Below are 144,179 nucleotides of genomic sequence, written 5' to 3' on the forward strand. Positions count from 1 at the left end.
ACACCAGGGATACACTTTTCTCTCTCTCTTTTTTTTTAACAATAATAATCCCTGCGATTACCGAACACTTCCTATAAATCATGGTTTGGGAATAGAATAAAGCCGTATGCTGAAAGCAAATAGACACCAACCACAGAAGAGTGGAGTGGTGTAGACGGGTCCTCAAGGAAGTGACATCTGCGAAGACACGGCAAAGCTCAGTTGATGGAGAGGACACATATCAAAGAATGAGGCTGAACAGGTAAACAACGGCCATGATGGAGAAGGTCATGATCAAAGACAGGGAAAGGATCATCATACTATATTAACCTAAGAGCAGAGTCAATTTTCATCATGTCATTCCACTACTGACATGAGGTGAGACTACTCAGAGTAATATCAACAGTGGGACCCTTGGATTTTTTTTTTTTTTGATGAGTTTACTTTAATTCACCTACATTGCCCAATCCTCATTTTAAACAAAGCACCCAAAGACTAGGCAAGTGGAATTCAGAATACTTGTGGAACAATCTATTCTGAAATAATCCTTAAACATCATATTACCAGGGACTTTTGTCAAAAGGACTAATCTCCCTTCCACAATAAGAACATGTCATTATGTTTATAAACGTTTTAGTGGCATATTACTTGTTTCAATAAAGCCATAATAACAGCATTTATTGTAGAGAACAAAACTAAAGAGGAACTGGGAACTCATTTTCTTATTGACTACAGTATTAACAACCTTTGATCCCCTAACTCTTACTAATCACAAAATATAAATTCCAGATGGATTGTGCATCTTAATGTGAAAGCTAAAACATGAAATTTAAACTATATAGGAGAATGTCTTTATAATTTGGAAAAAGGCAATCGCTTCCAAAACCAGATACAAAACAGCAAAAGATTGACAAAGTAAAGTATACTAAAATTGAGAAATTCTAAGTAATCAAAATACATGAGTGAAAAACAAGCCCTAGAGAGTGTAGAGAAAGATTTTTAGTACATATATAATCTACATAAGGCTCCTGTCCAAAATATAAAAACAACTTTTAAATCCAGAATCCCGCCCCCCAGAAAAAAGGTTACCAATAGAAAAAAGACTAGGTTAGGTACCACATATAGAGACACACCCCCCCACAAAGCCAAATGACCAATAAACATGAAAACATGCTTACCCTCATTAGTGATCAGAGAAATACAGATAAATTCCAAAATGAGAAATCCCAAAGCACTTACCAAATGATTAAAATTAGGGCATTGACAGTATCAAGTGTTTTTAAGACTGAGGATTAATGGGAACTCTAAGCAGCACTGGCTTCACAGGTGTGTCACCTGTGCTACTGCACAGAGCCCTGCACTCATGAGGACCTTGTATTTGGTTTAATGCTCGGCTGTTGCATTTTGAAATTCTTAATAATTTTGCTTTTGAAATTGTGTTTATAAGTGAAGGTAAAAAGGACAGTAGAGTGTGAGTATGAATACAACAGGTACATACAATATGGATGTCCTCTGTCCTATGACAACCATTTCCATTTCAGCATTTAGTATACCGCATGAACACAGAATTTTCTTGGACCTTCAACACATGGTAGTTAAGCTAGCCTCAAGACATGTCACAGCTATGACTGAGTAAAAGGAGAGAGAGGGAGGGCACTGACAGTTGTAGAAAACAAGCTCTCCTTACCAACCAGAACTTACTTGAACACAGAAAGAAAGCAATGATGTTCTAAGAAACATAAATGACAAAGAATCTGACAATGTCCTCTTTTACTTGTGTTCCTTTCTGGTATTATTATAAGCCAAGTACTTATAATAAACAGGAAGACATAGAAGGAAAGGGAAAGACAGGCAACTGTATTTCCTTGTCTTTTCAGACTATCCCAATCGGAAGCTGAAGGTGGAGATGTTACTACAGTGTGCACATATAGAGAAGTGAAATTAAAATAGGTACTTTTGTGCAGCTTCTCCACAGTTCATGCAAGAAAGAAATATATATAATGTATAAGCTCTGAGATAAAACTTGTGCAATTTTGGTGATTCCATAGGCAAGTTAAATGCTCCTTTATATTTTCATTTAAAACTGGCCTTGCACAATATAAAGATCAATGGTAAAACTTGTACTAGTAATTTTAAATGATATTTTTTCTTTATTACTCTACGGAATTAAATAGCAAGTAAAAACATCACAGCAAGTCAAGATATTGCAAAAGAAAATTAAAAACATTATAATTTAGTACTTTTAATGGATCTTTTTCTTACTTTTGAAGAAGAATTCCCACATTTTTATTTTGCCCTGAGCCCCATAAATAATCTAACTTGCCCTGCTAGTGGGAGTGTAAAGTGGAGCAAGCCCTTTGGAAAATTGTTCCACAATATCTACTAAAAATTAAACATCTAGTACAAGTTCTGTAACTCAGCATTTGTATTCTTGATAGAAATTCATGTATAGGCTTACAATAATACACATAGCACAATTATTTGCAATATACAGAAACTATAAAGAATCAAGATGTCCATTATCAGACAAACGAATAAATAAGTTGTAGTATATTCATACAATTGTTTAAATAATGAAAATGAACAAATTATCATACAGGAAAACCTCATAAACATAATGCTGAGCAAAATGAACCAGATTTTTTAAAAAAACATATATTATGTGATTTAATGTAAAGTTGAAGAGGAAACAAATTAATCCAGGGTTTTAGATGTCAGGAAGTTGTTTATCTTTGGGGAGGAGGAAGGGATAATAATTGACAGAAGTACTTGGAATGACTTCTGGGATTCTGGTAATGTTCTGTTTCCTGGCTGATTACATGTGTTCACTTTGTGACAACATAGCAAGCTGCTTATACTTTGGTTTTCTGGTATAAAATAAAAATTAGAAAACCTAAACTATGCCGTTGCTGAAGACACCAAAGCACTCAGCTCATCTCTTTGATAGTAGATGCTCAATAAAGGTAACTTTTCTCCCTCACTGAACCTTGCAGGATAGATAGGATTTGACAGCTATGGAGGAACAGAGAGACTATCAGAAAGAGGGAGGCAAAGAAGGAGAAGCCCCAGTAGTAAGAATGAACACAACCATCACGAATGGACTGTAAAAAACCTTGAATGGTGGGACTCCATTATGTAATGGAGAGTCACTAATGACTTTTTTGGAAAAAATAGTGTGAGGAAAACTGTTTGGAGATAAAATGAATGGGAAGAAAACTGAGCTGGAGAGGTGCCATAGTGTTGTGATTAGGTAGACCTCAAAATTTTGTCTGTGAAATGCACACAGCATTAATACCTACTTCAAGGAATTGGAATCTTCATGGGGGAATCAATATACATTCATTTGGCCTTTGTCCCTGGTTTCTGGCACAGAGGTTCAAAAACGCTTGAAATTTCTGGAACGATAGGAGGGGTCTTTTGTTATTCACAATGAGACCTGTTCCATGATATTTGAATCTAACTCAAGGAAGGGGTTGCCTATGCCAGCACAACAAGAATGTGGACACCCTGCTGGACACCGGGATCAATCACATGGTGGAACCAATTCCTCACAGAAACTGAGGGATGATTGATCTGGCATTTTCCTGAGTCCTATTAATCATTCCAATGAATTATCAAATTTGGATTCATGGGGATCCCAAAACTACTACTTGGTGTCTTTGTTGACTGGCTTTGTGTTGCTCTAGCAAAATACCTGACGTGGGGTGCTTTATAAAGAAGAGAGGTTTATTTAGCACACAGTTCCAGGGGCTGAAAGTCCAAGATCAGGCATTCATATCTGGTCAGTCTCTGGTAGAGCCTCTGGCTGTTCATAATATGATGGATGGTATCCCAGCATGGGAGCACATGTCAAAGCAGCAAGCAGCTTATGTGGAAGAGATAACTTGGCAAGAGGGGAAGTAAGAGAACAAGCTGCAAAACTCCCATTACAACAGGCTCTCTCAGTAACCGATTCAGTTCCACAAGAAGGAAAACTTAATTACTTACATTAATCACTTCTAAGGATGGTGTCCCAATGACCTAATCACCTTCCACTAAGCCCCACCTCTTTTTTAATTATTGTTATCATATTATTGTTGTACTGGGGGTACAGTGTGACATTTACAAAAATTCTTACAAAATATCATAGTTAAATTTCATTCTTTTATTCCCCTTACCCCCATCCCTGGAACAGTTTCAACAGGTCTCATTTTTCCATTTTCATACATCAGTACATAACATTTTCACCATATTCACCCTCCTGCACCCCTCCTTATATCCTCCCCCTCCCACTGGTGCCGCCAACCCCCGGACAGGTCCCGTCTTACCTTCCTGATCTCCATTTTTGAAAAAAGACATTCTTGTTTGTTTAAGATACCTATACTGGGTATTTGTGACATTTTCATGTATATTGTACTATAGCCCAATTTGGTTCATCTCCTCTGTTTTTCTTTCTGCCTTAGTCCTCTTCTTATTCTGATTTCAACAGGTTTAAAAATTCTATATGCATTCTTATATAGAAGGTACATCAACAATAGTCGCCTTCTTAACTTCCTTCTTTTACCCTCCCTCTTCTGTTGTAAGTCCTCTTGAAGGTCCCTCTTCCTAGCACCATGCTGGGGACCAAGACTCAACATGAGTTTTGTTGGGACAAACCAGATTCAAGCCATAGCAGTTGGCCAGGCAGAGGTTCAGATAACGTGGGATACCTGAGAATTGCAGCTAGCATCTAAAGTGGGAACAGGCTCATGAAACTCAACCATTTACTTATCAGACTTGCACTCCATCTGAGTATTTGTTAGAAATAATGGACTTTTCCCTTAATTTGTAGGGTCTGTGCCAACTCAGTGGTTAGTGTTAGGATTGGGCTGGACTATAGAACACACAATTGGTGTTGGAGAATTATTGTTCGAGTTCTAATACAGAAAGTGACTGATAAGTGGTAGCTGCAATTACTGGCTAGAGACAAAGTCTTTTCCTTTATTGGACATTTATTGAGCAGTTACTCTGTGATAAGCAGTGTGTAAAATACACAAAGATGACTATGACTCCCCTACACTACACCAACCCTCAACAAGCCCAGAGGAATAGAAATAAGTACTGAATGTTAACTTTGAGGAGATTAAAAATTATTTCACAAAATTTTTATTTCCTAGGGCATCATAAAAAAAATACCACAATGTGGGTGACTTTAAACCAAAGAAATTTCTTTTCTCACAGGTTTGGAAGCCAGACGTCTAACCTGAGGTGTTAGTGTGGTGTTGCTTCCTTGTTTAGGTGTTGAGGGAGAATATGTTCCATGTCTTTCTTTACCTTCTGGTGTTTGCTTAGCTGTGGCTGCATCATTCCAGTCTCTGCCTCCATTGTCATGTGGCCTTCTTACTTTAGTATATCTATGTTCAGATTTCCCTCTTCTTATAAGGGCATGATTCATTGGATTAGAATTATCCTGCTGCAATATGACATCATCTTAATTTGACTGCATTTGCAAAGACCCTATTTCCAATTAAGGTCACGTTCAAAGGTATTAATTCTTAGGACTTAACTATATGTTTGGGGGATATATGAACCAGCCCACCACAGAAGTGGTGACTTTTCAACTAGTCTTAAAGGATAAATAGGAATCCACCAAGCCAGAGATAATGAAAAAACAAACAAACATAAATTAGTTAGGTAGACAAACTGGAAAGGACCCAGACACAGTCACAGAAGAACAAGACTTGGTGACTTGTTAGACATAGGCACCTAGTACAACATCTGACACAGCAGATTCTCAGTAAACCCTGACCACATCATTTGATTAGTCAAAATTACTTAAGAGTGCCCTTGGCCCATGTGACCAGAAACAAGGAAGTTGATTTTTTAGAATATGGTCAGTTTGGAGTACACTTATTTGAGAAAAAATGAAGAAATCTAAAAAGAATTGTTCAGTAAATACTGGAGACAGGTATTGAGAAGGAAATTTGCAGAGCACACAGATATAACAGTGGCCTGGCTTAGAGACAACAGATAAGAATGAGACCCTGAGACCTAGAATAAAAAGATCAAAGAATTAAAATTTGGCCTGTGGGTGCCTGACACAGGTGAGAAGAAACAGAAGAAACCATCAGGAAGGTAGGAAGAAATTATTGAGTATCATTTTGGAGAACAGAGAGGCAGAAATTCAAGGAAGATGATACAGTGAGGGGCTAATGTTATGGAATTGTCAGAATAAGCAGATGAAAGGCCCTTTGATCTGAAAAATTGCTTAGATGTTTAAACCTAAATATGCTGAATCTGCTCACAAACACAGTTGTTTTTGTCTTCATTATCAAAGAACCAGATTGCATTCAAGCTTTTACTTTACTTTCAAACTTTCAGAATAATGGAATAAATTTGGTACAAGAAGAACATGATGAACTATAGCCACTATGAAAGGCAAGAAGATGTAGATAACCAATGACCTTGTGTCCTTAGAATGCTGTTCTGAAACCTGATGATGTAAAGCATTTCTGAACTTTGGTTCAGTGGCTTTGTTACAGACTCAGTGTTTATGCTCCCCTGCATCCCTCGCCCCACCCAGATTCATATGTTGAAGCCCTAGCCCTCAGTGTGGCTGTTCTTGGAAATAGAGCCTCTAAGTAATTCAAGTTAAATGGGGTCATAGGGTAGGACCCAGGTGTGATAGGTTTAGTGACTTTATAAGGAGACACCAGAGAGCTTGGTCACTCTCTCCATATGCACACACCACCTAAAGGCCATGTGAAGCCATAGCCAGAAGGGGGAGAGTTCTCACCAGAAACGAACTCTGCCAACACATTGGCCTTGGACTTGAATACACTTTTGTTATTTAAGCCATGTAATTTGTAATAGTTTGTTATGTCAGTAATAATAGTAAATGAATACAGGGTTCATTTGGCAGGAATATATTCAATAGCCAACAATAGCAACAACAAGGGTTGAACCCTTAAGAGAGGGAAAATACACAAGATTTTTAGGCTCACAATATGCCAAAGAAATTTTGGAAATTTTGAATGAAATCTTTATTTTTCAGGCTTGTTTTTCTGGTTATTGATTTTATTAGTGAGGGACAGATAAGCAAAAAGATCATTACAATATAGTACAAACAGTATTATAACAGGGAAAGTAGAAGGCATTTACTCAGGTTCAGATGGCTTCTGTAAAAGTGGACACATGAGCAAACACCTATGGTGAGCTGAGTTAGCCATGTAGAGGAAACATACATCATTCCTGAGGGGAAGGGACAGCTTTTTCAGGGTTTTCTATTTTTTTGCATTTTCCAACAAATATTACACCTAGATATTTTTTTTTTTTGGCAGTATAGAGCTTGAACTCAGGTCTTCATTGCTTGCTAAGCAAACAGTCAATCACTTGAGTCACACCCTCAGACATTTTAGCTTTAGTTATTTTAGTCTTGTGCTTTTTACCTGGGGCTATCTTTTGACTAAGATCCTTCTATCTATTCTATCCTCTTAGCTGGGATTATATAGGCATATCACCTCACCCAGCTGACTTAATGAGATAGCTACTCACTAACTCTTTTTTTTTAATATTATTATTTTGTCCAGACAGACCTCATACTACAATCCTCCTGATCTCTGCCTCCCAAGTAGCTTGGATTAGAGGCATGCCACCATGCTGACCACACCCAAAATTCTTATAATCAGTAGCAATTTTGCCATCTGTAAAAATTAGGAGTTGGACTAGAATCTCTATGTCATTTTTTCCAGGTTCAACTTAAAGACAGTCTGAGTAAATTAATATAAGAGAATAAATTTTACCATATGTCAGAATTTTCTACATGTCTTGGGTTCTTCTAGGAATAAATAAACATTTGCTTCAAAAACAGAACTTAAGCTACTAGTGAGATTATCATGGAAAACCCTTGGTTGAAAGCAATTCAATTATGAAAATCAGACTTTTATAAGTCAGTGATGACTAGGCAAAGGTTACTACAGCAACACACACTGAGCTAAAATATGCCGTGAATTACTAAGAAAGAGAGCAATCAAATGGACTCAATCACAGCAGAACTTATTTTCAACACTTGAGTATTTTCTACATATATGAAGTTTTGAAGTGTGGGGATTTAGCCCAGTGGCAGTGGTAGAGCACTTGCCTACCATGTGGAAGCCCCTGGGTTCAATCTTCAGTACTGGGAAAAAGCTATAAATACATTTTAGCTGGGAACAAGGGAATACATCTGTAATACTAGAATATGGAAGGCAAGAGCAGGAGGATCTAAGAGTTTGAGGCCAGTTTGGTCTACATAGCTAGCTCCAGGCCAGCCTGGGCTACAAAAGGAGACCCTGTATCCAAAAAAAAAAAAAAAAAAAGAGGTTGATACAAAAAGCACAAGTAAGAAAATGAAATCACAAAAAATCCTTTTCATCAACTGACAAGAGACAATTATTAAAATTTTGTTATATATCCTGTTGTGAAATAATTGGTTTTTAGCAAAAGTTTTCTGACATATTAAAAGGCTGAGTTGTAAGACACACACACAAAGAACTGGAGGGAAAATTAGTGTATTATTTTCATGAGGTCACTTTGAGGAAAACCTAAGAAACTATTTAATCTTCATGTTTTAAAGTAAGCTTGGCATGGTGGCACTCAGAAGGCTGAGACAGGAGTATCTCAAGTCTGAGTCTAGGCTGGGATACGTAGAGAAACACTGTTACAAAAAATAAAATAATAAAATAATCAAGTAATATGCACTACAAATGAACCACCCCATTCCTGATCTTTACCTGTCCAAGAACTCCACTGCCATGTATATCCCACATATAAATACCATGGCCAGCTTCAATTTGAAAATTCTTTCCAAACCCAGAAAAAGATCACAGGTCCCACAAGGTCAGGTGTCCTTTGAATATTCATCTCTAGGAATGGTGTATAAATAGTGACTGCCAAGGTAGTTAGGTCACATAGATTAAGAGCTGTTGTCTGCCTCACCTGTTTCCTGCTAGATTTTCTAGTGTCTGAGGCTTCAGTACTCATGCATGGCTGGGGCTTATTCATTGATATCACTGTGAATCTTTGCATTGTCACCACACCTTCAGTGTTTTTTTAGCATGCCCCATTGTTAATCTCCACAGTTCACTTTCTTCTTTTAGTCTCCAGTTTTGAGAGGTTTGGAGAGGGTCCCATGGCAAAGAGATAGGTCACACAGTGAAACCATTTTGTGGTTGAACCATAGCCCCTCTTTGCCAGAAAACATGTATGCTGGGAGCGGCTGAGTGAGTGGGGATCAGGGCCTGGAGCTACATGGATTCTAGTCCAGTCTCATGCACATCTAGAACCTCAGACTGCTTTTGTTGATGCTACCACAATCACACTCTAGCAGCATTAATTTCTCTCTGTGGCCCGGTTGCCTCTCTCTGCAACCCATCTCACGTTACACTAGATAGAGTTGTACACAGTTGATCTACAGTTTTGGACTGGGTTTAGTTTTCATCCCATGGGTTTTATAAGTGTCCAAAAAATCAGGGGCATTTCCAAGTGCCTATCAGTATGTCATCTAGGCTGAGTTAGGCTGCAAGTAACAAGATGATTTAAAAACTGGTTTAACATATAATTATAACCCCACAAGCAAAATAGGCTTCATTCACAGAACTAGTGAGCTTCTCAGTGACTACTTATTCCTCTCACAAGACCATTCCCAATACTTGCTTCCTTTTAATATTGACCTCCATGTGGTTCACTATTTCTCAGAGATGATCAGAGCTGCCATATGTTCCTAGTCAGATCAGAAAGAGAGACATGTGAATAAGATATGGTTCCCTCAAGCTATATAGTATTGGACCAATTCAATCACATTTCAATCCAAATTTGAGAGCACGGATCACTGTAATTTTAAATTTGAAGTCACAGTAGACCTTAGCCATATGGGAAGAACATACTAGGCAAGGGAACAATAAGTACAAAAGCTCTAATGTGGGGACTCTCCCTGGAGTGTTTAGGGACCAGAAAAGAGATAGTATGACTCAAGAAGAGTAGATAAGGAAACACGTTCATAGAATAAAGGAATGGGATGGAAGGTAAGGGACAATGTAGGTCATATAACTTTTATTGACTGAAATTGAGTCAGTTCAAACTTCTAAACTGAGAAGTGACATTATGAGACATAATTTTAAAGGATCAACCTATTACGGTATTGAGGAAGGGCTGTAGGAAACAAATATTGCCAGGCGTAGGTGGCTTACTTCTGTAATCCCATCTACTTGGGAAGCAGATGTCAGGAAAATCTCCACCTGAGTCTAGCCTGGGCAAAAAGTCATCTCAACGATGAAAAAAAATTGGGTGTGGTGAGGCATGCCTGTGATCCCAGCTCTTCAGGAGGTGTGAATAGGAGCATCACGGTCCAGGCAGGCATGGCAAAAACACATGACCCTATCTAAAAACTTACTAAAGAAAAAAGGGCTGGTGATGTGGCTCAAATAGTAGAACACCTGCTTAGCAAGTGTGAGGCTCTGACTTCAGACCCCAATAAAGCCTCCCTTCCCATCCCTCCAAAAATGGATGCTGCTCTAAGGAGGCTACCAGAGTAACACAGACAAAGTATGAAGGTGGCCCAAACCAGCATGGCAGCAGTGAAGGTGTGAGAACATGGTCAGATTCTAGATACATTTGAACAGAGTAAACAGTATTTGCTGGTGGACTGAACATGGTCTAGAAGAAACAGATGATGACTCTATAAGTTTGGGAACTGGATGGCTAGAGTTGCTGCTAACTTAGATGGGAAGAATGTGGGAAGAGCAGGTTCAGGAGGCAAGGTCAAGAGTTCAATTTTGGACTTGACTCGAGCTCAAGAGAGAAGACTGGGATCCACATATAAATTTGGCAGTCTTTGGTATATATAGGGTATTTAAGGCCTTGAAATTGAGATCACCACGGGAGTGTAGATAGAAGAACCATGGATTGAGCTTTTGGACATTTTGACATTAAGAATTCAGGGAGAAGGTTTGGTGCTATGGCCAAATAGTAGAGCACCTGCCTAGCAAGCACAAAGCCCTGAGTTCAAATCCTAGTACTGTCAAAAAAAAAAGAGTTCAGGAGGAAGAAGAACAGCAGAGGAATCTGAAGAATAAAGTTAATGAAAAATGTAAGAGAATGTGATATCCTAGAAATCAAATGAAGAAAGTGTCCAAGAAGAAGGGGTAATTAAGTATGTTAAAAAACAAACAAACAACTATCAATAGGTCAAGTAAACTGGGGCCTGAAAATTTACCAAAGTATTTTAGTTGCAACGCTGTAGACATGGGTGACTCTGAAGATAGCACTTTCAGTGGAGCAAGGTGGAACGGGTGACTCTAATGAGAGTGGCTTTAAGTCACAATATGAGGAGAAGCCAGTTAGGGCTTGAGAGGCTGGAAGCAGCTGGGACCTAGGGGAGGGCTAGACCTGGCTGATGCAGTGGAGCTGGAGCAAAATACTAAAGAAGTAAACAGATCATGACATGTTTAACAAAAGGACAACAGGCAGATACAAAAGCTATCTGGTGTCATTGGGCAGCCATTGAGAGTGTAAGGTATCAGATGCAAATTGTCAACATTGGCTATATTACAAAGTATATGTCCTGAGTCCAAGATATGCATCCAAAAGAGACAACTCATCAGCTGAGCTCTGTTGTGAAGGATGATTTTATTATTGAATTCTAACAGGGGGCTGCAAAGATTCAAATGCTAGTATTGAACAAGAAGGATATCAGTTGCCAGGAGATGAGATTGACTGGGAAAAAGAAAAATCACAACCTGTATTGTTTTTAAATGACATTTGCTTGAAGAGGTGTTGATATGTGATCTGTGTGTTTGTGCTTTTCATTTCACCTGTTTGTCTGATGAGCTCAGGCTTAGAGATTGCAGTAGCCATTGGCAGTGCCAAATTTTCAGGAGCACTAAGAATAGAAGCAAATAGGAGATGGATACATACCTGAGATTCATTGTCTCCTCCATGAAGGAGAGGGCTATAGATCCTAATAGAAAGGGGAAGGACAATAAGCATCCAATATACAGGAGGCTAGTACCTTCAGCTGTCGATGCTCCCACCATAGGAGAGAAAGTAAGTGAGGAGAAAACACCAAAGTTATGAAGAATTCGAAACCAATCTGTTGCTCCACAACACAGTGATTTTTTATGGCACAGACAGTGAGCAAGCTATTATCGTGAGTATGCTGTGTAAAGACAGGTGTCGTGAGCTGAATGAATTCTTTGCAAGAATTATTTCTCTTTGGCAAATGTTCATCTAGACAACTACCTCTGCTATCCTTATATACCTAATCACGAACTAGTTTGGGCTAAAACGAATGGTTTGGGGTTTTGGCCAGCCAAAGTCATGCACAGAGAACAATCTATGCATGTTCCCTTCTTTGGCCACCACCACCAGAGGGCCTGGATTCCTTCTGAAGATATTTGGGATATCACAGTTAACATTTCTTGGCTCATATGGTTGAAAAAAAGGCCTGTGATGAGCAATCCTCATCAAAATCCCAATGTCATTCTTCACAGAAATAGAAAATCAATCCTAAAATCCAAATGGAAACATAAAAGCCCCTGAGTAACCAAAGCAATCCTGAACAAAAGAGAAAAGCTGGAAGTATCACAATACCTGACTTCAAATTATACTACTGAGCCATAGTAATGAAAACAGCATGGTACTGGCACAAAAAACCAGACATGTATACCAATGGAACAGAAATAAAAGAACACAGAATAAATCCACTCAACTTCAGGCATCTGATTTTTGGCAAGGAGCCAAAGACATACATTGGCGAAATGACAACCTCTTCAACAAATGGTGTTTGGAAAACTAGATATCCATATGTAGAAGATCAAAACTAGATACCTCTCTTCCATCCTGTACAAAAACCAATTAAAAATAGATCAAAGACCTTAATGTCAGAACTAAAACTTTGAAACTATTAAGTGAAAACACTTTAATATATAGGCATAGACAATAGGATTCCAGATGACAAATGGGATTTCATCAAATTAAGAACGTCTGAACATCAAAGGAAATAATCACCAGAATGAAGAGGCAACCTAGAGAATGGGAGAGAATATTTGCAAGCTTTTCATTAGACAGAGGATTAATATCCAGAATATATAAAGACCTCAAAAAAAACCCCAAAAGAACAAATAATCCAATAAATATATGGGCAAAATTATTAGGACATTCTCAAAAGAAGTACAAATGGCTAAATAAACACATGAAGAGTTCAACATCCTTAATGATAACATAAATACAAATCAAAACTGCATCAAGATTCCATATCACCCCAAACAGAATGGCTATCTTAAGAAAACAAACAACAAATGCTGGTGAAGATAAGGAAGGAAAAGAACCCTATATACTGCAGGTAGAAAGGTAAATTAGTTCAGCCACTTGAATATCAGTATGGAAGTTCCCCAGAATACTAAAAGCAGGACTAAATATCCTGTTATACCAGTCTTGGGCACATATGCAAAGGAATATAAGTCAGTATACAATAGAGATACCTGTACACCCATGATTATTGCAGCACTATTTATAATAGTCAAGCTAGAGAATTAGCCTAGGTGCCCACAAACTGATTAAATGGATTTTAAAAATGTACTTTATATAGTCATTGAAGTATTATTCAGGAATAAAGAATGAAATTATGTCATTTGTGGAAAAATGGATAGAACTGGAGTTTAACATGTTTAACTAGATAATCCAAGCTCAGAAAGACTAATATCACTTTTTCACTCATGTGTGGAATCTAGATCTAAAAATTAATATGACATGATTATAAAAGGGGGACTACTTAGTGGGGAAAGCAGTACAAAAGAGGAGAGGGAAAAGACGGTGATGTGGGGTGAATATGACCAAAGCACTTTATATGTATGTATGAAAAATAGTACAATTAAACTCACTAAAAAAAAAAGAGGAGGGGGAGGATAGAGGGTAAGTTAAAAAGGAGAACTGGGGGGAATGTAAATTTGACCAAGGTACATTGTATGTTTGTATGTAAATATCACAATGAAACCCCTTATACAATTAGTTTATGCCAAAAAGACAAAAGGAGGAGGAAAAAATTGAGACAGTGAGAATACTCACATGGGGTGGTAGTTGAAAGGGAAGAACCATCAAAGAATTTTTGTTTTTGAGGTGGATAACATCATGTGTGTAATCTGATGGGATTAAGCCAGTAAAGAGTGAAAAGTAGATCATGTAGCAGAGATCAGGGAACATCTGCTCTTGGTGCCTTTGATCAAGGGACAGAAGATAGGATTTAGTGTACAAGTGAGGAGATAAAACCTCAATAAGAGCCTGGATAATTCAGCTATGGAAAATAAGGAGAAGGTGTTATACTTTGGGTATGAAGTAGATCCCCCCCAACAAAAAAAGGGCCCAGATATTGAAGGTTTGACCACCAGCTGGTAGCACTATTGAGAGGTGATTGGATCACCAGAGCACCAACTTCATCAATTAATTAATCCCTTGATTAATAGCTTAAATCTGAATGGGCTATTAGGAGGTGGGGGCTAGTTGGAGGAAGTTAAGTCACTGGAAGTTTGCTTTTTAAGGCTATATTCTGTCCCTTCCTCTTACTCTCTCATCTTCCCAGCCTCCATGAGAAGAGCAAATTTCCTCCAACTTTCTCTTCTGCCACGATGTGTGTACCTTACCACAGGACCAGAAAGAGCAGAGCCAAAATAAGCCTTTCCTCCCTTAAGTTCTTTTTCTCAGGTGTTTTTTTACAGTAACAAAAAATGACTAACACAATGTGTGTTGGTACAGATGTTAGCAGGTAGGTGGATGTAGTAATGAGGTTCTATGGAAGTATTTTTCTGATGCATCAGTATTTTCACTCAATATTGTCAAGGTCATAAACTGAGCATGAGGGACAAATTGATGGAGATTAACAAGAGAAAGCATAACATAGTTCTCAAGGAGACTAGACGAATAAATGGACTAAAGGTGCATAGCATTATTGCTTGGCAAGAAGAAAGTCATGGCTTTGAGTTTAAAATGAGTGAAATTCACAAAATGTGAATTTTTTTCCTTATGCTATTGAATTTAATCAAGACGGTAGATTTGCCAAGAGAGGCCCACAAAAAAAAAAAAGAGAGGGGAACAAGGGAATAGAGAGCATTATGAGGGAGGGGTTATAATAACTGACTGTAGACTTTATGGGTAAGGAGAAAAGTAAGGCCATCAAAGAGGTTGGGTCCAGAGAGGAGGTAGCAAGACTCTGGATTAGACATTCTGGTGAGGCAGAACCGTTGTCTGGTTCAGAGTTCTGGAGAGAATGTGCTAGAAGGACAGAAGTTGTGGTCAGAGAGTGGATTAAGGGAATAGAATTAAGATAGGATTAGTATGGGGGACAGAGATGGTGAGTCAGGAGCTGCAGACTCTAAGAGTGAGGAGGAGGAATTGGGGTGGGAGAGAACAGTGGGTGACAGCAACAGTGAAGAGTTGGGAGTGAGGTAACCTGATGATATAAAACTGAAAACTCAAAGGCAGTTTTAGGAATAGGGAGAGGATACGATCTGATAATAATTGCCAACCTGAAAATACAGATTTCACGTAAAATCCTTGCTTCATTATAAGTGAGAAGATCTGGCAAAGCAGATGTTCTGTTTCTCTTGCTGTTATGGTTTGGATCTTAAATGTCCACTAAAGGCCAGCTACTGGGAAGAGGCAGAACCTTTAGGAATAAGAGCTAGTAGAAGTAAGGGAGTGTGCTCTTGAAGGGAATTTTGGGACTTTGGTCCCTTCCTCTCTCTTTTTACTCTCCAGCCTCTCTGAGGTGAGCGTCCTCCTCCACCACACATTCCCTATGATGTACTGCCTTGACGCAGGTCAAAAGCATTGGGGACGGGCAGCCATGGGCTGAAAGCTCTGAAGCCATGAGCCAGCATAAGTCCCCCTTTTAAGTTGTTTATGTCAGGTAGTCTGTAATATGGACAGATGCTGACTAACACACTTAGCCATAGCAGTGTCCTGGTTCATCTGCATATTTGAGTTTGCCTCCCTGTTCTAGAAATTCAAAATCTACCAAATGTAGTACTGAGGCAGGCCAGGACATAGAAAAAAACTGGAACTCTTACAATATATAAACTTAACGTTGTATTTCAGATTGAACATTTTCTCTCTCTCTCTCTGAGCCTTCTTCTCAACTGCAAATATGTACAGATTATTCACACCTTAGCCCTGGAACAGCCTGAACCACCACCCTAGCCCACAGACCACCCAAACCCCTTACCACTCACCACTCACTGATTATTGGTGACCAAAAACCTCTTGGATTTTTTTCCCCTCCCACAGGTTAGCCCAAGTTTTAAAAGCACCTGATAAAATAGGAATAGTTTTCTTTTTGCTTCCTGATTCCATCCCACCGGGGCCACCTGGCCAGGTGGAGCCACCATTGCTTTTTAGAGTGAATTTCTGGACCTCTAATACACTTTATTACCTACCTTACTACATCCCCACCTTTTGCCTGAATGCTTCCATGAGGGATACAAAGAATTTGGGAATTTTCTGATCAGGGACTACTCGAGACTATGCATATTCAGGTGGTCTCTGTAAGAGCTATAGAGCTATGACCTGGTACATATGGCTCACACCTTCTGTCTCAGTTTATCTCAGGTCAGAGGACAGCCCTGGCAAAAAGTCAGCTCAGATGTGGTGGTGCAGCCCTGATCTCAGCTATGCAAGTAAGTAGGACAATCACAGCAAAAAAAAAAAAAAAGTGAGAAAAATAGCTGAAAGAAAAAAATGTATATGTAAATGTGCAGTTTGATAATAAAACCTTAGTCATTTTAATGAAGGATTTTTGAAACTCTTGCCCAGACAGTATTGGTTTACCAATTTTCAGTTTTTATTGAGTATGATTCAGGTAGGGTTGCTAAATGCTAATGTATTATCACTGTTGATCTTTAGGGGGAGCTATTTCCCAAGACTAAGACCCGAAATGTTTCACACAGGTGCTGGTAGTTTTTCAGCTGATAGCCACTGTCCACTTTCCAGTCTTCAGGTTGAGATTTTTCTCACCACTTTCAAAGCATCTCTTCTTTTGTCGGTAGCATTTCTACCCTGTCCATGGTGGGGTATTACAGTGTCAGCAGAAGAAGAGTTCAAAACAGCAGTCAAGTTTACTTAAACTTCATGTGGAAAGCAATAGGAAGATTCTGTGAAACATTTTGAGGAAGGAAAAAGTGGTCAAAGTGTCATCCGGGACGCCCAAGAAAAACAGAATGTAGTAAAACCAATTAGCAGTATAGAGGAGAGGCTGCCTTCTGAGGAAAGAAAATACAACTTTATTGTGATTTAGTCTCCTTTGTTATTCTTTTGTTGACCTCTAAATCCATCTTTTCCAGCAGTGACTCCATGTCTAAACGTTATGTTTAAATTCTGTAAGAGTCGAGAGGAAAATGTACCAAGTGGTGTCTTCAATTGACTAGGGTCATGATCGATTATCTTCTTCTTCCACTTTTTCTGGATTTTCTGTGCTCCTCAGTGAACCCGGGTCTCTTTCCTGAAAGAGTAAAATAAACTTTTAAAAGACGTCATGCAGACCTTCTACTGAACCAGGGCAGGCACAGGCCATGGCTGGCCCTCCATGAGTTCTGCTGTCCTGGTCTTTCTCCATCTCTCCGTGTTTAGCTAGCCTTCAGTCACCTCTCAAGCACAGAGGAATGAAAGAACAGTTCGAAACAGGAAGCCAAGGAGGAAGGGAGAGCCGGGGATAGGGGGCCCCGAGCCAGGCCAGAGGTCCCGCGGGCCATGGCTGGGGCGCGGCGCCGAGCGTCACGAGGGGCCCGCCCCCTCCAGGGCCGGGGCGCGGCGTGTTCTGAGGTCTGGGCCGCGGTGGTGGAAGCAGGATTTCCGCGGTTGTGTAACGGCATTTCGGGCGGGTGGAGAGGCCTGGGCCCCGCATCCCTCCCGCGCCTCTCCGGCCCGCGCGCCGGGAAGTCCAGAGCGCAGCATGGCCGGGAGCTGCGGGCCCCGGGGCGCGCTGTCGGCGCACACGCTCCTGTTCGACCTGCCGCCCGCGCTGCTGGGCGAGCTGTGCTGCGTCCTGGACAGCTGCGACGGCGCAATGGGCTGGCGCGGCCTAGGTGAGTGCGGCGTCCCCCACCCCCCGGGAACCTGCCCCACCCGCTCCCCTTCCCTGTTGGAGAAACTTGGGGTGCTCGGGCAAGTCAGACACGCGCTCAAAAGCATCCTGTGTTGACAGACGACTCCTGCTGTCAACATTCAAATAAGAACGCATAAAAGATGTCTACTTGTTATTGCAAAATCGTCCCGAAATATAATTTTCATATTAAAACGTACTTAGAACTTTAAGATGTTTATCCTGTGGCGTTTTTACACCCTCCCCCAGCCCCCAACTTAATTACTTACAAGGGAACTGCTAAAGTAAATTATTGTTGGTAATGAACGTGGCTCTTGGTGTTCTTAATTAAATACATTCTGCTTATTTTCCAAACTAGTGGAATGCGTTTATTCTAAAGAATGGCTTTTCATTTTGATTGAGAAAATTGCCTTCAAAACCCATTTTATGCAGACTTTGGCAAGCTGAGTAACTGCCTGTTGGAAGTGTTGAGTGTAATCATCAGAATTAATTTGGACAAAGGTCTTTGCTCTACTAAGTATAGGTGTTTTGGGTTAGATTTGAAACTCCAAGCTGTCACATTTAATTCAGTTGGAAATAACCAAGAGTATGTCAAAATGGCTTTGATGGTCTGAAGTAGTGGTTTTTCTTACCCAAATAGCAAACTTATGAGGGGAAATTTTTCTTTGTTGTTGATAAACAATGTGCCCACACTTTCTGGAACCACAGCATTGATTTATAGAAACATGGCTTATATATCTTAAGTACTATAAAATTATGGTCCTTCAGTAAAAATTTCAGAAAAAGGTACTTGACTCTGATTTCTGGGAAACAGAGATTTCCAGTATGCAGTTGAGAGATGATGGCGATGTTTGCACAGGCAGATTTTCTAGAGTTACTGAATTTGTAAAAGAAAAATGTTTTTAGTCCAATGGACAGGTACTGAATGGGGCCAGATAGGATCAGAAATGAATCAAGCAGGTTGACGGAGACCATGAAAATGGAAGAACTTTTGTGCCATCTAAAAGGAACAGACAGCACTTAGTCTTGATCATTGTTGCTTTTCTGGAAGTCAAGTCCAGTTTGCTGGATTCCTTTTCTGTCCTTCCTCTCTCTCCATAGTATTGAAATCTAAATATTCGCGTTTTATGTGTCTTATGTAACCTCACCTGCCACCCTATGAGTCAGGTTTGCAATCATCACCAGTGTTGAGCAGGTAAGGACACTGAGATACAAACTGGTTAAGTAACTTGCCCATGTTCCCACAGCTGGAAGTGGTAGAGCCAGGGTTTGAACCATGGCAGTCTAGATCCAAGGCTTGTGCCCTGAAGCACAAGCCACTCTTCAACTTCCCCTTACCACTGTGCTCTTCTGCTGCATCTCACAGGCTTCTTAAAGTAATGTTCTGGCTTGGAAAACAATTCAGTAAGCCATTTAAGCATGCAACTCATTTTCCTCATTGTGGAAATGAATGTATAAGAACAAGCAAAGGCTAACTATTCAGAGAAAAAGAGTCAGCCACCATTACCTACATTTGACAGACTCAAAAGGCAGTAGGAGGCTTTAGAGTGGAAAAAAGAGAAGGCTTTGGGTTATGTCTGCTGGTCGTTGGCATGAGGAAACTGCAGGCAGGTTATCTAGAAGTGAGACATCCCATGTGGTTGGATGTTTAGGGGTATTTTTTTTTGGCTTTCTTTGGTTGGTCCTAAGTTGAAAGTAGGAGCAAAAATTAAGAAAGATATCAGTTACTAATCTAGCTCTGGTGGTTTGGGCCAGTTGTTATAGGATTATTGTTTGGCATTCTGGACCCATGCTATAGATTAGTTTGGGACTGGTGACTGGAATAGCATGTTGATATCTTGGCTTGAATTGATGCATGTGTGGGCCAGAATTCTATTTGTATATGTGGTATGGCTATTGTCCCTTTGTGTATTGATTCTCTCATGGGGGAAGGATCTAAAAATGTATATTTCTTGATGCTTCTGCTGTAATTCACTGTGCAGGGAGTTGTGCCTCCTGACTACCTAGACCATATAACCAGAACTGACCAGCTGCCTCACAAATTGTTGGCTTACCACTAGGGAAGGCTGGCCCAGTTCGGGTATTTAGGACCACTGTCTGTTAAACATGACAAGTTACCCTGTTGGCACAAGGAGGGGTGGAAAAGGGAAAGGAATGCAGAAAGGGAAAACTTGACCTTTGAAGGGAGAGGGACAAGTGATGGAGGACGGGACCAAGAAGCTGTGCTAGGGGCTGGTGGCGTAGTTGAGTGCACGCTTAGTGTACTCAGGATAGGTGAGAACCTGAAGGTACATAGCGCCCAAAATTTCAAAAATTTGAGAACAATTGCAAAAGTAACAGGTAAAACTGCCTCAAGTTGTTCATGAATCCTGCTGATGGTGAGTATCAGGCAGTGCTGCAAAAGGGAACTTAAGTAGGCAGATCTTATAGCAGTCTGTATGTAGGATAAGTGTGTATGGGGTAAGGTGGGCTTTTGAATTTACAAGTGCCCAGGTCCCACTCCTGGAGCAGTTAATTCAGCAAGTGTGGGTCAAGGGTTTGTCATCTTTTGTTTCCTGCCAAGCCTTGTGAGTGTGAATCTGATGTACACTCTGATTTGAGAATCATCACTTAGGCCAAATTCTCTTGTTCAATAGCATCTTAATGTAATGATTATCTTACTACATTCTCTCATTACTTTGCTTGACTCTTTTTATCTTTAGAGAATTCAAAAGACTGAATGAAGTTATCTTGCTTGTTATTATACCATCACGTATGTGTGATTGTTTGTAGTCTCCCCTGCTGAACATTCTGTTCACTTCCTGAGGTTGTGAATCATAGCTACCTTTTTCCTGCGTGAACCCATTTTCAGTACCTGGGACATAATGGGTGCTTTATAAATATGAGCAAATGACTCATTTATGACAGAAAGGACTCTGAGATATGTTTTTGTACTCAAGGAGCTGAAGTTTTTCCTTAGGGTTCATTGGTCTTCATTGGAGAGACTAGTTGTTCCAGTCTTCATTCTTTCTTTCATATCCTACATATTACTCTTTAAATCAGTTTTGTCAATTTTTGTTATGAAAAATAGCACAATTCTAACATAGTATCTGGTTGATGTTGATGACTATTTACTTTGCAGACATGAGAATGGATATATAGAACCACTGGTGACCACTCATTTTATCATATTACCATCGAAGGTACTTAAATTCAACTGTTTGGAGTAGCAGTTCACACTATAAAACCTCCCAGCACTTGTAATACACTTAGAGAGTCTATTTTTACAGGTTCTGTGCAGCAGGTGTTATTCAATTTTCATTCTTTTAAAGATGGAAGTTACATAAATTATTATTATTTTAAAATAAATTAAGTGTAAAATCATATTAAATGTACATTTGAATGTTTAAGAAAGATTTAAAATAATTGTAATGATGATGACAGTAGCTGCCAACTGTGGAATACTTCCTGTTTGCCAGACCTATGCTAAGCGTTTTATGTGGATTATCTCATTTACTTATCGTGAAATTTCTATAAGGTAGGTACTCATCTTATAGGTAGGGAAACTGATTTTCAGAGAATTTAAGTAACTTGCCTTATGTTACACTCTTCTAAGTGACAGACTAGGATTTTAACCAGATTGCTGGACTTTAGAGACTGAATTCCTTTTTTTCTTTTAAGTTCTTACAGAAAAGTTTAGAAGATGATACAAAGAGTCCTTGGGTATATTCTCTTTTCCATATATTCTGTACCCTATTACTAACATCATACAATAGTATAGTATATTTGTTATAATATTGACATGTTATTAACTAAAATCCATAGTTTTTTCATACTTCCTTTATTTCTCCTTAACATCCTTTCTGTGTTCTAAGAGTCCATCCAGTTTTCCACAGTGTTTAGTTGTCATGCACCCTTTACCTCCTCTTGACTGTTATGGTTTCTCAGATTTTTCTTCGTGTGTGGCATTGGCAGCTTAGAAGAGTTCCTCAACTGGGATTTCTCTGTTTTTCTCATTTATAATACTGAGATTATGGATTTTGGGGAAGAAGACCATTGAGGTAAAGTACCATTTTCATCACAGAATATTCAAGAGGATATACTGTTCATGTGAGTTATCACTCTTGATGTTAACCATGACTGATGTAGTATCTGTCAAGTATCTACATTGTACAATTACTCTTTATTCTCCTTTTCCAGATTGTATTCTTTGGAAGGAAATCACTATGGGTAACCCCCACTTAAGGAGTAGAAAGATATGCTTCTATTTGGAGGTGGAGTAGAGTTTTTTTTTTTTTTAACCACTGTGTTATTTCTATCATCTTACAATGCTGTCACTTCTACTCTAAGCTACCATCCCATTTCTCTGTTCTCCTTTATGGTAAAATTCCTAAAAAGGGCTATTTATAGTCCAGTTCCTTTATTCCTTCTTGAACCTTCTCCAACCAGGGTTTCATCCTCTGCTCCCTTTGAAATTCTTCCTTAGCCTGGCTAAATGCAATGGTCAATTCACAGACTTCATGTTATTTGACACAAGTGACCACATTGTCTTCTTTGAAGCACTTCCTCTATTTCTAGAATGTTATTTTTTGTCCTTATTTTTTCCTCTTCTTACACATTCCTTTTTGTCTCAAAGAGTGCCCATAGGCATAGTCCATGAAGTTTTTCTCTTATGTTTGTCTGCTATACCAATTATCTTGTAAATTCCATTTATGTTCAATAACTCCTAAATATCTAGCTTGGATCTCTGTCTTGACTGTCACCACCATCCATCTATTTGTCTACTTGATGGACATCTCTAATTTAACATTCCAGGAATGAGTTTTCTAATCTCAGTTAATGGTAACCCCATCTTTCATTTATTTAGACCAAAATATCAGCATTTTCTAACTTCTCAGTTTCTTTCACAAACCACATCCTGTCTCTCAGCAATTGTTGCTGTTGATGCTGCCTTTAGCATCTATCTAATATCTAACCACTTCTTACCACGGCCACCACAGCCATCCTCATCAAACCACCATCAGATCTCACCTGGATTAATTTAACAGTCTGCTAACTGGGATCCCTGCTACTGCCCTTCTTTACTCAAATCTCTTTTCAATGTAGCAGTCACTGAGTTACCTGTTAAACATGTAAAGTGTATTATGTTATTACTCTATTCAGAATCCTCTGGTAGTCTCCCATCTCACGAAAGTAAACACCACAGTCCTACAGAGCTTTTTTTCACTTCCCTCTCTCTCTTATTTGCTTGACTCCAACCACATTAGCCAACTTGTGCCTTGAACATACAAGGACAGATTTTCCTGCGGATAGCCTTGAGGGTTGTTATCTTCATGTTTTTGCTGAACTGTTGCCTACCCTGACTGTTCTTTTAAAATGGACAACTCTTCCTTTGGGCTCCTTTCTTCTGCTTAATTTTTGTTGTATTTCCATCACCTCTCACATCCTTCATGTTTGATGTTTATTGTCCATTCAGAAAAAGCTTCAAGTGATGGTTAATCTTGTCAACCTGACTAGATTAAGAAGTGCCTAAGAAATTAGTGAGACACCCCTCTGGTTGTGTCTGTGAGTACTTCTCCAGGGAGACCTGCCCTGAATGTGGATGGTACCATCCCATAGGCTGGGGCTGAATGGAATATAAGGGGAAAAAGGAGAAAAGACTTTAGCACAGGCATTCTTTCTCTGCTTCCTGGCTGCCATGAAGTGAGTTGTTCTGGTCCACCATACCATCCCTGCCATGATAGGCTGAAACCTTTGAAACCATGAGCCAAAATAAATCTTTCTTCCCTCGAATTGTTTGGTTCAGGTATTTTGACATGTCAAGGCAATCTAACATACTTTATGAGGGCAAGTTTTTGTTTTTGTTTTTGTTTTTATTTCATCTTATTTCATAAGATGAAAGCATCTGAACTTACACCTAGCACAGAGCAAGCATTCAGTAAATATCATGCTTTGAATGAAGTAATGAATAAACAGATACCTGTTAAACAGAATCTTCAAAGCAGTATACTAGTTATGACATCATAGTCCCTGCTTGTGAGGATTTTCCAAATTAGAGTAGAGAACAGATCTATAAAAATAATATAAAGAAATCCATCAAAGGAAGACTGTATGGAAAAATACTATTGGTTATCACTTGGGTATGAAATTACATAGCTTCTGAGCTGTAGATAAGTATTGATGCTGAGAGTGACCTATTCTTACGTTCTCTTCCTCAGATAGTTACATTAGATCCTTACCTAGTTCTAGGATTGAGAAAACAGGACGGATGGAGGGACATCTGAGAAATCATACATAGTTACCTATTGCCACCCCATTATGGAATATGAATCCTACTCAGGAATGGGGTAAGAGGCACTAAGAGCTTAAATATGGCTATGTATTATTTCTTATAAAATTTATTCACTAGTGGATATTAATGCTTATAGTGTTCTGAGGTATAGAGCTACCTTACACTTTTGAGTTTTGTTTTACTTTTTAGAATTAAAAACATCTTTAATCTTAAAGGTTTTTTTCAAAATTGACTAATTTCTTTGTGTGCTTTATAGAAAGAAGAGAGACATCTTTTCTTTCCCCATTATGTTATCTAAAAACAAACTTTGCAAGAACACTACCTTAATTTCCTAGGGGTTTTGGCATGTGGTTACATGCAAATACAAAGATTCCAAATAGGGGTGTGTTGCGTTATTCTAAAAAACCCCTTCAGAGAAAGATTTGCATATGGGGACATGATTTCTGTAACTGAATTCCCCAGTGGTTAGCACTACCTAGACAGGCCTGCACTCTCAAAACAGTCTCCGAGAACCTTTGAGCATCTAGCAATACTGATTAAACAATCATTACCTTCAGATAAACTGATTTCTCAACTTCCCAGGTCACTTTGTTCATATTATGCCAGGTTGCTTATCAACAAAAGATTTGCCTTTCAAAAAATGGTTTTAAACAATGTTTAACTGCAGCTTATTTTTCTTAATTTACCTTTTCAGTTTAGAATACTCTTAACTTTAACAACACAATTAGTCATTGGGAAATTTCCTCTTTATTTTTATTCATTTGTACTGTGCATAAGCAAAGCCCTGTATTCTGGAAGAGAACAAGTTAGGAGGAATTGTAGAAAACTATGAATATTGAATGTAATTACCATATTGAGAATTTGCATTACTGTTGCATCAAATTAGAATTGTTTTACAGAATTTGATCTAAATGAATTATATATTTTATGAATGCTAATAATACTCTTTAATGGTGTTTCTATTCAGAATGCATCATCCTTAGGGAAAAGCTATTAAGGTTGCACCATAAATCACCAGTTAGAGAAAGAGAAAATGTATTTCTGGAAGCAATCCATGTGTGTAGGCAGTATCCATTTTAACTGAGTCCTGACCAGTATCTCATCGTGAACGTCTACTGTTAGAAAAATGCCTCTTTTCCTAATCTAGCTTTCCTTAGGTTCTAATGCAGACCCACTCCTTTGGCCCAGTCAGTGTTAGGGAACTGACAACTCCCAGTTCATTTGGCATGTGTGCATGCATGGTTCACCAGTGTGAAAGGTGCCTAGGGGAGAGTGTCTTATATTAGCAGTTTCCCAGCCATGTCACAAGATGGGAGAACACAGGGTCAGGGCCTATGCACTTTTAAAAGGGAAATTGAGAAATTAAAAAAGAAAAAGAAAAATGGCAAATGGAGTCATGTGAGAAAGCTGACATCACCTGGGATTTGCAGAGTTAACCCTGGATGTCCGTAATAGCTATAAATTGATACTGTCCTACTGTGAGACTTGTCTGAGCAATAAGGTATTTAAACCTTTTTATGTATAAATACTATATATGAAACTCCTGCAACTATTACCACCAGATGGATCCTCCACAAAAGAGAAGCTGTCAACTTTATATCACTTTCCAGAAATCTGAGATTGGTCCCATTGTTTTCAGAATGAAGTGTCAGTTCTTGTACTGACACGCAGGGCCTCTGTCATTCAGCAAGCATGTATTGAACATCTGTGTGCTAAGCGTTTTTCTGGAGATACAAAGGTAACACAGAGACATTAAGGGTCTTGTTCTCTTGAACACTAACCTCTGCTCTAGGCATACTGCTCTCCTCTTTACTCCTTTATGCTTCCTGTACTGTTTCTGAAACAGTTCTCCATCCAACAGACCTTTCTTTTAGCCAAGTTAAGCCTTACCTAATCCACCCTGTTGTGAGGCCAGTTGAAGTTTGGTCACCCTCCTGGTTCTCACCCTGTGAAATCATGTGCATGTATTTTATCCCAAAGATTCAAAATATAGAGAAAACTGCTTCATTTATTTAATAAAAAGACAGATGCCTGTTGTGTGTTATGCAAATAGTCCTTATTATTAACTCATTATAATTAATTCATATGGCACAGTATGCCTAATATTTTGTAAATATTAGCCAGTTAATTTTCTAAAAGAGGTAGAACCTAAGCTTCCCCTTTTCTAAAAGTGAATGTCCCTTTGATATTTAGTTTTCTTTTATTAGAATGTTAATATTTAGAGTAGTGTTTTAAAGATTGGAAGATTTTTTTTTTTCATGCTCTGGGGATCAAATCTAGGACTTTTGGAATGCTAGGCAAACAGTATCACTGAGCTACACCCCCAGCATCTAAAGACTGCTATAATTATCAGGCCAAGGAGGAGCAAGCAAATCTAGTATATATTTAGGTGGGATGGCTTCAATGAACATTTACTAATGAGCAGTATTGAGATTGGTCAGTGAGGTCAACACTTGCCTGGTGTTGTGCTATAGGTTGATCGAAGAGCTACCACTAAACTATGTGATGTGTGTGTGTGTGTGTGTGTGTGATGGGATTGAACCCAGAGCCTCAAGCTTGCTAGTCATGCTCTGTTTTGACTGGAAACTTTTCTTAGAAGGCAGAATAGTCTATTGGGCTCAGAGTTACTTGTTTATCTTATTTTCCAAAAAAAACCTTTCCAGGATAGCATACCCTGTTCAATGCTTCTTTAAGACTCACAAGAAGAACCCTCCTGAGCCTGGGACGAGGTGGACCACTCATGGCCGTTCCCTCATTCAGCAAGAGATGCTAGAAGCCTATAAATGATAGATTTTGCAGAGGGCATGCAGACCAGGGCCTGACAAAAATGACAGGGAGCTTTTTAGTATCTCCCAGCTGGAGAATGTGTTTGCTACCTCAGTCACTACATGAAGAGGAAAACATTTGTGGCCCTGTACAGGCAAAACAAGGGAGAGCAGTCTTGTTTGGGCCATTGGAGGCTGCCCTTGTCTCTGTGTTAGGTTGTAGACTGAGGTGATTTTCGAAGTATTGTCAACTTGGAATAGTGAGAGATGTGAGGCAGTGTGACACCAAAGGCAGCATCTGAGGATCTGGATTGAGGTGCTGCTTCCTGTGTGACATTCTCTGAACTTCTTTCAACATCTGAAAAATGAGTTTATGTTTACATCACTTCCAAAGGGGTGTGGGGTTCAGGAGATTGCTCTGAAATCTGTTCCCATGTGTATTTGTGTGATAGGTGGGGTAAGTTTGCCCCTTATTTGAATAATTCATGTTTATTTTGAGACAGGGTTTCACTATGTAGCCCAGCGGGCCTCAAACTGTGATTCCTCAGCCTCAGAGTGCTGGGATTTTAGAGGGATACCACACACCCAGCTGGAATTCTTTTTTTTTTTTTTTTTTGGTGGGACTGGGTTTTGAACTCAGAGCAGGCACTCTATCACTTGAGCCACACCTCTAGTTCATTTTGCTCTGCTTATTTTGGAGATGGGGTTCCACTAACTGTTTGGTTAAGCTGGCCTCAAACTGTGATGCTCCAGATCTCAGCCTCCCAAGTAGCTAGGATTACAGGCATGAGCCACAACCTGGTTTTAGCTTGAATTCTTTTTCTTTCTTTTCTTTTCTTCTCTTCTCTTTTCTTTTCTTTCCTTTCCTTTCATGGTGGTACTAGGGTTTGAATTCAGGGCTTCACGCTTGCCAGGTAAAACACTCTACCTCTTGAGCCACTCTGCCAGCCCTGTTTTGTGTTGGGTATTTTTGAGTTAAGGTCTCTCAAACTATTTGCCTGAGCTGGATTTGAACCTCAGTCCTCCTGATTGCTACCTCCTGAGTTGCTAGGATTACAGGTGTGAGTCACTGGTGCCCAGCCAGCTTGAATTCTTGAATTCTTTTTATTTGATAATACTGGGGTTTGAACTCAGGGCCTCACATTTTTGAGGCAGGCACTCTACCACTTGAGCCACTCTGCCAGCCCCAGCTTGAATTCTTTAGTGCAGCCTTACTAGTGTTGAAAAGGGTTTGTCCTTTAATTGTCAACACAAAGGCAGCATCATCTTAGTTCTGTGACATACACTTTTTTTGGATTCATTTTTGAAATAAGATTTTTCTTTAATGACAAGTTTCATACTTGATATGAAGTGAAATTTTTCTTTCTCTTCCAACTTGAAAGGCAAAATTTTTTCTTTTGGTAGTAGCATTTCTGAGATGCAAGTTTTCTATCTCTAAATCCTTTGGCCGCTTTCTTCCTTGTCCATCTGAGTGGACAGGGAATGCTCTTTTTTTTTTTTTTTAATGGGACTGGGGTTTGAACTCAGGGCTTCATGCTTGCAAAGCAGGTACTCTACCACTTGACCCACACCTCCAGTCCGTTTTTTTGCTCTGGTTATTTTGAAGATGGGGTCTCCAAATAGTTGTATTTGCCTGGGCTGGCCTTGAATCTCAACCCTTCCAACCTCAGTTTCCCAAGTAGCTAGGATTATAATGAACAGAGGTTCACTCTCTGTTTTTAACAATAGGGGATGAAGCTCAGGAAGGCAGTTCTCTCCTATTCTGTGGGTAGAGATCATTTCTTTGTAAAACTGAGATGTGATGGCTTATTCTTAGGAAAAGTAGAGGAGGAGTAGCATAGGTTACTTGAAGGTTGAGACTTCTCAGGGCTTCCGGGTGAGCACTGACAGTCCTCCTGTGGTCCTTGCTGTTAGAATATCATGTCATGGCTTGGAGACCTTCTCATTCATAGTTGTCAACCTGGGTGCCCACTAGGATCCCCAAGGAGCTCTGCACAGAAAATGCTGGTCTCCAGGATACCATCCCTCAGATCTTCTGTTTATTTAAGGGGAAACTGTGGCATGCTATTTTTATTGTGTTTTGCTTTTCTATATATTTTTTTTAATTTAAAAAATGCTTGAACCTTCAGAACCTCAAAGAAGAACACAGGCAATAGCAAGCATCCATTCCTTCCCCATTGGCTTTGCCAACTGCTAGCATCTTGCCACACCATCTCCCTGCTCAGCATGCATCTCCCATATCAAGAACCAAGACCTTCTCCCCTAGCCACATCCTCAGTACCACTCGTCCTGTGTTCTGTTCTTCTGTACAACACAGATTCTGCACCACTTCCCCAACTGTCCTTAAAGCCATTTTTTAAATGGATCCAGGAAAGTTTCTTAATTTCCTTTGATTAAGCAATTATTAGGGGAGACTAGGACTCCCCCTAGTTGGAGCAGCCCCCCTCCATCAGTTCAGTGACATTGGATCCCATGTGGAGCCTAGGCCAGTTTTCTGGCACAAATGCCTCAGGACTGACCGTTTCCTCCAGGTGCATCAGGTCAGGGCCACAGGGTCCAGCTTCCCACTACTGCTGATGAGTAGAGATTTTCGATCACCTCCCTGGAAGGGAGATTCCAGTGTGCAGCCCAGTTTGCAATCCACTGGTTTAATTAAAGCCCCACACGTGTGCATTTTATTGTGGTGACATACACATAGCACAAAGTTCCCATTTTAACCACTTTTCAGTGCATGCCTTGCAACATGAGAAGTACCTTCACATTGCTGTGTGACCGTTGTCCTCATCCAGTTCTAGGACCTTTACATCTTCCCAACCTAAGACTTACTAAATAATAACCGCCCCCCTTTCCTCCATCCAAGCCTTGTGACCATTCTTTTACTCTCCCATGTCCATTAACTTGACCTCATGTAAGTGGACTCATATATTGTCAGTCTTTCTGTGTCTGGCTTATTTCACATAGCATGTCTTCAGGACTCGTCCATGTTGTAGCATGTGTCAATATTTCCTGCCTTTTAAAGGTTTAATTGTATTCCACTTATGGAGACCATGGACTGTTACAACATTTTGCTTCATCTCGTCAGCTGTTGATGGATACTTGGGTGTTTTTCACCTTTTGGCTGTTGTGAATAATACTGCTATGAGTAGGGTGTCCACATTCTTCAAATTCCTGATTTTACTTTTTTTTGGGTATATACCCAGAAGTGGCATTGCTGGATCTCATGGCAATTCTATGTCTAATTTTTTTGAAGACCCCCCCCCCATTTTTAGTGGAGTGAATTAAAGAACACTTAGAAGAACAAAGTATGTTTGAGTTCGAGAACGACTCCTGGCAAGCCGTGTGTGGATCCGTCTTTCCTTCAAGGGCAATGGGTATAAAATTTAGCTCTGCAGAACTTGCATCTTGGTGACCTCAGGTGAAATGCAGGACGAGGTTTAGAGTCTAGTTTTTAATTTACATTTTGCATAATATTTTCTGTTTTGCTTTTGCCCCTTCCTTCCTCCCACATTCCCTCCCTCCCTTCCTACTTCCCTCCTTCTCTTCCTACTTTCCTTCCTTCCTGAGTCTCACTTTATAGCCCAGGCTAAACTTGAACTCTTCATCCTCCTGCCTTAACCTCTTGAGCACTAGGATTACAGGTATGTACCACCATGCCTGGCCTGTTCATAACTTTCTAAAGAGTTTCTGTAGTTTTTGATTGGTAACTTAAATAGTACTAGTACATAGAGAACAAGTTGCCTTTGGTCTCTATAACTAGTGTAAGGTGAAGTCTCTGGGCGTATAGGATTTTAAAAAGAAAATATTGTTGTGGATTGTTAACCTGGGTCTTCCAAACGCTAACTGCATGACCTTGGTCTAGGTGATAAGTTTCCTGGTTCATGTTCTGCTGTAAAGTGGAGATAATTAGAATCAGAATAAATCAATGTATGGAAAGAGTTTGCTACAAAGAAGGCACTCACTTGGCATAAGCTATTAATAACAAGAATACAGTATTTCTCATTGATTTCAAAGGTATCTTGATAACTCCAATTATCCCCCAGAATGAGTGATTACTGTTTTACTGGACTTGGCCTTTGTACTTGGCAATCATGGAACTGGCAGCTTGTGGCTCCAGAACAATGGTTCTTGAGTGAGAGGGACCAGAACAGGAGAGGGTTCTGGAATAACCAGGAGCTTGAAAGTAAGGGGGAACTGTTCCCTGAAGGTGAGGTTTCGGGGTGCAGACTCAGTAGTCTGTTGGGGGCTTCAGGCTTCATTATGCCTTGGTTAAGGTAGAGTCAGGCCCAGGCAGCCTGCTGATTTGAACACTGCTCATTCTTCCACTCCCTGGTTGGCAGGGGGCTGGGAATTATAAGCTCAACAGTCTAACTCCATGTAACCAAGTTGTTGTCTCTTAATGGTTAGTTCAGAGCTTGTGCTAAGTACAATGTGTGGAGTTCCCAGGGAGGAAAAATGTTGGTTTTGCAGAAGAGCCTAGTAAGTTGTGAAACTCAGACATTCCTACTTCAGTGGAAACCCTGATCTTCTCCCTAGGTCTTGAGTGTGTCTGGTTCCCCTGTACAGCCTGAGGAGAGTGTGTTGGAGATGATAGGACTGTGAGAAGTGGCACTGTGTACACAGTTCTAAGAAAGGGGGTCTGGTTTCCATCCTTCTCAACAACTTAATCTCTAATGATGCTGATAATAACAAACACATCCAATGCTTATGGATGCCAGACGTTCTGAACCCTTTTTCATGAACTGTCAGTTTAATTCTCCTAAGAACCCTCCGAGGTTGTTAATAGTATTCCCATTTTACTGGTGGGAAAACCAAAGTAGAAACAAATTAAGTAACTTGACCAAGGTACAGCTGGTAAGTGGCAGAGTAAGGATTTGAGTGTGACACCAGACTTTGTGCTTACCATACCTATCGAATTCAAATTAAAAAGTGAGCTTTGGGTACTCAGTACTTTTGTCTTCTGGGTAAAACACTTAACTCAGGGCAGTCATTAAGTTGGGGAGAAGGAAGACTTCTAGACACCTAGATTATTGGCAGAGTGCTTGGTTAATTAGGAACAATGATGCACCTCTCCAAGGAGAAGCAGTGAGTTGGGGGGGTTGGCTGGTGCTTATGTTATATTCTGGTATGAGATGTAACTTGAAGTAATGAAAAATTCAAATGCAACTTTGCGTTTATTGGTCAGGATGGATTAAGTTATGCTGCAGTAACAAGCACCACTAAAATCCCAGTGGTTTAACATAGTAGGAGTTTGTTTTTTTGCTCATGGGAAGTGTACTCATAGTCTAATACAACATCCTCCATGCCGTAGGCCTGTATTCCAGGTTGCTTCAATATTGAGGTTCCTCTATGTCAACATGTGCTCCTACTATTGCCATGACAGGGATAGGAATCTGGTTAATTGTGCTCTGGTTCTTCAGTGTTTTGCTGGAAAAGACATATAAGCTGGTCTATCCTTATAAGACAAGGAAATGGAACTTTCTATAATGGAGTAGAGGATTGGAAATATTGGTGAAAATGGTAATATCTACCAAGTCAATTTTGGGCTCAAAGAATGGGAAGTGAGGACAATAGTTGTTTCATACTGTGATCCCTCTCAACTTTTAGGATTTATTGTGAATCTCAGCAGAAGCATGAAGTTGAAGTAAATTGGGTATTCCAGCAAAGCCTTATAGAACTAAAAATGTGGAGGCAGAGGATGCCATATTAAAGCAGAAAATGCCCACCTTTCTAATATCTTGATTTCAAACACTATAGCTGGTGCATAAACCCCCTAAGAATTTAACAACTTTTGGACTTTGAAACATATTTTAAATAGAAAAGGCACCAGCTGGCCTTTTAAAAGAATATCTGTCTTTAAAGAATATCACTGTTGTATATGAGAATCCTTTAATGAGGTTACCTTGATTATTGCTAAAGAGTTGATTCCATATTTGTGTAAGACAGAAGGAAAAGGTGCTGAGTTCCTACAACCAGTTACAATAATGTACCTGGATCCTCATGGCCATCCTCAGGTGACAGTTGGATTTTTTCCACTGACCTATATTTGGGATCCTACATTTTTAGGCTTCCTAGAAGGTAAAGGTATGAGGGAATCCTGCCATCACCACTCATAACTCAAAACCACATTGCTAATTTTACCAAGATGATTGAGCAAACCTGGGGGTATTGTCATAGGAACAAGAAAGCTACCCTTTCTGTCACTTGCCTTCTCAGTCCATATTTCGCTTTACAGTACACTATAAAATTTGAAAGTTGTGACGCAGGGTTGAAGAAATTTTCACTTGAAGAATCCTATTAAACTCAGCAACATAAAAACTCATATACTTTTACTAAGACTTTAAGGTATTTATACAAGACCCCAACCAATGTCATGTGCACTGTTTTTGAGTAATGAAAAGCCTAGAATCCTTATGAAATATTTCCCTGATCCTACCCAGACATTAGCTTTTAAAATTACACAAATAGTCCAACAGCAAGACATTGAGGAATAAACATTTAAAACACCATTGCATAAAACTTCAACAGGTGAATCTAACTGTATGACAAACGATTAATAACTGCAATGAAGGAGCAAGGAAGAAAAGAATTAACCTATGTGATTTTGGTAAACAGGATTCAGTATTAACTTTATCCTTAGGCTAAGGATAAAAAGAATTACTTCACTTTAGTTCAGTTCTCATGGGGGTGAATCAGAAATTATGAAAGTACTTTATGCATATGGTAGAATTAAACAAATAGATATGTCAGTTACAAAGGCAGAGTTTCTTACTGTTCAATAATGACTAAAATGTAGCCCTCTGGTGTTGGATTGGAATCAGAATAAACTTTTGGCTTGTAATATGTGTACATCCACATACAAAAATACAGCTGCATGGAATAGTGTCATACAAATATTTTTCAGCTGTGTGTGCTTAGAAAGGCCTATAAGCCTAGTCACATCTAGCACCTGGATCTTAGCTTCTAAACATCATTTCTAAAAAAGAAACTAGGGATCCTTGGGCAAGTAATTAATTCTAGTGCTGGGGAAGAAGAAATACAAAATGAGCCTGGAGCACTTTGTAGAGCTAGAAAATAAGGAAGTGGTCTAAAAACTATAGGCCTTGTTAGAACACAAGAGCTCACCTAGATGGACAAAGCTAAAACAACTTTTAGCAACAGCACAACTAATGATATCACGATATTTTAACCTTTAGAATAAATTAATACCCATGAGTCCATGCCAATATACATAAAAAGTTGAGTAAATAAGTGAGAGAAGAAAGTTGCAGTTAATGAACACAGAAGGAAAAAGAGAAAGTAGAAAATCGCCATGAAGCAAACATTATTGTTGTGATCACATTATAATTGCAATAAACAGGTTCCACTGTTGGGTGCAAATATTAGTAGGCCAACTCTGAGGAGAAGCAGGCTATTTCCATATTCTCAAAGTATTTTCCCCAATATATAAAGAGGAAGATGTTGTAGTGAAGAAAGCCCCAGACACCACTTTAAGCAAAGCAGATTAATATCAATGGAGATAAGACATCCATATCACAGACACCTAGATGTCATACACCGAGAAAGACATAGTGTCATTTCATAGTCCTAAAAGATGAGGAGAGACTGAAGAACCATCACAGATAAGAGGAGATTCAGTGATTAAATGCAATGAGGAAAAGGCTCTGAGAACAGAAAATTCAATTAGTGGAATAACTATAGAAATTAGAATAAGGACTGTGATTTGATTATTACTGATTCTGATAATTGCCCTATGGTTAATAGTGTGAATATTAGTGGAGGGTGGGTAAGGAGCATATACTAAATTAGTCCAAAATAAAGTTATAAGTAAAATAAAAAAATACATAAGGTAACAAAAACAGGTAGTTCAATAAAAGTAAATTATTCTTTGGTTCTTTCTTTTGCAATTTCTACAGCGGAGCGACTTTCAAACAGCTGGCTGGATGTTCGCCATATTGAAAAATATGTAGACCAAGGTAAAAGTGGAACAAGAGAATTACTGTGGACCTGGGCACAGAAAAACAAGACCATTGGTGATCTTTTACAGATTCTCCAGGAGATGGGGCATCATCGAGCTATCCATTTAATTACAAACCATGGTAAACACATTATTATTATCTTAGTATAATAAGGCTCTCAATCCATCCTACAGGAATTGTAATTCATGAATGGAAATCCTGAATTTTAACCAAAACATTGACTCATCTTGTTATATGTCAGTGACTCCTGACCTGTTGCTTCTGTCTGCAGAGGATCTTGTGGTTTCATGGGGTTTTTTTTTTTTTTTTGTGTGTATGTGTGATACTTTCTTCCCTTATTTTCTAACTTATACAACATACTCCTTCCCACTGCTTTATAGTTTTGGTTTTTATCTTTGCTAATAACTACAAGTTTGTAAATGTTACATTTTATCATTTTTCTGTCCCAAAACTCAGAAGCTCTTTGAATCAGAATCACAATATTTAAGTAGAATATACATAAGGCTGTTCTTCATTCTATTACATGATTAGAAGATAGTAATACAATTGTTTCTTTACGTAGTGCAGATAACACCTCTATAATAATCTTGGAATTTTTCTGCATCTTCACTACTATTTTTATGCTACAGTCTTAACTCTGCTTTACTTGTCTGTCATTCATTCCATAATTCTTTGTTTAGCTTGTCTGTGTTTGATGCTGCATCATTCTTACATTCAGAAACAACTAACAAATGGTGCCTATGAAGTTTTCTCTATTTATTCTTTCTCTATTTGTTCTGTTTCTTCCACTTGGATTTACTCACTTCAACAATAATGATCTTGGGCCTTTGTGTTGCAGACTCAGGACTCTTATGTTGGTAACTTTTGTAATTACATCTTTATTCTTTGGCTCATTACATCTATTTTCAGCTTTGTATATTTGCACACATGTTCTTTGGTAATTTATGTAGTGTGCATGAGACTCTCATAATGAGATCTACACACACGAAGAAGAAATCCTGTGAGATTTGTACTAACAAACATAGCTTCAGAATGATTTTCATTTGGAAGATTTTCATGCTAATGAAAAGCTTTTAGTTCCTAATAGCTTCCACCATGATACTATCTGTATAACTTGGCTAATCCCCTTCACTATTGTATACTATTTCTTCGCTTGCTTTAGTACTGCAAAACACTTCATGCTGAAGCTGAGCAAGTGAGATGCAGTGAGTTCCTAAGAACTGTAAATGCTATGCCTTTTCATTATCTGAGCCTTTTCCAACTTCTGAAACCACCCACATGGTTTGGTGTCCTCAGTCTAAACCTACCCCAATTTAATAGGACACTTGGGCGTGTTTTATGTTTCAGTGTTCTGGAATAGATTTCAGGGTATGTTTTCACTATGTTGTTTATTTATGCAGTAGAGAATGATTTGGATTTTAAGTAGACAAAAAATCCACATTCTTGGTTGACTCCTAATCTGTTGCACATGCTAAGTTGATTTTGTTTTTTAAAATTTGAGAGTAGGTTAATCGAAAGACAGTTATTTACTGCTTTAGCACAGTGAGATAGGTAAATCTGAAACGAAGAGGATAGAATATTTCCTTACTCTGTGTCATTTGCTAAAGAAATTAAGCATTATTTAATTGTAATTTATCAAGTTGATGGCTTGAATTAAATCATAATCTTGAAAAAGTTAATTGTATACGTTGTTTAGAGTAAAATGCTATGATTCATTAAGAACATGTGTACCTGCTGAGCAGGTATGTCCTGTGGTGGACACTCAATGAATTAGGAGTTAAATTTTCCAATTGAAAATGCAAAAATGATGAAGTCTTTCTATACTGCTACCATGGACAGATTTATCAGCTATTCAGTTTTTTTGCTGATCTTTTCTTAATTTTTATTATTTTTGGTGAATGTTTTTAATTTTAGGGCAATGTTGACCTTTCTTGTTACAACCTTCAGGTATGAGTTTATAGATTTGGATTATATTCTGAGTCTTGTATTTCCTCCCAGGAACTATTCCTGCAATTCAGGTTTCTAACACTAGTGGTTTCTTTGTATCCAGATTTTAGAACATAACCAAAATGTTCAAGAAACTAAAACTTCTGCTTACCACCATTGTATTTCTGGTATGCATGTCCTTACACCAAACAGTTTTCATTTATAGTCCAATGAGCAGCAGTCTTCCAATTTTTATAAGAAATCTACAGCTTTCTACAAGAGTCATTTTGAATCTTCCATTTTATGAAATATTACCTCTCTTTTCATTAACAACAAAAGGACAATGATTTGTAGTGCCTTTACAGCAGCCGAACTTCAAATCTTGTTCTATACAACAACACCTAGTTCATGATGTTTGTTATTTCTCTTGTCTAGTTGCCCTGGCTAGAAACTTTAGCATAATATTGAATAGAAAACCAGACACCCCGCTGGGCACTGGTGGCTCATGCGCCTGGAATCCTAGCTACTCAGGAGGCAGAGATCAGGAGGATCGCAGTTTGAAGTCAGCCCTGGCAAATAGTTCACGAGACCCTATCTTGAAAAACTCTTCACAAAAGTAGGGCTGGTGGAGTGGCTCAAGACTAAATCCCTGAGCTCAAGCCCTAGTACCACCAAAAAACAAAAACAAAAACAAAAAACCCAGATGTCCCTATCTTGTTCCCGATCTTAAGGGGAAAGGATTTAGTCTTTTACCATTAAGTCTGATGTTAAATGTGGTTTTTTTTGCAGCTGTCCTACATCAAATTGAGGAAGTTCACTTCTTTTTCTGGGTTTTACTTGTTTGTTTGTATATTTATTTTATCATGATGAGGTATTGGATTTTGCCAAATGCTTTTTCCTAATCTGTTGAGATGAATATGTGTTTTTTGCCCTTCATTCTCTTAATGGGATATATTACATTAATTGATTTTCAAATATTAAACAAATATTGGATTCTTGGGATAAATCCTACTCTGTTACAGTATACATTCTTTTTTATGTTTTGGTGACACTGGGGTTTGAACTCAGGGCCTTGCGCTTGCTAGACAGGTGCTTTTTGAAATATAATCTTCCTTACATGTTTCTAGATTTAGTTTGTCAGTATTTTGTTGAGGATTTTTGCATCAGTATTCATAAAGGATATTGGTCTACTTTTCTTGTGGTGTCTTTACCTGGCCTTGGTATCAAAATAAGACTGGCCTCGTTGTATGATCTGGAAGTTGTTCTGTTTTCTTCTGTGTTTGAAGAATTTGTGTTAAACCTGGAATGTTTGGTAGAATTAACTAGTGAAGTCATCTGAGTGTAGGTTTTCTTTGTGGGAAGTTTTAAAATACTAATTATTTATAGGTCCATTCAGATTGTTTATTTCTTACTGAGTTAGTTTTGGTGGATTTTTTCTCTCTAGGAATCTGACCAGATTATCTAAATTATATAATTTTTTTGGCATACACTCTTTCATTGCATTCCCATATAACACTTGTTATTCAGTAAGTTCAGGGTGTTGTCTCCTATTTTGTTTTTGGTGTTAGTGATTTGAGTTTTCTTTCTTTCTTGGTCAAGCTAGCTAAAGAATTGTCATTTTTGTTGATGCTTCAAAGAACCAACACTGATTTTTCTCTTTTGTTTTTTATTCTTTAGTTTATTCCACACTGATCTTGATTATTTCCTTCCTTCTACTTGCTTCAGTTGGCTTTTCTTTTTCTAGTTCCTTTAGCTGATAATTACTACATTTTTCTTTTCAGTCTCCTATTTTGTACTTGAATATTATAATGATGTCTAATCATAAACTAACTTCATGTTTTAAGCCAACAAAAGTATATTTGTATAATATTTGATTCTTAGGAAGCTATTTTACATGTGTAAATTTGTAATCATTCCATTTGAATGAAACTAAACTTTAGAAATCAACATCACTAGTGAGATATTTATTTTTACAGTCTCAGAAAGAAAAACAAACCATAATAGGTACATAATCATTTTTTATTGCATTCCTTTTATTATTGTAATTATTATTATTTGTGGCGTGGGATTGCACCCAGCATTTGGGCATGCTAAGCAAGCACTCTACCACTAAACTGCATCCTAATCCCTTAGGTCCCTTTATTTTTCTTTCAGGAGCAGACTTGACTCCTTCACAGACCAGACGACAGGAGCACAGATTTCCAAACACATCACCCAAGGTACAGTATATATGCACAGATAATTTCGTAAGGAATGAAATTCTATGACAGAAAAATACTGAATAGGCAGGCACTTTTCCAAAACCAGAAATACTATAGTTCTCTCATTATTCTTTATTTAGTTGAAGATTTAGGAAATTAAGAGATTTGTAATTTGAAGAGCAAGAACTTTCTTCCTATGTGATCTATCAGAGCTAAGATTTAGAACTACTACAGTTGCTGTGAATTATGCATTTGTTCAAACTTAGCTTTTAATTTTCCTTTGCTAGTTGATGTTTTACATGTTGTTGTTAGTTTTTAAATTAGCCTATATTAACTGTGCAAAATAATGGGTTTCATTGTGACAGTTTCATGCATAGCTTATCTCTCTTTCCCCCTACTTTTGGTCCCCATCCTATAGCAAATTAACAGTGATCATATTTATAGCCTTAGAATTCATTTAAATGAATTGACTATAACTGACTGTGACTATAATTGACTATAATTTTAATTTTTAGAGTTGACAAGGAAGCCTTCACTTCATAAGGAAATGAATGCTACTGAATGATGTGAAGTAACTGCTTTCCACTCACTTTCTTCTAAATTAGATTCTATTCTTTTGCACTGTATAGTCTCAGTGGAAGCTATGGATTTCTGTCATGGCTCTGTTCTTTCTAGACTTACGAAATGGAATTACTTTAGTATGCATTTGTTCTTACAGGAAACAACCAATATCACAGTGGATAATGTCCTTATTCCTGAACATAATGAAAAAGGTAAAAAAAAAACAAAACTCAACTTTTCATTAAGTCATGCTTTCATGTACATGAATTTAGAGGGGAACTATCCCTGCCTTAACTATGTACAGTTAGTTCAGTATAAAACTTTCATAGATATGGAAGTCACTTCAGTTTTTGTTAACACTTATAGCTGTGATGGATAACATAGTGTTAAGAATCCATTGGCTAATAAAGAACATAACTGCGGTCTCTTCACAAAGAGAGACTTTCCTTTGTTAGTAAAATTTGTCATTCTTAACATGTCCTAAGAAAACATTTAAAAACTTATATTGGGTTTTACATAGCTTTAGAAATTTTTAAAGCAATTGCAAAGATCTTTTGACATGATAATAGAGTAATGCTGAAGGGCAATATGAAAATCTAATTTTCCATATTAACTTTAAGTTCCTACTTTATAAGTAGGGAAAATAATTTGGTCCCACTGGGAGTCATGCTGATAAAATTTAAAGACTGTTTAAGGCTGTCTTGCCTAATCTTTGTTGCTAGATCTGATGCTTCTCTAGTTGAAAAGAGAATTAGAAAAATTAGATAAGGTTTTGTTCTTCAGCAATACGGTCTAAATCAAACTGGAAATGTGTTTAGAAAGTATTTTGTATTAGCTGTGGAAACATAGCCAAAATTGGGCTCTGAAAGATTTAGCCAAGCTTTTCTTTTCTTTTTCTTTTTCTCATTTGTATTTCATTACCTTTGAATTCTTTCTCCCAATCTTCACTTTGTATAATTTTTTTTTTTTTGAAAAGCTGAAGCATCTTCCTAATTTACTCTGAGGAAGTAAGTTAGTCAGTTGGAGGCTTTGGCTTATGAGAAGTATTTCTGTAAGTCAAGCTTGGAGAATGTTGTTTAGTCATATCAAGAGTTCTACTTCCAGCGGGTTTTGGTTTTTTTTGTTTTTGTGGGTTTTTTAGTGGTTTTAAGTTCATAGTGGATCAACAGCAATATACTGACCTAATGACAAGGAAATAGAATCTTAGAATTATTTCCTCAACTTAACTCTTTAGCTGATCTCTTTGGAGAAGTGATAAAATTACAATACTAATATTCAAATATCTAAAAAGCCATCTGCTGTGAGGAACGATGAGAACCTGACACAAATAAATGGGCAGGGAGCACATGGCGATCTTTGTATTAGGTTCCTGGGCCTTTATCTACAGACCTTCCAGTGGGCTCTGTTGTATTTCCAATATGGAAGTCCTAAGTTATAATGGTGATACTTATTCTTAAAAATAGAAAAGGTAGCTTATCTTCTCCCTATTTTCCTTCCTAAGGAACATTGCTTAAATCCTCCATCAGCTTCCAAAACATCATAGAAGGAACCAAAAATTTCCATAAAGACTTTCTAATTGGAGAAGGGGAGTTTTTTGAGGTTTACGGAGTGGAGATACAAAACAGAACATATGCCGTTAAGTTATTTAAACAGGTATGGAAAGAATTGCTATCACAGGATATTGATTACATTTATTTGCTCATATTTCGTGATAAAATGTGTCATTTTTCATCAACATTGAAAGGAGGTATATTTGAAAATAAAATTTCGTAAATGGGAATAAGATATATGACCTCAGGTGACTGGAGAAATCACTGAGAAATGAATGCCTGTCTTGCAGGAATGTGGAAGCTAAATCCTTTCCATCCCCAGATGTATTGCATGAGAAAGATTTTTTTTAATGCTTATAGGGCCTTTGAGACTTTGCTTAAGAAGATCAAGTTGTGTTCTATTCAGGATAGGCAATGTCCTCTCCAGGCAGCTTCATGGCTATGCCAAAGATGGGCATTCATTGCTACTTTATAAATTGTCTTCTATCACAGTTCAGGAGAGTGTGAAAGAGGAGGCTTCAAATAGGGGTATGTTAGTTTTTCATCATTGTGACAAATACCTGAAAAATTCAGCTTAACGGAGGAAAGCTTTATTTTAGCTCACAGTTTCAGAGGTTTCAGTCCATTGCCAGCTGGATCCATTGTTTTCGGGCCTGTGGTGAGGAAGAACATCATAGTAGAGGGCATGATGGAACAGAACTGCCAGCCAACAGAAAGAGACAGGCAGGAGCCTGTGACAGGGTACAACTTTCCAAGGCATGCCCCCAATGACCTAATTACTCCAGGTGGACCACACATTCTACTTTCTACCACCTCCCAACAATGCTATCATATTGTGAATCCACCAAGGGATTAATACATCGATGAAGTCAGAGCCTTATAGATCCTGTGACTTCCCAGATGCCCCAGCTCTGAACACTGCAGCATTGGGAGCCAAGCTTTCAGCTCATGAGTGTTTTCAGTGGACACTTCAGATTCTAACCATAACAAGGAGCTACATGTGGCTCAAGCAGTATAATGCTAGCCAGCAATGACAGCCCCTAGTTCAAGCCCCAGTACCACCAAAAAACAAAGTAGCTATAGCCATTGATCATACTTGGTTAGAAGACAGTTGAGGGACTACAGCCTGTTTGATTTGAATAAATCAAATTCAAGAGTCAGACAGATCAAAGAGATGTTCTTTAGTCAACAATCAGGAAATACTTATTAACTCCTTTTATGTACTTGATATGTGCACATGTAGAAATAAACACTTTTGCCCTCAAGGAACTCACTGTCTTTCAGGGGATATAGCCAGGCCAATAAAAGATTAAATTTCTATGACAGGAGTACTTTATCAGAGCTTTGTACATAAGGGTTCAGGAGCACATAAAAGATAGCATCTCTTCCCCCACCCAGAAGGGGGCAGCGCTTGTCACTCAGAAGAGTTTTGGCACAGAGTAAGCATTCAATAAACATTTCTGGAAAACAAATGGAAGTTGGATGAAAAGAAGTGACTTTCCAGCTGGATTTTGAAGGGTGAGTAGAATTTTGGCAGGAAGGGAATGAGGGAAAGCCCGCATTCTGATTGGAAACAAATAGCCAGTACAAAGGCCTGGCATTGCACGTTTGAAAGTACAGGCTTTACTCATGAGTAAGAATGCATTTGGCAGAGTAGAAAGTGGTGTGTGGGGGATGGGAAGGTAGTGACAAAAGATGATACTGAAAAGACAGGATAAGTCCGTGGATGATTAAGTAGGTCAGTGAAAGGCTTAGATTTGTGTTTTTAAATAAATAAATAAATAAATAAATAAATATATATATATATATATATATATATTTTTTTTTTTTTTTTTTTTTTTTTTGTGGTACTGGGGCTTGAACTCAGAGCCTTCACCTTGAGCCACTATTTTTGTGAAGGGTTTTTCAAGATAGGGTCTCGTGAACTGTTTGCCCACACTGGCTTCAAAACGTGATCCTCGTGATCTCTGCCTCCTGAGTAGCTAGGACTACAGGTTGTGAGTCACTGGCGCCCAGCTTAAATATAATCTTGATTATAAATTAGATATGGACTCAAAGTTGGCGGGGGGTTGGGGAAAGATGAGAGCTCCAATAGAGAAAGAAACACCTGGTAGAGGGACATTTCAGATGTATAAACTAAGAAAAGGACCAGACTTAAAACCATTGTTCTCAACTCAGCTGCATACTACAGTCACCCACAGAATTTTTTAAAAAATAAGTTCCATAGCAACTGGTTAAGCCAGAACAGTGGTAGCGGCAGGCAACACTATTTTTTGAAAGGTCCCCAAATGATTCAAATGTGTAGCTAGTGTTAGGGAACCACTGTTGTAAGCCAGAGCAAGGTCAGTTAGGAAGGTGAGGAGTAGGTATGTCTAAGAGATAAGGTGAAATGGACCAAACCTAGTGACTGTCAGATAGGACTGGGAAGTGGGGAAGAAAGTAATATCTAAAATGATTCCTACTTTGCAGATCATTTTGCCCAGTCTTTTAAAAAAAGCATTTATCTGATTTCTTCATTTCTACAATTGCATTTTTTAACCACTAATTCCATACAGACACCTCAAGATTCCTGAGAAAATGAATAGTCTAACAAAATCTACTGATGAAACCATTGAATGAACAGAATGTCATTGCTCTAGAGGTGGCCTGACTGATGACATATATTTCTTATTGCCAGTGTGTTCCTGGCCCCATTTGCATGCTGTCTTATGGTCCAGTACCAAGGCCACCTCCATAAAGAGTCTCTGCAGTCTTCTCTCTGCAGCTGCCACCAAATCACATACCCTTTGAGGAGTTTTCATTAGTCTGACTTTAAAATGGATTATCATTACCTCTACATCTCCTTCCCTTTCTGTGACCCAAATAAGTTTTCCTTGATCCCTTCTTACCCCTCCTGTATGGGTTTGGTGAGCCTTCTCCAGCATTGTTTTATTATTTCATTGTATTGATTTCTTCATCTGTTCTGTCACTGAACTACCTGACTTTCTCTGAAGAGCTTTTATTTGCCTCTGCATCCTAGTGCCTTATTACAGGGACTGCTCATAATAGTTGCTCAGTAAATGTTTGGATGAATTGAACTTAGCACACATACCCTTTTGAAGAATTTAGTTGCTAGTTACCAGGAGTAAAAAACTTTAATTGGCTGTGCAATTCCAATCCCTGGTCCGACCCTACATTTGTAGCTCCCTTTAAGGTGGTGAATGGAAGTATGGTTGTAGTTTTGTCTTCTATTTTTTTTTTTTATCTCTACAGACTTCTCCAACCAATGCACTGTCAGCAAGTCAGCAGCCAGCCATGCAAACACACTCACACGCACGCCCATACACGTACACAAGTACACACAGACACACACACACACACTTAGGAAAAATGAGATCCCTTAATGTCTTTGCCAAGAACATTTTTTTTTAAAGGAATGAAATTTTGTAACATTGGGACATCATCTTCAATTACCTTTCTTTGAGGGCTGTAAGTGGAGAATTGTACTAGATATACCAGATCTGTGCTTCTGAAACTGTAATAGCATCCATTCACCTGGAATCATCTTACAATGTTGATAGTGATTTTGCAGATCTGAGCAGCAGCTCAGCAGCAAATTCAGTGTTTCTCAGTAGCTGCCAGAGTAACTGAAGGTTTTTGTGCATAAACCATACCTTAAGTATAAAGGTGTTAGAGTGCCAGGTTAGCAAAAACACAAAAGCTAACCCCTTTGTTTTTCAGATTAAGAAAGTTATGATTTTAGAGAGATTAAGTTGTCAATAGACAGGAACAAATAGCAAATGCTAAGGCTAGGCCTGAGACCTGATCTACCTGGCTCCCAGGACAATAGACATAAGTGATTTGTTAGCCTTGTTTATTGTTTCTGATTTACCTTGGAGAATAACTTCCAGAATATCTGTTGCATTTCTTTCTTTTTATTTCTGAGGACAGAGCTCTAAAAATTCTTCTCTTTAGCAATTTGCAAACAAGAATTTACAGCTGGGAGGGCCTAGGCGCATACTTAATTTAACGCTTTCATGGTAGAATTTAGGAACCAGGGACATTCAAGGGCATAGCATTGAAGGCATTGAAAACATAGTAGGCACCCAGTATGATATTCCTGAATTTATTAATTTATTAAGTGTCCATGTGTCAGGCTCTGGGCTAGCTTCTGGCTCTTCTTTGTAGTAAGAAGTTATACTTTTGTTTGTTTATTAGGTTCTTTTTTAAAATTATTGCCAAGGCAAACTTGAGTTGATATATCCAAATGAGCCAACTTATAAATGCAAAAATTTGCAATTTTGCAAGAAAACATGGGTAACATACATTGGATTCTTTGTGAGATCATTCAGGGAGTTTCTGTCATGGGACTTCCCTTGAATACACACAGTATTTTTGGATTTATGTAAATGCATAAAAATATGGTAAAAAGTTTGAATATGAATTTAGCATCATGACATATTACATGAAAAACTTTTAATTCAAGAACAGTGAGACTAAGTTTGTATTGGGGTTGATGGATTTTTGAAAATCTAATGTAATCTAAAGATCCTTACCCAGAAAATGTTCAAATGCATTTATACTAAAAAGGTCATCTAACTTCAGGAAAACTATAGACCCTGGGTAAGATTTCCCAAAATAGATATCCTTTTCTTAATTTTCCCCTATCTTTTCTAAATATTTAGGATAAGAAAATGCAATATAAGAAACATTGGAAAAGATTTCTATCTGAGCTTGAAGTTTTACTACTGTAAGTATATTTTGTCTGAAATTTCCTCTGCTTTGTGCCTGAGCTTAATCTCTGTTCATCTTCAATTTTAGAACACAGTGCTTAGCCTGGTTGGCATTTAATGAATGTAGGCCATTTTTGACATCTGCTTCAATATATTTCTTAAAGTACATTTAAAAATAGACCATTTACATAATTCACTTGAACATATTTTAACAAGAAATTATCACAAGGAAGTGGGTTAAATCGTGTGTGACTAACATGGCTGAATAGTAATTCTTAGAACAAGAATTGTATAGATTTCTCCCTTAGCCCCCTTCTGTTAGAAACAATCCAGTCAAGAAACTTTCATCAGTGAAATTCTCTTCAGGAAGAGAGTTCTAGAGAAGAAGTCAGGTGCTTTTGATGTGCATGTTTTTCTCGGCATTCACTCATGAATCTGAGAGTCCTTGGAGACATACTTAAAGGTCTTTGTTTTCACATATCTTCCAATCTGTAGCTGTGCAACCTTCCTCATTGAAAGCCCCTAACCCTGTGGAGTTCACTCACCCCTTTACAAATAGGAAATGAGCTTTTCAGATGTTTTCTGAACAGATAGGTAAAGTGGGGGCAGATAGAAAGGGGGGTGGGAGGACTGAAGGCATTTATACTGAATTCTGTCCTCTTTATACCCAGGACCAGAAACCAAAATGTTAGAGGCTAATCTTAATAAGTATCATTTACTCAGTAAAAAATGATTCTAAAATTGTAATAGGTTTTTACATTGAAGTTTTATTTATTTGCTTATGAAAGTAAGATTCAGACATTTTTAAATTCCAAAAGTGTAAAAGGGCAGCCCAAGGAAAGATATTCTCCCACAATCAAGCTGATTTTTCCAAGGCAACAGTGTGGTCAGGTTCTTGTATGTATTCTCAGAGCTATCTTATGCAGAGGCAACCATACATTTTTGTTTTCTTATTTTCCTCCTCTTATACAAAAGGTAGCATAAGCATATTGATCACTTTGCTCATTTTTTGTATTCTTCAATATACTGTGCTTTTCTCCTGGTAAGGGAGTTTTAGCTTTTTCCTAATATTTTATTATTCAAAAATAATGCTGCCACAAGAAAACCTGTGCTCTTGTTGTCATCTCAAGAAAATCATTGTCAAGGAAACTTTTTTCCTAGGAACCTTATGTTTTTTTCCCCATAGGAACCTTATGATTTTAGATCTAACATTTAAGTCTTTAATATATTTTGAGTTAATTGTTGTATATGATATAAGACTAAGTCAGATTTCATTCTTCTGCATATCAGTTTTTTCAGCACCATTTATTGAAGAAATTTTTATTTCTGCCTCGTGTATTTTTGTGCCCTTATAGAAGATTAGTTAACCATATCCGTATCAGTTTATTTCTGGACTCTTTTGTAGTCCATTGTTCTATGGGTTTTTATGCCAGTGCATACTGTTTTGATTACTACAACTTTGTACTACTGTTAAAATCAGGTAGCAAATGCCCCAGCTTTGTTGTTCTTCCCCAAAATTGTTTTGACTGCTTGGGGTCTTTCACGGTTTTATATGATTTTTTCTATTACTGTGAAGACTGTCATTGGAATTTTGATATGGGTGATATTGATTCTGTTCATACTACAATATTAACAATATTAACTCTTGCAATTCATGTAAATGGGATATCTTTCCTTTCACTTACATCTTTAATTTTCTTCAGTTAATGTCTGATAGTTTTCAGCATATAAATCTTTCTCCTCCTTGGTTAAATTTATTACTAAGCATCGTGTTCTTTTTTGATGCTTTGACTTTCAGCACTGTGCTAAATATAAGCCATGAGATTGGGCATTCAGATCTTGCTCCTGATATTAGAGGAAGATCTTCCAGCTTTTCACCACTGAGTATGATATTATCTTTGGGTTTGTTATGTATATCCTTTCTAATGTTGGGACGTATTTTTTCTATAACTAACTTGTTGAGGGTTTTTATAATGAAGGCATGTTGAATTTTGTCAACTTTTTTCTACATTGGTTGAGAAGGTCCCACGATGTTTATCCTTCAGTTCTGTTAATGTAGTGTGTCATTTGTTGATTTATGCACGTTGAATCATCCTTGCATCCTAGGGGTAAATCCCATTTTATTGTGATCTTTTTAATGTTCTGTTGAATTTGGGTTGCCGGTATTTTGCTGAGGACTTTTGCACTTAGAGTAACCAGGGATCCTAGCCTGTAATTTTCCTTTTCTGGCAGTGTCCTTATCTGGCTTTGGTAGGAGGGTGACGCTGGTCTAGTTTGGAAGGGCTCTCTCCTCTTCAATTTTTGGGAAGAATTTGAAAAGTACTGGTATCAATTCTTCTGTAAATGCTTGGTAGAATTCATATGCAAAACCATCTGGTTCTGTGCTTTTTCTCTTTCGGGAATGTTTTTGATTGCTAAATTAATCTTCATAATTATTGGTCCATTCAAATTTTTCTGTTTCTTCATGATACCATGTTAGTACTTTGTATGTTTCTATGACTGGATCCATTTCTTAAGTTAGCCTATTGGTTGTATGCTTGCATTTCTGTGGTATCATTTGTAATGTCTTTTACTTATAATCTCTCAAAGAAAAAATGAGAGAGAGGAAGAGAGAGATCTCACTTTCTTTTTCTGAGTGAGATTAACAATCTTTTCATATGTTTTAAGATATGTATCTCGTTTTCTGTGAAATATCTGATGGTACTCTACCCATGTTTTATTAGGCTGTTTTTTAAAGTGTATATTGATAGTTCAAGGGGGTTTGTCTTAATGTTTTGAAGGGATTTTACATATATCAGAAAAATTAGCCTGTTTTTATGTTATGAGATACAACTAATTTTTTACCAGACTTTCATTTGGTCTTTGCTTATTCTAGTCTTTGTCATGTAGAAATGATTTTACCATAGTTGGATTTTTTTAAATAGAGTTTGGGTTTTGTTCCCTACTAACAGGTTCTAAAATAATTCTCCCACTTTTTTCTAAAACTTTTGTGGTTTTACCTTTTACATTTGTGTATGTAATGTATTGGTTTTATCTGATGAGATATTTTCCATATTAACTACAACAACAACTGTGTTTCTTTTTAAAAAATCATGTTAATGTTTTCGCTTGAATGAACTTTATAATTCATTCTAGGGAGGTTTAACTTTATGGTGTTGAGTAAGTACATATTATTACTTATTTGGCTAATATTTATTTAGTGTTAGATGCTATTCCAAGAGCTTTATATTTATTAATTCATCAGTCCTCACAACAGTTCTATGAGATGATTTCTATTATGATCCCTGTTTTATAGATGAGGAAAGTGAGGTAGTTTTTCCTTTTCCACAAGGTGTAACTTATCTCCTGGTTTCTCTTCAATCTCCTTCTTCTCAGACATTGAGGTGTGATTTAGGTAAATGTAGCCTTATCCTCTTAGAATATATTGTCTTAAGTGGGATTGAAAGAAAAGTCCATACTAAACAGGCAATTTCTTTTTAAAAAATTTTTTTGGTATATAATAGTTGCACAGGGGGATACATTGTGATATTTCCATATGTGCTTATAATATGTCTCTGTTAGATTTACCCCCTCCATCGTTCTCCCTATTCTTCCCCTCCTCCCCTTCTTAGAATAATTTCAACATGTTTCATTATTCTGTTTTCATATGTGCAGACAAAATACATCCATCATGTTCACCCTCATTCCCCCTTTCCCTGTGCCCACCCAGCTCCCACTGGTACCCACCCCCAGAAAAGACTTATGTTCCCTTCCTATCCTTCATTCTTTTTTAAAGTGTACATTGATAGTTCAAGGGGGTTTCACCTTGTACTTCAGACCTGTATATATCATGCTTTAATCAAATCAGCCACCCCTCCCATTACTTACTCATTCTTTATCACCATGCTCCCCTAATATTCAACAGCTTTAGGTACAGCACATTATATTATATTTATATTTAGATGGATTGTTTTAATATTTTTCATTCTCTAACATATTCTTTACCTCTCCTGCCTCCTGTAGTCTCCTCAGACAGACTCACTAATTCAATTTTGTTCTCTCTCTCTCACTATATATATGTATGTGTATATAATGTGTGTATATATATATATATGATCACATATGTATCTATATATACATTTAACTAATAAGCCTAGCTTTCACATATGAGGGAAATGTGACTTTGACTTTTTGAGCCTAGCTTACTTCACTTAACATGAAGTTCTCCAATTCCATCCATTTGCCTGCAAACAACATGATTTCGTTCTTCTTTAGGGCTGAATAAAACTGCACTGTGTATATATACCACATTTTCTTAAACAGGCAATTTCAGTAAACTAAGGAGTATAGAGCTGGGAGGAGGGGGAGGTGGTAACTTCGGGAAAGGACAGCACAATGAGCTTCTTGGCAGAAGCAACATCTAAGCTGAGGCTGAGAAGAGTTTTTAAAGTTCAGTATTAAGGGAAGTCCCTTAAACAGATTAAAAAACCCCTGGAATATGACCTCTGATTTTTTGGTTCTTTCTTCCTCAAGAAAAGGGAAAAATGTTAATAATATTTGAGGACCTGGTACTTGGCTAAGAGTTTAAATTTTATTTAACTTTCGTAAGAACCTCGGGAAGTAGATGTCTTATTTACTGCTTGCAGTTAAAGAAATAGTCTCAGACAGATGAAATAACTAGCTCAAATTTACACAATTGATAAAAAACGAGAGATTCAAACCCAGGTTCGTCTGTCGTTCAAGTCTGTCTCCTCTACCACACTTCTACCACAAAATGATGTGACTTGTGTCATTTTGCCAACAGTAGGCACTCAGAAATGCTTATGAAATTAATTTCAAAAGATAGCAGATTTGCTGATCTTAAGACCTATATAATGAAAAATCCTACTGATTAAAAAATTTGTAGTGAAAGTTTGGGTGACATTGAGGTGACAGGCTCAAAACCAGCAAATTTTCTTCCCAGTGTCTTGATCCCACAACTTAACTTTTAGAGTATCCATTATTCTGCTTGATCAGTAATGTCTAAAAATAAGCACATGGTCATTTCTGTCCTGTGAGCAAGAGAGCAGAATAAGGCCATGATGGTGTTTTTGATGTCTGCAATCTAATGCCTTCCAAAAGATTTTTCTCTCTTTGAATTATTTTAAATTGCAGGAGAATCAGCCAGCCAGCTTAAGCAGCTAAATATACCCCTTCAGTTTCTTGCCAGCCCATTGCTTTTCATTTTATAGACATAGTCTAAATCATAGTAGGTGTATGGATCTTGTATCACAAAAGTTTTTGACAATTTAAAAATAAAAGTATCTTCATGTAATCATATATGTGCACATGTATATATTATGTGTACACATGGATACACAGACCTCTTACATTCCCTGAGGTTAAGAAGTATAAAAATAATCATAAGGCACACACACAAGATTATGTATATAACATATATAATTATATATATATATATTTGTATACACATTTGTATATATGAAGTGTGTGTGTTTATAGGAAAGTTGCTACAAAAGAAACAAATAACAAGTTATTTCTAAATAGAAAGAACACCTTCATTTATTTTCATATTTATAACATATCCAAGACATAGTAAGCATTCAATAAATAATTATGGAATTGAACCAAATTCACTGTACGTGTGAATTTCACATTTTATATTTCATGGTGGATACCTAGGTTTCATTGGTCTTCATAGCAATGATATATACATTCAAGGAATAGGGTTTTGTTTGTAGGCCAATAGATAATTACTAAAGAAGGAGTCTGAGCAATATATACTGCACTGACATAGAAATCTGTGATATATTTTTCAACATCAGACTACCAGTTATATGGATTTTAGATAATAGTATAAGCTTTGGGAAGACATTACTGTCTCTTTTTTCAGCTTGTTACTGGGGCCTGACCCAGTACCTGATATAGTAGTGTTCAATAAATGGATAAATGAAAACAGTCTTCTATACTCCTATATTTTGGTGACTTTCTTTACATTGAACATTTAAATAAATCAAATGAACAGTTTCAGTTACATTATCTTTATCTATTTACTTACTAAGTCATATAGTATTTCATTTTGATAAAAATGAGTTATTGAGTAGTGTTGTCTCTTTTTTTAAATAAAGTTCTCAATATCCCAAATCTTAAGTAATCTTTACTTTCTTAAAATTTCTGCCTCACATTTGAATATTTTATTTTTATTTTCATGATCATAGTCAATGAAAGTAGCTAGTATTTGCTTGAACTCCTTAGATCAATTTGGAAAGCAAATCTCGTCATGTGTCCAATGAAATTCTTTCTCCCGTGACTAGATATATCTACTTTCAACTTATTTTCTATACCTCCAAACCAGAGTATTATTCATTTCCTATTTGAGTAAACAGTTTAATGATTTAAAAAACCTTCTGTTTCAAGGTTTCATCATCCACACATACTAGAGTTGGCTGCATATTTTACAGAGATGGAGAAGTTCTGTCTGGTTTATCCATATATGAGAAACGGAACACTTTTCGACAGATTGCACTGTAAAGTAAGTTGTATCCATCATTTACCTGATCCTCTCATTCCCTCCAAAGCCCTAGGTGAGGGGAGATCTGCTGAAACCTGAGTCACCTGAGTCACCTGGGAGGCAGTGTGTATGCACATGAGGGCATAGCCTGCAAGCAATTCCCAAGGAAGCAGAGGCTTCTCCATGAATTTCTTTCCTCCCTCCCTCCCTCCCTTCCTTTTTGTACTATAGGGATGAACCCAGGGCTTTTACACATTGCTAAGCAAGCTCTACCACTTTAGCCATGCCTCCAGCCCTTTTGTTTTGAATTTGTTTATTTGTTTTTGAGATAGTGTCTCTCTAACCTTACCTGAGCTACCTTGAACTCATAATCCTCCTGCCTCTGCCTCTGGAATAGTTGGGATTACAGGGATATACCACCACACCTGTCTCATGAATTAATTTCTTACTTTTAGAAGGCCATGTAAATACCTGAGTTTCTGGGTTCAGAACAATATGTTTGCCAAATATTTGTTGAATCCTTACCCCTTGCTGATTCTAAACCTTGAGTGAATTATAACTATCCTTATTTCTCAAATAATTTTAATTTGCAAAGCTTTATACAAAGGTCAGACATAGAAGGGATATTGACTCCTTAAAGAGAAGGATATTGAATTAATGCCATGATTTTTCTAAAATATTTTAGAAAGGTATGTTTGAAAGTTGATTCTGAATAAATTAAGTTTCAGTTAGGATGAGAACAAAAGCCATTTATTCTCAATTGCTCACACTTTTGTGCCACAAATAATTTTAAAATCTTATTTAAGAAACTTTTAAATAGTATCACTTTACCATGTGTATTTTTTGGGGGAGGAGTGGTCTGGGGATCAAACCCAGGGCCTTGCACATCATATACAACTGTTCTACCACTAAGCTATACCTTCAGTCCTCTAGCCATAGTTTGATCAAGCTACTATTAAAAATTATTAGCTATTACCATTGCCTATAAAGAGGCTTAGAACCATCGTCATCATCACCAGTAATAGAGGGAAACCCACTTGAAACCCAACTCCCTCCGCTCACCCTGCCATTCTGGGACACGTCTGTGTAATGAATATGGTTTTCATTCAGAAAGTGAAGCCAAACCAACTGCTGTTGTCTTCTTAGGGTAACACGGCCCCACTCTCCTGGCACACTCGAATCAGCATATTAATAGGAGTATCCAAAGCCATTCGATACCTGCACAACACTCAACCTTGCTCTGTCATCTGTGGCAGCATTTCCAGGTAAGGAATCCTAGAACTTTAGGTTATACCTGAAAGTCTCTTCCATCACCACAGGTGAGTCATACTTCACACTCTTTTTCTGCCTATACTTTTCCTGGTATAGATTTGAGTGTATTAAGAACTTTCATCTAAGTATTGAAAATCTTACATTTTTAATGAAAATGTGTTTACCAGATTTAAAAAGCTGCATTTTCATATTGCCAAAGGGAGAGTTTATATTATCTTTGGGAATTATTAATGAACAGTTCTATGTATTTTTAATGATTATTCCTGATAGAAAGATGTAAAATGAACTGGTAATGATACTCACCCATCCCCACCCTTTTTAAAGCTGAGGCTTAAGCAGTTTATCTGGGGATTCCTAGCAAAACAACAGTAGTAAATGATTAAGGTTCTTGGTCCTTGAATCTCTGGAGGTTTTATCGTCCCACTGAGCCTGCTGCCTAATAACTATATATTTAGCTGTGACAAACCAAGCTGCCACCCTTGTTCATTTTTGCAGCATGAGAAAATTAGGAGTAATGTCTTCAGTCGCCATAAAGAGTCATTCAGAGTAGATGCCCCATAGCAAAATCCCCCGATGAGTTTCTCCTTTGTGCCCTTTATGTTGAATTTGTCCAAAAGTACCTAACCACGCCTTGCTCATCATCAGGGGAGACTGAACTTAGAGGTTCCTTCCACCTAGTGTTTTGAAAAAAGCCTTTAGTGTGTTTCAACTTGAGCAGAGGAGGAGCTGATTGCTTGTTTCTTTTTCTGGGGAAATGAACACCATATGAAAGGTCTCTAAATTTTTACTTAGTCCTGGGGAAGGAGGGGGAAATACACATAGATATCTGCTTTTGTTGTAGTGTGGCTTCCTAAATCTGTATGAAATTGAAGCACCCTTCTGGAACCTGGACATGGAGGGACAGTGATGGTCTCAGGTCGGTTCCAAAGGGTGCAGGTGGCCACTCCCAGCTGAAAATAATCCCTCTTCTGCCCAGATTTCAACCAACTCTGAGCATAGTAGGTGCTCAAAAATGTGTTATACTGATTGAACAATGTATCTGGTATTTTGCTGTACATATGCTGCCTTTCATTTAAACTTAAAGCAAGAGTTTGGTTATTTTAAATCCCATACATTAATACATTAATTTTATTAAATTTCTTTGGTGTGGCTGTGTTTTTTAATTCCTGTCCTAAAAGCATAGTTTGAAGACAAGAGGAGAAAGGAGAAGTGTAGAGATTCTGGTTCTTGATGGGAGAGAGGAACAAGGAGAGTCACAAACTGGAGCAAAGAGGGCATCAAGTTGGGGAGATAGATATAGGCTCTGCCCACTTCCCAGTGCTCCTCATTCTCACAGCTTACACTGGGGGAGGTGACTGGGTTGTGTCCAGCCAGCATCTCTCTCTTGGTATTGTTGAGAGTATACATTATGGGCCCGGTTTCCTGCTCTCTCAGGAACAATAGAAGTAGGCCAAGAGCATTGGCTCAAGCCTGTAATCTTACCTAGTCGGGAGGTGGAGAACAGGAGGATTGAAGTTTGAGGCTAGTCCAGGCAAAAAGTTCACAAGACCCTATTTCAACCAATGGCTGAGCATAGTGACGTGCCTGTCATCCTAGCTAAGCCAGGAAGCACAAATAGGAGAATTGTGTCCAGGCCGGCCTGTGCATAAAGCAAGACCCTATCTGAAAAATAACCAAAGCAAAAGGGCTGGGGGTGGCTCAAGTGGTAGAGTACCTGCCTAGGAAGTACATGGTCCTGAATTCAATTCCCAGCATGAAAGAGAGGAGAGAGAGGGAGAGAGAGAGAAAGAGAGAGAAAGAGAGAGAGAGAGAGAGAGAGAGAGAGAGAGAGAGAGAGAGAGAGAAAGAACATTAGAAGTACGGAAGGGAAGAAAGAAAGCAGAATTGTGCAGGTGAAGAGGTTGAGTCAGGATGTTGTTGCATTGAGGCCTTAGCCAGTATCATGGGGAAGTGTTGAAGCTGGGACAGCCCTTCCAAGATATCCCAAAGTTAGGTGGGGTGCTTGGGTCTTTGCACTGTGTCTGGCCAGCCCTGGAGTGGGGCTGTAACTTGGGTGAGGCATATCACTTCTGCATTAATGATTCCCAGATTGGAGCTCAGTTGTGAGCCATCACCAGCCAACCCTCCCTGCTGCAGAACAGGAGCCCCTCTGGGACCTGAGGATGAACTGGGTAGTGGGGGAGCATGGGGCACAACATAGCCACTATAGTTATGGAAGCAGATTTGATTGGGAAGAGCTCTGAAAAATGAGACCCAAGGACTTTTCTTTTACATATATTATCCCCCTATCCTTTTAGTTCAGCATCCCCTAATGTTTAAATTGGAGAGAAGCAGAACTTCTACTTAAAATGTAATTCTGAGAAAATTGCATTACCTCTCTAAACCTCAGTTTGGCCACTGCAAAATGCTAGTAATAGACCAATAGCTTCTATTTCTTAGTGCTAAATGACATAAGGTATATTGGTGCTTAGCAAATAGTATGCAAATGGTAACTCCTGTCTTACTTGGTCCAGAACTGGTGGCAGTGACCGTGGCTAAGTGATGTGGTAACTGACCAGTTTTTTTTGTCACTTTTTTACTTATCTTCATTGTCAGTTTATTTTGTTAAAGTGGACCCATAGACAGGGCATGGTGGTGATTTCTATAATCCCAGCTACTCAAAAGGTGGAGATTAGAAGGATTGCAGTTCAAGGCCAGCCCAAGCAAAACATTAGTGAGCTAATTAGTGAGCTAGAAGCGATAGTACATATCTGTATTCCTAGCTACCAGAGAGGCAGAGGTAGGAGGATTGCAATCTGAAGACAACTCTGAGCAAAAATGTGAGAACCTATCTGAAAAATAACTAAGCAAAAAGGGGCTGGGACATGACGTAAGTGGTAGAACACCTGCCTAGAAAGTGTGACACCCTGAGTTCAAGCTTTAGTACTACCAAAAAAGAAAGACAGAAGGAAGAAAGGAAAGTAGACTCATGAACAAAGCTCTATTTTTATTTTTCATTTTTTAAAATTTTTTACTACCATTGTTGTGCTGGGTGTGGGTACATTGGAGTATTTACAAAGATTTTTACAATGTATCAGATATACCACACTTGAATTCACACCTTCTGCTGCTCTTTTTCATCCCTCCTCCCCCGATACCTGGAGCAGTTTCGGCAGGTATCATTTTTGCATTTACATGCATGTGTACACATTATTTACACCATACTCATCCTCCTACGCTTTTCCCTACCACCTCCCCATTCCCCCTCGGTGCCCCCCCTTTCCAGGCAGAACCTGTTCTGCCCTCCTGTTCTCCGATTTTGTAGAAGAAAAAACATAAAAGATAATAAGAAAAGCATGGTGTTTTTGCTAGTTTGAGATAAAGATAGCTATACAGGGAAATTCCTTGTGTTGTTTCCATGCATATGTGTATCACAACCCAAATTGGTTCATCTCTACAAGTCCTCTTCCCTATTCCCCAGTCCCCTTCCCATAGTGGACTCTGCCAGTTTAAGATACTGTATTTGTTCCTGTACAGTGAGCACATCAACCACATTCAAGGTTTTTGGTTTCCTTCCCTTTCCCTATCCCTCCCATGTGCAGTCTCCCGTTAGTGTGACTCGTGTCCAATAATATTGCTGCATTTGTTTTAAGTCTATATAATCCGCATATGAGGGAGAACTTGAAATTTTTGGCCTTCAGAGTCTGACTAACTTCACTGAAGATGCTGTTCTTCAGTTCCATCCATTTACCTGGAAATGATAAGATTTCATTCTTCTTTGTGGCTGAGTAAAGTTCCGTTGTGTACAAATACCACATTGTCTTAATCCATTCGTCAGTGCTGGGGCATCTTGGCTGTTTCCATAACTTGGCTATTGTGAATAGTGCTGCAATAAACATGGGTGTGCAGGTGCCTCTGGAGTAACCTGTGTCACATTCCTTTGGGTATATCCCCAGGAGTGGATTTGCTGGATCATACGGCAGGTCTATGTTTGGTTTTTCAAGAAGCCTCCATATTGTTTTCCATAGTGGTTGTACTAGCTTACATTCCCACCAGCAGTGTAAAAGGGTTCCTTTTTCCCCACCACATCCTCGCCAACATTTGTTGTTGGTGGTGGTCTTGATGATAGCTATTCTAACATGAGTGAGGTGGAATCTTAGTGTCGTTTGGATTTGCATTTCCTTTATGGCCAGGGATGGTGAGCATTTCTTCATGTGTTGAACATCTTGAGCATCACATTCATTTTATTTATTTATTTATTTTTCTTTTATTTATATGTGCATACAATGTTTGGATCATTTCTCCCCCCTTCCCCCTACCCTCTTACAACCCCCCCCCGCCCCCTTGCTACCAGGCAGAAACTATTTTGCCCTTATCTCTAATTTTGTTGAAGAGAGAGTATAAGCAATAACAGGAAGGACCAAGGGTTTTTGCTAGTTGAGATAAGGATAGCTATACAGGGAGTTGACTAGCATTGCTTTCCTGTACATGTGTGTTACCTTCTAAATTAATTCTTCTCGAACTAACCTTTTCTCTAGTTCCTGGTCCCCTTCTCCTATTGGCCTCTGTCACTTTAAAGTATCTGCATTAGTTTCTCTGCATTGAGGACAACAAATGCTATCTAGTTTTTTGGGTGTCTTACCTATCCTCATACCTCCCTTGTGTGCTCTTGCTTTATCATGTGATCAAAGTCCAATACCCTTGTCATCACATTCATTTTAGTTCAAAAGTATTTATGGAACATCCGTTGTGTGCAGTGCATTGTGGAGACCATACTAGAGACATTAATGATGATAATCTTGTCTTACAAGTTCAACTGATTGGAGAGATAATGCAAGCACAGAAAATACATAACACTAACTATGCTCAAATTTGCCTAATTTGTGGCTTCCTGTTGTCAGGAAGTTCCATGCAGAGTGTTGGAAGTATGTCATGGCCATGGCTGGGTGAAAGAAGGGGAGAGAATTTATTGCTTCCTTGGAAGCAATAAATTTATTCCTGGGAACTGAGTAAAGAATTGCCAAGTGTATAACAAAAGCAAGAAAAAGACAGACTGGTTGGAGAATAAGGTTAGATGAGACTGAAGAATAGGAAATGTGGTGAGTAGGGGATGAGATAGGGCCTTGAGAAAGATGGAGGAGTTAGGTTTGATAAACTGGGCTCCATGACAGGCTCTGAGTCTTCTCTGGGGTATAGGTGGGAAGAGGATGGTTCTAGAGTCTCTTGTGTGGTTTCCCATCTGAAAAGGCCAATTCTTCAAGGACAGTAGTCCCAGATACTTGTCTGGCTGTGTTAAACTTTAAAATGATTTCCACAACACTGCTAGACAGAATCTCCAAAGAGCCATAAACAAAGTACCGTAAGAGATCTGATGACAGATAAGGAAAATATTCTGGAAGAGGCTGAGATTGAACTGGAAATGCAGCTAATGATGTGTATCAATTTTCCATTAGTTGAGGGACTGCTGCTGATTGTTGTCTTCTGGAGGTTGTGGTTTGGATCTTTAATGTCCCTGGTAGGCTTAGTCTCTGTTTGATAGCACCATTTGAAAATGTTGGAACCTTTAGGAGGTGGGGTCTAGTGGGAGGAAGTGAGGTCATTGCAGGTGTAACCTTGAGGGAGTAATTAAGACCTCAGCCCCTCCCCCTCTCTCTTTGCTTCCTGACTGTCATGAGGTACATAGACTTCCTCCATCACATGTTCCTGCCATGACTTACTGAGTTGCTACAGGCCTTAAGCAACAGGGTCAATCAACCATGGACTAAAACCTCTCAAACTGTGAGCCAAAATAAACCTTTACTCCTTCTGAGTTGATTATCTCAGGTATTTTGTCACAGTGATGGAAAGCTTACTAACTGGGTTTTCTAAAGAGTTTGAGGATTCAGGGTAGCCCATCAATAGACTACACTCACCTAGGCATGTGTCAGCAAATCACAGCCTTTGAGAATTGTGGTTTCACGAGGGGTTATCAGTGTTCCAAAGAAAATCAACCCCTCCACTACCATTGAACTCCTAGATTTCTGCTGAACTTCCAGCAAAGATGTTAATTAGAGCCAACTTTAACTACTGATTTCTTCCTCTTGTTTAGTGGTGTGCATCCCTTCATTTTAAGTAAATGAATATTAAAAGTAAAACATACCAAAATATTAACAAAGCTTAATTTGGATGAAGAGACTTTGGCTTTTTTTAATGACTTAATTTCTTCTCTCAGTTTATGTTTTTTAAAAAAGTGTTTAAGGAGGGTGTATACTCTGATAATAAAAATAAAATCTATTAGATAAAGTAACTTGACATCAGATTGACCTTTTTAATCTCATACCAACTAATCAGAAGAAGTTCCAAAAGAGAATCTCAATTCTAGTTATAATTTCAACCATTCTCTATAATTAATTGTATTTATATAAAAACTTGATAATCTTACAACTGTTATGGTTTTTTAAGTAGTTTTTAAAATGAGGATTGTAAAGTCATTAGTCAGCACCCTGGTGTCCAAAGTGTGAGCAACACTGTATATAAGCCAAATGAAAGGGTGTCCATACTGTCATTGAGAAGAAGGAATAGTGATGGTTAGGAATTTAAGCACATTTGGGTTTAAACACAAGTCCATCCTCGAACCATGTACCCCGCTTTCTCTCTTGTGCATCTAGAGCCAATCACGATGATCTCAAATGTATGACTTTTCTTCCTCTTCCTTCACTCTCTCCTCTTCCTTCTTCAAAGGTACTGAGGTTTGAACTTTTAGGGCCTTGCCACTTGATCCATGCCTTCCAGTTTTTTTTTATTGAGATGGGATCTTGCTAATATTTTGCTTGTACTGGCTTTGAACCTTGATCCTCTAAATCTCTACTCCCAAGTTTAAATTTGCTTCTTGCTTTCTGATTCTTTGACCTTACATATGTCTATTTTTGTAGTGTGCTGTATGTCCACAAACCTAGGGATTGCAACAGGAGAATGATAGGACTCCCACATTCTGTTAAATCTTGGCCAAACTTTATACTGATCAGTTTCTGAATTAGGAGGAGTTTCAATATGTTAAAGGAGGTACCTCCAGTCACCTTCCCACCTTGGAACAGCCCTTTTGAAATGTCCAGAAATGCCTACTTTTCAAAAATATTTTCTCTCCGCTCTTTTCTGTCCTTCCCTTTTTTTCAGCAAGCATCCCGTGATTTCATTGTCCTTCTTGTCTTGTCACTAGTTAAGAATGCTTCTTTTGCTGGGCACTGGTGGCTCACACTGGTATTCCTGACTACTTTGGAGGCTGAGATCAGTAGGATCACAGTTCAAGGCCAGCCCAGGCATATGGTTCAAGAGATGCCCCTCCATTTCCAAAAATAACCAGAGCAAAATAGATTGAAGGTGTGGCTCATGTGGTAGAGCACTTGCTTTGTAAATGCAAAGTCCTGAGTTCAAACAACAGTACTACCAAAAAAAAAAAAAAAAGGAGTGCTGACTTTGGGGGCCAACAGATGTCAGAGTAAACCTCTGTTCCACTGTTTTATTAGCATGGTGATCTTGGACAAGTCACTTAATTCCCTTATGTTCAGTGTCCCTCATCTAGTGCTATACCATACCACTGCCTCTGCTCCTAGGGTTGCAAGAATGAAGTAAGTTAATGCACAGAAAGCTAGAGCCTAGCATTAAACTGTAATTATCTTATGCAATGTGACAGCATCTCTTTCACTTCCTAAGTGCTTCATCCAACCTGTCCTTGGACTCTGGTCATCCTGGAGGGCCCAGCACATGGGGGCCATGCTCCGTCTGAGTGAAGTTCTAATTATTATAGCCTTCTTTTATGTTGAGCTAAAATCCTGTGACTGAGCCATTCGTTCAGTTTGCCTCTGGAATCATCTATATACAGTTAAAGGGGAAAAAAAGATAAAAGCTTGTTGTTCCTCTTTGTAGTCAAGTTTCTTAATCTTTTATTCATGGAACTAAATAAAAAGATTTTTTTTCCCAGTTAACTAGTAAATCAAAAGAGCATCAAGCAGTGAAGTAGAAGAATTAGGTTTCAGTCCTGGCTCTGCCATTAAGCTATTTGCATGGAATAAGTCATGTCAACCATGTGGGTTTTATTTACCTCATCTGCAAAAGAAGCAGGATATGATAGCAGCCATGATAAATCAGTTTTATCTCACATTCCATCTTTGATCGATTAATAATGACTTCTCAAGTGCAGTGTTGAGAAGCAATCTCGGGGTGGGTGCTTTATGAACTCAGTTAGTGGTGTTTGCCAGTAATATGGGGGGATGTTTCGGCAACGTTTTGGCCACTATTTGCCATTCTTGTGTTCAGTGGTCTAAAGCTACTTAATGGTTTCAAATCCTCCGAAGAAATTGATTATATTAACAAGTATTGTTTTAGTATCTTGTATAGGCTCAGTATTATGCTTGTGTAAACATCATGAGATGGTCTCCATGAAGTACCAAATGGTATAGTTGAGGCTGTTCTGTAGGAGCTTTGAAGGAGGAACACTGGAATTCAAAACAATGCAGTGAAAAGATGGAGGAAGTGAGTCTCAAGGCTGCTTAGAGGATTTGGGTAAAATAAGGGAGGGAGAAGCACTTTCAAGATGAAGGGGACAGTGTAAAGAAAACCACAAGACAGCAATAAGCACAGTTTATCCTGACTGCAATGGTAAACACATTAAAGGTGGTAGGAAGACTTCAGAAGGATTAGGGAGCTCAGTAAAAGCCAAAGGATTTTAGACCTGAAGTTAACACCCACTGAATAACTGGTTCTTAATCCTCCCAACAATCCTGAGTGTAGGTTATTATTGTCATCCTCTCATTGTGACAGGAGAAAACCAAGGCTTACAGAGCTTAGTAATTTGCCTCTCTTACATGGTTATGGAGAGGGAAAGGGAAGTGACATTCCATGTTTGTGTGAGTCCAACATTCATGCTCTTAGAGAATTGATAGTCTCAGATTATTGAGAGCATGTTGGCTTCATTGGCAGACACAGAAATTGGGAAGGAGAGGAGAGCAAAGTCAGTGTGTGCAGATCTGGAAATGTTGACAATTGTACTCCTCGAGAAAATGGTAGTAGGCAGCCAGCGTTGAGGGGGCGATTGGGTCTGGAGCTTTGCATTCTCAGCCTGGCTTGTTCAAGCAGGGAGAGTAAATAGCTTTCTAAGGAAGAAACTGTCAAGAACATGGCTGAAAACACCCACGGGAGGAAGCAAAAACCCACATTTCAAAGGTATTTTCAGCAAGCCTGGTGGTTTATTCAGCCCCAAAATGTCTTAGTAATTTGAACTCTTCAAAGTGAATGTTATAAAAACAAAACTCACTTCCAGATGGTGGAATTTGAGGAGGAAAGGATTTGAAGAAAAGAACCCTGAAGAGTTGCAATCTGTATTCTTGGCAAAAAGACCCTTACATTTATATTTGGGAAATAAAGATGTTTTTGAGTTACAGGATCACATAAAAGCATCTGAAATCAGTAAACCTCCTTGTTATTTCCATCTTATCCCTTAGCAAGCTTAATTGTTTTCACATTTATGAACAATTTTAAACTGAGACGCATTTTATCCACAGCATTTTTCATCCCAGACATTCATTCCTGCTAATGGTTCCAAAGCAAGATAATTTTGGTGAACATTTCTAATGTGTCCTATAAAACCACATTTGAATTGGTGCTGCCATTTGTCTCTTGCCAAGTTCAACAGTCTTCCATACAAGAGAAAGGAAACCATTTGCTTAAAAACGCAGTTTTGAAAAATGGAAATTGATCAGGGATGTTGAAGTAAGTGCATGGAGTATTTCCTTCATGAAGAACTAGAAAGGGGGCAGGGAGCCACAGACTGGTCCCTTCCTGCAGCCAATTCTTGCCTAAGGACGCAGCCTTCTCCTGTCTTTATGCCAGGCTGTTGTGCTTTTTGTCTGCTCTTATGCTGCAGACTTGGACAAAGTTGGGCCTCGTGTCAATGTTTCCAATGTCAAAGCCGTAGGAAATTTTAAAATCTGTGTTTGATTGATTATTATTCAATGAACCAGTCTTCTTCCTCTCCCTCTGTCCCTCAAAAATATTTTTTATTTTTTCAGAAACATTTTAGATACAACCAATTCTTTTTCCTCAAACTTTTCTAGTTTTCCCCATTCCCCTCCTCTTCTAAGCTGTCCAAATATGTTCATTTTTCCCCTAAGGAATGCCAAAATAATTAAATATAGCATGAATTAAAATTTCCCATATTAATCTGCCACTACTGCATGTAAACCTCAGTATCCATTTATTTATGCATTTGAATATGTATGTTCATGCACAATACATGCCAGGCATTTTTCTTCTCCATTGTCTTCAATTATCTAGAATTATTGCTTAGATTTGTCCAAGACTTCTCTGGAACTATTTTGGAACTCAACTGGTTCCCAGAAACCAATGAACCCAAAGGTACTCAGGTTTCTGGGACCTCCTGCAACCCCTGTACAAAGTCAGTGTCCTCAAACTTCTTCTAGAGGTACCCAAGCCAACCTCTTGGGATTTTAAGGTAAGGGAATGGGTATAGGATGGACAATGATCAGTGTACATCCCCTTTTTTTTTTTTTTTGGTGGTACTGGGATTTGAACTCAGGACCTTGGACTTACCAGGCAGGTGCTCTACCACTTGAGCCATGCCTTCAGCCCACCAGTGTACATCCCTTAATGCACATCTTGAGGTACTCTCTATGTGTCAGGAATCTCCTTATGTTTTCTCAATACTCTTAAAAACTTGATGAAGATTATTTTGCTTACGCGGAAACCAAGGGTCAGGGAAGCTATGTTAGTTTGTGTAGAGTCAACATTTTCCATGTAAAGGGGGAACAGTTTTGACTGGGCCTTTGCACAGAAGGCCTAGGCTTACCAGGCACCTTTAAAGCACAAACAAGCTTTTGTCCTCTCTCTAAGACCTGCCTACGATCAGTGTTCAATGGGGGAAGACAGAGAAACCCCACAATCAAATAGGGGAATGAAGAGTTTTAGATTCAAACTGTTCTAGGCAGTATGCAATGCATGCTGAAATGGGGGTGGTGTGTTTGTGTCTACAACATGTCCAGTAACATGTGGGTCTGAGATCTGGGTCTTGCTTCATCTGTGGGAGGCAGGACATCTAGAGAGGGGTGTTTCACGGCTCCAATAGCCATGACACAGACAGTACATGTTTCCTGTGGCCTCAGGTGATTACAAAGAGGCCAGTTAGGTCTTTTTAATCTCTAGAGACAACTTGGGTGGCATCCCAAGTTGACCTAGGTCAACTGAAGAGGCACTTCATATTTGAGCATTCTATTTAAAGTTGAGGCAGGGGAAAGAATGAGGGTAGAAATTGATTGTTGGACGACCTCTTGCAATTTCCACTCTCCTAAAACAGAGCATCCTTCTTCCACAGCTGTCGTTAACCTTTATTTAGAACAGAGTAAATCACCGGACTCAAAATTTATGTGATACACTGAAGTCTGCTGGTAAACAACTTGTCTTTTCACCAAATGCCATGATTCAAATTGTAAATGCAATGCCCTGGAATTATTTCATGTCCTATTCGTGGCCTCTCACTGACCCTAGATCCTCACTGAATGTTGTGGTCACCTGGCTCACCTCTGCCTACCTTTCATAGGTGTGTGACTCACCAATTGCTGGAAGCTTCTGCTAGTTTTGTTGAGGACCAAACAATGCCTTAAATTATGGGTTTCATTGTTGTTCTTGCTTCCCCTCCTTTCTTTTGTACTTAGAAAAGACTCTGGCTTCTTTTTTCTTTCTTTTTTAGTGGGAAAATGTCTAGAGCTTCTTAAATGTTATGCAGATTCAGCTTTGGTGTTCTAATGACTCTGGCATTGTAAATTAAGATTTCTTGCTTTCTTTGAGCTGGGGAGGAGGAAAAAGACATTGAAAATCTGGCACTTATTCTGTCCTTTCTGTATTAAAATGAAGTGAAGGCATGCAGAAGTAGCTTTCGGAATAGGAGAAGATAGAGGGGCAGAACCTTGGGCCCTAGCCCTGGCACATTTTTGTTCACCATCCCTCCTGGGGTGCCCACCTGGCTAACTCCTCCATTGATGAATCCCAGCACTTTGAAACCATCAGGTCAATTCCCAAAGCCCTAGACTTGATGTGAGCAAGCAAACTGTGGAAGAGGTAATTCTGAACTAAATGTCTATTCCTGCTTAGTGCTGGAGAGAAGATAGAATCTGACTATAGTCATTCCACATTTTCAGAAGAACATCCTGACACTATTCTGGAAAAGAGAAAATGAAGGAATGAGTGAGGAATGACATAGAGGGAACTATGTGAGAGCCAGACTGGCCCAAGCAGCTGCCAGGCTCTTGGGAAGAAGAGACAAAGCAAGGAGAAGAATGAAGATTATGTCATGGATATGAGTCTTGGGGAAAGGGCCTGTCTGGCTTTCTCCCCACAAATGCGAAGCCCACACAACAGTTAGGGACTGTAGGGCTTATGAGTAAGGCAGGCTCTTTGGGTTTCCCAAGTAAAGGAAGTGTCAAAGTTTAGAGCATGCCTTTCTCTAACCCTAAAGGACCCCCCTATGCCCCTTCATTTTGTCTGTTGTCAGTTCAGTCCTAGAAAAAGACTGGATCAGAATTATTGAGGCTTTAGCTGCAAATGTTGGACTGTTCTGCCCAAAGCCTTGACATAGGAATAAATCTCTGAATTCTGTGAATAGTAAGTCCTACAATTCAGACCCATGGAACCAGAGCTTGCCTGTTTGCCTGCTTGTTCAAGGACAGCACAGAATTTGGGAACTTTTGTAAGATCTAATATTTGTTCAGGATTAAGAATTTCTTAGGATCTAGGCAGCTATTACCACTTTTAATAACAGTGTGTAGTAATGTTGTAATGTATATCACCTGGCATTTTGGATGGGTAGGTGTACTAGTAAATTCTCTAGTTTTAGAGGACAACAAAGCAAGCTCAGAAGAGCCCTAAGCAAAACTCAGAAGTAGGTGACTTTCTTATGGCCATTCTACCTCTTCTATCAATATATGCTTGCTCTCTTATTATCGATTGTTAACATTTAGCCTAGTTATCACTTACTCAGCAGCGCCAGCAGTTGATGAACTTTATTTTCCCCATATCAGCTGTGTAAGTTCTGTGGCTCTCCCCACTTCACACACGAGGAAAGAGGGCACCAAGGGTCTTAGAACCAGGGAAAGGCAGAGTTGGACTTGCCTATGTGAAATGCATCTCCCTCGTGGCCTCTCCTTTCCTCTCTTGGCTATGACAGCCTTTTGAAGGCAAAAGTAAGCTGACAGTTACTCTCAGTCAAGTTGACAAGTAATTAATAAGGCTTGCATGTGACAACCACTTAGTTGACTGTAAGCACTTTGCCTTTGCTTCTGCAGATATTTATATTTTAAATGAAACTGGAAGACAAAACAAATAAGCCACAGAGATGGAACTATCAGGTAGCATTATCATTAAAGCAGGGTTTACCAAAAAGTCCTCGAGTCATTTCAGGTTAGTGGCTCTGTGCTGGCCAGCCAAAGGTTCCACAATATACTCTATGCACATAAGAAATAACTATTAGCTGATTAAAGCTCACTTTATGTTCTCATTAAATGTAAGAAGTGCACAAGGCAAGCTACTTTGGTTACCTTTAGTTTATCCTATTGAGAAAGCCTCCGCTTCATCAACCATCTCCATGTGTGGACCTGCAAATTTGAAATGCAGGTCTTTATAGGTCAAGTTTTTATTTTAAGTTTTATGCAACACTTGCATCTGTACTTTAGGAAAAAAAATTTAATTGTTCTCTAGTTTGTGGAAATTTATATTTGACTTTATTTTGTCAATGTTTTGGCTTAACCTGGTAACAAGGTGAGCTTGTCGTGTTGTATTTCATTGAATGCCTTTATGATGTTTTGCCTTGTTTGTCCTTGATCACAATTTTAGTGCAAACATACTCTTGGATGATCAGTTTCAACCCAAACTAACTGATTTCGGCATGGCACACTTACGACCTCACCTAGAACATCAGACATGTACCATAAATATGACCAGCAGCAGCAGTAAACACCTGTGGTACATGCCAGAAGAGTATATCAGACAAGGAAAACTTTCCATTAAAACAGATGTCTACAGCTTTGGAATTGTGAGTTTCAACTACCAGTTAACAAAGAAGAGATTTTATTGCCAAGAATGTTCTAAATTCTAAAAAGAAAATTTGAAGACCTTTAACTTTTAGACCCATTGGCTTCCTATTACTTGTTATTTTATACATTAATTTTGCATCATCAGGAAAGTATTAAAATATAAAGGAATTAATTAGGACAGTATTCATTGTCATGGCTAATATTTGCAACAAGTATTTTGTATGTAGTCAATACATATACCTAACTTTATATATATTCCTTTTAGGTAATCATGGAAGTTTTGACAGGTTGTAAAGTGGTATTAGATGATCCCAAACATGTTCAGCTGGTAAGAATTGTCTTCATGTTTGCCACTATTTTTTAGTTACTTTTCTGATCAAGTTGTGCTAATAAGCTTATCTCCTCCTCTCCTTAGCGGGATCTCCTGATGGAACTGATGGAGAAAAGAGGCCTCGATTCATGTCTGTTGTTTCTAGATAAGAAAATACATCCTGGTCCTCGGAACTTCTCTGCCAAGCTTTTCTCTTTGGCAGGCCAGTGTGTTTCAACTCGAGCAAAATTGAGACCTTCAATGGATGAAGTGCGTATACACCTGGTTTCATGCAAAACTGAACTATGAAAAATCTAAGTTCGATAAATTGTGTATCTAAGCAAATTCTCTATCGATGAGACAAACCCAGCCTTCAACAGAGAAGTCCAGCCTAATAGATAACCTTTCTAGATTAAAAAAAAAAAAAATCACAGCATTTGGTACTCTGCTAGAGGTTGTTATCAGGTGGAACCTGAAAACTAGTTTGGAGAAAATATCTTATTCAACATTCATTGAAATATCTAGTCAATTAAAATGTAGCACATGTTTTCCTTATTCATTTTTAATTTATTCATTTGTCTATAGATATAATTATCCATTTATTTATTTGTTTGTTTGCTTATTTGAATGTAAACAAATACTAATGTAATGCCTGCTTTGTATGTACAGACTTTGTGTCAGGTGCTGGGAATATAGTGGTGGTCATGATAACAGTGATACCTTCAAGCTTACAGAACAAAGGAGTCAGCTCAGTAAACATGGATTTTGGGTCCAATAAGATGAGCATAGTGATAAATGGAAGCCCAGACTGATGTCAAAGGGTGGCATCAGAATACACACCAGCCATAGGGGCCAAAGGATCTCCTTACTGGTGTTGACAACTTAGCTATGATCTAGCCAACAGTTTGGCTATGGGCAGCGGTGTGGATGGAAAACCATTCTTCACAGAGGGAATTAGCACTTGCAATGGCTCCAAGGTAATGGTGTGCCTAGCAATAAGACTACAATTATCCAGCATCATGGAAGTAGGGTGAGGTGAGGGAATGCTGGAGTGGTTGAAATAGCAGTCACTTTCAGGTGATGGAGGGACATGAATTCTATTCTGGGGGTTTTGATTTTATCCTCAGTCTACTACCATGGGAAAGTGTTAAACAAGGAGTTGGCATAAACACAATGTAAAGAGCACTGGGAGTCAGAAGAGCGTATTCCAAGCCTGACACCACCAGTAAGAGCTGTATGGGATCCTAGGCCCAGCAAGGAGCTATCAGTTGTGTCGTGGAGGGACCTGGAATTGGAACCAGGCAATTTGGAGTCAACCATCAGGGCTGCTCCTTACTGCCTAGTAATATTAATTCCCTTTTTTCAGCCTTGGCTTTATTATCTAAAAAAATCAGAATAATGATGTTATTTGTGTAGCTTAAGTGAGATAATGTACAGGAAAGCACTTTGTAAATTATAAAGTTCTCCATATGTAGTTTTAAGATTGTGTGTGTGTATGAGAGAGAGAGAGAGAGAAAGAAAAGATATGTTAGTTAGGTCAGTGGTTCTCAAATCTGTCTGCACCTTCAAATCAGCTGGAAAGCTTTTAAAATACCTTGATCTCTCATCTCCTTATTTTTCTGAGTGACAGTCCTTAGGTTGGAGCCAAGAGATTTGTATTTCCAGAAAGCTCGCTGGATGATTTTGGCATTTGGAAACTATGGTTCAGCTCACCCTTGCCTCACTCCCTTCCAATCTTTAGTTATTATGGCTGAAGTAAAAAATATAAAGAGACTCATCCAAGGCCACAAAAGCTCGTTGGTGGCAAGTCTAGGACTAAAGTCAGGTCTCTTGATGTTTAATTCAATGCAGTTTCTTTTATAACTTGCTTCAAGTCTCTTGATGTACTTCTGAAAATAAAGCAGTTTTGCCAATCTTTAAGTTCCTTTCTAGTGCAAAATTCTATATTTGAATTTATTTCATAAAACTAAGAGATAGAAAAAGATGAAATGGGATGGTATTCAAACTTAACTCAGTTTTTATTTGCTTCTTTGTTAATCAGGTCCTAAATACTCTTGAAAGCACTCAAGCCAGCTTGTATTTTGCAGAAGACCCTCCCACATCACTGAAGTCCTTTAGGTGTCCTTCTCCGCTGTTCTTGGGTAAGGTACCAAGTATCCCGGTGGAAGATGATGAAAACCAGAATAAACGATCACCACCTCATGAGAAAAGTTTGAGAAAAGACAGGATGACTCAGAAAATCCCTTTTGAATGCAGCCAGTCTGAGGTCACATTTCTAGGCTTGGACAGAAAGACAAGGAGTGAGGGAAATAAGGATGCTTGTGACATGCCCAGTTCTTCTGGTGATGAACTGCTCTGGTTCCCAGAGCATTTGGCTTCACCCCAGAATGTGAGTGCCACTGAGATAAATTTGGACTTCTCTGCCGAAACACCAGGCCATTCATACAGGAGCAGGCCAGTGGAGACCAGATGCTCTTCTAAATTCTTTTGGACTGAAGATGAACAGGACAAAAAGCAATAAGATTCATCAGAAAGTAAAGGAAAAAAGGAAGTATGGTTGAGGCTTCCAAGGAAAGGGCATCACTGTGGGAAGACATAGTCTGTGGTAATACCGAGGGAATGAATGACTGTGAATTTAGGTAATGCAGACACACTATCTGGACAGTTCTGTTCCTTACTTCCCAAACCTCAAATCAGAGTGGCTTAAACCAATGTGATCAAACCTAAGCTGAATTTGAGCCATTCAGATTTACTCAAGATCTGGGTTCTGGGTTCACCCAAACAAAACACCAAAACCTACCAAAGAAGGACTGCCTTTTCTTCTTATCATCTGCAAGAGAGTCCTCCCTGCCTCCCTCTGCCAAGGACATCAATTGAAGTCTGTTGTTTGGTTTTCCTTGCTTGTGAGGGTGGTAGGAAATGTCTAATTTTTATATGTTAATAGGTGCCTTTTGAAAGAATTGCCTTCTTACTATCTTAGCCTTTAGTATTTTCTATTCATCTCTGTTAGCCTTGACTGTTTGGAAATGAGCCATGTTCAGCCTTGTCTGGAGCATGCTTTCTGGAGAGAAAGGATTCCTGTACATTATCTGTATTTCTATATTTAATCTCTTCAGATAGTTTATCACATATGATTTAGTTGTTGAGTATTAATAAACATATTTTTATTAACCCAGAGTCCTATTATATCCTGAGGAGAATGTATGAAATTTTAGTCAAGTAATTTTTATTCCTTTTTGTTTATTTCTTTTTTATGCCTTCCCACACTGTTTCTTTTCCCCTTTGGAAATTCTATCCAATTATCAGGCTCTGCAAACTGTGTTCATAGGAAGTCTCCTGAATCTCTCCAACCAGAAGTACTTCATCAGCATTTCCAGAGCAATTTCTTGTATTTCTATTTTATAGTCCTTGCTTTTTGAATTATGTCAAAGTCGCTTGCGTCATCTCTCTTACTACACTGTTAACTCTCTATGTTTGTTTTCTATTGTTGCTATAACAAATGACCACAAATTCAGTGGCTTGAAGTAGCACAAATTATTTTATAGTTCCGGAGGTCAGATATCCTTGGCTTTCCTTGTGGAGGTGCTAAGGGAGAATCCACTGCATTGTATCTTCTAGCTTCTGGAGGCCACCTGCATTCCTCCACTCATGGTCTCCCTCCATCTTCAAAGTCACAAAGTAGCATTTTTAAATCTCTCCCTCATCTCTCTGTCTCCTTCCCCGCCCCCCTTTCCCTTTCTCTCTGACCTTCTTCATTACCTCTCTCTCTTACTCTCGCCCTCTTGCCTATCTTATAAAAACCCTTATGATTGCATTGGTCCCACTTTTCAGGTAATACAGGAAAATTTCCCTGTCTCAAGATTCTTAAGTTAACCCCATCTGCATGGTGCCTTTTCTTATGTAAAGTTACATATTCACAGGTTTCTGGGATTAGGATGTGGAAATCTTTGTGGCCCATTACACTGTCTATCATGATTTCTGAGTGTTAGGGGCCACCTCTGTAGGGCTTAGCATCTTAGCCTATGCAGAGCAAGTGTTTCCTTATAAATTAAGTTGAATTAAATTATATCTATGAAGATACATAATCAAAAATTTTGCAATAAGAAACAGTGTTGACTAAATCAACAGTAGGGATAATGGCTGTCTTTATGATAATGAATAGAGACACTTAAAGGAAACCATTTCCAGGGGATTTGCAGAATCTCCCTTTCCAGGAAGCTTGCAATGAAAGGGTAGAACTCTAGCTTTCTGGGCATGAGAGGAATGGGCCCACACTTTATATTTTCTTTTTGGTGAGTCAGTATGGTTGGGTTAATAATAGTCAGATTGGAATCCAATTTCAAGAACAACTAATCAAAGAAGGAAGTCATCAGGAATCAGGGTGAGGCAAATAGACAATGTCAAAAACATGAATTTATAATTCTCTAAAAAGGCATGAAGGTAGGTTAAAAACCCAACAAACTATTTTCTGATTGACAGCCCTAATGCAGGCTCCAGGAGAACAATTGGGAGAGTTCATGCTCACAACCTGGTATGAGGGTATTTGGCTACCCAGTGCTGTCTTCCCATCTGACCATCACTTGTGTGTGCACAATGCAAGACTAGGAATGTTAATTTTTGTGCTTTGTCCTAGTTTGGCAACTCTTGGTTTTTCATGTTAATTAAAGGAAGCAGCAGCAGTCTTCAGCTTATATTGCAAACCATTCTGAGGCTGATTTAGCTTGTAGATGTAGTCTGAAAGTATATTGGGTAAATAGAGAAAATTACCTGGATTCATGTGAAATTACCACTGATAATTCAGAGTAATTGATTGTCTTAAACTGTTTTTCACTTTGAATCTGATGAAATGTCATTAAGGAAGCTCTGGTTAATGCCAGGCTCACACACTTGCTTAGCACATGCGTTGACATGGACTTGTTTATGTGCGCTATTGACAGAGTGAGGAAGGCTTCTTGGAGAAGCTTTCTGAAAAAGCAGAAAAAATTAGAGAGATGAAAAAGATCACTGAAGAAGCACTCCAGGGTGGGTATCCAATGAATTGTGGGGCCAGCCCTTCTAGAGCTCTTCACAGCCCCATCTCTGGGGCCAGAAGGACACATAAAGAGGAAGGAAATGGGGTCTGGAAGTTTTCATGTTTCTTTCTAGTTTAACCCTCACAATCATCCTGAAGATATGACTTCTATCTCAATGGTGAAGAATTGGACTCAGAGAAGTTAACTTGCCTAAGCTCCTCCCAGATTTTGAGGAAGAGGTGGGTTTGAACCCACATCTGTCTGACTCCAAAGCCTGTTTCTTGTACTCCAATTGTACAAAGGTTTCCTACAGACCGAAGTTCCTATGAAAAGGGATAGATATGAAAAATCATGTGTTGATTTTACAAATTTTTAGTAAACACATAAGCTTGAGGTCCTTTTGCCTTTTTCACTACCCTGCTTCTCTACTGCAGACATGCATCTCTGCAGTCATTTGATGTGAATGCATCCATCCATTCCTTGAATATCAATGGACTCTGTTGGCTGATGCTGTGTTAGGATCTGAGAATATAGTGAAGTTCAAAACCAAGAAGAATCTCTGTCCTCATGAAACTTGTATTTCTTTTTGTTGTTGTTGTTTCTTTTCTTTTTATTGGAGCTTGTATTTCAGTGAATAAATATCAGCATGTTCTTTGGTCATACATTATAGCTTTCTGCTGGCTTTTCCTAGGTGGGGAGGTTCAGAGAATTTTTCTTTTTGCTTGGTTGTAGAGCTCATAACCTTGTTACTTTGCTATTAGTATGCACTAAGCAGTCTATGGCATGCTTTGGCAATCATGACAGACCCTGTTGTTCTGTTGACTTAGGTGTTCTTCATGGCACTTATTTGGCCACTGATAACATCTTCAATAGACTTCTTCCAAGGAGTCTGAAGCACCTACCCAAACCTCACCTCACTACCACACAATACTGGAATTGCTGGTTGAATTATCTTTCCTCTACCACAAACTGGAAAGTTCCCTAAAGGCAGGGGTTAAGGCCTGTTCATTTTTGTATCCCTACTGGGTAACACAGTACCTGCCAGATATGGTAGCCCAATAAATATTTGCTAAATGCATGAACCAAATAGTTTTTCAAAACATATTCAAAGTCATTGGGATCTAGTGTACCAAGACCATCACCCATATTGCACCCAAAGTTTTGCCTTTCAGGTATCCAAAGTATCATCAGTCATTTGCTTAAATGGTTCTATTTCACCATTGTTAGTTAAAGCTATTAATTTAAAATATCAATATTTGAGGTAACTTTGGAAAGAGAAATTAGACATTATATAAATTGTTTATAAAATTTTCTTTATGGTGGAAAATATTCTCAAACAATGTCTAAGCAATGATAAACCAAGTATTTGGAAAGGAATACATTGATGTTTGTTGTGTTTGGTTCCTGTCTTTTTGTCTCAAATTACACATTCATATTTTATGGTCCATGGGCTGAATTTACAAATATTTTCTTGGGATGCATTTTTTTTTTTTCATTTTCTTTTCAGGGTACAAGTTCTTTTCTTTTTTTTTTTTTCTTTTATTATTCATATGTGCATGCAAGGCTTGGTTCATTTCTCCCCCCTGCCCCCGCCCCCTCCCTTACCACCCACTCCAGCCCCCTCCCTCTCCCCCCCACCCCCTCAATACCCAGCAGAAACTATTTTGCCCTTATCTCTAATTTTGTTGTAGAGAGAGTATAAGCAATAATAGGAAGGAACAAGGGTTTTTGCTGGTTGAGATAAGGATAGCTATACAGGGCATTGACTCACATTGATTTCCTGTGCATGGGTGTTACCTTCTAGGTTAATTCTTTTTGATCTAACCTTTTCTCTAGTTCCTGGTCCCCTTTTCCTATTGGCCTCAGTTGCTTTAAGGTATCTGCTTTAGTTTCTCTGCATTAAGGGCAACAAATGCTAGCTAGTTTTTTAAGTGTCTTACCTATCCTCACCCCTCCCTTGTGTGCTCTCGCTTTTATCATGTGCTCATAGTCCAATCCCCTTGTCCTTGATCTAATTGGGATGCATTTTTATTCCAAATATCTATATTGCCTACCAAACTTATGGGCCTTCTTATGGATGTCATTTGCCTTGTAAATTTTTGTGATCACCTCTACAAATAGCAAAAGAATACTCACAGAGTTTTTGTTTGGCTCCTTAATTTTAAAATATTCTCAGAGACCAACATTAATTGGAATAGGGATAAGAAAGTAAGAAGAACTCACTTGCAGGAGATGCAGATTCAATTAACATTGTTCTGAGTAATAGTGTGCTGGGTGTATTCACATATCATTTAGGCTTTAAACAACATATTGTACCTGGTTCTGTCACTACAGGATCAAGGAAAATAAGGCTCAAGGAAGTCAACAAAATGCAAACTGAAAACTTGTTTATCAAGTTTTGGAAATATCCGCCCTGAAAAAAGGTTATAAAAGTTAAAGTATCTCCTATTAAAAATGAAAATAGCTAATAAGTATATGTATGATTATTTTACTATTATTAATCATTGATTTTGTTCCCCCCATAATGACAAAGATTAAAACACCTGACAAAAGAATACTTGTCATTTTTGTTCACTGTTGGCAGAAGTGAAATTGGCACAACCTTTCTAGAAAGCAATTTGGCAAAATGTAGTAAAAATGTAAATGATGATACACTTTTACCCAGTTTTGGAAGAAATTTATCTTAATGAATTAAAATCACATAAGTGTGTAAACATGAGCCCAAGTGTGTTCATGATATCCATGAAGTTGAAATATTGGAAACCTAAATATCCCCCATAGAAGATGGATTAAATAAATTATAGCAATATGTACAATTAAATTATATACAACTGTCATGAACATTACTTAGACCTATGTTTGTTAGTATGGAAATTTGTCCCCAAAATAATATTGAGTGCAAAAGAGTACAGAATAGTATATTTAGTATGAGCCTACTTGTAACATTGGATATTTTCAAATGATACATGTTTCATAGAGAGCTCTTTGCCAAATAGTAATGTTTTTTCCTGGACTGTGGATTTGGGTGACCTTTACTTTATTTTATTAAAAAAATTTTTATTAGGATGTACTCATTATATGGGGAGATCATAGTGACAATTCTGATTAGGCTTATTAGTTACTTTGCCTCCATCATCTCTCCCCCTCAGCTTCTTCCCCTCCCCACTTCAAGCAATTGCCAAGAGGTTTGTTATATTTCATATAGGTATATGAAATCCATCAACCATATACCTTCACCTTAATCTCCTTCATTCCCCCTCTCCCCTCCCAGTACCCCCCCACACACACTGTACCTATTTTACAATCCTGTCTTTTGTTATTAATATTTTAGTTCATTATGAAGTGTTTTCTCAGTGTATCCCTGCTGTGAGTATACTTTACTTTGGTCTATTCAACCCCTTCCATTACTCTCTCTTACCACTTTATCTCTCAGGGAATTCATATGCCCATTTCTTCATTGGGATGTTGATTCTTTGGAGGTTGAGTTCTTTGAGTTCCCTGTAAATTCTGGATATAAGTGTCTTATCGGATGACTAGCTGGCAAAGGTTTTTTCCCATTCTGTGGACTGTCTCTTGAGTCTAATGACTGTTTCTTCTGCTATGCAGCTCTTTAGTTTGATGCAGTCCCATTTGTTTATTTATTCTTTCTCTTAGATGCTGAGCCTTTTGAGTTCTACTTAGGAAGTTGTTTCCTGTCCTTTACTTTCTTTAGACTTTTGTAAATTTGGGACTTTTATAGTGAGTATGCATCATTTTTATTATCACAAAAGAATAAAGCTATCTTTATTTTGGGAAAAATAATAATTTTTTACACTTTTGAATTTGCTTGGCACTTTGCTTTTCTGTGCCCTTGGTTACACCCCGAATGAAGTAACAATATTTCTACTTCATTTTTCTTTATTATTTTTATCTTCCTACCTAGTAGCTGAAGCTACCAAATGGATTTGTCTGGTATCCCGGGGTTAGTTTTAAAAGGACATGTAAAAAAGCAACCTAAGAGGCAAAAGTTAGACAAGTTAAATTGCAGGAGAGTGAACAACATATCACAGCACACAATGGAGAGTATTTCATAATTAAATATTAGTTAATTTTGGTAAAAGGCTTTTTAATTACCCTTAAGATTTATACTTACAAATTTGTTCTTCAAGGAGTTACCTATAGTTAAGTGAAAAGATTTTAGGGGAGATAAATTTTCCACCATAAGGTATTGATTCCCCAGACTTGTATCCCACTATCCATTTTTAGCCTATATAAAAATTTTAACTTACTGAACTTAGTAGACTCTGCACTGTAGTTATCAGATGGAAATAAAACTTGCAACAGTACAGAGGAAACATGACTGATGCAGTGCTTCCATGTAGCAGGTAGAGACAGCCTATGAAACAATGCTAATAATGGGAGCCACAGTAATGCATTAATTACAAGGGAAAATATCAAAGTATAGAACTTCAGGGTAAAATGCCAGATCTAATGATTTCTGTCTGGAAGGACTGTTTTGTGTCCATAACTAAGTTACACAGTGTGTAAATATGATCAAAACACTTCCTAAGCAAATCCAGCAAAAAGATAAATAAATGACTTCTAGGTTTTTAAGAGCACAACACAGTCACTAATTATGCTATTTTGATGCCCAATTAATGTTTTAGTGCTATTTTGTATTTCCTAGAAGGAAAATGCCAGATGATACTAACTGTACCATCACTGCAAAAATTCAGCAAGAATTTAGGGAACTAATTCATCAATACCATGTGAAACAGAACCATTTTCAAACAGCACATTGAAATGAGATATAAATAACCTCTGGTTATCATCTTAATTTCCTTAATCCCCTATTCACTAATGATCAGGCTAATTATAGTACAAAATTGCCAAACCATTAAACATTGACTGTTAGGTTATTTCTTTTTTTTTTTTTCATGATTATAACTCAGGATTTCAAAAAAACTACACTGACTTCAGCCAAGGGTAAATATTGATATATGACCTTTTATTGTTTTTATTTTGTTTGTCTTGAAGGAAAATATAAGTTTCCAGCATACTTACAAAGCTAAATATGTATGTTTATATTAACTCACTGCGGGCAACTCTAAGGCTATTGCTTGAGACAGAAGGCAGAACAATTGCTGACATTTTCATCATGCATTTGTCTAGCAGTCCGAAGAGAGCAAAATAATTTATGTGATTACTCATAGCCTACTTTGGCCATTAAAATGTATTTCCATAATAAAAAAAATCACTGTATTTTGGAAGACATATATTGACACGTCTCCATCTTTCATCCTACCTCATATCCTGGCATTACTATTCCTGATTTCAATAGTCATTTGAACGGACCAAGTACCATCATTACCTCCTGGTTAAAAGCTCTCTTCAATTACAGTGAAACCACCTTTCCATTTCACTTCAGCCACTGTTCCCAAGGCTACACTCTAGGCCCTATTACCACTTGCAACTGCTCCACATCAGAAATCTTGGTATGTTATCTTTGACCTTTAAAGAAATCAGATTGTCTGATCTCTCTGGTTTTTTTTTTTTCCTGGACTATCAACCAGAATTCTCTTCCTCCCCCTACATACTCCATATTTTTCTCTGCTTATGTTGGGCAATGTGTTCATCTGTATCATTAATTAGTCTTTCAAGGAAATAGAATACCTTCTAAGTACTCCAAACAGAGGCAATATAATATTAGGAATTGGTTAACCAAGTATAGAAAAGGCTAGAAGTACAAAGAAAAAAGGAATATGTGAAGTTACTCAGCAATTAATCACTACAGGAAGCCAGTCTCACTGTTAGGGATAAAAGTATAGAACTAAGTGCCCATGACCCTGATATCCGAGGGTAAGAGAAGATGGCTGCCCAGCCCACAAAGGGAGAAAAAACTCACCCTTTCTCTCCATTTTTTGTTCTGTACCAGCCCTTAACTGAATGATGCCTATCTGCCTTGTTGAAGGCAGTCTCCTTTCCTCAATGTACCCATTTGTATACTCATGCCTTCTAGAGACACCTTTGCACAGATACCTAGAAATACTATTTTACCAGCTATCACAGTCAAGCTGACACAAATTAACCATCATAGTTGTTTAGGCTTCCTCCCCTCATAGTGGGCACCGAGCCTTCATTCTGAAAAGTCAGAGTCCTTAGTGGTCCCACCTTTATTGGGATGCTATGATTTTGCATTGACTTGCATGACTGGATGTAGAATCCCCTATAGATTTTAAACTTCCACTTCCCTGCCTTCATTGTGTTCATGATTCGGACTTCCACTTAAAAATTGTGATCAATAACCAGAGCCAAACATTAACTTCCTTCTTAGTTCAGTGGCATGAATAATCCAAAATGATAGCCTTTTCACTTTAGGTTCATGAAAGCATTGTTTTGTGTACATAGAAACATTTTGAGATAGCCTAGATAAGAATAGGATAAAAAGAAGACTGCATAGTGACTAGAGACAGATGCAACCAAAAGCCAAGTTACAGCAGGACATCATGTGATCACTGAAACAGTGAATAAAACCAAGACCACCCAAAACTGACTGGAACCCAAGAGGACCGCTAACCATTCTTTGCTTTATTATAATGGGATCTCCATCATTATACTTGCAAAATTGGCTTCTCCCATCATGCATCTGATGTCATGCCACATCTGAAAACCTCATATAAGGACAGAAAAGAGGAGTAAGCCCTATTCCAGGCTCATGGAATCATGATTCATTCATGATTTTCTGCACTTTTTCTCTCCCCTGTCTTAAAGTTTTCCCATAAGACTAGCTACCCCAAATCCCAGCAGGTGCAATTCTGTCTTGGGGACCCACACTCCCTCTTGAGTGTATACTTTATAATTAAACTTCCTTCCAGCTCCTTAATTTTTCTTGTCTCTGAATTCTTTCTCTGACAGTGTCAAGAACCTGGAAACACTAAGTAGAACTCTCAATCTGGTCTCTCTGTCTTTGAGAGCTCCCCAGTCTTCACCACTATCAACAATTTCTCACTTGAAACCTACAACCTTTAAATTAGCAAAACTCAAGAACTGAATAGATGGGAGGATGAGTGGATTTAAAAGTAGGAGGAATGCTATTCCTACTTTATCCTTTGTTAGACCTGTGTATTCTGGCTATGAGAGGAATAGCACTGAGAATTGGTCTTTGGTTTACAGCCTGTTTCATCAAACCTCAGTGTTGCCTCTTAGCTGATAGTATAACTGAACTCTTCATAAGCTGTTTCAAAGATCTATAAAGCCAACTACCTCAAGGTAACAAAAAACCCTCAGCAGTGAAACGAAAAGAATTCAATGTGAGCTCCATCACTTCACTTATTTTATTGTAAAATGAGTTCTCTGTCAGAGCTGTTTTAAGAGATACATGTAAATCCACCACCCAGGGACCTAGCAGAGAGATTGTTTTCAGAGAAGGCAAACTCATATCCAAGGTAAGAGTTGAATCTGGTGAGGACAAATCATTGTTCATTCCACGAGAGAAGAGGTCCAAAGTAATTATTCTATCACCACATCGCCAGTTGGATGGCTCCTCTAAGGAATGGTGCCAAGTCATGAGTTTAGTGCTGATTTCTACTCTTGGCAGTTTAGACACTGGGCCACACAGTAACTACATCAGCTTTGATGTGGAGAAGCCCACACATAACTTTTATCCTTGTTGCCATGACTATTGTGTACCATTTTTGCCAGAATCATTCGTTATGGCACTGAATCATGAGTTGTTTTGAACAGCATTGTCTTGTATGCCTTTGTATTCCTTGATTCTCTGCATAAAGCATTCTGTAAGTATTACACTGCTGTCATGATGCTGATTGAAGGAAAGACAAGGGAAATTCTAAGTAGGCTTTGACAGAAACCAAGGAGGACTTGGCTTGATCTTAAGTATTTCTCAGTGAAGGAGGCTTGGGGCTCTAGATCTTCTTATGTACTGGAAAAATAACTTTTCCAAGGACAGCATGTTTGAGAATGCTTAGTTAAGACTGCTTCACTTTGAACAGGGCCTAGGGGATCACCTTCAACTTGACACTCACACTCTAGTCCCTATGCAGTTGTGGTCAACCAACATTTCTCTGCCCAAAAAGAATCCAAAGAAATTTCACTAAATATCTAGTGACTGCATTATATTCATATTTAAACTCCCATTGTTTCCATTTATATATTTGTGGGTACTTTCTTGATTTGCTGCTGTTCACATGTATTGTATATGGATTTAACTAATTTAACTCCACATACAAACTATTTCAACCTCATTATCAAACCTGTGTACTAATAAAAGATCTAAACAGATTGAATGAACTAGCCAACATTTTATAATTTGTCAGTGAACAAGACAGGAATTCAAACTTGGTCTTATTTCCATTATGCTTTTCTGGGTGGAAATATTTAATAATTATTCAAGTGGGATAATTGTTAGCCTTTTCTACCCATTAAAATGTAATTTTTTCAAAAGATTTAGAAATGTACACACACTTTGACATACTGACATTTGTATGAATTTATTCATGTCAACAATCCTAGAAGCATAAAAATTAACAGCTAAAATAATGTTCATTGCTGTGCTGTTTACAATGTTTAACAATGGGAAATTTATTAAATTATCATTAAATTAGTCATTAATATGATACTATATAAGCTTGTTTATCCACATTGTTAAGTGTTAAAAATAAGGTGGCTGAACATTGTGTAAAATAGGATTCTACTTTTTGCAAAAAGAAAATATATGAATACATATTAGAAGAAAGACTAGGAGAAAATAAAAATATCTGAGAGCAAGTGGGTGTAAGGATTATAGTAATGTCCCCATTCCTTTTGCTTATCTATATGTTCTAAATTTTATACAATGAAAATGTATTACTTTATTTTAAAATCATTGTCATTATAAGAATACTAAAAAATTAATTTTTGTGGTCTTATTTGATGGGATTGAAGGAGATAATAAAAGTCATATGTAACAATATATCAGTATTTTCATTAAGTAGCTTTCTATATAAGAAAACTGCTTCAATGCGAGTCAACTCCCTGTACAGCTATCCTTATCTCTACCAGCAAAAACCCTTGGTCCTTCCTATTATTGCTTATACTCTCTCTTCAACAAAACTAGAGATAAGGGCAAAATAGTTTCTGCCTGGTAGTGAGGGGGTGTGGGGGATCAGAAGGGGACGGGGGGGGGGGGGAGGGGAAAGGGAGGGAATGGAGGAGTACGGGGGGAGGGGGCGGGAAGAGGGGAGAGATGACCCAAACATTGTATGTACATATGAATAAAAGAAATTTTTTAAACTGCTTTTATTTTTCTACTGAAGATATTATTAATTTCCTGTAGTGATATTTCACTGTTGAAGCTCTTTAAACTTATTAATCGCCTGTACTTCTATCCACGTAAATGTAGACAAAGCTTTTTTCTTGTTCTCTGGGAGGGATTATTATAACATATCAAGGATAATGACCCCCAAGCAAGTACTCAAGGAATTAGGCTTAATTTACTAGAATACTACAGTGATGTGCTAACAATTAGGACTTTGCTTCCAGTGTGGGATAGTAGGCTGTATATACCCTTCATAGTCCATTCTCTCCAGATGTCGCATTAGTTAGAATGCAAAACATAAGAGAACAAGGGAAGATCAGCATGAGATATTCTCCCATGGTCAGTCAGTAACACTGTGTGAAGTAGAGCTGCACTGGGATCAAGGTCTGTCAACATTTAATTCAATTCAATTCAATTTTTAATTTAATTTCTAAATTCAAGGAATTTAAAACCAGTAAAAATAAAGTAATGAAATGTAAAGTCCTCTGGTTATTTATTTGCTCTGTTATTCTCATCCTTTTATACTTCTCTTCCCTCCAGAGTTTATTGGCTCACTGCTGACTTCTGACCTTCTCATTTCTACCTGTCTAGTGAAATGTTCATTTGCTTGTTCTCAACCTGTTCAGATACATTTTATGGCATTGTGAAGAGAACAGGTTGGGCCTGCTCAAGTTACTCTATGTTACATAAAACAGCTGCTTTATGGCTGTGCATAGGCTTGACTTACTCCCTTTATGAAGCAATGGTTTTGACCTGAGCTACTCCATTTTGAATATAAAGGCCAAAACAGAATGGTCCCACATCTTGTTTATATAAGTAAGCAACTACCATCTGTCACCACACCACGAGGCACAAAGTGATAAATAATTTATCTGTGCCAATAAACAATTACATCTGCAAATATATCAAACCATCTCAGAAACCCAAGACACATGAACTCATCAATCACACCAGATGTAACCCCAGGGACCATAAAAAGAGGATCACTTCAAGACTTAGAATTGCCAGGCATACTGACAGTCACCAGGTCACTCATCATGAATCTCATCCAGGAAAATTGTCAAGGCAAGGACATAAGTCTCTGTCCCCAGACTCAAGTTTCTCCTGCCTATGACACACTGCCCACTTCAAACTGACACTGGAAATGGCCTGTGGCCTGGACATGCATTTGACGGCTTTTGTCTGTGGTTTGTAAAACTTCTTATCTGGTCCCCTACAGAAACACTTCCTCCACAGACATCTTCCTTGATCTGTATCAGCTCTCTGCCTGTGTCTCCAACACAGTCTTCTAAACTCTGCAGCCTCTTTAACCTCCTTTATTTCTTCATTTATTTATTTATTTATTTATTTATTAGCATTGTCTATATATTGTCATTGTGTGAAGTGTAATGTGTGATCGGAGAGTTAATGTTAGTAATTAAGACTGGAATAAAAGAAACTGTGTTGCTGGGTGCTGGTGGCTCACACCTGTAATCCTAACTGCTCAGAAAGTAGAGATCAGGAGGATCACAGTTTAAATAGCAGACCTGGGCTATTGTGAGAGCCTATCTTGACAATAACTAACACAAAAAATACTGGCAGAGTGGCTCAAGTGGCAGAGTGCCTACCTAGTATGAAGCCAAGTACAAACTCCAGTACTATCAAAAAAAGGAAAAAAGAAACTGTGTTGCCAATAGCTTATGCTATCAAGTGACATCACTAGTACTAGACACCAACAAAATTGACACAGCTTGTGAATTTGTTGTTATTCAATAAATTCTGACATTGTGGAAAGACACAAGTGTGTCCACGTATTTTCTGACATAGCTTGCTCACCACATATTGCCTTAACAAAACAAGGATACTTGCTTGACGTCTCTTACGTCTCTGCCCAGGGAAGGATGCCTGTTCATGCATGAGCTGACACTTGTAGGTCTGGGAAAAAAGAGTTAGATGCTTCTAGTTCGACATCACTACTCCCATACCATCATTCTCCCATCCCAGGGCTGGCTTCACCCATGCAGTCACACAGGGCTCCGTGCACACTGAGCTTGGGATTTAATACTCTGCAGTTGTCATCTTGAAATTCTTAACAATTGTGATAGACTGAATAGCACACCCTTCTCCCAATTGTATGTCCCCACCCGTGATATTTCAGAATACTGAGGCTGTATTCAAAGATAGTATTTTTAAAGAGGTAATTAAGGTTAAGTGAGGTCTTTGTGGTGTGTCCTAATCCAATGTGAGTGGTGTCCTTAAAAAAAGATCAAGACACAGTCACAGAGAAAAAAATCATGTAAAGACAGAAAGGGGAAGAAAGCCATTCATGAGTCAAAGAGAGAAGACTCAAAAGAAAGCAATCCTGCCCACCACCTTGATCTTGGCCTTCTAGCCTCCAGAATTTTGAGGAAATTAGTTTCTGTTGTGTAACACAAATATACTCAGTAGTAATACTTTATTATGCCTTCCCTGAAAGGTAATATAATAACAATTTACTTTTAGTTTGTGTAGTAATCGACTATTAATGTTCCAGTGCATCTTCAAAGCTAGCTCTCTGTCTCACTGACCTGGAAATTCAGGTTAGAAGAACAATTGCCCCTGTGGCCACTCTCATCCTTTCCATCACCCAGCTGCTCTGCCTCTCAGCCATGACATGGGGACTGAATCCACAGACCACCCATCCTCCCTCCTTCTTCCCTTCCCCATCTATGTTTTTGGCCAATCCAAATATTTTCTTCCACAATCTTGAACCTCTTTCTCTCCTTTACTCAGATAATTACCCTATCCATTTTCCATGTCTGCTTCTCCACAGCGCATCAATCAGATTATGGGTTTTTCAAGAATAGGAGGAAACTCCTCTTTGAACAGATATCTTCATCTAACTTCCTTTTCTTCTCCACTGGATGCTTTGAGAAACTGGGCCATGCTGGCTCATTCTTATTTTCACTTCCTGCTTCTTCCTCAGTTTCTTTCATGAAGAGTTTGCCTCCACTCCGCTTCAGATTCTTTCTCAGACAGCAATGACCTCTTAACGACAGCCAATCCTAATGATCAACATTCAGGTTTTGCCTCACTTAATTCTCTTCAGTATCTGCAAATGTGGAATATTTCTTCTGGAATCTCTCTCTCTCTCTCTCTCTCTCTCTCTCTCTCTCTCTCTCTCTCTGTTTCTAACTTTCTTTTCTTCTTTCCTCCCTCCTTCTCTCCACCTCCCCCTTATAGGATATGGTTCTCCCCCCACCCTTTACAGGATATGGTTCTTCTCTGGCTATATTTATACCACTTTGACCCCTTCCCTCTGCCTTCCTTACCTCTTCCTCCTCTCCAGTTCTCCCAGAAGTTATTCTCTGGGCTTCTAACTCTGCCCCTTTTCTCTCTCGTCTCATCCTATCCTGTCCTGTTTTTTCTCTCTCTCTCTCCCTCTCTCTCTCTCTCAACTTCCCTTGATGAATTCATTCATTCTCATGATATTGTTTTGTTTACTTTTTCTTTTTGCTTTTGGCAGTACTGGGTTTTAAGTCAGGGCCTCACACTTGCTAGGCAGGTGCTCTACCACTTGAAGTTTTCCACAACCCTCACTCTTATAATTTTAACCACCCTCTGTTTTCTGATGACTTCCAAAATGCAGGGCTCCTGGCCCACCAAATCAGAGTGGCAATGTGGATCCAGCATCAGTCAACCACAAAGCTTACCAGCTATGTGAACATGGGAAATTTAGCTAAACTTTGTAAGCCTCAGTCTGCTCAACTGTACAATGGGACTAGTGATATTCACATGATGGGTTTTTGTTTAACCAACTTCCCAATTCTATTTCCCACCCCACCCCCCTCGACTTGAAAAATCTATCTGACATGGCCTTTCAAAGGCCTACAAATGGCTAAGGAAGCCCATTTTGAAATACTTTCCCATACCTATGCAAGACCCAATTAATACTCATAATATGAATGTGGTTTTGTGCAGTGTTTGTTAACACTATTAATATCCAAAGGACATAGTCTGGGAAACTTCATCCAATAGGATAAAGGGCAAACCCTGCTGCCCATCTAGTCCTGCTCCTTGCCTGCTGCTCAAACCTTAGCACCTCTTTGCTCATACTTCACCAAATGAAACCACTGGCAATTCCAGAAGGCACTGTGTTGCTCCTGCCTCTCTGTGTGGATGGCTTTTCTCTACTTCCACCTTCCTCTGTCCAGCTATCCAGACTACCTCTCCCTCAGTCAGCTGCAAAATCAGCTACTTCCACTCTACCTATCTCTCCTGCACCTTTGAGCAAGATTTTGTTTCTCCACCATCCTGAGCCTTAATTTTCTTTCATTCATGTGTGCAATGCCTGGCACACAGCAGACATATAGCAACTGTGCCTGGATGAGTGGATGAGTGAAAAGCACGGGAGATGTGCTTCATCAGAATTCCACTAGGGGTCACTTTCTCTACATTGTACAAAGAAATACTGCAGGCACTTAGTGAATCAAGTCTCCATGAAATATTCAGCTTTGTGGTTAATTTTTAAAGTCATTTGTTGTTTATTTAATGGAAACTGAAAAATCTGCCATGTTGTACAAGCCTCAAAGCACTGTGTGATTGTCACCAGTATCTGATTTTTGTGTATGATGTCAATATTCATGTTTGTGTAATAAATGAAATTGAATATGACATTTAATTTTGTGCATTAAAAATTCAAATCCCTGAATTCGTGGGAAAGGTTCTTCTGTATTTCAGGTGACTATCCTTAGATAAAGTAAATATTTAATTAGTTCATTTCAAATGTGTTTGTAGATTATCCCAAAGACCTGTTCTTCTAAAACTTTATTTTCCATACTTACTCTCATTTAACCTCAGTTGCAAAATTAATGATGCATTCCTACTGATCATCCTAATCTGATTAATACCACAGAGATTTTAACAAGGGGAGTTGAACAGTGGGAAACAGATTTTATCAACAATTAATAGTTACTTAAATACTGTACAAATATACTTAGCACAGACATAATGCTTAAATATTTTGGCTAGTTCCACAAATGCAATATTCTTGACTGGTCTCCCATGTAGCAAGATTCTGTTTTTAAGGAAAAATATAGTTCTTAGTAACACTGAACTTAAAATGTCACAGTTAATGGGTGAACACCAAACTTCTACTCACTATCAGCCTTTTAGGAAACACAGAGACACTGGCTGAGATTAAATACCAAAGGTCAGAACACTTAAGGAATGCTTGCTTGATAGAATGTGCTGGAAGGATTATTTTCTGCAAGCTGGTGGGGGGAGGGGAGCCCATGAGATGTCACTATCTCCTCTCAGAAGCCTCCCCCTTTGTGAACTCTCTGTGGATTTGGGGCATGTATCCGGAGTATGTCTGGGAAAGCATATCTACATTAAGCAAAAGTAGCCTGTGTGTGTAAGTACATCATGTTAGGGATGTTCTCACCACTTTGAAAAAAATCTCAACATTCTCTGAACTAGAGGAAAGCCTTGCTTCCTAACTTCCTTTTTTTGTCCATCTTTGCATCAGTTCTGAAGAGAATTCTGGGAGCAACCTTGGCCTACATGAGTGTTACTCTAAATCCCTAAGACATGTATTTTCTCACATGGTGGGAAGCAATTTCTTTGTCCTCTGGATTTCTGTAGCTGCCCCCAGTAGAGCCACCTCCATCTTCTTCGGAACATGAACAGAGGAAGCTGAAGGTTTTTGACTGCATTTTTTCCTCAGAGAAAAAATTCTCTAACCTCTTGGATTCTGGCAAACCTGTTTTAAGTGTTCTTTTAGTGCTAAGCAAGTCTCCTTTTTAGCACTTGTCATTGCTGAATTTTGCATTGCTTTTCTGATAATCCTTGAATTTATAACAGCCTCCCCCAGACTCAGCTGAAAGCTTCAGGGGAGCTCCAGGTGTGTCTTTGCTCAACATCACTAGCAGAGTGTCTGGCATTAAATAAGCATGCAATAAATATTTGTTGAATAAATAAATGCATGTATGAATGTTCCAAAAGATGAATAAACGATTCTAAGCTGCCACACCAATAGGTTGTTATGCATGAAGAGAGAATAAGTGTATGATACCTTTTCTTCTCTGAAAGATTTAAGAGGAAAGATGTGGGTAGAGGCCTTTTGACTTTGAACCTGCTTAGAGAAAACCTCTGTCTTCAAAGTTTCTGTCCATTCTTTCAAGACAGAGTTCCTGATTCTAAAGTATATATAGAGTATGAAACTTTTGGAAATGGAAGAGAAGGTCCTGGGTTATACTGGATGGGTCAAATGAGAAAAAGGAAGCTACAGTGCTCTACATAATAAACAGAAATGTTAGCTGTTTCTGTTTGCAGCCCAAGAAATTTGTGATTTGGAATTCTAAGACTTAGAAGAGAATAGATGAGAAAAGGGAATCAGTAGAGAGGAAGAGATTTTCTGGAATATGTCACCAGCCAAGAGATATAAGGAGATTTTGTCTCCTCCTCCTTCTTCTGACATCAGATACCATTTTAGGAGCTATCCTACATGCTCAAATACAATGCTTATTTGACCTTCCCAAGAACCTTAGGAAAGCAAGTCTACTATTGCCCAAATTTACCAAAAAAAGAAACTAAGAGTAGCTAGTTAAGTACCCAAAAAGGCATAGTGCTACTAAAATACTATCCTCTATTAAAAAAGGCCAAAAGGCATTTTAATTATGGTGATGTCTAATGTTTAAATGGTTTCTTGTTTTGAGCATACTGACCCTTAAGCCACAAAATTTTAATAAAGGCTTTGTTATTATCAAATGGAGCAAGATTATGTTATCAGAACTCTGGGAAAAGGGGAGACCTGCGTGTTAGCATAGGACAAAGTATCCCAGAAAGAGGCAGCAACAGACCAGACAAGAAACAAGACAGCCTCAGGGATGGGGAATTGAGGACAGATAGGGGTGGTGAGCTCTGGAGAAGATAAAGCTCCCCCTTCTCTCATACTTTCATAAAGATGAGGATATATTGGGATTTCTGCAACTGAATGAGGAGGCAGGTAAAGTTGTTTTATTTGGATATTACCAGATAGGAAGGTCTCTGAAAACTCAAGGATTCAGGGACTCCATGTCTTCCATCATCTCAAAGGCAGATGGTCTTTGGTGCTTAAAGACCAGCACCATTTTGTCTGTCTTTGGACTCAGCCAAGAAGGCTGTACATTTGTGTCCACCAGAGTGGGTTTTGCCCTGTCCCCATATTATAGGTACTTAGAAACTGCTTTTGCTAAAAACTTGGTCAAAGTAGAAGCTATGTTAATTTATAAGGGACTTCTGTATAGTTGTGATGCTAATTGTTGCTGGCTCTTTGTGCTCCTCAAGTATTTTGTCTTCTAAAATGCAATGTTTAAGAGAAGACTTTATCTTGCTGGTGTTCTGCAAATTAAAATTCTTAGTGGTGCTATTCTCTTCCACCACCATCACCATAATGAATTTTAGAATACTTTATCACCCTTATCAATAACCCTGTACCCATCAGCAATCACTTCTCATTTCTCCTAAGCCACACTTAGCCCTAGGCAGCCACCAACTTTTCTGTCTCTATAGATTTGCTTATTCTGAGTATTTAATATAAATTGAATAATACAATATGTGGCCTCTTGTGGTTGGCTTCCTTCACTTAGCATATTTCATAGCTCATTCATGTTGTTGCATGAATTAACATTTTATACTTATTTATTAACAAATAATCTGTGGTTTGGATATAACACTTTATTTGTAAGTTGTCAGTTGACGAATATTTAGGTTATTTCTACCTTTTAGCTATTATGAATAATGCTTCCATAACTGTTCACATAAGTCCCCTAAAGGCATAGAGTTTCAATTCTCTTGTGCATACGCCCAGGGATGAAATTGGTGAATCATATGGAAAGTCTATATTTGACATTTTGAGGTACTGCCATATTGTTTCCAAAGTAGTTACATCCTTTTGCAAGCCCACCAGCAACATGGGATGCATTTTCTTCACATTTTTGCAATAGTTGTTATTTTCCGGTTTTTTTTTTAATGGCCAACATAGTAGGTACGAAGCAGTATCTCACTATAGTTTTGATTTACATCTCCTTGACAAATGATGTTAACCATCTTTTTAAATGTGTTTGCTAACTATTTGTATGTCTTTTTTGGAGAAATGTCTGTTTAAATCCTTTGTCCATTTTAAAAATTATTATTATTATTTCAATTATTTTTGGCAGTACTGGGGCTTGAACTCTGGACCTCGTGCTTGCTCGGCAGGCAATCTACCACTTTGTCCATTTTTAAATTGGGTAATTTGTCTTTTTTATTGAGTTGTAATAATTTTCTTTATATATTCTGACCACTACTTCCTTATCTTATCAATGATTTGCAAAAATTGTTTTCCATTCTGGGTTGTCCTTTCCTCTTTTGGTGATTCTATGGAAACTCCCCCAATTTTAAATTTTATGAAATTCAATTCCTCTATTTTTTGTTACTTGCAGTTTTGGTATGATATTTAAGAAATCGGTACTTAATCCAAAATCCTGAAGATTTGCTCCTGCTTTTTCTTCTTAGAGATTTATTTTTTAATCTCTCACTTTTAAGTCTATAATCCCTTTTTAGTTAATGTTTGTATGTGTTTTGAGATAGGGGTCTAACTTCATTTTTTTTTCTAGGTAAGTATCCACTTGAAGAAATGATTTATATATTTTGGTTATTGGCCTATGTTGCTTTTAAGTGTTGCACATATATTTATACTCTGTGACCTTCCTCTCAGTCTTTTGGTGGTGCCTTTTAAAAAAACATAAATTGATAAAGCTGAGTGCATTAAAATTAAAATAAGCTAACTCTATGTATTTTCCCACTGTATTTCTTATATAGTCTTTGTTTCATCCATAATAAATTCTTCTTCTCTCTCTGAACACCTGCCAATTCTTAAGTCTGACTCTGTTCACCAAGATAGATATTTTTTACATATTAAAGTCCTAGCCATTTTTAAAAACTGAGCTTGAGAGAGAGAGTGAGAGACAGACAAAAAGAGAAAGAGAGAGAATAGAGAGGAAGGACAGAGGGAGGGAGGGAGATAGGGAAAAGAGACCTTCATATTCTTGCAATTCAGATTACAATAAGGGGATTGGGTAATTAAGAAAGTTGTTTAGATAAAATGTTACAAATACTTTGATAGGAAAATGATGGAGCTTAGGATGATGTGAAAAATGGCAGTGGCAGAGTTTAGGCTCAAGCTAGCTCAGAGAGAAACTTTCAATCTTGTTTTACATTATAATCAATTAGATGGGTTAATATTGGGGAAGACTCTGGTTGCTTTGTGGAGACTGGACCAGAGAAGCATGAGAGGGTTGTCAGGAAGAGATAATGGCAGACAGGACTGGCATAATGCAGGAGGAGACAGAGAGAAGTGTAGAGAGCAAGCATATTTCCAGGAGGTGGAATCTATAGAATTGTATGAAGAGTGCAGGGGCAGGTGGGAGGTGAGAAGTGTAGTTAAAGATGCCTCTAAGATCCTAGCTTGAGCAATTAGGTAGAGAACATTGCCCCTCAATGAGCTGGTGAACACAGTTGTAGGCACAGGTGCCATATATATGACATAAAGTCACTTCAGGATTCTCATAGCTGACATGGATCACTCTGTTATGGGCATTTAGTATGTCATTTCCCTTTCTGTTAGAACACTTAAAAGTATCATAGACTATTGAGTGGAAATTCTCCAGACTTTTTTATTCTCTCTGAATAAATAAAACACCTCATGTGCATATGATATAGTTGCAGGGAATACATTCATACCCCAGGTATTTCTGAGTGTTCTGAGGAGGAGGTTTCATTGACTATTGTCATCTATAATCCCCAGTGCTCCATTATCTACATCATCTTACTCCCATCACCTTCTTCAATCTCCAGGATGCCCTCGCTCTCTCTGGACCACTACCCCCTAATTTGGCAGCATAACTACAACCTTTCTTTGTAAGACCCTATGAGCTGCCCAGTGCTGTTGTTTGTAACTTACTTAGTAAAAAAATGGAAGAAAATAGGGTGGAATTACCATACGAGATAAGAAACTTTAGAACTAACTGTAAGATTTTCCTTTACTCCCACTGGCCATATTGGTCATTCCCATCCTGACCAGTTGCTGTGTGGTAGGATGAACTCTCATTTACACTGGAACTCCTTACCTACTTCCTTTCCTCCCTGTTCTTCAAGACTTCAATCCTTTGTCCTCTGCTTCTTTCTCAAATCAGTTATTATTCAAAGAAATCTTATTAAGAGACTTTCTCTTCCCATTTGGTCCACAATCTTTTTTTACTTATGTTTAATTTTCTTCATCCAAGCTAGGCTCTGGATCTTGCCTTTGCATAACTAAATTTCCCCAAGCCATTATCACTCCAAGATAAACTCTGCTGTACCTTCTTAAATTGCTTTCTTTCCTTTCTTCTCTCTATTTTGATGAGAAAACAGAAACCCCCCTGAACTTAAGTGGTGTCAAATTTACATAAGTTGTCAATGATAGATTTTAGATCAGAACATTGTTTTCTAAGACTCTGACTTCCATTCCAGTATATTTTCTCCTTTCTTCTAGCCTGGGAGTTCTTTGAGGACATGGAAGTAGTGGCTAGTTCATAACAGCTCCTGCAGCACGGTAAGATTTTGTTCCATGAATGTTTGCTGAATGGACCTGCTTCATCCACCTTCCTGTAACATCCTTAGGCCAGTGACCAACTATGGCCAGTAGAGGGCAGAAGAGGCACAAAGCACTGACCAAGGATGGTCTTGTTGAAGTATTGTAGCCAAGTCAAATCCTGAAACAGCATGGAATAGAATACAAAGTGCAGGATTACCAGACTTAACAAATAAAAATCCAGGATGCTCTATGACATGTTTATTAAAATTTCTTCATTGCTATTTAAAGCTCGAATAATCTGGGTGCCTCACATTTCTACTTGTGACTCTAACAAGTGCCATTGCCCATAAAACTGATGCTCAAAAAGTGACTCTCATACTGGAAGGGACAATCAGTAGGACAATGTTAATGGTGAGCTTACGAAAATCAAATGTGAGTGCCTATCACAAAAAGGATTGGCTAAATCGGCCCGGAGCAGTGGCTCACACCTTTATTCCTTTATTCTTAGTTATTTGGGAGGCAGAAATTGGAAGGACTGCAATTTGAGGACCCCTCAGGCAAAAAGTAAGCAAGACTCCATCTCAACTAATAAAAGCTAAGTGTGGTGGCATATACCTGTCATTCCATCCATGCAAGAGGCCTGCACTCCAGGCTGGTCCAAACAAAATCATGAGACCGTATCCCAAAAAGAACTAAAGCAAAAAGGGGTGGAGGCGTGGCTCAAGTGGTAGAGAACCTGCCAAGCAAGCACAAGGATGAGTTCAAAACCCAGTACTAATGCCCCCTACAAAAAAATTACCTAATTTAAGGTCAGTCAGTATCATAGATTTCCCTGAGAGAAAGACTCTACAGTAGCACCTGTAGTGACCATGGTGACATATCCTTCCTCTGTCATCTCTCCAGTATGACACATGATCTCTATGTAATCAATACAACAAATGGAAACAGTTAGAAGATGTGCAAAATCTCAGTATGTGATCACAGACCAATAAATACTTGTTCAACTATATATACTGATATTATCACTTGCACCAACCCTCCTTCCTTGATCATGGGGTCTTTAACTTAGGTAACAATCCCTTTCCTTTATTCTGGTAGCTTCCATTTTCCATATAATTTTCCACATTTTCTTTTTTCTTTTTTTTTTTTTTTGGAATTTTAGTATGGTTTTTTTTTTCCTTTTTCTTTTATTATTCATATGTGCATACAAGGCTTGGTTCATTTCTCCCCCCTGCCCCCACCCCCTCCCTTACCACCCACTCCACCCCCTCCCGCTCCCCCCCCAATACCCAGCAGAAACTATTTTGCCCTTATTTCTAATTTTGTTGTAGAGAGAGTATAAGCAATAATAGGAAGGAACAAGGGTTTTTGCTGGTTGAGATAAGGATAGCTATACAGGGCATTGACTCACATGGATTTCCTGTGAGTGTGTGTTACCTTCTAGGTTAATTCTTTTTGATCTAACCTTTTCTCTAGTTTCTGGTCCCCTTTTCCTATTGGCCTCAGTTGCTTTTAAGGTATCTGCTTTAGTTTCTCTGTGTTGAGGGCAACAAATGCTAACTAGTTTTTTAGGTGTCTTACCTATCCTCCCCCTCCCTTGTGTGCTCTCGCTTTTATCATGTGCTCATAGTCTAATCCCATTGTTGTGTTTGCCCTTAATCTAATGTCCGCATATGAGGGAGAACATACGATTTTTGGTCTTTTGGGCCAGGCTAACCTCACTCAGAATGATGTTCTCCAATTCCATCCATTTACCAGCGAATGATAACATTTCGTTCTTCTTCATGGCTGCATAAAATTCCATTGTTTATAGATACCACATTTTCTTAATCCATTCGTCAGTGGTGGGGCATCTTGGCTGTTTCCATAACTTGGCTATTGTGAATAGTGCTGCAATAAACATGGGTGTGCAGGTGCCTCTGGAGTAACCTGTGTCACAGTCTTTTGGGTATATCCCCAAGAGTGGTATTGCTGGATCAAATGGTAGATCAATGTCTAGCTCTTTAAGTAGCCTCCAAATTTTTTTCCAGAGTGGTTGTACTAGTCTACATTCCCACCAACAGTGTAAGAGGGTTCCTTTTTCCCCGCATCTTCGCCAACACCTGTTGTTGGTGGTGTTGCTGATGATGGCTATTCTAACAGGGGAGAAGTGGAATCTTAGCGTGGTTTTAATTTGCATTTCCTTTATTGCTAGAGATGGTGAGCATTTTTTCATGTGTTTTTTGGCCATTTGAATTTCTTCTTTTGAGAAAGTTCTGTTTAGTTCACTTGCCCATTTCTTTATTGGTTCATTAGTTTTGGGAGAATTTAGTTTTTTAAGTTCCCTATATATTCTGGTTATAAGTCCTTTGTCTGATGTATAGTTGGCAAATATTTTCTCCCACTCTGTGGGTGTTGTCTTCAGTTTAGAGACCATTTCTTTTGATGAACAGAAGCTTTTTAGCTTTATGAGGTCCCATTTATCTATGCTATCTCTTAGTTGCTGTGCTGCTGGGGTTTCATTGAGAAAGTTCTTACCTATACCTACTAACTCCAGAGTATTTCCTACTCTTTCCTGTATCAACTTTAGAGTTTGGGGTCTGATATTAAGATCCTTGATCCATTCTGAGTTAATCTTGGTATAGGGTGATATACATGGATCTAGTTTCAGTTTTTTGCAGACTGCTAACCAGTTTTCCCAGCAGTTTTTGTTGAAGAGGCTGCTATTTCTCTATCGTATATTTTTAGCTCCTTTGTCAAAGATAAGTTGGTTATAGTTGTGTGGCTTCATATCTGGGTCCTCTATTCTGTTCCACTGGTCTTCATGTCTGGTTTTATGCCAGTACCATGCTGTTTTTATTGTTATTGCTTTGTAATATAGTTTGAAGTCAGGTATTGTGATACCTCCTGCATTGTTCTTTTGACTGAGTATTGCCTTGGCTATTCGTGGCCTCTTGTGTTTCCATATAAATTTAACAGTAGATTTTTCAATCTCTTTAATGAATGTCATTGGAATTTTGATGGGAATTGCATAAACATGTAGATTACTTTTGGGAGTATCGACATTTTTACTATGTTGATTCTACCAATCCATGAGCATGGGAGATCTCTCCACTTTCTATAGTCTTCCTCAATCTCTTTCTTCAGAAGTGTATAGTTTTCCTTATAGAGGTCTTTCACATCCTTTGTTAGGTTTACACCTAGGTATTTGATTTTTTTTGAGGCTATTGTAAATGGAATTGTTTTCATACATTCTTTTTCCGTTTGCTCATTGTTAGTATATAGAAATGCTAATGATTTTTCTATGTTGATTTTATATCCTGCTACCTTGCTATAGCTATTGATGATGTCTAGAAGCTTCTGAGTAGAGTTTTTTGGGTCTTTAAGGTATAGGATCATGTCGTCTGCAAATAGGGATATTTTGACAGTTTCTTTACCTATTTGTATTCCTTTTATTCCTTCTTCTTTCCTAATTGCTCTGGCTAGGAATTCCAGTACTATGTTGAATAGGAGTGGAGATAGTGGGCATCCTTGTCTCGTTCCTGATTTTAAAGGGAATGGTTTTAATTTTTCTCTGTTAAGTATAATGCTGGCTGTAGGTTTGTCATATATAGCTTTTATAATGTTGAGGAACTTTCCTTCTATTCCTAGTTTTCTTAGAGCTTTTATCATGAAATGATGTTGGATCTTATCAAAGGCTTTTTCTGCATCTATTGAGATGATCAAGTGGTTTTTGTCTTTGCTTCTGTTAATGTGGTTTATTATGTTTATTGATTTTCGTATGTTGAACCACCCCTGCATCCCTGGGATGAAGTCTACTTGGTCGTGGTGAATAATCTTTTTGATGTGTTGCTGAATTTGGTTTGCCATTATTTTGTTGAGGATTTTTGCGTCAATGTTCATTAAGGAGATTGGCCTATAGTTCTCCTTTATGGAGGTGTCTTTGCCTGGTTTTGGGATAAGTGTAATACTGGCTTCATAAAATGTGTTTGGCAGTTTTCCTTCCCTTTCTATTTCATGGAACAGTTTAAGGAGGGTTGGTATCCGTTCTTCTTTAAAGGTCTGATAGAATTCAGCAGAGAATCCATCAGGTCCTGGACTTTTCTTCTTGGGGAGACTCTTGATTGCTGCTTCAATTTCATTTTGTGTTATAGGTCTATTCAGGTGATTAATTTCCTCTTGGTTCAGTTTTGGATGATCATATATATCTAGAAATCTGTCCATTTCTTTTAGATTTTCAAATTTATTTGAATATAGGTTCTCAAAGTAGTCTCTGATGATTTCCTGGACTTCCATGGTGTTTGTTGTTATCTCCCCTTTTGCATTCCTGATTCTACTAATTTGGGTTTTTTCTCTCCTCATTTTAGTCAGGTTTGCCAGGGGTCTATCGATCTTGTTTATTTTTTCAAAGAACCAACTTTTTGTTTCATTAATTCTTTGTATGGTTTTTTTGGTTTCTATTTCGTTGATTTCAGCTCTTATTTTTATTATTTCTCTCCTTCTATTTGTTTTGGGATTTGCTTGTTCTTGTTTTCTAGGAGTTTGAGATGTATCATTAGGTCATTGATTTGGGATCTTTCAATCTTTTTAATATATGCACTCATGGCTATAAACTTTCCTCTCAGGACTGCCTTAGCTGTGTCCCATAGGTTCCGATAGGTTGTGTTTTCATTTTCATTGTCTTCCAGGAACTTTTTAATTTCCTCTTTTATTTCATCAATGACCCATTGTTCATTAAGCAATGAGTTATTTAGTTTCCAGCTGTTTGCATGTTTTTTGTCTTTACTTTTGTTGTTGAGTTCTACTTTTACTGCATTGTGATCAGATAGTATGCACGGTATTATTTCTATTTTCTTATATTTGCTGAGGCTTGTTTTGTGCCCTAGGATATGATCTATTTTGGAAAATGTTCCATGGGCTGCTGAGAAGAATGTATATTGTGTAGAGGTTGGATGAAATGTTCTGTAGACATCAACTAGGTCCATTTGACCTATTGCATATTTTAGATCTTGGATTTCTTTATTGAGTTTTTGTTTGGATGACCTATCTATTGATGATAATGGGGTGTTAAAGTCTCCCACAACCACTGTGTTGGTGTTTATATATGCTTTTAGGTCTTTCAGGGTGTGTTTGATGAAATTGGGTGCGTTGACATTGGGTGCATACAGATTGATGATTATTATTTCCTTTTGGTCTATTTCCCCTTTTATTAGTATGGAATGTCCTTCTTTATCTCGTTTGATCAATGTAGGTTTGAAGTCTACTTTGTCAGAGATAAGTATTGCTACTCCTGCCTGTTTTCGGGGGCCATTGGCTTATTAAATCTTCTTCCAGCCTTTCATCCTAAGCATATGCTTATTTCTGTCGGTGAGATGAGTCTCCTGTAAGCAACAAATTGTTGGATCTTCTTTTTTAATCCATTTTGTCAAACGGTGTCTTTTGATGGGTGAATTAAGTCCGTTAACATTAAGCGTTAGTACTGATAGGTAAGTGGTGATTCCTGCCATTTAGTTGTCTTAGTTGTTTGAAGATTTGATTGTGTGTACCTAACTTGATGGTACTCTCTACTGTCTTGCTTTTTCTTTTCCTGTGGTTTGGTGCTGCCTGCCTTTTCATGGTTAAGTTGGGTGTCACTTTCTGTGTGCAGAATCCCTTGAAGAATCTTTTGTAATGGTGGCTTTGTGGTCACATATTGTTTTAGTTTCTGCTTATCATGGAAGACTTTTATTGCTCCATCTATTTTGAATGATAGCTTTGCTGGGTAGAGTATCCTGGGGTTGAAGTTATTTTCATTCAGTGCCCGGAAGATCTCACCCCATGCTCTTCTTGCTTTTAATGTTTCTGTTGAGAAGTCTGCTGTGATTTTGATGGGTTTACCTTTGTATGTTACTTGTTTTTTCTCTCTTACAGCCTTCAATATTCTTTCCTTAGTTTCTGAACTTGTTGTTTTAATGATGATATGTCGTGGAGTAGTTCTATTTTGATCTGGTCTGTTTGGTGTCCTGCAGGCCTCTTGCATCTGTATGGGAATATCTTTCTCTAGATTTGGGAAATTTTCCGTTATTATTTTGTTGAATATATTATGCATTCCCTTCACTTGCACCTCTTCTCCTTCTTCGATGCCCATGATTCTCAAGTTTGGTCTTTTGATGGAGTCAGTGAGTTCTTGCATTTTCTTTTCACAGGTCTTGAGTTGTTTAATTAATAGTTCTTCGGTTTTTCCTTTAATTAGCATTTCATCTTCAAGTTCTGAGATTCTGTCTTCTATTTGTTCTATTCTGCTGGATTGGTCTTCCATTTTGTTTTGCAGTTCTGTTTCATTCTTTTTTCTGAGGTTTTCCATATCCTGGCAGATTTCCTCTTTAATGTTGTCTATTTTTGTCCTGAGTTCATTTATCCGTTTATTCATTGTGTTCTCTCTTTCACTTTGGTGTTTATACAGTGCTTCTATGGTTTCCTTTATTTCTTCTTTTGCTTTTTCAAATTCTCTATTTTTGTTGTCTTGGAATTTCTTGAGTGTCTCCTGTACATTTTGGTTGACCCTATCCAGTATCATCTCTATAAAATTCTCATTGAGTACTTGTAGTATGTCTTCTTTTAAATTATTCTTGTGGGTTCATTGGGTCCTTTGGCATAGTTTATCTTCATTTTGTTGGAGTCTGGATCAGAGTTTCTGTTCTCTTCATTCCCCTCTGGTTCCTGTACTAATTTTTTGCTGTGGGGAAACTGGTTTTCCTGTTTTTTCTGTCTTCCCGTCATTGTCCTTGGTGTTGTTACTGTCCCTGTACTGTGTGTAATTAAGTATTTTCTAGCTTGTAATAATAACAATGGTAATATTTAGAATGGAAGGGTGAGCTGAGATGGAAAGCAAGAAGTTAAAAAAAAGGGGAAAACAAATATACACACAAGAGGGAGAAAGCAGAGCAAGGAATCAGACAAGAAAGTTTCAAAGGTATAAACAGGGAGCGTTAGTGTACTAATTGACAGTAAGCTGAACAGACATTACAGAGACAGAGAGAGGATTGAAAATCAAAGATAAAAAAAATAAGTAAATGAAAGAAATATCTATATATAAAAATGAATTAAAATAAAATGGAAAATAGAAAATTAAAAAAAAAAAACCCAAAAAACTTCTAAGTTTATATGCAATGCAGTTTCAGTCTTAATAATTTGGGTGTCTGTCTCAGTCTGCAGTCCTGGAGATGGTGCCTCAGATGTTGTTCTGTAGTTGTCTCATCAAAGGGGATGCATAAAGTAGAACAAAACTACACACACACACACACACACACACACACACACACACAAAAGCCCCACCAAGTGTCCCAAGTTCAAATGCAATACAGTTTCAGTAAGTTTTTCGGCTTGCAGGTGTAATTCGGTTGTTCTCTCATCAAAGGTAGGGAGAAAAAGAAAAAAAAAGCATCTGGAGACAGTTCTGAGAGTGGTATCTGCAACTGTGGCTTGCCTGCCTGCTGCTCTCAGCCTGTAGCTGGCGGCATTATTTATGCAGATCTCTGGGGTGAACTTAGCACTCACCTGGTCCCACAGGCTTTGTTTGTTTAGAGTTCTCCTGTGCGGGAGCCTCTGCTACAGGCTTTCCCCTTTCCAAGCACTGGGAAAGGTGACACTGCACCCGTGTTGTCAGGCCTGCATGTTTATTTACAGTTCATGTGGGAGGTGGGTCTTCCCCCCTCTCCTGTGCAGTTTTCCTCCCACTGCCACTTTCACAAGCTTTCCTGCTCCTGATTACTGGGCGGTGCTGCTGCTCCTGCCGGCCGCCATGTTTATTTACAGTTCACGTGGGAAGTGGGTCTTCCCTCCTCTCACAAGCTTCCCCACTCCTGGTTGCTGGGTGCACGCCCCGCTCCCTCCAGAGGCTCTCCGGCCCGCCCAGCTTGTTTATTTACAGTCCTGGGAAGGATTCCCTTCCCCCAATCTTCAGCGCTCAGGGCGCCCCACCCTCTTTCCAGTGTGTCTTAATTGTTCTTATTGCTTATTACTCAGTTTCTCTTTTTTTTCCCCCGGGTGGAGGTCAGTCTGTCCAGGGGGTTATGCTGCTCTGGCCCAGGCTTGTCTGTGGGGGTACCGTGGTACTGCGAAGCTCACCTGGTCCACATCTTCCCAAGCCGTCTGGGTGCTGGCCACTGGCGGCCCCAGGGGCCCTCCTCATTTACCATGAGGTGGAGATTCTCTGTGCCGACTGGAGGTGGGGAGGGGTCAAAGTTATGCCTCTTCTCAGTGATTATGCCTGCAAAGTGTGTCTCCAGCATCTCTCCAAGATTTCACTATAGGAGGCTCGCTTTCTGCTTCCTACCTCTAGTCGCCATCTTGGAATCCTCGATCTCTTAGAATCACGTTTTCTTTTTCTTAAGGCTCACTTTCTTTTTAGAGACCTCCTATAATTTTACTTCTTAATGTGCATTTCTCCAATTAAGTGGAGACATTCATTCTTAATCTAACTGGTAAACATGAACATAGAACAATTTGAGATACAAATTCATTTAGGTGCACATTTACTGAGTATCTCCTGTACAGCTTTACCATTAAGAGGTTTATCCTGTAGTTAGTAATATAAAACATTAAAAACCAGAGTAGAGATTCAAGTCTAAGAAGCATATTAATTTAGGTTGCCAGACAACTGGTCCCTTTGTTCTCATATTCCTATGAATTTCCTTTTGGGAGTAATGTTGGAGTGAGAAATGTCATGAGTATGTTACAACTGGTCCATGAAATTGGGAAGATTATCACTAGGGCCTTGCCTTTTCTTCCTTCTTTCCTTTCTTAGAGAATAGTTGTTTTCTTCTTATGCAGGTGAATGCAGAACTGGTAGTGTCTAACGCTACTCATCGTTTTGTATGGATATATTATTGAAACACACACATACACTTACAGCTGCATGGTTGCAAGAAGGGGATGATAAGCAATGCTAGGAAAAAGGCAAGTGTCTAAAAATAAAAATAAAAAAAAAAAATTCAGGTTCTTTGAACCCATCACTTCCTACCCACAACCCCTGCCTTGGTTAAGGCCAGGAGTCACACCTATGCTGTCTTCCTTGGGCTCTGTAGCCAGCATCTGGTTCTGGGAGGGTCACCTGACAAAACAAACACTCCCACTGGGAAATGCATTCTTTTTAAATTTAGGATTGTATGAGATTTGATTACTGACATGGCACAAACATGCTGATTTGGAATAGTTTAAATTGTTCACTATAGACTGGGACCTTATAAAAAATATTTGGACAGGCCTCCCATACTCTAGGAAAGGCCTTGAGTGTGACACAATAATAAAGGGGCAATCCAAAGGGATATTTTAGAGGAAGAGGAAGACAGATACAGTGTAGGGATTAGTTAGATGTGCTAACATCTGAGTGTTGTTTTTAGGTGAATTCCCCTGCTACAAACATATCCCAAACATTGTTCTTACCCCATTACTTGTCAATGCTATCACTTATTAAAGACATAGTGGGTGGAGCAGTGGAGTAGCCATAAGGAAGCACTTTTTCTTGAAATGTGAACTCATAGTCCTTTATTATCTCCAATGGTCTAATATTATCAATTTGGAGAGATTATCTCAACAATAATCTCTCCAAAACAGTGCCAGCCAGGAATGAGGTAAAGCACATTCATTTCTCAGGGGTTGACAATGTAGCTTAAGGGCAGAGGGGTTGTGTGGCAAACCCTGGGTTTGATCATCAGCACTGCAAAACAAAACAAAACACCCAGTTCTTCTTTATGTGTCATTAATCTTAGACCCCTGAGTGGAGTTCTTATAAATTGGTCTAGCAGCTGTATAAAGAACAAGAAATCCCCCCTTGCAACACATTTATCACTTACTCATAACACAATACTTATAATTGCTTTAAGTCTACCTAAAAGTCTCAGAGAAGTATGTATGTGTTTGACAAATCTCAAACAAAATAGAGGCAAGAAATCAAGGATCATTTGAACTGTGCTGCATTATGTACCTCCCTGCACCCAAAGTGTGCCCTGTGTACATGCACAGATAGAGCATAGAGCATGGTTGCATGTGGAGAGCAAAGAGCCTGGGCACTGGAGCATGATTTCTTGGCTTCAAATCTTGGCTCAGCTACTTCCAACTGTATGCAGGTTACTTGACTTCTCAGTAGCAGTTTCCTCCTTACAAAGTAAAATGGGCATTTTAATAGTACCTATTACCTAAGGAGTTTGTGAAGAGTAAATTAGTTAATTCATAAAGAGCAGCTGGTGGTTGGCATATCACTAACACTCAATAGCAGCTATTATTATTGCTTATAATTAAGGGGGAAAGAGAAAAACACAATATTCTATTTTCTGAATGTGAAAACATTTTCTTGGCTTGCTCCAAATTCTCAGTGTTTTCTTTCATCAAAAATGGAATTTCAAGGAGGATTCAAAATGGCGACTGGGACACAGACACAGACTGTGTGAGCTCCAGGAATTAGGGACCTTGCTGAGATGCTGGAGAACCACTTGGCTAAGGTAAAGCACCAGGGACAGCTGAAACTTTGACACCCTGAACCCATAGCTTGTGGAAGTCTTCTCCACATCACAATACACTGAAAGAAAAGGTGGGCCACCACCCCCACTCTGCTACCACTTGCCTGCCAGTCCACCCATCAGCCTACAGGCACACTGGCCACCATCCACCAGAGAAGGGCTCCAGCACCACCAGACGCTGGCTCCAAACCTGCCTAGGAGACATAGACAAACAGGATTGGATGCTAAAGAACTACTAAGACTGAAATTCTACTGTTCCTGAACTGGGGATTTTTTTTTTTGTCTTTTTTTCTTTTCTTTAAGTGTTTGTTTGTTTTGTTCACTGTTTGATTGTCCGCCATCTCTTCCTGTTGATTTCTTTGGTTCTCTATTTTTTCTTTCTTTTTCTTTTTTCTCCTTCTTTCTTGGTTTTGTTAGTTTTACCATTGTAAGTTAGCTAATACTAAATTACACATAGACCAGGGACAGAAACAGTATCAAGTTGAATGATGGGAAGAGGAAAAATGGATGGAAACCATTCTCCCACCCAAAATAAATTAGTACAGGATTCAGCGGGAAATGAAGAAAATGGATATCCAGATCCAGACTCCAACAAAACAAAGATAAACTATACCAAGGAACTCAATGAAGCCCACAAGAACACACTGAAAGAAGAAATCCTTCAAGTAATCAATGAGAATTTCATAGAGATGTTACTAGACATGGTCAACCAAAATGTGCAGGAGGCATTCAAGAAATTCCAAGATAACAAAAATAAAGAATATGAGAAAATACAAAAACAAATAAATGAAATAATAGGAGCCCTAAATAAACACCAAAGTGAAACAGAGAACACTATAAATAGAAAGATAAATGAATTAAGGATGAAAATTCACAATATTAAAGAGGAAGAGACCCATGATATGGAAAACCTCAGAAAAAGAATGAAACAGAAATACAAAACAAAATGGAAAGCCACTCTAGCAGACTAGAACAAGCAGAAGACAGAATCTCAGAACTTGAAGATGAAATTGTAATTAAAGGAAAAACTGAAGAAATATTAGTCAGACAACTCAAGACCTGTGAAAGGAATATACAAGAACTCACTAACTCCATCAAAAGACCAAACCTGAAAATCATGGGCATTGAAGAAGGAGAAGAGGTGCAAGAAAAGTAATTAGTAATATATTCAACAAAATAATAACAGAAAATTTCCCAAATGTAGAGAAAACTATGCCCATTGAGGTACAGGAAGCCTCCAGGACACCAAACAGATATGACAAAAATAGAACTACCCCATGTCATGTTATTATTAAAACAACAAGCACAGAGAACAGAGAAAGAATATTGAAGGCTGTAAGAGAGAAAAAACAAATAACATACAAAGGTAAACCCATCAAAATCATAGCAGATTTCTCAACAGAAACCTTAAACGCAAGAAGAGCATGGAGTGAGGTCTTCTAGGCACTGAATGAAAATAACTTCAACCTTAGGATGCTCTACTCAGCAAAACTATCATTCAGAATAGATGGAGCAATAAAAGTCTTCCATGATAAGCAGAAACTAAAACAATATATGACCACCAATCCACCACTACAGAAGATTCTTCAAGGACTTCTGCACACAGAATGTGAAAGCAAACAAAACCATGAAAGGGCAGGCAGTACCAAACCACAGGAGAAGAAAAGGCAAGAAAGTAGAGAGTAACATTCATTCAGCTGCACACAATCAAACCCTGAAAGAATAAAGACTATTAAATGACAGGAATCACCACATACCTATCAATACTAACACTGAATGTTAATTCCCCCCTCAAAAGACACTGTTTGGCAAACTGGATTAAAAAGGAGGACCAACAATCTGTTGCCTACAGGAGATCCATCTCATTGACAGAAACAAGCACTGGCTGAGGGTGAAAGGCTGGAAGAAGACTTACCAAGCCAATGGCCCCCCAAAACAGGCAGGGGTAGCAATATTTATCTCGGACAAAGTAGACTTCAAACTTACATTGATCAAATGAGATAAAGAAGGACATTCCATACTAATAAAAGGGGAAATACACTAAAAGGAAATAACAATTATCGACCTATATGCACCCAATGTCAATGCACCCAATTTGATCAAACATACTTTGAAGGACCTAAAAACATATATAGACTCCAGCACAGTGGTAGTGGGAGATTTTAATACCCCCTATCACCAATAGATAGGTCATCCAAACAAAAAATCATAAAGAAATTCTAGAACTAAATCACACCATAGATCAAATGGACCTAGCTGATGTCTACAGAATATTTCATCCAACTTCTACACAATATGCATTCTTCTCAGCAGCTCATGAAACCTTCTCCAAAATTGATCATATCTTAGGGCACAAAGCAAGCCTCAGCAAATATAAGAAAACAGAAATAATCCCATGCATTCTATTTGATCATAATGCATTAAAACTAGAACTCAACAACAAAAACAACAGTAAAAAAACATGCAAACAATTGGAAGATGAACAACACATTGCTCAATGATCAATGGGTCATTGATGAAATAAAAGGAAATTAAAACTTTCCTAGAAGTTAATGAAAATGAAAATATGACCTACTGGAACCTATGGGACACAGCAAAGGCAGTCCTAAGAGGAAAGTTTATAACCATGAGTGCATATAGTAAAAGGGCAGAAAAATCTCAAATCAATGACCTAATGTTACACCTCAAACTCTTAGAAAAACAAGAACAAGCAAATCCCAAAACAAGCAGGAGGAGAGAAATAAAAATAAGGGCTGAAATCAATGAAATAGAAACAACAACAACAAAAAAACATACAAAGAATCAATGAAACAAAAAGCTGTTTTTTGAAAAAATAAACAGGATTGACAGACCCCTGGCAAACCTGACTAAAAGGAGGAGAGAAAAAACCCAAATTATTAAAATCAGAAATGCAAAAGGGGAGATAACAACAAACACCATGGAAATCCAGGAAATCATCAGAGACTACTTTGAGAACCTATATTCTAATAAATTTGAAAATCTTGAAGAAATAGACAGATTTATAGATACTTATGAGCATCCAAAACTGAACCAAGAGTATATTAATCGCCTGAATAGATCTATAACACAAAATGAAATTGAAGCAGCAATAAAGAGTCTCCCAAAAAAGAAAAGTCCAGGACCTTATGGATTATCTGCTGAATTCTATGAGACGTTTAAAGAAGCACTAGTAGCAATCCTCCTTAAACTGTTCCACAAAATAGAAAGGGAAGAAACACTGCCTAACTCATTTTATGAAGCCAATATTACTCTCATCCCAAAACTAGGCAATGACACCTCCAACAAGGAAAACTATAGGCCAATTTCCTTAATGCCCATTGATGCAAAAATCCTCAATAAAATAATGGCAAACCAAATTCAACAACACATCAGAAAGATCATCCACCATGACCAAGTTGGCTTTATCCCAGGGATATATGGTGGTTCAATATATGCAAATTTATAAATGTAATACAGCACATTAATAGAAGCAATGACAAAAACCACTTGATCATCTCAAGAGATGCAGAAAAAGCCTTCAACAAGATCCAACACTTCATGATAAAAGCTCTAAGAAAACTAGGAATAGAAGGAATATACCTCAACTTGTAAAGGCTATATATGACAAACCTATAGCCAACATCATACTTAACAGTGAAAAACTGAAACCATTTTCCCTAAAATCAAGAATAAGACAAGGGGAAGAGATTCCAAGATGGCGGCTAGAGGTAGGAAGCAGAAAGCGACCCTCCTATAGTGAAATCTTGGAGAGACGCTGGAGACACACTTTGCAGGCATAATCACCGAGAAAAGGCATAACTTTGACTCCTCCACATCTCCAGCCAGCGCAGAGAATCTCCACTTCACGTTAAACGGAGAACCGAGGAGGCCCCCGGGCCGCCAGTGGCCGGCGCCCATACGGCTTGGGAAGACGCGGACCAGGTGAGCTTTGCGGTACCGCGGTTCCCCCACAGACAAGCCTGGGCCAGAGCAGCATAGCCCCCTGGACAGACTGACCTCCACCCGGGAAAAAAAGAGAAACTGAGTACTAAGCAATAAGAACAGTTAAGACACGCTGGAAAGAGGGTGGGGCGCCCTGAGCGCTGAAGATTGGGGGAAGGGAACACTTCCCGGGACTGGAAATAAACGAGCCGGGCGGGCCGGAGAGGCTCTGGCGGGAGCGGGGCGCGCCAGCAACCAGGAGCGGGGATGCTTGTGAGAGGAGGGAAGACCCACTTCCCACGTGAACTGTAAATAAACACGCAGGCCTGACAACGCGGGGCAGTGTCGCCTTTCCCAGTGCTTGGAAAGGGAAAAGCCTGTAGCAGAGGCCCCCCTCCCCCGCACAGGAGAACTCTGAGCAAACAAAGCCTGTGGGACCAGGTGAGTGCTAAGCTCACCCCAGAGATCTGCATAAATAACGCCGCCAGCTACAGGCTGAGAGCAGCAGGCAGGCAAGCCACAGTTGCAGATACCACTCTCAGAACTGCCTCCAGACGCTTTTTTTTTTCTTTTTCTCCCTACCTTTGATGAGAGAACAACCGAATTACACCTGCAAGCCGAAAAACTTACTGAAACTGTATTGCATTTGAACTGGGGACACTTGGTGGGGCTTTTTTTTTTTCTTCTGTGTGTGTGTGAGTGTAGTTTTGTTCTACTTTATGCATCCCCTTTGATGAGACAACTACAGAACAACATCTGAGGCACCAACTCCAGGACTGGAGATTGAGACGGACATCCAAATTATTAAGACTGAAATTGCATTGCATATAAACTTGGAAGTTTTTTGGTTTTTTGGGTTTTTTTTTGTTTTTTTTAATTTTCTATTTTCCATTTTATTTTAATTCATTTTTATAAATAGATATTACTTTCATATACTTATTTTTTATTTTTTTTATCTTTGATTTTCAATCCTCTCTCTGTCACTCTATTGTCTGTTCAGCTTACTGTTGATTAGTACACTAACACTCCCTGTTTATACCTTTGAAACTCGCTTGTCTGATACCTTGTTCTGCTTTCTCCCTCTTGTCTGTATATTTGTTTTCCCCTTTTCTTTAACTTCTTGCTTTCCATCTCAGCTCACCCTTCCATTCTCAATATTACAATTGTTATTATTACAAGCTAGGAAATACTTAATTACACACAGTACAGGGACAGTAACAACACCAAGGACAATGACAGGAAGACAGAAAAAACAAGGAAACCAGTTTCCCCACAGCAAAAAATTAGTACAGGAACCAGAGGGGAATGAAGAGAACAGAAACTCAGAGCCAGACTTCAACAAAATGAAGATAAACTATGCCAAAGGACCCAATGAAGCCTACAAGAATAATTTAAAAGAAGACATACTACAAGTACTCAATGAGAATTTTATAGAGATGATACTGGATAGGGTCAACCAAAATGTACAGGAGACACTCAAGAAATTCCAAGACAATAAAAATAGAGAATTTGAAAAAGCAAAAGAAGAAATAAAGGAAACCATAGAAGCACTGTATAAACACCAAAGTGAAAGAGAGAACACAATGAATAAATGGATAAATGAACTCAGGACAAAAATAGACAACAATAAAGAAGAAAACAGCCAGGATATGGAAAACCTCAGAAAAAAGAATGAAACAGAACTGCAAAACAAAACGGAAGGCCAATCCAGCAGAATAGAACAAACAGAAGACAGAATCTCAGAACTTGAAGATGAAATGGTAATTAAAGGAAAAACTGAAGAACTATTAATTAAACAACTCAAGACCTGTGAAAAGAAAATGCAAGAACTCACTGACTCCATCAAAAGACCAAACTTGAGAATCATGGGCATCGAAGAAGGAGAAGAGGTGCAAGCGAAGGGAATGCGTAATATATTCAACAAAATAATAACGGAAAATTTCCCAAATCTAGAGAAAGATATTCCCATACAAATGCAAGAGGCCTCCAGGACACCAAACAGACCAGATCAAAATAGAACTACTCCACGACATATCATCATTAAAACAACAAGTTCAGAAACTAAGGAAAGAATATTGAAGGCTGTAAGAGAGAAAAAACAAGTAACATACAAAGGTAAACCCATCAAAATCACAGCAGACTTCTCAACAGAAACATTAAAAGCAAGAGGAGCGTGGGGTGAGATCTTCCGGGCACTGAATGAAAATAACTTCAACCCCAGGATACTCTACCCAGCAAATCTATCATTCAAAATAGATGGAGCAATAAAAGTCTTCCATGATAAGCAGAAACTAAAACAATATGTGACCACAAAGCCACCATTACAAAAGATTCTTCAAGGGATTCTGCACACAGAAAGTGACACCCAACTTAACCATGAAAAGGCAGGCAGCACCAAACCACAGGAAAAGAAAAAGCAAGACAGTAGAGAGTACCATCAAGTTAGGTACACACAATCAAACCTTCAAACAACTAAGATAACTAAATGGCAGGAATCACCACATACCTATCAGTACTAACACTTAATGTTAATGGACTTAATTCACCCATCAAAAGACACCGTTTGACAAAATGGATTAAAAAAGAAGATCCAACAATTTGTTGCTTACAGGAGACTCATCTCACCGACAGAAATAAGCATATGCTTAGGATGAAAGGCTGGAAGAAGATTTACCAAGCCAATGGCCCCCGAAAGCAAGCAGGAGTAGCAATACTTATCTCTGACAAAGTAGACTTCAAACCTACATTGATCAAACGAGATAAAGAAGGACATTCCATACTAATAAAAGGGGAAATAGACCAAAAGGAAATAATAATCATCAATCTGTACGCACCCAATGTCAACGCACCCAATTTCATCAAACATACCCTGAAAGACCTAAAAGCATATATAAACGCCAACACAGTGGTTGTGGGAGACTTTAACACTCCATTATCATCAATAGATAGGTCATCCAAACAAAAACTCAATAAAGAAATCCAAGATCTAAAATATGCAATAGATCAAGTGGACCTAGTAGATGTCTACAGAACATTTCATCCAACCTCTACACAATATACATTCTTCTCAGCAGCCCATGGAACCTTCTCCAAAATAGATCATATCCTAGGGCACAAAGCAAGCCTCAGCAAATATAAGAAAATAGAAATAATACCGTGCATACTATCTGATCACAATGCAGTAAAAGTAGAACTCAACAACAAAAGTAAAGACAAAAAACATGCAAACAGCTGGAAACTAAATAACTCATTACTTAATGAAGAATGGATCATTGATGCAATAAAAGAGGAAATTAAAAAGTTCCTAGAAGTCAATGAAAATGAAAACACAACCTACCAGAACCTATGGGACACAGCTAAGGCAGTCTTGAGAGAAAAGTTTATAGCCATGAGTGCATATATTTAAAAGATTGAAAGAACCACTCTTGGGGATATACCCAAAAGACTGTTACTCCAGAGGCACCTGCACATCCATGTTTATTGCGGCACTATTCACAATAGCCAAGTTATGGAAACAGCCAAGATGTCCCAGCACTGACGAATGGATTAAGAAAATGTGGTATCTATACACAATGGAATTTTATGCAGCCATGAAGAAGAATGAAATGTTATCATTCACAGGTAAATGGATGGAATTGGAGAACATCATTCTGAGTGAGGTTAGCCTGGCTCAAAAGACCAAAAATCGTATGTTCTCCCTCATATGTGGACATTAGATCAAGGGCAAACACAACAAGGGGATTGGACTATGAGGACATGATAAAAGCGAGAGCACACAAGGGAGGGGTGAGGATAGGTAAGACACCTAAAAAACTAGCTAGCATTTGTTGCCCTTAACGCAGAGAAACTAAAGCAGATACCTTAAAGCAAATGAGGCCAATAGGAAAAGGGGACCAGGAACTAGAGAAAAGGTTAGATCAAAAAGAATTAACCTAGAAGGTAACACCCACACACAGGAAATCAATGTGAGTCAATGCCCTGTATAGCTATCCTTATCTCAACCAACAAAACCCCTTGTTCCTTCCTATTATTGCTTATACTCTCTCTACAACAAAATTAGAGATAAGGGCAAAATAGTTTCTGCTGGGTATTGAGGGGGGGAGCGGGAGGGGGCGGAGTGGGTGGTAAGGGAGGGGGTGGGGGCAGGGGGGAGAAATGAACCAAGCCTTGTATGCACATATGAATAATAAAAGAAAAATGAAAAAAAAAAAAAACATTAAAAAAAAAAAAAGAAAATCTGACAGTGAATATTTGAGGCTTTGGGCCATTCAGTCTCTGATACTACTGTTCAGCTCTACCCTCATGGCACAAAATAGCCAGAGACGAGAGAGTATGGTTATGTCTCAATAAAACTTTATTTACAAAAAAAAAATAAAATAAAATAAAATAAAAAGATTGAAAGATCCCAAATCAATGACCTAATGATACATCTCAAACTCCTAGAAAAACAAGAACAAGCAAATCCCAAAACAAATAGAAGGAGAGAAATAATAAAAATAAGAGCTGAAATCAACGAAATAGAAACCAAAAAAACCATACAAAGAATTAATGAAACAAAAAGTTGGTTCTTTGAAAAAATAAACAAGATCGATAGACCCCTGGCAAACCTGACTAAAATGAGGAGAGAAAAAACCCAAATTAGTAGAATCAGGAATGCAAAAGGGGAGATAACAACAAATACCATGGAAGTCCAGGAAATCATCAGAGACTACTTTGAGAACCTATATTCAAATAAATTTGAAAATCTAAAAGAAATGGACAGATTTCTAGATACATATGATCATCCAAAACTGAACCAAGAGGAAATTAATCACCTGAATAGACCTATAACACAAAATGAAATTGAAGCAGCAATCAAGAGTCTCCCCAAAAAGAAAAGTCCAGGACCTGATGGATTCTCTGCTGAATTCTATCAGACCTTTAAAGAAGAACTGATACCAACCCTCCTTAAACTGTTCCATGAAATAGAAAGGGAAGGAAAACTGCCAAACACATTTTATGAAGCCAGTATTACACTTATCCCAAAACCAGGCAAAGACACCTCCAAAAAGGAGAACTATAGGCCAATCTCCTTAATGAACATTGATGCAAAAATCCTCAACAAAATAATGGCAAATTGAATTCAGCAACACATCAAAAAGATTATTCACCACGACCAAGTAGGCTTCATCCCAGGGATGCAGGGGTGGTTCAACATACGAAAATCAATAAACGTAATAAACCACATTAACAGAAGCAAAGACAAAAACCACTTGATCATCTCAATAGATGCAGAAAAAGCCTTTGATAAGATCCAACATCATTTCATGATAAAAGCTCTAAGAAAACTAGGAATAGAAGGAAAGTTCCTCAACATTATAAAAGCTATATATGACAAACCTACAGCCAGCATTATACTTAACGGAGAAAAATTAAAACCATTCCCTCTAAAATCAGGAACCAGACAAGGATGCCCACTATCTCCACTCCTATTCAACATAGTACTGGAATTCCTAGCCAGAGCAATTAGGCAAGAAGAAGGAATAAAAGGAATACAAATAGGTAAACAAACTGTCAAAATATCCCTATTTGCAGACGACATGATCCTATACCTTAAAGACCCAAAAAACTCTACTCAGAAGCTTCTAGACATCATCAATAGCTATAGCAAGGTAGCAGGATATAAAATCAACATAGAAAAATCATTAGCATTTCTATACACTAACAATGAGCAAACGGAAAAAGAATGTATGAAAACAATTCCATTTACAATAGCCTCAAAAAAAATCAAATACCTAGGTGTAAACCTAACAAAAGATGTGAAAGACCTCTACAAGGAAAACTATACACTTCTGAAGAAAGAGATTGAGGAAGACTATAGAAAGTGGAGAGATCTCCCATGCTCATGGATTGGTAGAATCAACATAGTAAAAATGTCTATACTCCCAAAAGTAATCTACATGTTTAATGCAATTCCCATCAAAATTCCAATGACATTCATCAAAGAGATTGAAAAATCTACTGTTAAATTTATATGGAAACACAAGAGGCCACGAATAGCCAAGGCAATACTCAATCAAAAGAACAATGCAGGAGGTATCACAATACCTGACTTCAAACTATATTACAAAGCAATAATAATAAAAACAGCATGGTACTGGCACAAAAACAGACATGAAGACCAGTGGAACAGAATAGAGGATCCAGATATGAAGCCACACAACTATAAGCAACTTATCTTTGACAAAGGAGCTAAAAATATATGATGGAGAAATAGCAGCCTCTTCAACAAAAACTGCTGGGAAAACTGCTTAGCAGTCTGCAAAAAACTGAAACTAGATCCATGTATATCACCCTATACCAAGATTAACTCAAAATGGATCAAGGATCTTAATATCAGACCCCAAACTCTTAAGTTGATACAAGAAAGAGTAGGAAATACTCTGGAGTTAGTAGGTATAGGTAAGAACTTTCTCAATGAAACCCCAGCAGCACAGCAACTAAGAGATAGCATAGATAAATGGGACCTCATAAAACTAAAAATCTTCTGTTCATCAAAAGAAATGGTCTCTAAACTGAAGAGAACACCCACAGAGTGGGAGAAAATATTTGCCAACTATACATCAGACAAAGGACTGATAACCAGAATATACAGGGAACTTAAAAAACTAAATTCTCCCAAAACTAATGAACCAATAAAGAAATGGGCAGGTGAACTAAACAGAACTTTCTCAAAAGAAGAAATTCAAATGGCCAGAAAACACATGAAAAAATGCTCACCATCTCTAGCAATAAAGGAAATGCAAATTAAAACCACACTAAGATTCCACCTCACCCTTGTTAGAATAGCCATCATCAGCAACACCACCAACAACAGGTGTTGGCGAGGATGCGGGGAAAAAGGAACCCTCTTACACTGTTGGTGGGAATGTAGACTAGTACAACCACTCTGGAAAAAAATTTGGAGGCTACTTAAAAAGCTGGACATCGATCTACCATTTGATCCAGCAATACCACTCTTGGGGATATACCCAAAAGACTGTTACTCCAGAGGCACCTGCACATCCATGTTTATTGCGGCACTATTCACAATAGCCAAGTTATGGAAACAGCCAAGATGTCCCAGCACTGACGAATGGATTAAGAAAATGTGGTATCTATACACAATGGAATTTTATGCAGCCATGAAGAAGAACGAAATGTTATCATTCGCTGGTAAATGGATGGATTTGGAGAACATCATTCTGAGTGAGGTTAGCCTGGCTCAAAAGACCAAAAATCGTATGTTCTCCCTCATATGTGGACATTAGATCAAGGGCAAACACAACAAGGGGATTGGACTATGAGGACATGATAAAAGCGAGAGCACACAAGGGAGGGTTGAGGATAGGTAAGACACCTAAAAAACTAGCTAGCATTTGTTGCCCTTAATGCAGAGAAACTAAAGCAGATACCTTAAAGCAACTGAGGCCAATAGGAAAAGGGGACCAGGAACTAGAGAAAAGGTTAGATTAAAAAGAATTAACCTAGAAGGTAACACCCACGCACAGGAAATCAATGTGAGTCAATGCCCTGTATAGCTATCCTTATCTCAACCAGCAAAACTCCTTGTTCCTTCCTATTATTGCTTATACTCTCTCTACAACAAAATTAGAGATAAGGGCAAAATAGTTTCTGCTGGGTATTGAGGGGGGGAGCGGGAGGGGGTGGAGTGGGTGGTAAGGGAGGGGGTGGGGGCAGGGGGGAGAAATAAACCAAGCTTTGTATGCACATATGAATAATAAAAGAAAAATGAAAAAAAAAAAAAAAGTTCTGTAACCAGATGGTGGTGACGGTTGACAGCATTGTAAATATGCACTTTAACAGGATTAAAATGGTAAACTACATTACATAATTATGTTACCTTAATAAAGAAACATCCTCCCATTTGCAAAAAAAAAAAAAAAGAATAAGACAAGGGTGCCCACTATCCCCACTCTTATTCAGCATAGTGCTGGAATTTCTAGCAAGAGCAGTTAGGCAAGAAGAAGAAATAAAAGGAATACAAATAGGTAAAGAAACTGCCAAAATACCCCTATTTGCAGATGATATGATCCTATACCTTAAAGATCCAAAAAACTCTACCCAAAAACTCTTAGACACCAAAAACAGCTACAGCAAGGTGGCAGGATACAAAATCAACTTACAAAAATCATTGGCTTTTCTATACACCAACAACAAACAAACTGAGAAGGAATATATGGAAACAATTCCATTTATAATAGCCTAAAAATATCAAATACCTAGTAGTAAACTTAACAAGGGATATGAATGACCTCTACAGGGAGAACTACAAACCCCTGAAGAAAGAGACTGAGGAAGCTACAGAAGATGGAAAGCTCTTCCATGCTCATGGATTGGTAGAATCAACATAGTAAAAATGGTTATGCTACCAAAAGCAATCTACATGTTTAATGCAATTCCCGTCAAAAATCCCAATGACTTTCATCACAGAGATTGAAAAATCTACCCTAAAGTTCATTTGGAAACAAGAGACTGTGAATAGCCAAGGCAATGCTCAGCAAAAAGAGCAATGTTGGAGGTATCACAATACCTGACTTCAAACTATATTACAAAGCAATAGCGATAAAAACAGCATGGTACTGGCACAAAAATAGACATGATGACCAGTGGAATAGAATAGAATACCTGGATATGAATCCACACAACTATAACCACCTTATTTTTGACAAAGTTGCCAGAAATACAAGATGGAGAAAAGACAGCCTCTTCAACAAATGTTGCTGGGAAAAGTTGTTATCTGTCTGCAAGAAACTGGAACTAGATTCATGTCTATCACCCTGTAGTAGTATCAACTGAAAATGGATCAAGGACCTAAATACCAGACCGGAAACCCTGAAGTTAGTACAGGAAGGAGCAGGAAGCACTCTGGAATTAATAGGTATAGGCAAGGACTTCCTCAATAGAACCCTAGCAGCCCAGCAACTAAGAGAAAGGATGGACAAATGGGACTTCATAAAATTAAAAAGCTTCTGCACAGCAAAAGAAATGGTCTCTGAACTGAAGAGACCACCCACAGAGTGGGAGAAAATATTTGCCAGCTGTACATCAGACAAAGGACTGATATCCAGAATATACAGGGAACTTAAGAAATTAAACTTTCCCAAAATCAGTGAACCAATAAAGAAATGGGCAACTGAACTAAACAGAATTTTCTCAAAAGAAGAAATTCAAATGGTCAAAAAACACATGAAAAAATGCTCACCATCTCTAGCTATAAAGGAAATGCAAATAAAAACCACACTAAGATTCTACCTCACCCCTGTTAGAATAGCCATCATCAAAAACACCACCAACAACAGGTGTTGGTGAGGATGTGGGGAAAAAGGAACCCTCGTACACTGCTGGTGGGAATGCAAGCTAGTGCAACCGCTCTGGAAAAAAATTTGGAGGCTTCTTAAAAATGTAAACATAGACCTGCCATAAGATCCAGCAATCCCACTCCTGGGGATATACCCAAAGGCACGCAACACAGGTTACTCCAAAGGCACCTGCAGACCCAGGTTTATTGCAGCGCTATTCACAATAGGCAAGTTATAGAAACAACCAAGATGCCCCACTACTGACTAATGGATCAAGAAAGTGTGGTATTTATACACAATGGATTTTTACTCAGCCATGAAGAAGAATGAAATCTTAGGATTCACAAGTAAATGGATGAAACTAGAGAACATCATCCTGAGCAAGGTTAGCCAGGCTCAGAAGACCAAAAATCATATGTTCTCCCTCATATGCAGACTTTAGATCTAGGGCAAATACAGCAATGTTGTTGGGCTTGGGTCACATGACAAGGGGAGAGCACATACAGGAAGTAGGGGATAGGTAGAAAACCCAAAACATGAAAGCGTTTGATGTCCCCACTCTAGAGGAACTAATACAGAAACCTTAAAGTGACAGAGGTCAACACGAGAAGGGGATCAGGAACCAGTGTAAAGATCAGTTAGAGATGAATCAACTTGGGTTGTAACACATTGTACATGGAAGCAATACTAGTAATCTCTCTGTATAGCTACCCTTAACTCAATTAGCAAAAATGCTTTGTCTTTCTTATTATGCTTAAAGACTTCTCTTCAAAAAATTAGAGATAAGGACAGAACAGGTTCTGCCTGGAAGAGAGGGAGGTGGGGTGAGGGAGAGGGTTACAGCAGGGGACATGGGGGAGAAATGACCCAAACAATGTATGCACATGTGAATAAATGAAAAAAAATGGAATTTCAAAGCTTTGTTTTATTCCTTAATGAAATCTGCTATTGAGTAAAATGTGTTATTATAGCATTACAGTTATTTTAAAGGAGAGCTTACAAATCCTTTTGAAATTGCCCTGCAACTGCTTCCTTTACCCACACTATGATCCTCTTAATTCTCTTTCTGAACTCTGTATGTTGTTTGAATGCAGTTTGTCTTTTGCAACAAGACTGACCCTGTGAAATGCTCAAATAGCTTTCTGTTCCAAAATGTCAGTCTTCTTCCTATTTGCTGATTATGGATTGTGTAAGCATACCACTTTTCACATGTTCCCTGATTTACAGTTTTTCTATTCAACCAATTCATCCCATAGCCAGTAGAACACAGTATCTCCTTGATGTCAAATTTTCATTTGTCTGCCTGTTTCTAACAACTACTCTGTCTGAAATAGGAAACCTCCATTCCACTTACTCTCTATCCCTTCTTTTATCTTTGCTCCTCTTGATATTTATATTTACTTGCTCTTAGACTATCTCTTCATACTGCAGTGTGCAGAGACTTGATCTGTTTTTATTGTTCCTCTCCAGTACCAAGAACAGTAACAGTCTTGAAATATTTATTGATCAAACAAATGAGTTATAATAACCCACTTCTTCCTAATACTTTACATACTTTTGCTCCTTTTTTGTTTTTACTAATCATATAAGATAGTTTTTGCTAAATTCCTAACAAAGTCCAATATGGCTAGCTAGGGGCTGATCTCTAGATTCATCTCTCTGTGGTAGCTGAGTTGATGTGATTTTTGCCACAGTGCTTATCTTGACAAAAACATGCTTCTAGAACATCAATGGACATAGAATTTTTAAACCTGTTGAAATCATTGTAAGAAGGGGAATAAGGCAGAAAGGAGAAAATAGAGGGCACGAACCAATTTGATTTAATATATATATATATATATATATATATATATATATATATATATATATATATTCCATGTATATTCTATATACATGGAAATGCCACAAGGAAACTCCCTGTTGAGCTATCTTAAGCAAACAAAAATGCCTTTTTTAAAAAAATGGAGAACAGAAAGGTAAAACAGGCCTTGTCTGGGAGTTGGTACCAGTGGGAAGAAGGACAATGTAAGGAAAGGAAGAAGGAGGCTGAATGTAGTGGAAATATTATGTACTAATGTATGAAAATAGAAAAAATGAGATATGATGAAACTATTCCAAGAATGGGGGAGAAGAGGGATAAAGGAGATTGATGGAGGGGGTGAATCCAACTATGATATATTGTAAGAACTTTGGTAAATGTCACAATGTATTCCCAGTACAATAATAGTAATAACAAAAATAATAAAAAGGAAATGAATTTGAGGAGGCAGTAATGTTTGGTCAACACACTCTCCTATATCTTAAAAACTCATATGTTGAAATAGAAATATAAGGGTATGACTTAGCTCAACAATTATTTTAGCTTGAGTAAATACTTATGTAATATAGCTAACTAAATTTAATTGTACTTGGGGTGAATGAGGCCATTACTCTTGTTGTAACATTTGGAAACAAAGGCTTAATATTAGAATCAATTAGGTCAACATTTCTATAGGTGCACCCACATGGTCAGGAAGAGGGCATGAATGTCCCACAGGATCTCAAGGTATTACCTAGCTTGCCCCCTCCCCTTAATGATGGAACTAAAAGTAATTTAAGTCATGTCATTTTAACTTTATGAAATATATTCTTATTTTACATTTTTTTTGATGCTACTAGATTTAAACTCAGGGCCTTGCACTTGCTAGGTAGGCTGTCTGCTGCTTGGGCCACACCCCCAGCCCTTTTGCTTTGATTATTTTTCATGTAGGGTCTTGCTTTAGTCTGGGCCAAAATGGACTGTGATCCTCCTATTTGTGCTTCCCCAAAAAGCTTGGGGATGGATGACAGGTATGAAGTCTCATGAACTTTTTGCCTCGGCTGGTCTTCAAGTGTGATCCTCTTGATTTCCACCTTCTGAGAAGCTTGGATCGTAGACCTAACCCACCACACTGACCAGCTTATTTGTTTTAATATAAAACAATGTATTGAGTGATATGAGTCAATTTATACTTGAGAAAGCCTTTTACTTTGAGTCTTTTCATCCCTCTGGCATGTCACCATTTACCTGAGAAGAGTCTGAATTCCCAGTGAGTGAATTGTGGAACTGGATGTCTGCTCTGTGGGTAGGAGCACTTCTATCCATTTGGCACTGCCTGATGCCATCAGGACTTTTTGACATTAAAGCTCTCCTGTGCAGGCCCCAGGGCAGTCTTCCAGGCCTTGTTCTATTAACTCCCAACATATATATCTTCTTAATTAAACTATAAGAACTTTTAGAAAGAGATCTGTTTCCTTTCATCTTCACTGACCCACCAGACATACTGTCTAGTATATGACCTACTGTTGTATCAGGAAGGATTGACTAGTTTCTGATAAACTAAGAAACAACTCCATAGTCTTAGTGGATTAACATTACAAAGATTTATTCTCATTTATTCAAAATCTACTCTGGGTCAACATAACTCTCCAGAGCAATTGTCCATCATAATAAGGTGGCTCATTGTGTGACAGTGTCTCACAGTGTGACATCACAAGACCAGGAACAATCTAGGGGAGAGTGGAACACTCATAATTAAATGCTTCCACCACCCTGAAGTGACATGTTGCTCTCTCCTGTTGGCCAAAGGAAGGCAGATGGTCATGTTAACTTTAAAATTGTTAGAGAAGTACAGTACCACCGTGTACCCAGAGAGGGAACCAGTTAGCAGTGGACAATAGAACGATAAGCCATGTGTGCAGATTTGTGGACTGAATGAAATCTGCATGTCTACATTATCATTTATGTTCTGCATACAATTATAGTCTCTATGATGATGTTATTACTGACCCATTTCTTGCCTTAAATCTATCATTCCCCCTTTGGATCCTGCTCTAACAAACAAAAGAGGCAAAATGATAGCTTAAACATTCATCAGGATAAATTAACCTGAAGTGCTTTCAACATAGCCATAGAACCACCATTGTTACAACTACATCTCAATCGCATGCTTCACACTTCATTGCATTAATGAAATGGGTCACTAAAACTCATCCTCTCCCCACCTACCTTGCAAAATGTTTAAGTTTCACTAAGGATAACTTTACCATGTGTTACTTGTCTTGACACCATCCAGGAACACTAAAATGAATGTATTTCAAATATAACCCAAACCCACACTACATAACAAGAAAAAAAATCTTCCAAACAAGAAGCATTTTGCTTCATGGTTCAGATTCACTGATTCATTTAATAAACATTACCTAAGATAGATTTCAAGGGGACATTGAAATGAAAGCATGGTTTATGGATGATAAAAAAGCCACGTTTTCATAAGAAAATGAGTAAATTCTGTTTAAAACCTTCTGGTTAGTGGCTTCTCATAAACCTTATTGTAGCCTCCTGAAGTACAAGTTCTGGCTTTAGCCCACTTCTTTCTAGCCTCACCTTGTTGGTGACTGGCCATAGGCAATCCTGGAATCCCTCTTGTTCATTTAATGGTATTAGTATACTTTGATGATCCTTTCTTGAATCAGTTATTACATTGGTAGATGCAAAATGTTGTCTACTTTTAGAATTTCTTCTTAAATTTTGTACTAACTGAAATCCTTTTTTCGTTTGCTTTTTAATGTTTTTTTGGTGAGTATCATAATGGACACATCAACTTTTGTTCAGTCAGTATGTTACAATCAAGTGCAACTATTCACATTGGTCGTGGGAGACTTTAACACCTCATTATCATCAATAAATAGGTCATCCAAACAAAAAATCAATAAAGAAACCCTAGATCTAAAATATACAATAGATCAAATGGACCTACTTGATGTCTACAGAACATTTCATCCAACCTCTACACAATATACATTCTTCTCAGCAGCCCATGGAACATTTTCCAAAATAGATTATATCCTAGGGCACAAAGCAAGCCTCAGCAAATATAAGAAAATAGAAATTATACCATGCATTCTACCTGATCACAATGCAATAAAACTAGAACTCAACAACAAAAGTAAAGACAAAAAACATGCAAACAGCTGGAAACTAAATAACTCATTGCTTAATGAACAATGGGTCATTGATGAAATAAAAGAGGAAATTAAAAAGTTCCTGGAAGACAATGAAAATGTAAACACAACCTATCGGAACCTATGGGACACAGCTAAGGCAGTCTTGAGAGGAAAGTTTATAGCCATGAGTGCATATATTAAAAAGATTGAAAGATCCCAAATCAATGACCTAATGATACATCTCAAACTCCTAGAAAAACAAGAACAAGCAAATCCCAAAACAAATAGAAGGAGAGAAATAATAAAAATAAGAGCTGAAATCAATGAAATAGAAACCAAAAAAACCATACAAAGAATTAATGAAACAAAAAGTTGGTTCTTTGAAAAAATAAACAAGATCAACAGAAACCTGGCAAACCTGACTAAAATGAGGAGAGAAAAAGCCCAAATTAGTAGAATCAGGAATGCAAAAGGGGAGATAACAACAAACACCATGGAAGTCCAGGAAATCATCAGAGACTACTTTGAGAACCTATATTCAAATAAATTCGAAAATCTTAAAGAAATGGACAGATTTCTAGATATATATGATCATCCAAAACTGAACCAAGAGGATCTTAATTGCCTGAATAGATCTATAACACAAAATGAAATTGAACCAGCAATCAAGAGTCTCCCTAAAAAGAAAAGTCCAGGACCTGATGGATGCTCTGCTGAATTCTATCAGACCTTTAAAGAAGAACTGATACCAACCCTCCTTAAACTGTTCCACGAAATAGAAAGGGAAGGAAAACTGCCAAACACATTTTATGAAGCCAGTATTACACTTATCCCCAAACCAGGCAAAGATACCTCCAAAAAGGACAAGTACAGGCCAATCTCCTTAATGAACATTGATGCAAAAATCCTCAATAAAATAATGGCAAACCAAATTCAACAACACATCAAAAAGATCATTCACCACGACCAAGTAGGATTCATCCCAGGAATGCAGGGGTGGTTCAACATATGAAAATCAATAAATGTAATAAACCACGTTAACAGAAGCAAAGACAAAAACCACTTGATCATCTCAACAGATGCAGAAAAAGCCTTTGATAAGATCCAACACCATTTCATGGTAAAAGCTCTAAGAAAACTAGGAATAGAAGGAAAGTACCTCGACATTATAAAACCTATATATGACAAACCTACAGCCAGCATTATACTTTATGGAGAAAAACTGAAACCATTCCCTCTAAAATCAGGAACGAGACAAGGATGCCCACTAGCTCCACTCCTATTCAACATAGTACTGGAATTCCTAGCCAGAGCAATTAGGAAAGAAGAAGGAAGAAAAGGAATACAAATAGGTAAACAAACTGTCAAAATATCCCTACTTGCAGACGATATGATCCTATACCTTAAAGACCCAAAAAAACTCTACTCAAAAGCTCCTAGACACCATCAATAGCTATAGCAAGGTAGCAGGATATAAAATCAACATAGAAAAATCATTAGCATTTCTACACACTAACAATGAGCAAACGGAAAAAGAATGTATGAAAACAATTCCATTTACAATAGCCTAAAAAAAAATCAAATACCTAGGTGTAAACCTAACAAAGGATGTGAATGACCTCTACAAGGAAAACTACACACTTCTGAGGAAAGAGATTGAGGAAGACTATAGAAAGTGGAGAGATCGCCCATGCTCATTGACTGGTAGAATCAATAGTAAAAAATGTCTATACTCCCAAAAGTAATCTACATGTTTAATGCAATTCCCATCAAAATTCCAATAACATTCACTAAAGAGAAAGAAAAATCTACCATTAAATTTATATGGAAACACAAGAGGCCACGAATAGCCAAGGCAATACTCAGTCATAAGAACAATGCTGGAGGTATCACGATACCTGACTTCAAACTATATTACAAAGCAAAACAATAAAAACAGCATGGTACTGGCACAAAAACAGACATGAAGACCAGTGGAACAGAATAGAGGACCCAGATATGAAGCCACACAACTATAACCAACTTGTCTTTGACAAAGGTGCTAAAAATATACGATGGAGAAAAGACAGCCTCTTCAACAAAAACTGCTGGGAAAAGTGGTTAGCAGTCTGCAAAAAACTGAAACTAGATCCATGTATATCACTCTATACCAATATTAACTCAAAATGGATCAAGAATCTTAATATCAGACCCCAAACTCTAAAGTTGGTACAGGAAAGAGTAGGAAATACTCTGGAATTAATAGGTATAGGCAAGAACTTTCTCAATGGAACCCCAGCAGAACAGCAACTAAGAGATAGCATAGATAAATGGGACTTCATAAAACTAAAAAGCTTCTGCTCAACAAAAGAAATGGGAGAAAATATTTGCTAGCTACACGTCAGACAAAGGACTGATAACCAGAATTATAGGGAACTCAGAAAACTAAATTCTCCCAAAATTAATGAACCAATAAGGAAATAGGCAAGTGAACTAAACAGAAATTTCTCAAAAAAAGAAATTCTTTTTTTTTTTCATTTTTCTTTTATTATTCATATGTGCATACAAGGCTTGGTTCATTTCTCCCCCCTGCCCCCACCCCCTCCCTTACCACCCACTCCGCCCCCTCCCTCTCCCCCCCCAATACCCAGCAGAAACTATTTTGCCCTTATTTCTAATTTTGTTGTAGAGAGAGTATAAGCAATAATAGGAAGGAACAAGGGTTTTTGCTGGTTGAGATAAGGATAGCTATACAGGGCATTGACTCACATTGATTTCCTGTGCGTAGGTATTACCTTCTAGGTTAATTCTTTTTGATCTAACCTTTTCTCTAGTACCTGTTCCCCTTTTCCTATTGGCCTCAGTTGCTTTAAGGTATCTGCTTTAGTTTCTCTGCATTAAGGGCAACAAATGCTAGCTAGTTTTTTAGGTGTCTTACCTATCCTCACCCCTCCCTTATGTGCTCTCGCTTTTATTATGTGCTCAAAGTCCAATCCCCTTGTTCTGTTTGCCCTTGATCTAATATCCACATATGAGGGAGAACATACGATTTTTGGTCTTTTGAGCCAAGCTAACCTCACTCAGAATGATGTTCTCCAATTCCATCCATTTACCAGTGAATGATAACATTTCGTTCTTGAAGAAATTCAAATAGTCAAAAAACACATGAAAAAATGTTCACCATCACTAGCAATAAAGGAAATGCAAATTAAAACCACGCTAAGATTCCACTTCTCCCCTGTTAGAATAGCCATCATTAGCAACACCACTAACAACAGGTGTTGGTGAGGATGCAGGGAAAAAGGAACCCTCTTACACTGCTGGTGGGAATGTAAACTGGTACAACCACTCTGGAAAAAAATTTGGAGGCTACTTAGAAAGCTAAACATTGATCTACCATTTGATCCAGCAATACCACTCTTGGGGATATACCCAAAAGACTGTGACACAGGTTACTTCAGAGGCACCTGCACACCCATGTTTATTGCGGCACTATTCATAATAGCCAAGTTATGGAAACAGCCAAGATGCCCCACCACTGACGAATGTATCAAGAAAATGTGGTATTTACACAAGGGAGATATGAGGATAGGTAAGACAACTAAAAAACTAGCTAGCATTTGTTGCCCTAAATGCAGAGAAACTAAAACAGATACCTTAAAAGCAACTGAGCCCAATAGGAGAAGGGGACCAGGAACTAGAGAAAAGGTTAGATCAAGAAGAATTAACCTAGAAGGTAACACCCACGCACAGGAAATCAATGTGAGTCAATGCCCTGTATAGCTATCCTTATCTCAACCAGCAAAACCCCTTGTTCCTTCCTATTATTGCTTATACTCTCTCTTCAACAAAATTAGAAATAAGGGCAAAATAGTTTCTGCCAGGTAGCGAGGGGGTAGGGCGGAAGGGGGAGGGGGTGGGGGGGGTAAGGGAGGGGGTGGGAGAAGGGGGGAGAAATGACCCTAACATTGTATGCACATATGAATAAAATAAAAATTACAAAAAATAGTGCAATTATTATTGTTACTATTTTTTTGATACTTTGATTTCCTAAATTTGGTTACTGGGAGGCCTCGTCAACCTAGTTCCTAATTTTTTTAAAAATCATAACTCCATTAGGTTTTTGTTGTTCTTTGGTTTTTCTTTCTTTCTTTCTTTCTTTTTTTTTTTGAGTGTTTCTTTACTTTCTGGGATAAGAATTTCAGATTCTGTCTTGTTCTTTTCCTGTCCTAGAGGTGAAATCAGCCTTTTCTCAAGAAGCCTTCATTAAAAAAAGAAATAGCACTTGAAAACCAAGTTTACGGCTAGTAGTGCTATCAGATTTAGCAGTTATATTCTTTCAGGTCCTTTCCATAGACAGAGCTACAAAATATATTTTAAGAAATTATATTGGGTGGCCTAGTGCTTGCCTGTAAATCCAGCTATCAGGAGGCAGAGACAGGAGGATCATGGTTTGAGGCCAGTCCAGGCAAAAGTCATTGAGACCCCATCTCAAAACCATGGCAGGTGTGGTGGTACACATCTATAATTCTAGTTACTTTGGAGGTATAGGTTGGAGGATGCGGTCTGAAGACAGCTGGGGCAAAAGAATGAGACTCAAAAAAAAAAAAAGGACTGGGGCATGACTCAAGTGGTAGAGTGCTTTCCTAGCACGTGTGATTTCCTAAGTTCAAACTCCACTACTGCCAAAAAAACCAAAACCAAAACCAAAAAACAAACAAACAAAAGAAATGAAAAAAATCACAAGCTCATGCTGATATAACTAATTCCAGTAACATTGCAGTCGTTTTTCTTAGTTTCTTTTATACTTGTATTTATTTTCATGTACATTGAAAAACTTTGTTTTCTTAACCAAACAAGACTATACTTATTCCAACATATGATTTCAAAATTACAATATACAACTAACATTGACGCTAGTGAGTAAAGTTTGAGATTATTTTGTAGATCTTTTTTCTTCAGAGTTTTAAAATACTAAGTGTTGATAGAGTAACTTTAAACATTTAAAGTATTAAAAATAACTTGAAATACTTATATTCCCTTAGATATTATGTTATACATTTGATAGATTCAGTTGTTTGTGTTTGTGTTCAGTTTTAGGCTTCACATTTGTTTCTTCTATTTTTGACATGGAAAGCATTTACATGGTTTAGAAGTCAAACTATGTAAGTTAAACTTACATCTCAATTCCTGTCTTCTTTTCCTGTTTTGCACCCTACATAGGGTTAATTTGTGGTTTACCTTTCCTGTGTTGCTTTTTGTAAAAAATACATACATAATTAGGACTATATGCATTGCTGTGCAGTTTTCCACTTCAGTTACAAATAGCTGATGTCAACAACCTATAAGGAGGGAAGGTTTATTTTGGCTTCCAGTTTCAGAATTGTTCTTTGGCCTGCAGGGTCGGAGTACATGGTGAAGCAGAGCTGTTCATGTCATAATGGTGGGGACGCAAAGAAAGAGGACAGCATCCCAATATCCCCTTCAAGGACACACCCCCAATGCCCTAACATCCTTTCTTAGGCCCTACCGCCGCAAGGTTCCTCCACCTACCTGGCATTAACACCACAGGCAGGCCACTGAGCCTTTAGGTTGTGGACCTTTAATATACATTTAAAATTGAAACCACACCAATTATTCTATGTTTTTCTTTTTCTTGTTTAATATCTCTTGGAAAACACTCCCTATAGTTCAGATATCATCCTCTTTTTTTTTTTTAAATAGCTGAAAACTACTCCATTGTGGGACCTTACCACAGTTTATTCAATTGGTCTCTTACTGATGAGTATTTCTGCTGTTTCCAGTTATTTGCTATCTCAAAAATTACAAAGCAAACAACTGTATGTCTATACTCTTTTGTGTTTATTGAGGTGTAGCTTCAGGTATATCAAGGAATCTCATTTTCAGAAATATTTCAAGTGATTCTGATGCACAGTTGTGTTTGAGTACTCTCTTATCTAGTCTAGTAAAAGTAGTATCTAGGACCACAGAGTTCTTAAGTTTTTTAAAATGAGAAAACAACAGGTAAAGAAGGAAGGTTCTTACCAAACTGAATCCTCATACTCCCTAGTCAAATGCAATTGAGTTGTAAACAGTTTTGTGCTGAAATCATGACGTTGGTGACAGGAATATCTTATGTATGAGCATACACACATGTGACACAGATTTGGGCAGCAGATACAACCCAGGGTTGTCCAGTAATGATATGGAATAGGCAGTTCTTTGCGCGGCCTGGAGGTCAGCCTAGGAGTCATTAGCATGTAGGTTGTAGAGTAGGTGAGATAACCTGAGAGGAGGATTATGAGGTGGAAAGTAGGCTTACACTGGAGCCATGACAATACCAATACTCAGAGGCCAGCAGTGTTCAAGGAGACTATAAATGGCCAGAGGGGCAGGAGACAAGCCGCAGAGGGCAAGGCAAAAGCCCAGCTAGCAGAGTGTTGTAAGATAAAATAGTTCTCAATATCAACCAGGGCTGAAAGTAAGACAAAGTCTGGAAGATTTGCACTGGATTTAGCCTTTTGTTGAAACAGATGCAATGTCCTGATGCAAACAGTAGCCATCCGTGTGGCAAGAAGGGACTCAATCTGCAGTGCTTGGAAGCACTGCAGTTTTGTCAGCTGCAACAAAGTTTTTCTTCTTAAAGCAACAAAGGTGAACGTTTGTCCATTTGTACCCGGGGGGGAGGGGCAGTAATTTCAGTCTTTTCTCCAGTAATCTTTTTTCTTTAATCTTTGATGATGGCTGTTGTCAGGGACTACTGTACAGACATGAGAACGGAATCCAGGACCCCTTCAGATAGTAAAATCCGGGCTTGCTCAAGTTCCTTATATAAATGCCATAGTGTTTTCAGATAGCTACACATATCCTCTCATGCGCTTTATATTACCTCTACATTGTTTATATCGAATAAAACATAAATGTTATTTAAATAACATTTATTTAAATGAAAAAAATGTATGTGTTCAGTATTGGTTAAATTTCTTTTATTAAAATATGTTCAACCTGCAGTTGGTTGAATCTACAGATGTGGAACCCCAAATACTGTATTAGAATCCAGGATCAAGTTCTTTTGGATTTAGCAAACAGTGTATGCTTAGTTATTTCAGGTTCATTATTCAGAGGACAATTAGGTAATAAACAGCACCCATGCAGTAATACAGCATTTTATAGTGTTCCTTAAAAAGTACCATGACTTTCAAATACTATCCTCATCAAGTAAGAGCGCTGCAGCCCCAGAATACCTTTTCAGACCTCCCACTTTCCTATCAACTTCCCTTCCTCAGTCCTCGTGTATTCACTGGATCGCAAAGTCATACTGTTTGCCCCACTGCAAGCAGGTAGTGACCCTGCTAAAAGAAGTTTGGGAGGCCAGCATGTTCTCTCAGGGGAAAGACTGAGAAGGACTTTGCTATGGAATCCAGTGGGTTCCAAACCTGGCAGTGCATCAAAATGGATAACCTGACGACAGAGGTTATCATGATCAGGGGATCAGGAACCAATGTAAAGATCAGTTAAGAGTTGAATCAACATGGGTCGTAACACATGGGTACATGAAAGCAACAGTAGGAATCTCTCTGTATAGCTATCCTTAACTCAACTAGCAAAGACGCTGTCTTACTTATTATGCTTATGTCTTTCCTTCAACAAAATTAGTGATAAGGGCAGAACAGGACCTGCCTAGAACTGAGAGGGGGGAGGGGGACAGGGTGGAGAAATGACCCAAACAATGTGTGCGCATGTGAATGAATGAACAAAAAACTAAAAAAAAAAAAATAAATAACCTGGGACTCGCATAACAAAGGCAGACTCCTGGGTCCCAGCCTTAGCTCCCAATTCAATGGATCTGGAATGGGGCCTAGGACCCTCCCTTGAATAAGTAAGTGCTTTGATGATATGAATTCAGTTGCTCTGCGGCTGGTCTTTCATAGTCTAGGAAACGCAGCTCCAGAGCAGGGACCGCTAAAGTGTCTTGATTGGGAATCTGCTGTTGTGTGATTTAGGTGGTGATCGAAGTCCCGAAGAGCGTGTAGTCGTTTTCGGAGTGGGTGGGGTTGCCCGAGCTTGCTTTTCCGGGTTCCTTGGGTTCAGTAGACGTGGCCTTTCTGGGCAGAACACAATGAGGGCTTGTGGTTCTGCAGGAGCCCTGCTTACCGCTTTCTAGCCGCAGGGTTTGAGCAGCTGCCTTCGCGGTCCCCAGACGCCCGCCCCGCCCACCTCCCCGCCCACAGCCCCGCCCCTTCTCTCGCTCTCCCCGCCCACTCCGAAACTCGGGGCGGAGCTTCGCTGCCGCCACGATCCCTCGGCTGCGCGCTTTTCTCCCTCGGCCTGGGCGTTCCCGGAAGCTGACGGCCTTCCACTGGCGGAGCTGATTGGCTGGCGGTGGTCACGCACCTTGTAGGGGTTTTCCGGAGGTGTTTGGGCTGAGTTGCGGACGAGTTTTGACTATGGCCGGGTCGAGTGAGCAACTGCGCGAGTTGGTGGGACCTCTGCTCCCGCCCAAGGACCAGGTGGAGGAGGACGATGATTACGGGAGGGAGGAGGTGGAGGAGGAGGAGGACTCCGTGTTCGTCGACGCCGAGGAGCTGTGCAGCGGGGGCGTCAAGGCTGGCTGCCTCCCCGGGAGGCTCCGGGGTGAGCGAGCGGGAGACGGGTTTGCCGTTCGGACCCTGTCCTGAGCCAGGCACCCGGTCGCTGCTAACACCTGCCCTGGCCTAGCTGCTCGGGATAAATGATAATAATGGCAGTGACTACTTGCTCTTTATCACGTAACGCTTACAGCTCTTCGAGGTAGTTTTACAGTCCAGGAAATAGTGGACGGAGAGCTCAGATTCCCGCGCAGAATCAGAACTTTTATTATTATCCTATGCGGGCTGGGATCAAAGTCACAATTATTCTTTAGCTACTTGGGAGAAGGGGGAAAGGAGACCACCAGGAACCCCTGAACGTATTCTTGAGTTGTTAACCTTGTATGGTTTTTTGTGTTGTATCTGTTGTGTGAACATTGTGCCTGGTGTTTAACATTCTTTTGACGTGCAGATCAGTGCTGTCCAGTAGAACGTTCTGTAAGGATAGCAATATATATATATATATATTTTCATTTGAGATTAGCTTTATTAAGGCATCAGTTACACCCAATAAAACATCCACTTTCAATGCACAGCCTGATGAGTTTCGGCAAGTGGACCACCTGTGTAAGTTAACCAAGACCCCATTCCCTCCCAGACATCAAGATTTTGAGGCTGCCAGGCTAAAGGGATAGCTTTTTTCTTTTTTTTTTTTTTTTCAGTACTGGGGATTGAACGCAGGGCAAGTACTGTACCACATGAACCACACCCCTAATCCTTTTGCTGCTCAGGCTGGTCTTAAAGTACAATCCTCTACCTCCTGAGTAGCTGGGATTACAGACAGGAAGCACCAAGCCTGGCTGGAACCTAAACTTTTTTATTTTCGTTTCTGGAAAAGATTGATAAATTTAATAAATTCCACGTACAGCTGTAGACAGGATCTTCTAAAGCTGAACATACCAATTCAACAATTCCAATTCTAGGGAACCTAAACTCTTGACCACTCTCTCCCCCGGAATTTCCTGCCGCCTTCCAGTTGTGTGTCCTTGGAAGTCTCTTCCCATAGCCAAGCTCTGCACCCGAGTCCCACCCTCTACCTTCCACCTTTGTTTCCCATGCCAGGAATGCTACCTCTCTGAGGATAGCAATATTTTGTATTTCCACTGTTCAGTACAATGACCACTGACACCATGTGACTGTTAACAACTTGAAATGTAGCTACTGCAACCGAGGAGCTGAATTTTTTTTTTAATTTTAATTTAAATTGACATGTAAGTAGCTCCATGTAGGTAGACTGTGCAGGTGTAGGAAGAAAATTTTCAAGTGTTTGTGAAACGTTTGGCCATTCATTCTGAAGTATTATCAACTGGCTATCCTGTTCCAAGTATTTGGGGCTGGCATACTGCAGAGAGATAAAATGATGGGGTATAGTTACCATTGAAAGGGAGCTTGCCTTTAGTGAATTAGGCTTCCTTTTTTTATTTCCTGCATATTATAATTGTACAGGGGAATTAGACATTATTTAATCACAGAAGTAACTGTAATATTACAGGGCTTAGAAGGAATACTAAATAGTGTTCATGAGATTCAGGCACAGCTTTCCTGAGAAGTGAAAATTAAGCTGAAATGTGTATTAAATGTAATAACCAGTAAGGAGAACATTTAAGGGAGAAGGAACAACTTGGACAAAGGCCCTGTGGTGGGAAGCACCATGGTATTTTTTAGAAACTGCATAAAGGCCAGTGTTGGCTGAAGTCAGAGTAGTGGGGAGTTGACTAGTTTTAGAAGGGGAACAGCATTGTCCTGTTGTAGAGAGCACAGTGTAGTAGAGCGAGCCAAATAAGCATGTAGGCAGAAGGAAGTGTGATGTGTACCCTTGTTGACATCTGCATAGGTACTGTGGGAAGATTAAAGAGAGTGGTAGGGCTGATAAAATATCAGAGAAGAGGTCTGTAAATCTCCTAAATTAACTTTTATTTCTTTAGTTTTAATTCCTGATGAAAAAACTCAAGAGAATTGTCAAGTGTTTGGACGTTTTCCAATAACGGGTCCTTGGTGGCGTGTGAAGGTTAAGGTAAAGCCTGTGGGATCGAAGACCTATCAAGTTCAAGGATTTCCATCATACTTTTTGCAGTCTGATATGTCACCACCAAATCAAGAACATATCTGTTCCCTCTTTCTTAAAGACTGTGGAGTCCCTGGTGATCAGAGAGTTAAGTTTTTGGCATGGATAAATGAAATGTCAAGCTACAAAGACCTAAACTTTGAAAATCTTTTGGAAACATTAAAAACATTCTACAAAGAAATAAAAAGGAAAGATGAAAAAAAACCTTCACAAAATGAACAGGAAGAGTTATTACCAGATAATGAGATAAGTATTCTGAAAAACAAAAGTAAGTATGATTTAGTGTCATTGAGAGCCTTAATGACTGGAGTGCTTAGACTATTATCACTGTCATATCTCAGCACAGCATAGGATGAGTGTCTGTAATCTGAAAATGTTCTCAAAATCCAAACTTACTTTCATTTTTGGTGGTACTGGGATTTGAACTCAGGGCTTTGCACTGGCTAGGTGAGCACTTTACTGCTGAGCCACACCTCCAGCTCTTTTTGCTCTTGTTATTAGTGAGATATGTTCTTGGCTTTTGCTCAGACTGGCCTGGACTGCCATCCTCCTATTTTATGCTCTAACTGGGATGACAGGTTCATGCCACCACCCAGCTTTTTCCATTGAGAGAGGAGCTCACGAAGTTTCTTTTTGGGCTGGCTTGGAACTTTGATCCTTCTGATCTCAGCCTCCTGAGTAGCTAGTATTATAGACGTGAGCCACTAGCACCTGGCCAAAATCCAAAGTGTGGACATGATACCATAAGTTATACCTTCTGATCAGTATCCACAAGCTTTGTTATCTAAGTTATCTCCAGGCTAGATGTTTATGAAACATAAGTGGATTTCATGTTTAGACTTGGATTGCATCCCCAAGGTATTATGTATAGGCAGCTATTCCAGATTCTGATAAAATACAAAATCTGAAATACTTCTCCTCTCAACATTGCAGAAAGGGAGACTAGACCTTATTCCTTTTTGAAGTCAGTTTGGTGAAAATGTATTTATGCTGCTCTTGGAGTTCATCATCTGTAACATGAAGGGAAAGCGTGAGATGGTCTTTAAGGTCTTTTCCGTTCCTTGCCAGCTCGAAGGTTGTGGTTCTATCACTCTGATCTTGTGTGTTCATAGAATGCCTTGAATCATTAAGAAAAAGTTCAGTTTTGTTAGTCTTTATGGCTATGAGTAATCCATTTTGGAAAGATTTCAATCCAGAATGACATAAAATAATTTTAAAATGATAAGTTTTTTTATTGGGACATTCATATATGTATTTCCTTTCTTAGTTATAGCAGATACACTTGGCAGTTAAAAAATTTAAAAAATGGTGTTAAGGACAAATGAATAATAATTGCAGTTGGAAAAATTATTAGAAAAGTTAATGTGTAAATTTTGTGCTTAGTTTCAAATTTATCATTAAATAAATTTTTAAAAGACTATTGCAAGCAAAGGGAACACAAGGCTAATAAGTATTTAAGCACCTAATGAACACAAAGTTTGATGTTAAACAATGAAAACCATTTTAGTGCAAAAATAATTGTTATATCAGTTTTTCTGCTGCTTAAAGTAAACTTATTAATTTGATGTGGGTTTCTTAAAACTGGTTGTACTAAATGAGAAAGTCCCTCAAAATCAGTCATGCTGTAGGCTCATTTGTATGTTTTAATTTGTTCTTTTCTGATATCCTGCAGTTCCATTCATAAGTGTAATGACAGCTTTACGCTTTCCAAAAATAATGGAATTCCTTCCAGTTCTTCTGCCTCGATACTTCAGACAGCTCATAAGCTCAGGTTCTGGAAAAGTTTTGGAAGTGATAGAAGAGGTTTTAGGTACACAACCATGGAAGCTGGGATTTAGTAAAGTAAGTAAGACATTTGTTCTGCATTTAGCAACAAATTATATAAGGTGGGATCCCTCAAATTTGACAATTTTTTAATCTCTTTCAATGGAAAATGTGTGTGCATCCCAGTGTTGATTTTTCTTTGAGTGTTATAAGTAAACATAAATGTATTATGTCTGTAATCTTTTGCAACTATAAAATCAATACATTTATAAATGAAAGCCAAATATCAAAACGTATGGCATGCAGATTATCACTATTGATTTAATTACATAATTTAATATGACAAATGTTTTTCTGTAGCAAAGTTGTCAGCTTAACATAGATCTCATTGAAAACCATAGTTCTAATGATTGTGGCAAATCCATTCTGCTGTGTAATGCAAGTTCCCATTTTCCAATATGAACTATTAAAAATTTTCATTATTCTGATGGCAAATCATGTAATTTGATTTTCCACTTCTCTTATTATTAGAGACCAAGAGTATAAAAATGGTACTCTGAGGCTCATTGGTGTTGGAACCAAATGTGGCACTTAAATCTTGATAATACTTCATTATAAGGCAGTTTTCCAACTAAAAATACAGTTAAGAAATTCTGAGGTAATTTTTGGACTCATAAAAATGTTTGCAGACACCCAGTTTGAGAAGTATAGGAATAATGAATTTGTTCCTTATATCTAAGTGTAACTGTAAATTCAAAATGCTTTGAAAGATTCTGAAACATTTAATTATATATTTATTCAGTGGAGAAGAGATGCAGGGCTCTGAGATGGAAGAGGCAGATAAGAGTTTACCACTTTGTTTTAAAAATTCCCTCACAAAATATAATGTCCTTTCTAAATATAATATTAAGAAGAGAACTTTAGTGATCTAAAAATTATGCCTGTCCACATTTAAGAATAAATTATTTAAAATGTTGCTATTGGAATGTACATTGTATTAGGTTAATACAATTCAGCAAACGTTTATTCAGACCGTGCCAGTTTAGAGCAGAGATTCCTGCTTGGGATCATCATCTTCCTGGTGAGGAACAGACTTTACATTTTGCTTTGTGGTCAGTTGTTTTTGAGGCTGTGTAAATACCCCAAGGGCCAGCCTTCTTCTCTCCCTTCCTCTAGTTCTTCCTGTTTTTTCTTTAATATATATATATTTAAATTAGCTGTACACTATTTCATTTTGTACCTCCTAAACTAAGTGGAAACCTGTATAAGAACCACTTGGAGCCCCAAATTCTCTAGTGTGGGCATTAATAAGCTACTGCTCCCATCCTAGCAAGAGAATAAAAGTGCACCTTGATGATATTTAACTGGAGGTTTCAGCCTTGGGACCACCAGCTGGGGGTAAGGCAGAGATTGTTCAGTGATGACTCAGATTATTCATTAAGAAACAGGACCCTCTTTCCTTCCGTCCATGTTATTATCTGGAAGTCTTGTCTTTTGTTCAGTCTCTATTCTCAGAGAATAGACAGAGTTGGGGAATTGAAATCTGCTTGCAGCAGTCTGTGACCAAGTAGAAAAAGGAGGCTTGAATTCCTAGCACTCAGCATGTAAACTTCCATTCTGGTATTGTATTAATTTCCTAGGGTGGCTGGCTATAACCAATACCACAAACTGGGAGGACTAAACAACAGAAATTTATTCTCTCATAGTTCTAAAGGCTGCAAGTCTGAAATTAAGGTGTTGACAGGGCTGGTTTCTTCTTTTCTTGGCTTGTGGATGGTTTTCTTTTCTTTGTATCTTCATATGATTTTCTGTGTCTATGTCCTAATATCCTTTTCTTCTATGGACTCAAGTTATATAGGATTAGGGTCCACTCTAATGACCTCATTAATGAGGTTATAATCTCATCAACATTAGTTACCTTTTTGAAGGCTCTATCTCCAAATATAATCACGTTTTGAGGTACTGAGGGTTAGTGTCCAACGCATATGACTTGTGGGGGACACAGTCCAGCCCATAACAAGTATAGAGGGCTCAGGAGAGATGTCTCCCTGAAAATAATGGAGCTAGTATTTGACCTGCTGAATGGATCATGGTGAAGGGAGTTCTGTGCCTCTTCTGTAGAATCTGATAGATTTATTAGTAGACACATGGAAAACTGAACAAGCTAAGACAGCAAGGGAGTCTTATATTTCAAGATAATGCAATGTTTAGTACAAAAGTTAATACAGTCATAGTATATCTTATCACTCAGCTGTGAATCTTATTTATACAAGTATAATAAACACTGATTTAACCAAAACCAATTAATAAAATATCTACTACAATTTTTTCCCAAGGTGGGAGGAGAAGCATACATAGAGATAATAATATAAAAGAGTGAAAGAGAGGTCTTCTACAGAGAGACTTTCCATAGTAGGGATTTAATAATAATGATCTAAAAAAATTTTTTTTAAATCAGAGAACAGGATAAACAATACTTAGAAATGCAGAGGCAAATTCTAGAAGAAATAAGAAAGCGTTAGAGATATTGGCTTTAGAAGGCCTAGGAAAATGACAGGTAGGAAATTCCTATTTTTTATGATAAACCTTGCAGTATTATTCGACTTAAAACTATATTTGTATTGTTCTGATCCCGTATAATTCTAATTATCTCAGATCTCAGATCACAGGGCAGTCAATTAAAAATTTAGTGCTGTATTAGATACATAGTTTTTCCTCAAAATTTAGTTGAAATACTTATTTTCTGGGACTTAAAAATTATTAACAAATAATACAGTTTTGACTAATTCTAATAATAGTCATCAGTGTTTTTATAATGTTTATGAACCAACTTGAGCTTTATTTTCCTAAAGATTACCTACAGGGAATTGAAGCTTTTGCGCTGTGAGGCAAGCTGGGCAGCTTTTTGTCAGTGCCCATCTCTTCTACAGCTGATGACTGATTTGGAGAAGAATGCATTGGTCATATATTCTAAGCTGAAGCAGATATGTAGAGAACATGGGCACACATATGTTGAAGTAGCCGACTTAACTTTGGGCCTGTCAGAGCATATGTCTGTTCATGATGCTTGGCAGTCTCTGAAGTTTCTGAAGGATATTGGCGTGGTGACATATGAGAAGAACCGTGTCTTTCCTTATGACCTTTACCAGGCTGAAAGGGGCATTGCCTCTTCAATTTGTAATCTGATGAAGAGACCCCCCTGGCATTTACGTGTGAATGTCAGGAAGGTGCTGGCATCTATTGGTAACACCAAACCCGAGGATTCAAGAACTGGTGATGCATCAGAGGACAGTAAACCTGATGAAACAAACCTAGAAAATTCCATGGACATTTTGGACCCACAGGACAGTGAGGACCTTATTTGGAACAGTGGTGAAAATGAAATTAATGCAGAAATAAATGAACTTGAACTAGATCAGGATCAGGTGGCTGCTTTGGAAATGATTTGCTCCAATGCTGTGACAGTCATAAGTGGGAAAGGTGGCTGTGGGAAGACCACTATTGTTAGCCATCTTTTTAAGTGTATACAACAGCTAGAAGAAAGAGAGGTAAAAAAAGCATGTGAAGACTTTGAGCAAGATCAGGATGTCTCAGAAGAGTGGTTTGCCTTCACCGAGCAAACTCGATTGGAGATGGACAAAGCTATAGAAGTTTTGCTCACAGCACCCACAGGGAAAGCAACTGGCTTGCTGAGACAGAGAACGGGTCTTCCCGCTTATACACTGTATCAGGTAAAGTCTATGACCTTTTGTCTGTAGATAAAACATTTGCCTTAAAGAAACTTACTCCTTCCTTATTAGTAGTTATCAGGTATAGTATTCCCCCCTTACATACTTTTATGTTCTTTTCTTTCTCTCTTCCCTCCCCTTTCCTCCCCTCTATTTCCTTACCCTTCACCTTCTCTTCCCTTCCTCTTCTCTTCCCTTCCTTTCCTTCCATACTGTCTAGCTTTGTAGCCCAGGCTAACCTTGGAATTGCTATCCTCTTGCCTCAGCCTCCTGAGTAGCTGGGATTACAGATGTGTTCTTCTGTTTCTGGCTATACTTTTGCTTTTTTGTAGTTTTACAGTTACCTGCATTCAACTGAGTTCCAAAACATTAAATGGAAAAGTTTGTAAATAAACAGCTTATAAGTATTAAGTTACACACTGTTCTGAATAGTGTGGTAAAATTTTGTGCCATCCTACTCTGTATCAGTTGGGACACCCACCATCCCTTTGTCAGGTATCCGTGGTATATACGCTACTTGCCTGTTAGTCACTTGGTAGCTGTCTCAGTTACAGATTGACTGCCACAGCATCACAGTACTATCGGTGATGTCAGGCATATGTCTTGGAACATATCCTCCCTGGTTAGCAGGGAATTACCGTATTTATTGAATATCTCTTGGGTCTCTGCCCTGTAATAGATCAGCATTATTCAAAAGAGCCTGTCTGTATACCTACTGGTTTGAAGTGAGATTGGAACTTGTGCCAAAAAGAAATCAGTGCACTGCTTCCTTCATTGAGAAAGTCTTATGAAAAAGTGTCAGCTGAACTAAAGTGTATGATTAATGATATGATTAGTTTAGATCTGGCACAATGTCTTTTTCTCATAGGGATTGCTTACAAACATGTCATAGCTCACAGAGCATATTCTGAGTATCACTGGAGATGGAAGGAAAAGATATATATTATATGGAATGAAAGGTCCACGGAGGTGAGGACTTCGATCATGTGGTATAGTTTTTCATCTCTTCCACCTAGAACAGTGCATGGCAGATAATCACATACTAAAAATTTCAAATGAATTAATATACTTAAAATTAACGGAATATACTTAAAATTAACTTAAAAGTAACTGAGAGACTTGGAGTTTAAACTTGTAAAAAGTTGCAGAGTGTCTTCTAGCCCTGGCCTGCCATTTTATCCATAAAAGGACTAGGTAGTTGGAAGATTTCCAAAGAAGAGCTCTGCAGGACATGGAGGCTCAGGTGAGAAAGGCAGTTTATTTAGGGGAAAAGCCTTTTCAAAGGCATTGGGGAGAATGACCATAGTATGTAGAAGGGATGATTAGAACGAAGTCTGTATTATAAAATAGTAGAAATTAAATTTTGTTTAGACAAATAATTCAAGCTTTAGATTTAGTAATGTATTTTGATATTATCTTACTAAATCCTTGATAAACCAGTGAAGGGGTAGGTCAAGTTATATTCCCTTTTATAGAAGAGCCAGTTTGACTGCATCTAACAACTTGCTCAAGAGCTTAGTTAGTTTCAGAACTAAGATTTGAATTGAGATTTTTGACCTGCCAGATTGTTGCTGTGCCATAACTTCCTCATTTATACATTTTGCATGCCTGACAGTCTACCTTGAACTTGATTTACTAGGGAGCTGTTTAGGTTCCTAAGCAAGAGAATGAAATAAAGGAAGCAGTTTTATAGACGACTACATAGCATCACAGAGCCAGCAGTCACCTAAAAAATTACTTTGCTGTTACCTTTTTCACATGAATGAATGAAGACCTGGAGAAAGTCAATATAGCTTTTTGGTGGAAGAGTCTTCTGATTAGTTTAGGGTTTTAGGCAATCTGTATTTGTGTCTGATTAGTTTAGGGTTTTAGGCAATCTGTATTTGTGTCTGATTAGTCTAAAGGATAGAATGAGAAGGGAAGAGAGCAAAGAGGGATCATTGCTCAGTTTCATCTTTTTTTTTTTTGTGGTAATGGGGTTTGAACTCTGGACTTAGTGCTTGCTAGGAAGATGTTCTACCACTTGAGCCATTCCCCCACTCTTACGCATCAGCTCTTGAGTAGTTGGTAGTATCTGAGTATTTGTTTGGATTTTGAAGAACATTTTTTTAAGCCACGCTTAGTCTTGGGAGAGAGAACAAGAACACAGGAGGAGCACAAATGTCATTTATTTATCCAAGGATTAGCATTAAAGTATGTACAAAATATTGCATGGACGTCCATATACTAAAAAGTCACTTACTGTGTATCTTGAGTTCAAAGTTAACTGGGTATCTTGTATTTAACACAGGTCCTGGTTGGGCCTGGGTGTTCAAAAACCTGGCTAGAAAGCTATTGGGAGTGATCACGGTCCTAACAGATAGGGCTTATATTGAATAGGTAGGTCTAGAAATACAGTGGAAAGTGCCAATCAGGCACTTATGAATAACAAATTGAATATATTAAATAATAGTGAAGGAAAGAACGAGAGGTAATTCCACATGGAATATTGTTACGACAAGGCTACTGAAAGAATGGTGGGTATAGTTGAAGGAGATTGATGCATTTAGAAGGGAAATTTGAGGACTTTAATAAACATGTTGAATCTAGTTTTCATAGAAAAATTAAAGATGTGATGTGATACTATTTGAGAGATCTGTATATACATATATCCTTATGGTGTAGAAACATTTTTGGAATTCTATACATTAAAATACTTAACATTCTCTGGTTGTAACTTTACAATTAATTTTTTCCTTACTTATATTTTAAAAATAATAGTAATACTTCTTTAATAAATAGTGTTGCTAGTTGAATTGTTGTTCATGGTGGTAGTTTTTAAAATGTGGAATAGATCCAAAGTTTAGAATACTTGAAAGAAAAAGTGGTATTTTCATAATTAGGTTGAGAAGATGGCTCTTTATTTACAGAATGGAGTAAAGAGATGGGAAAAGAGAAAGGTGTAAAGATTTGAATGTCTCAGGAGTCCACTTTATTTGGGAATGGAAAAGAATAGGAAGCTTTCTTTGGTCTAGACCAATGGCAGAAGTATTGTTTTTTAATGGAGCTATGTTTGACGCTCATTAAATTAAAACACTCTCATTGGGAAGGAAGTTTTTGAAACGTTTGATCCTGTTTCACTTTTAGATTTCTTTTCTGTGCATTTATCCTTATAACTTTTTGTGCCTTCCCTTTTTTTCTTCTTCTTTTTTTGTTTTTTTTTTTTCATTCTTATAAGAGTTTTGTTTTAAAATAACTTGCTGTTAAATTATTTAAAACTGACTTTAAATATCTGTACTTTGCTTATAGGTCAATTACAGCTTCTATTTATGGGAAAAAAAGCTGAAGAACAAGAATATGCCATGGAAATTTTCTTCAGTTAAAGTTCTGGTTGTGGATGAAGGGAGTTTGGTATCTGTAGGTATCTTCAAATCGGTTTTAAAATTATTGTGTGAGCACTCCAGACTTGCAAAGCTTATTATCCTTGGTAAGTTAAAATATTGACGGGCTTTGAATTTTTAGTTCAAAACATTGTTTTTAGCAGGTTGTTGACATCATTTCATGCTACCATTTTCTACAAGTGGGAAGCTATTTCTTGGAGCCCAAACCAAAGCTACACTGATTTAAATCCGACCACTCTTTTAGTTAGCTTGGATGGGACTTTGGTTTGACCAGTATATTTGCGGGATTGAATGAAATAGATCTGGTAAGGGCTACTGCTAATTACTTATGACCATTAAAATAGTAAAAATGTCACAGACTTAGGGTAAATCAGGATGAAGCTCATTTGGAAATAGTAAAAAGTCTAAATTATATTAATGACCACTTAAAAGTTGCTTTATGATTTGAAGCTAATAACTCAAATTAGACCTCACCAGCTTCTTAAGTACTTACAGTTCTGATGAGATTTAGTACAATTCTGTTGGGTTGTAGTGATCTGTAGACAATAGGATTGAATGGAAAAAAAAATTGCAATTTAAGAATCAAGTTGTATATGAATAGTGTTTTTTAGATATTTTAAGATATTTGATAAGCTGCTGATTTTATTAATGGCATAAGCACTCTCCCTGTTCCCACTCAGTATATATTTTTACCTCTTGGGTTTGTTTTTTGTCTATCAAAGATTTTTAGTGTAGCAAAATCTTGTCATTAGATGGCTAAAATTTGTCTGTTATCAAATGCACTTAGTTTATTTGATTATTTGATTTATGTTTATTTTATGTAGCTAAGGCCATAGATTCTTCCAAGTTCAGTAAGATAATGAGCAAGATAGAATAAGTTACTAAATGCTAGGTATCTCAGTCCTATTTCCTTTTCTTTCTTTTTTTTTTTTTTTTTACATACATGCCTCTACTGGTTTGCCTGTGGTTACAGATATGAAAGAAGTTCAGTTTAAGTTTCATTACCTTATTGTGTTTTCACGATTTTTATGACTTACACTATTTAATTTGATTGTCATTTTTATTGAATATTTAAGGAATGTTAAATAATGATTTGAGAGCCTTTTTTCTAAATTATAGTAAGTCTATAATTATATAGCAGCTGGGAGAAATGAAAGTAATTTCTAAATTTTAGAATTTCACTTACCCCAAATCTACTGTGCTGTTTTTTTTTTTTTCAAGGTGATATTAGACAGTTACCCAGTATTGAACCTGGTAACATGTTGAAAGATCTTTTTGATACCCTTAAGTCAAGGAAATGTGCTATTGAGCTACAGACAAACCACAGGGCAGAATCTCAGCTAATTGTGGACAATGCTACAAGGTATGTAACTTAAGTGTTTACATTTTTTCCCTGTTATATTAGTAATAAAAAGGAAAAGTATTAACTTTTGAATCATAGTGATTTAGTACAATGTATTTACTATGCCTTTTAGCAAATCAATTCTATCCTGAAAGCACATACATTTTGCCCACTATTTAAAAAACAAAGTTGAAGTTTTTCATTACTGTTCCAGTATAAATTATTATTGAAAATTAAGAAAGAATATGTTTTCTTGACTTTAAAAACATACACAGTATTATGGGTTCCACATCCATGGATTTAACCAACCACAGATTAAAAATATTTAGAAAAAATGGTTACATTGTACTGAACGTGTACACACTTTTTTTCATGTTATTATTCCCAAAGCAATACAGTGTAACAGCTGTTTACATAGCATTTGCATTGCATCAGGTATTACAAGTAATCTAGAGATGATTTAAAGTATATGGGAGAATATGCAAATACTGCATCTTTTATATAAGTGGTTTTGTGCATCTGTGGATTTTGGCAATAAAGAGTATGTGTGTGTGGGAGGGATGGTGAAGGTAGGGGGTCCAGAACCAATCCTCTACAGATAGGAGGAATAACTTTGTATGAATTAAAGTTGTATTAAACTTAGAGACTGGAATAAGCTTGAGGGAAACAGACTTGGAAATGAGTTCACTCCCATTCGAAGGAAAATTGGGGAAAATTTTCCCCTAATTGTTAGGGGGATAAGCCCAAGGCAAGAAAAATTACAGGTGGTATTTCACTCCTGAATGAATCCTGCAGGCATCCCTGGCATATTGCCCCTCTTAAAGTAAAGAAGAACTCTTCCCTTAGTCTTGTGCATAGCCTGTGCAGTGAGCCTCTGCAGGCTCATTATTGGTTTCTCCATAGCCCTGATATCAGAAAACCACACTTACTACTACTTCATCACATTTATTTTAATGTCAAAAACTGTACAAAAATGTAATGGGATTTGTATTCTTGGAATACAAAGAAACTGTTTGATTCATTGGGTCAAAATTTACCTTTGTTTTTGATATTTGAACATTTACTTGATTGGCTGTCAGCAGACACTTGAACATGCCCCTGTCTACCCTGGACAGGATGCTGGAGTAGAGGAGGAATGGACAAGAATAGGATAGACAATGTGGATTCATATCAGACATTAAGAAAAATAATGGATTTGGATGTGTAATATTCTATTCCTATAACTTTTCTGCTTCTACTGATTGATCACTTTAAAGTCCACCAAGTGTCAGAGAATATAAAGCATGTTTAATTCCTCAGAAGTCAGTTTTATCTGAAACTCAGTAACTCTTTCAGTATCATTTGGTCCAAGCTGTGCTCCTGTCATTTCATCTTTATCACCATCCCCCAATATTACTGACTCTGAAGGAATCCTTGTGATATACCAGGGAAAAGCTCCTAGAGATAGAGCTATGCTACATGTCCTGGGTCAGAGGCAAAACAGGAAATCCATAATGATTCCTAGGTCCCCAGAAATTACATCTCAGATATTTAAAGCAAGAACAGGCTTATTCCTTCTCCTTCCCT

The 144,179-nt window shown here is 38.2% G+C and overlaps 2 protein-coding genes and 1 pseudogene across 3 annotated transcripts in view; all 3 read left to right on the forward strand.

Moving 5' to 3' along the window:
* The first annotated feature begins 11,411 nt into the window (after nt 1–11,411).
* LOC109689746 (zinc finger MYND domain-containing protein 11 pseudogene) lies at nt 11,412–15,820 on the forward strand (annotated as a pseudogene).
* A 2,087-nt stretch (nt 15,821–17,907) lies between these two features.
* On the forward strand, nt 17,908–71,317 carry Irak3 (interleukin 1 receptor associated kinase 3). The gene is made up of 12 exons (XM_074083837.1): nt 17,908–18,044; nt 35,011–35,193; nt 39,154–39,218; nt 39,919–39,973; nt 41,263–41,414; nt 45,976–46,040; nt 52,417–52,531; nt 53,657–53,775; nt 67,637–67,835; nt 68,102–68,164; nt 68,252–68,416; nt 70,188–71,317. The coding sequence occupies exons 1-12, from the start codon at nt 17,912–17,914 to the stop codon at nt 70,665–70,667; spliced, it is 1,794 nt and encodes a 597-aa protein (XP_073939938.1). The 5' UTR covers nt 17,908–17,911; the 3' UTR covers nt 70,668–71,317.
* A 58,770-nt stretch (nt 71,318–130,087) lies between these two features.
* Nucleotides 130,088–144,179, forward strand: part of Helb (DNA helicase B) — a 30,124-nt gene continuing 16,032 nt past the window's right edge. Inside the window, exons 1-6 of one of the 2 annotated variants that reach the window (XM_074083855.1) lie at nt 130,088–130,341; nt 132,260–132,667; nt 134,072–134,241; nt 137,016–137,894; nt 141,180–141,357; nt 142,493–142,634. In XM_074083855.1, coding sequence (XP_073939956.1) covers nt 130,155–130,341; nt 132,260–132,667; nt 134,072–134,241; nt 137,016–137,894; nt 141,180–141,357; nt 142,493–142,634 — 1,964 coding nt within the window. In that variant the 5' untranslated portion in view covers nt 130,088–130,154. The remainder of the gene's footprint in view (nt 130,342–132,259; nt 132,668–134,071; nt 134,242–137,015; nt 137,895–141,179; nt 141,358–142,492; nt 142,635–144,179) is intronic. The other variant, XM_074083856.1, reaches the window with a different exon arrangement.

The sequence above is a fragment of the Castor canadensis genome, chromosome 8, assembly GCF_047511655.1.
Source record: "Castor canadensis chromosome 8, mCasCan1.hap1v2, whole genome shotgun sequence".
NCBI classification, from domain to species: Eukaryota; Metazoa; Chordata; class Mammalia; order Rodentia; family Castoridae; genus Castor; species Castor canadensis.

Excerpts from the sequence above, each read along its gene's own strand:
- Irak3 (XM_074083837.1), top strand. The coding sequence starts at position 17,912 with ATGGCCGGGAGCTGCGGGCCCCGGGGCGCGCTGTCGGCGCACACGCTC. Across the intron at positions 39,219-39,918 it reads TTCCAAACACATCACCCAAG|GAAACAACCAATATCACAGT; the intron begins GTACAGTATATA and ends TTGTTCTTACAG. Across the intron at positions 67,836-68,101 it reads ATGTCTACAGCTTTGGAATT|GTAATCATGGAAGTTTTGAC; the intron begins GTGAGTTTCAAC and ends TATTCCTTTTAG.